The following is a 122,133-nucleotide window of genomic DNA, read 5'->3' as shown; positions in this document are numbered from 1 at the left end:
ATTTCTCATTTTAATGAAGATCTTAAATCATTATAATTGTCTCTACAAAATAATAAAAACCCGCTTAATGGAATTGTGTAATAATTATTTTGCAACAACAACAAAAATATATAATAATTTTCATCACGGTATTTTTTTTCTGCTATTCAGATGCAATACAAAAACAATAAAAACAACAACTACAAAAATGAAGATCTTACCTTTCTAAAATTAATTTGCTGATTTATACAAACAAATTTGACATTTGAATTCAACACAAAACAAATAATGTGGTAAACTATTTGCGTCAGGTGAAACCAAAAACACACACAGTCACACACACATACTTACTGCAAAAAATACCTCGTTGTCATGCATACATTTTCTAATGGAAACGAACAAATTTGGAAAATCCCAATTTATGGGGATTTTTATACAAAAATCAGCTATTTTTTCACAACACTCTACAGTTAAGTTGCCTGTCGTCACCGCCGCCACCACAAATCAATAACAAGCCGCAGCTTTGCACAGTATAAAGAAACAAACAAGACCACCGCAAACAGTTAACAAAAAAAAAACTCTCATAAAAATTTTTCCTTAAGGGAAAAGTTTGTCAGCATCAATTAACATGACAAAACTTTGCCATACGAGTTAATAACAATAATTTGTAAATATTTTGTTAGACAAGCTACAAACAAATAACAACACAACACACACATACATCACAACAAAAATGACAATAATTCATAACTAATATTCGGTTATTTTGTTTTTCGTTTTCTTTTTTTTCCTCTGTTATTATTTTTCTTTGTTGTTATTTTCTTTTTTTACAACAGGTGTTGGTTGCTAATCTAACGCAACCAGCAGAGAGATAGCAACAAAACGGCTAACCTACAACAACTCTATTCTCCACAAAGCCGTGTGCCGTGCTGTGTGCCTGCAATTCTAACGCGACAACAGCAGCCCGGGCATCATCGGTCACACCACAGCCAACCACAAAAACAGCGTCGATCGTCGTCGGCTTATTATAGCTCTCGTCACATCGAAGATAAAGCCGCAGTAGTGGTTGTAGATCAAACCCAACCAGCCAAAGACCAACAATTACAACTTACAAGCAGCAGCAGCAACAATAACAGCAACACTAGTTGTTGTCATAATTGTAACTGCCACCAGCAACCACAGCCACAACAATATTGCCTTGGTGGTGGCCACCATCGCCATAGCCGCCGTCATAGCCACCGCCACTGTTATTTCTGCTGCTGCGGTTGTGGTGGTTACTGCCACTTTTGGTGGATGTTGTTAACTCTAGGCACGCATAAAATCTACAAAATTACCTCCTTAACTATAGACAGTTACAAACAACTATTTGGCTTGATTACCATGTTATTAACAGTATTAAGTGTACAGCAATCAAATGCGGTATTTGCCATGGCAGCTCCAGTGACGTCGTCATCGTCACCAGCAGCACATCTATCGGTATTAGCATCTGTTCCGGTGCCACAACAACATAATTTACTGCAACACCACCATTATTCCGCCCGCCTTCCATCTCGACTGCCATCTCATCATTTGGTGCAACATCCTGAAGCACCATTGGATTTTCTATTGGACGAAACTAATAATAATAACAATAACAATCATAACAGCCGCAACAACAACAACATCAATATTAATAATAGTAATAGTAATAATGTTAATCATCATCATTATCAACATCAATCGTCGTTGACTGAAATGGAAACCGAAGAGAGATTATTACACAAACGTCATACCACCAGTTGGCATGATCTGTATACTCGAACAATGAATTCGAATGATATTGTCTGGTATAATCCCTGCGGTGGACATTATATTAATAGCAATAATGTGGATAATAAAAAGACAAATAAGAAGCCGCCTCTCAAAAAGGTAAGTTGGAACTTATTTAGTAGAAAAATAATTATGATTTTCAGGTTGGAGGAATCGACAGAATTAAAAAAAAATAATTAACCAATAAGTAAAACAGTAAAGTCGGGCGGGGCCGACAATATGATACCCTTCACCACTTTGGGTATATTCAACAGATGAATGCTAACAGACGTCGAATTCTGCTATCTATACTAAATTGTTCTTTGTTCAGATATAGGGTTACTACTTACAATGGGACAAAATTACGTAAAATCGGGAGAAAATATATATAGAAGCTCTATCCAAATCTGAACCGATTTCAAAACTTTCCACATTTCAAAATGTTAGTACGTTGTGCAAAATTTGTGTCAATTTTGTGTAGAATCGGACGAAAATATATATGTAGAGGCTATATAAATCTGAACAGATTTTAATGAGAATGGCAGAGGTTAACTTATATTAACTACAGTTTATTGTACAAAATTGTGTGTAAATCGGACAAACTTTGGGTCTTTAGTGCACAATCCTCATCACTCCAGACTCATTTCAGTACACTATGCCAAATTTTGTGCAAATCGAAATATGTATAGGGACTTTGGTACACCTTTTACATTAAATCGGACGAAAATGTATAAGGAGCTATATGTAAATCCAAACCGATTTTCACGAACTTAATTAAGTACGCTATGCCAAATTCCGTGCAAATCGAAAGATATATAGGGACTTTAGTACACCATTTACCTTAAATCGGACGAAAATATATATGGAAGCCGATTTTCAGGAAACATAACACACATAATTTTAGACCTAATTCATTTCGCTATGCCAAATTTCGGGTAAATCAAAAGATATATATAGGTACTTTGGTACACCATTTACCTTAAATCGGACGAAGATATATATGGGGCTATAATTAAAAATGAATCGGTTTTCAGGAAACTTAACACGCATCATTCTAGACCTAATCCATTTCGTTATGACAAATTTCGGGCAAATCAAAAGATATATAGGGTTTTTAGTACACCGTTTACCTTAAATCTGACGAAGATATATATGGGAGCTATATCTAAATCTGAACCGATTTTCAGGAAACTTAACACACATCATTCTAGACCTAATCCATTTCGCTATGCCAAATTTCGGGCAAATCGAAAGATATATGGGGACTTTGGTACAGCATTTACCTTAAATCGGACGAAGATATATATGGGAGCTATATCTAATTCTGAACCGGTTTTAAGGAAACTTAACACACATCATTCTAGACCTAATCCATTTCGCTATGCCAAATTTCCGGCAAATCGAAAGATAAATGGGGACTTGGGTACAGCATTTACCTTAAATCGGACGAAAATATATATGAGAGCTATATCTAATTTTGAACCGATTTTTCAATTTCAATAGGCTTCGTCCTTGGGCCAATTGAGTGACCTGTGCCAAATTTCATCCAAATCGGATCATAAATGCGACCTGTACTTTGTTAACAAAAACACCAGGACGTACGGACGGACATGCATAAATCGACTCAGAAAGTGATTCTATGCATATTCTCAAAAGGAACCATGGGTCTATCTCGAGTATTTTTGCCTGTTACAAACATATGCACAAAGACATAATACCATGTACCACAGTGTGGTGAAGGGTATAAAAACGTTTTTCATAATTTATAATATCGTTGAGGGCCTTCTTATCCTCTGAGAGAACACTAAGTTTGGAAACTAGGTCTAGTACCTTCAATATTCCGAAAAGCGGGAGATGCAATTATTAAAAACTTGCACTTATATTGCCAACGTAACTATTATTTTTGTAGATCTAAGATCTAATAAAAGACGTAGATTTTTTAAAAATATTTTTTCAAAGACTATTGCAGGTTGTGAATGTTTTAAAATCATTTTTAGGGTTTAATACAAATCGTAGATTTTAAAAAATATTATTTTATTGACTATGCCTGGCGTCGATTTTTTAAAAATATTTTTCTTCAAGGACTCACACATGGTGTAGATTTTTTAAAGATATTTTACTTATCTATATTCTATATTTATTACGTCTATTTTTATCTAAAAAGAATATTTTCTGTTTTCTTTCAGATTTTACGCACCCTTCAGAAGGCTACAGTTAAGGAACATCATTCCCTTAATGCCCGGCAATTGGTGGCAATTGATATACGCAATATGAGTATGTGGAATGTTGGCTATGATAACAAATATAAATTTTTGCCGCAAATCGAAGAAAAATCGAATGTAAGTATTAACCAAATTGTTATTCTATTCAATATGCAAATAATAATAAAATTGCAACCAATTATCATGAAAGAAAAACATAAAACCATTTCTCAGAACAATAAGTCCTAACTAAGGACAAATAAATTAATATAACCAAATCAATTAATGTTACGTCCGTGGCTGGTGACGATATTCACACAGCTATTTAACGTATTTAACCCTAGTCATGATGTTGTCATTAAAAATTACCGGAATTTTATGAAATTCCGTAACCACGATAAAACACGATTGACGTCACAGCAGTGCTAAAGTTTTATTTATTTTCTTTTTTTTTACAACAATCCAATTGAAAGGGAATGATAAAAAATCAATGCGGTCAAGAATTGTAGAATGATATTGCGTATGTACAAAAAAAAAAAAAATAAATAAATAAATAAAATCGTATAGGACCATGAGTGTACCCCCTCAAGCATTATGTCTTTATTTGTAAAACATAACTCTTCAAAATAAATGAAATAATGCTGCCATACACACAAAAACCAAAGCATAGATTGTTCAGCAAAAAAACCTATTTAACGGCAATAATTGATCATATTTGGTTTCCATAAAATTGCTAATGAATCATCAATCTTCAATTGTATCACATGAATTTGCCGGTCGTATTGTTGTTATTGCTGTTTTTATTTCCGTGGAATCCCCCAGTTTATTTTCTGTTGACTATAGAGGGAATAGTGGGTTTTGTGGGGGGCGTGTGTGAGCGTGCGGTTAGTGTTATTTTAAATATTCAGACAGTGACTGCTTAACAATGTTTTTATTATTGCCATTACACACAAGTACACACTCAAGAGATTTATAATGAGGAAGATGTTCAGAGTGCTCAGAATAAATATTGAAAATTGTTTTCCCATTGATTACACATTGATTAAGAAGTATGAAAATATGTTTAAGGCATTTATTTTTTCAATAATATTTTTTCAGGGACTAATACAAGGCGTGGCTTTTTTAAACGTAGTCGATCTCTAATATTAGTTTTTGGAAGGATTGTTTTCTATCAAATCGAAGTCCTCATCCACATCCTCTCTTATTGAAACATTTTTTTATACCCTTCACCACACTGTGGTACAGGGTATTGTCTATGTACATATGTTTGTAACAGGCAAAATGAATCGAGATAGACCCATGGTTCCTTTCGAGAATATGCATAGAATCACTTTATGCATGTCTGTCCGTCTGTTGATGTTAAATTGTAAACAAAGTACAGGTCGCATTTATAATCCAATTTGGCAGAAATTTGGTACAGCTCATTTATTTATTGAAATTGATATTTTGATATAGCTCCCAATATATTTTTGCCCGATTTACGGACTTTAGTCCCGCAAATCATTCGATTTGCACGAATTTTTGCATAGCGTACTGAATTAAGTCTAGAATGATATGTGTTAAGTTTCCTGAAAATCGATTCAGATTTAGATATAGCTACCATATATAGTTTCGTCCGATTTTAAGTAAATGGTGCACTAAAGATCCACAGCTAGGCCTGTTGACAAAACGTACTGAAGTTAATATAAATTTGTCTCTGACAAGTTTCCTTGAAATCTGTTTCGATATAGATATAACATAGCTTCTATATATAATTTCGACCTATTCATGTTAATCAATGCATGTCTGATTATCAAATTCGTTCAATTTCACGTCAATGTTCTTACGATACATATGTAGAATATACTCAAGGTGGTGAAGGGTATAATATAGTCGGCCCAGCCCGACTTTAATACTTTCCTTACTGGTTTTTATTTGGATATTTTTTTTTTCATGAAATCTAGAAAAAGCGTTTATAAATTATCAGATATTCAAACTTTTTTTTTCATTTCAATACATTTTTCCAAAACCATTCCACAACGTTTTGTTATGACAAGTCTCCTTTGGTTTTGACTTACTTATCGTACGATTGAATAAAATCAATTGCTGTTGTTGTTTCTGCCACTTACTTGGGTGCTGTTGTTGTTGTTTTTATTGTTGTTTTTATCGACTCAAGCAATTATTGTTGTTTATTTACATTTAGATGTTAAGGTATCTGACAGTGTGGCACAAATAAATTTTGTAATCGAATTATTGGATAGGTTATAGTATTTATACCCTACAATTTGCTGTTGCTTTACTTCATAAATAATAGGTCCACTAGAAAACCTGACCTGTGGCGAATTTTTCCTTCTGTTCTTCTGGCCGTAACTTATTTACACGTTATTCTATTAAGATAAATAATGTGTTATATTAAGCGTCATCAATAGATGGCGCTATGGTCGCCAAATTGTCAGGCTGTTAGGGAAAATTAAAGCATTTTTAAAATGCTCATAATTTTTGAACGAATTGTGATATATGGAAAATGTAAAGGGTTACGTTCAGCTTAAAGCTCATTTTAATGTTATCTTAATTATACCAATACCCCGATTTTCCAAACAGCCTTTTGCGACGCCATCTATTGTTGCGGTAGGTTAATATGGCGAAAATTTTGAATCAATATCTATTTAAATTACACATTCAAAATTTATACAGAATCTGGCGATTTTCTGTTAAGATGTCAACCCTGGCAAACACTTGCCGTCAGTGTCATCTATTGATTGGGTAGATCCAAAAATCGATCATGCAAAACTTAAATCTCAGTTATTTTTGGTATAAATGATTTCGTATTCTCGATATTACAATAATTATTACAATGAAAGGTATAATCGTATACATTCTTGTGAAAGAATAAAAACTTCACTATTTGTAATTTTTGATTCATATCCATTAATAGATGGCGCTAGCATACCTCTTTTCTTTTCGCATTGTCTATATTAAAATGAAAGTGGTGCCATAAGAAGGATACAGTTGTATACTTTATTCTGCATTACATAAATATATATCGTTCCAGGATATTGAATGATTCTTCACATTTCTGGTCTGTAGAACTATATTAAACCCTTTTAAGATAAATAAAATAAGATATTATGAGTTAAAAATATACATTTGATTTGTGCCTGTATCGTTATACGTTAAAAAGTTATGAAAACTGTAATTTTCTGTTCACATGGCAAATCTGTAAAAAATCTTTGAATTGCCAGATAGTGTATGTCCTAATAACCAAGAGCATTCAAATTATTTCTGCATCATTACGCATTCAAAAGTTATAACAAATATCAACTGCCGTTGTCTTGCCTTAATTTGAAAAATTTGTCATCAACGCCATCTATTGAATGAGTAGATACAAATATTGATTATGCAAAATTTAAACTGCATTTGTTTATCCTAAAAATTTTGACCTACTGTAAATATTTATACCCTACACAACTATGTTGTCAGTGTATTATAGCTTTGTGCAGCCCCAAGAGTTTGTAACGCCGCGAAATATTGATCCTAGATCCACCTTTAAGTATACCGATCATATCATATCTCGACTAGCTGATTCGATCTAGGCATGTGTGTCCGTCCGTCCGTCTGTCCATTATAATTTGTAAACACGATACTGGCCACAGTTATGGACCAATCTTCACGAAATTTTGCATGTAGGATGGGTTCTGCCCAATGAAGACCCCTATTGTTTTTGTAAATATCGGTTACTATTTAGGGGATGAAATGGACCAAAAACTTTATTTTTTTCTGATTTTCTGGTCGCTCCAGAGGACTCAATTATGGCCCAAACATCACGATTTTTTACATGGAGAAGGGGATCCAAAGAGGGCCAAAGAATAAGCATGCCCATTTTGATAAAGATCGGCCATATTTAGCGGGTCAAGTGGACCCTGACTTTTATGTGAAAAATTACAATATTTGTATTCTATAGCGTATATATTTACCCCTGAAGGACATAGATCCGAGAAGTTGACAATGTATACAAGAGGAGTGGTCGACCTTCGAATTGATACCAATTTTATTATCGTATGTACTCGGGTGTCGGAGTTACACTTAAGTATTTACAGGTGCTTACGTATTCAGATATTATTTAGTAACCCATTGCCACACTAGAGGGCGGTAATATATTTTTAAATTTTTCATGAGGATCCAGGTATGGTCAAGGACAATACGGTGATGATCAGATAATAATTTTGCGATGAACTGGACCGAAAACATTTGCAAAAGGGTGTAAATATCGCGAAATATTTCCCAAGCTTAGAATATAGAAGAGCAGGAAGTTCGATTTTCGTGGAAGTTGTGTAGGGTATCATATGGTCGGCTCCGTCCGATTTTAATGCTCCGCTCACTGGTTAAATCAAATTGTTGCGATATGAAAGGTACAATTGCATAATTTCTCGAAAAATAATTTTAATTTTAATATGAAATGTAGTACTAAAATTTTCTAAAATGTCATTCGGTAATATTTGTGTTATATGATTTTTTTGCTGAATGACTATTTACAATTTTATATGACACCATTTTTGTTGAAATGCAATAATCTGTTCAAAAGTTAGACAGTAGATAGTTTGGACATAAAAAACAGATTTCAGTTGAATAATGCCCATCAATAGATGGCGCTGACGACGGGTTTATAAAAATTGCATACCTAATTTCGTATAATCGTAAAATAAATAATCATAAAATTTCATAATTTGTTGATTTAGGATTTGGCCCAAATATTTGGTAATGCATAAATTGGCTCAGAAAGTGATTCTATGCACATCCCAAAATGTAAATATGAGTCTATCTTGATCCTAATCTGTATTATAGTCATGATAACACTCAGATATACTCAGACACCTGATGTGTACACCGAAGGAGTTAAAAATACCCATATAAATAGTTGTGTAGAGTATTATATAGTCGGCCACACAAGTAGGTACTTCCTTTTTTTTTTTAACAACTCATTTCGCTAAATATAATAGTGTCCACACCATTTGTTTATAAATATATTACGAAATTTTGTTAAGCAAAAAAATCTATTTAAAGAAATACGTATTTATTTATTTTAGTTTAGTTTTTGCAATGAATTATTTATAGATTTAGCGTTATTTGTTTTAATGCCATCACTTAATTTAGTGTTCACATGTCATTCAGCAGATGAATGATGTAAAACAACAACAAAAACAAATTTGCAATAGAATTAGCAAACATACTGATCGATTGATCGGATTCAAGTTCAATGAACTGTGAACGCTGTAGAAAAATAGAATGTGATTTATTTGTGGGGAAATTTGCATGTGCAACGGAAGTGAATTTAAAAAAAGAGGAAATAGATCAATATTTTAGAAAAGATTAGAATCAAGAAATTTTTTTACATTTATTTTCACATTTATTTATTTTAAGTCTTACATATATTTTTATTTAAAAAAAATCTAATAACATTTTCCCATCTTGTTTTCCTATTTCCAGTTCTCTCTTCGTCGCTGTTATCACCAAATGCAAAAATATGTAGCCGGCTTCGATTATTTACATCGAGCTCAACTGACCTGGGATTATAACAAGGGTATGCAACAAAGTCAAACCTCCCGAGAGTTATTGTCGCTGCGTAATAATGCCCGAACAATTCTATGTAATATTGAACATGCCATTAATAATACAACTACAAAATCCAAGGTATCACGCACCATCGATTCATTGTTAATACCGCGTCGTCGAATGGAATCTCTCTTAAAATTCGATACTGATATTAAAAAAGTGTCACCGCTAAATTGGAATAAACACAATAAACAATCAAATAATGATAATAAAGAAGGAAAATTAATTCAAATAAGTCCAATCGATTTGAAATTTGCCAAATCTCGTTATTTAACATATATAAGAAAATTAATCAAATTATTACGCCGCACCACAAAGCTAATGGGTGGTGTAGAAAATAATAATCAAACAACAAAAATGCCAATGAATAGCAAACAACAGAATCAGGAAACAAAACAAACACCGAAAAAGAGGAAAACGCCAAGGAAACAACAAAATCGTCGGAATAGAAATAATAAACAAAAAATCCAATAAGACAGCTAACCTCGAATAATAATATTCGAATGTTCTAATTATTTATACTGATAATAATCTCTTCACAAAACAAACAACTGAATATTCCATGACAACTATTTATATTTTTTTCAAAACTTTTCATATAAGTTATTATTCCATTTTTATTTAAACTTATTTATTTATTCAGTCATATTTATTGTTATTATTTATCAGTTCGATTTTATATTCTCCTGCATGCTCACATTTATCTACTTTTAATTCGTATCATTATATCTTATACATATAAAAATATGTTTTCGTATTATTGATTTGTTCTGCAGCTACTGTGATATAGTTCGTATTAAATATTTATAGTTTGTAGTATTTTATATATAAATATTTTTTTATATTATACATTTTGCCTCATAGTATGTAATAGCTATAAAAAATAAGAAAATAAACTTCAAATGACAAGACAAGCAAAAAAATAATTTGTTTTTATTTTTAAAGAGTGGAAACGAACCAAATCCAGTATCACTTTGGGATGTCTAAGACTGATTTCTAAGAGCTCGAACATCGTATTTTGATATAGTTTCAATAAAGCCCAAAAGACCCAAAAAAGGAATGCTTTTATGTGGACTAAAAAGTTGTCCTTAAGAAGGACTTAATGTGTCATTTCTCAAGATATGGATTTTTATATATCGTAGAAAGCTTAACGTGGATATTCAAAAAAAAGTGAATATCCTTTATCGGCTTAGAAAGCTCAATGGCCTTCAAAACTTATATTTGAGAGTTCAAGAACGATGGTTTTTAAATATATTTTAAAGGTCGAATTTTTTAAATATATTGGGGAGTGGCGAACAATTGTTTAAATTTATTTAGAGAGCTAAATTCTGGAGTTTTCAAATATATTTAAGTAGTCAGAAAAGTCGATTTTAAATGAATTTAGATGTTCGAAACATGGTATTTGTAAATCTATTTAGCGGTGACCAGAGATGGCCTGTCAGAAACAAATCCATTAGGTTTTTATACCCTACACAACTATGTTGGCAGGGTATTATAGCTTTGTGCAGCCCCAAATGTTTGTAACGCCGCGAAATATTGGTCCTAGACCCACCTTTAAATATACCGATCGTCATATCTCGACTAGCTGAGTCGATCTAGACATGTGTGTCCGTCCGTCCGTCTGTCCATTATAATTTGTAAACACGATACAGGCCACAGTTATGGACCAATCTTCACGATAGGATAGGGTCTGGCCAATGAAGACCCCTATTGTTTTTGGAAAAGATCGATTAATATTTAGGGGATGAAATGGACCAAAAACATTATTTTTGTCGGTTTTTCTGGTCGCTCCAGAGGCCGCAATTATGGCCCAAACACCGCGAATTTTTGCATGGAGAAGGGGATCGGGCCAGAGAATAAGCATGCATGTTTTGATAAAGATCGGTCAATATTTAGCGGGTCAAATGGACCCTGACTTTTGTGTGAAAAATGACAACATTTGTATTCTATGGCATATATATTTACTCCTGGAGGATGTAGACCCGAGGAGCCTTTAAATCATACCAAATATAGTGATGTATCTACTCAGATGTGGGAGTTACAGTCAAGGTTCTTACGTATACAGATATTATTTAGTAACCCATTACCCGCTGATGGCTTTAAAAATGTTCATGAAGTTCCAGTTATGGTCAAGAACAACGCCTACAATTTTCGGTGATGATCAGATTAAAATTTTGGGATGAAATGGACCGAAAACTTAATTTTGTGTGTGTTTTCGAGTCGAGTATAATCCGAAAATCACAACAAAAACCACAGTGACGGTAATCTGGACAAGTAATTAGAAGGACTGTACTGAATATTCGAAAAAGTAAGGAAGAGGTGTTGTTGACCACTAATCGGGCAAGAGGGGGCAAATATCACGAAATATTACTCAGACTCGTAATAAAAATCCTCAGAAAGTTAGAGTTCGTGGTAGTTGTGTAGGGTATCGTATGGTCGGCCCCGTCCGACTATACTGCTCCGCTCACTGATTGACAAATTAGCTATTTCCATTAATCAATTTGGACATTACACATGCTTTACTCAAATTAATATAAAATTTCAAAAGTCGAAAAACTAAAAATTCGTCACACGGACCATCCCTGGCGGTGACTAAAAATGGATTACTTATATACATTTTGAAAGTCTGACTTTTTTAAAAACTTTTTGCGGTATTACGGTTAAAGGAAAAAATTAAGAAAAGGGCGCACAATGACTCGAGAAAGAACAAGGATATTTTCCATAAAAATTTGATTTGGCAGTTGATATAACAGCTCAAAAATTACATACAAAGTAACAAACAAAAATATAAAGGGTTTTTCTTCATGATACTAGCAAAAAAACCTTGTCACGACTCAAAAACATGAGCTATTGAATTTCCACTCCCAGACCATGAGCTCAATTTAGTGTAGACATATTCCGTCCAAAGTACAGGTCGCATTTATGATCCGACTTGGATGAAATTTGGCACATCCCACTTAATTGGCCCAAGGACGATCTCTATTGAAATTGGAGAAAATCGGTTCAGATTTAGATATAGCTCTCATATATAGTTTCGTCCGATTGTATGTAAATGGTGCAGCAAACTTCTAATACTGTTTCGACATTTCTACAACTAGAAATATTGTAAACAAACAAAAAAATGAATAAAATATTTTAGAAAAACTAATTATATGTGATGATAAGCTCAGTAGTAATAAGTTGTTCAATGTTTGTCATTTATTAGAAGGCATTTAAGAGAAAAATCTATTAGAACTACCATCAGTTCTGTGAGTAGATGCTGACGTTTAGAGAAATGTTCAATCAACTGCTCATATTAGCTTGAAAGCGTATTTTCGACTACCAAAATATGCCGTTGTGTACATAGATGAAGCCTTAAACCCTGATTTCCGAAAGACTGGCGGTCAACAGCAATTCCTCTTCTCTTAAAAATGTGTGCAGCTCTGATGTTTTTTGTGGAGGGAAGTTTTCAAAAGTCCCATAGCAATGACTTCAACCTTTGCATGGCTCAACCGACAATGTCGGTGCTTTTCGCCGAAGTTATCCGGCTAATGTGTAAAATTTGGATTGTATCCATATTAACGGAGGAAGAAAAAGGGAAGAATAAAAATTGTTTATTCGAAAACAAAGTTCCAGAGTGTTGTCGGATGTATTGATGATACCCACGTACATATCATGGACCCAAAAGAAGATGTTCGCCACTTTCTGTCATTCATTTGGAATGCGTGTTGGCGGGCCATAGCAGTTAAGGTCTTCTGAAATAGCCTTCCTCACATCATCAATAGTGGCTTTGGTTTGAACAAAAGTCCGCACGATGCGTGCTACATTTGGGTGAGCTTCCATCCGGCAATAAGGACCTCAAATTTTTCCTTTGTAGTAATATTAGCCATTATGGGAAGCCTACAAAGTTCAGTTATTGTAAACAGCAATCACAAATAAATGGTTGCCGAAAAATTCTATTTGAAGCACCTGAATTTGACAACAGTTGCCATCCATAATGCAAATTTGGCTACTGGCAACGCCACTAAACTATGGTTGCCATCCGTAATCGAACCATTAGATACGGTTCCCAGAAATAGTTTCGTGTGATTTTATATAAATAGAGCACCATACTGCTAATATTGGTCCGATTGAGACAAAATTTTGCACAGCATACTGAATAAAGTCCAGTTTGATGTGTGTGAAGTTTTGTTGAAATTGGTTCAGATTTACATATATCTCCCATATAAATTTTTGCCGGATTTCATACAAATGTTACACCAAAAGTTCAAGTCTGTCCGATAGACATGCAATTTGTTTTAAAGGTTTTAGAATGGTATGTGTATGGCTTTTATGTATGTAGATCACATTTGTTTTTAACCAGATTCCATGTCAATGGTCATCTAAAGATCTCTCTTCTATCAACAGGATGTTATACACATTATCATCTCTTGTATGTACCCAAAGTGGTCGGCCACGTCCGACTTTTGAACTTGTATTACTGATTTCTATATATATTTAGAGGCACTTGAACAAGGATTTGTTTTAAGTTTTCCTGATATCGTATGAGCCACATTTTTATATTTCGAGGTCTAAAAATCTCTTACAGTTTAAGGAAACAACAAAACAAAACACATAACAAAACACTCACAAAGACTCATGATAGAACAAGAATATTAAAAAATTCAATTTGACTAAACAAAAATGCAGTGAGTCACAAATGATATAATTGCATACTAATGAATGAATTAAATGTTAATCTTTTTTTATATGTCAACATGAACGTCTTAATGAATGCAATAAAATAATCAATATCTATATAACAATGTTACCTATTATCCGATGGGGCATACAAGAATGTTCAACTTCCTCTCTATGGCAAAATTTTGTGTACGGCCGTATTACCCAACTACGCCGAATTCATATCTTCAAGGGAATAATATAAATATTACAAAAAAATTAAAAATTATTATACAAAAATATTTTATTTTCTAATTCAAAATTCATATTTTCATTATGTTTTGCTTTTATTTTCAACAAACAAAAAAAAAAAAAATAATAATACGTTCTGTCATAGTTGAATTTGTACGTCGACGTATTTCGGTAACTTTCATATAAATACCGTTAGCTAAAATGCAAAAAGGCGTAACTAACAAAAAATAATTGTGTAGGAGAAGCAAATGAATGAAAACTATAAACATGCCATGTGAAATGAAAAAGTATGTCCGGCAGGGTGATATTGCATATGACGAATAATAGACTGTAATTTTCTTTAACAAATTTAGTTATTTAGTTTAATGGCAGTCATAACAATTAAGTAAAAACGTGAATTTGTTGTTAGTTACGCCTTTTTGCATTTATCAAACAAAACCCACTTGTAGTTACGTCTTTTTGTTTTTTGTTAATAGAAGCTCCTTTTTTGACCGCAGACGTGTAAAACTTTGTCAATACATGTAGTTTACTGACGATACATGTGTTTTACTTTCGTATTGAAAAACGTCGAACGAGCAAGTTGAATTTTAGATAAGGATGTGTTTGATAAGGAGGTGTTTGAATCACTTTTGGACAATTATAAAGCATCAATTCTCGAACGTCCTGGGATTTATGTTTGGGGTCATTATCTTAATAAAATGAAAATGTTGTCCCCAATCCTACATTTACATTTGAAGTTACCTTTAAGAATGTTTAAACAATAAATCGTGTCCAAAATGCCTTGAATAAAAACTAGATTGCCGACAGCGCTCATACAGCCCCATACCGTGCTTTACGATCGGAAGTTAAATTTGCAAAAATAACAGATTTCAAAATACACAATAATTTTTTCGTGTTCTTGAACGAACTCCAATCGGTTTTCCTTTTTTAGGGATTTTGAATGGCTTTTTCAGTGCAACATTACCATGCTGACGCAATATTCTTCGGATTGTTTCTGATTTACATATCTTCTCCAGGTACACTTAGATTTGGATTATCGGCCAAAATTTAAACCTCATTTATTTTAGTCATAACTATTTTCCTATTGAACACATTTTATGAAAATTGGTCTCATGCGAACTAACAAAATTTGAATATTTTTAATAAGAAATGTATAGCTGCGAGCTATATCTTAATTAAAAAAGATGATTGACATGAGGGGATATGAATAGAAAAAGCACTTCACTAAGATTACGCGACTTCTAGAAGTATAGGTAGATCAATGGCAATCATTCTATAACTTTTTCCTTTTTCAAAGCCCTCACCAGGCATTGACTGGCCAACTACTGAAAACCACCAACCTAAACTAATTTTTATCGTGCTCGCGGTAGTTCGATGTTTCACAAATGAATATGTTTTCAATTTGATCCGATGGTTGGCCATGTTCATGCTTATAATTTAGGAGAATTCCATCTGAATATTAAATGTTGGGCCGAAAAGTCAGATGTTCCCTCTTTATGGGCAATTTGGGCATAAAATTTAATTTTTTTCAACGTCAGCACTTTTTACAATAATATACAGAAGACTACATATAGGTAGATCTATTTCAATAGTAAAGACATAGCGATAAGGTGGTCTTCTTCTATAACGTATTGTTTTCGTATATAACTTATCGGCTGACAGATGTAATATTTGCCACGAGTTTTATACACCTCACCACAACTTGACAGACCCTTCAATTAATTGGCACAACAGAAATAAACCTTAAATAAAATTACAGCTGCAATCTCACGCCACAATCATTGTTTTATAACATATTTCATAATTTTATTTTGCCTGAAAATAATTATTTTCAGCTGCAACTTACTTTCGAATTCGTACCCAAAAAAATACCAAACCAAAAGAACAAAAGAAAAAACATTTGTATTGACCTATTGGACAATTGTCATTGTCAATTGTTCACCTTTGACACGTTGACCACACAGGCGCCACTTAACGAAAAAATTGTCTTTGTTATTGTACCTAAATGTCTATTTATATACGAATATGTATGTGCGTAAACGTTAATTTTAAAGTGCCTCCTTGTAAATGCCTCTCACATCCACTCATTGTTGTCCTATTGAGTGTCTAATGAGCGTTATAAATCTATGTCCTGGTTGATATTGTTCCACAATGTTTCACACATCCCATCCAGCCATCGAGCCAACCAGCCATTATATACATTACATACATACTCGTCTACATTGTATATTCATTGACAATTAAATATTGCATTGTTATTGTTGGGCATTATTGCAGTTTAGTGCATTGAATGCCAGTGCGTGAGTGTGAGTCTGATGAGGATAAATTTGGTAGGTAATGTACCATCAATGCTATCAGTACATGATCATCTGCCATAAAACGAGGTACGTGCTGTGTATGACTAAAATGCCAACTAACCAACCAACCATCCAAACAAATCACAATCACATTGCGGACAATTGAATTCATTTCAATTTAATTTCGATTTTTTTGTGTGTGCGAGAGTGTGTTTGTTTTTGTTATTTTTCGGTGACAATTGTCAGCCGTTTTGAGGGGATTTTTCGTCTATCAGGACAGACAGATAAACATAAATTATTATTGAGAAACAAAAGGGAGAGTTTTACTTTGATAGACATGCAGTATTTGTTTCACATGTTTGATCTTATGCCGCAGCATAGAACATGAATTATTGGCCAATATTTATTGGTAATCACTTTAAGAAATTGATTTTTGGGGAATTTACTAGGAAAAATCAAAATTGAGGATGTTACCGTTATTCCTTAAGCTATTTGTCACTTTTGATTTTAAAAGGTATAATATTTTCTTAAAATAGGTAGATAGGGAGAGTTGTTAACTGCATATAATAACCTGGACCACAATGGCCGGCGTTAAAATGGTGTAACTTAAAATTAATTTTTCCTTAGATTTTTCTAAATGCTTCCTGGTTGTTAAGCTTTCAAAATATCTCCCTCTCAAATAAAAAAAATATATGTATGTATAATACACGACATAATTTACGTTCATTTAAAATCTAGAAGGGATATAAAATATTTGTGCAGACAAAATATTTATTTAAATATTTTACATTAATCTTTAGTTATATTCAGTTCATACTCAGATATGAGATGATTACTCAGAATTTAGCTTTTTTGTCCGATACGGAATTTAAGCTTTTTTCAGTTTCTATAGATAGCCAAAATATTAAGGTCTGTAAAGTTTAAACCGAAAAGGATTCACAATTATATTTATAAACGAATATGTTTTTTTAATCAAAATACCATCCATGGCGATGTAGACCAAATCAGGTATTACATTCGCTTCATATTAAATTAGCATTACAAGAGGAGGTACCAGAAGAAGTGGATCGATGGGTCTCACCTTCTGACTTGATCTTGGTTTGTAAAGTAAATTTTCGATGTAATGAAAAACGGTCCTATGCACACAATTTTATCCAATGATATACTGTAACCATTTGACAAATTTTCACATATGATTTTTTCACTAGGAACATAAGTTCCGTTCCAGAACCCAAAAGAATCTACTAATTTTACAAGTTTTGCAACTTTTATTCGAAAACTTTTTCCGAACACACAAAACTGGTAAAACATTTAATAATATTTAAGAGACCGCAAAACAAAATGGCGTTCTCTTTATAAACTTTTTTACGAGAAATTTGCCCGAATATAAATGGTAAACAGGAATGCTTACTTCTAATTGGCTGTTATGTTGATGTTTAATTGTTATTGGCAAATAACCTTAGAGGTGGACCTATAATTTCATTAACCGAAAAGAACATGAACTATCAATTTATATAAGGGTACTTCATATGGAACCTACCCCGAAAAGTGGACCATAATTCATATTTTTTGTAAGGGGATCTAATATCCATTATAACTTTTAATGGAAGTAAAGGCCACATTTATTGACCAATCGCCACAAAATTGTTGGTTATGACCAAAGAAGATGCCTGGAATTTTAATCGGTTAATATTTAAGGGATGACAAAAATCTTTATTTTTGTCAGTTTTGTAATATACTCCGGGAAGACATGGTCCGAAAAAGTATATACAAATATCCATGTATTTTGAGAACATCCACCCATACTGTCCAAATTTATAAGGTAAAACATCCTACAATATTAGGTGGAATTTACAGTCGAGTAGATTTATAACTAACTTTTATTATAGCGAATACATTTCATGGTCCTGAAGTTTCAAATTTCAATATTTTGAGGAGTTTGGCACATTTTAAAACGATTTGGGTGTAATACTGTATTTTGTGTTCACATTTGGTACATTTTCATGACAAAAATAATCAATATTCATTTTACGGATAGTCCCATATAACGTTATCCCCAATATTTGGCTCAAATCATTGAGTGTCAAATGATCGGATAAAAATCGTAATATCTCTTAGGTCCCGAATGATATCTTAAATGTACTCCTCGTTGTGGTGAGTTAAAAAAGATCGGCCCGGTCGAACTTAACGTCGTGTTTACTTGTTATGCTGTAATTCTGGTATTTTTTGCCTCTTCTTTCTTACTTTCTTAGGATCCACTACCTCTTTTGTCGAATAGCATGTATCCTAGAATAGCATGTATCTCAGTTCCAAAGGGCTTATGAAATTATTTAAGCCATAAAGACGAATAGAAAGGGAAGTACAAAAGTCGAACGGGACCTACAACTTTGGGTACATACAAGAGATGTTCATAAAATTATTATTGCAACTGAATTGACTATATTAAAGAATAATTGACATGAAATTGAAGGATATTAAAATCTAGTCAATGTGAATCAGGACCGATTTAAAGCAAACATGGCACATCCCATTCCTTATGCTGCAGAAGAGTTTCGGAACTGTGTAAAATTGCATCTCAATCGGACACATGGCGGGTATTTGTTGGACATCATCAATATAACTTAATAACGTCATCCTAGGCTTAATTTACTACGTTAAGCAAAATTTTGTAGCAATCAGCAATCTTTAGGTATTTGGTATGCTATTAAATAAATTTGAATTAAAATTATATAGGAGCTACATTAAAATCTCAATTGATTTCCATTAAACACGCAATATTACTTTAAATAGAACTAAGTTATATATAGGCGCTATATCCGAATTTGAACCGATTTCGACATTGGCATGTTATGCAAAATTTCGTGGCAATCGGACAAACATGGAAAGTATGGTGAACCATTTACCGAAAATCGGACTAAGCTATATATATATATATCTAAATATGAACCGATTTCTATTAAACTTAAAAGTCGACAGTCAAGGCCCATTTCTGCACTCCGTATAAAATGTTGTGTTAATCGGACAAACTACATTGGTGCACTATTTACCTAAAATCCGACGAAACTGTATAGGGGAGTTATATCTAAATCTGAACCTATTTCAAAAAAAAACTTCAAAAATTTTAAACTGTACTCAGTTTGATAAGATATACCAAATTTGGGAGTTTGGTGCATAATTAACTTAAAATTGGGAGGTATATTTAAATGGGAGATATATCTAAATATCAACCGACATTCACCAATTTCAATAGGTTTCGTCCAAATAAATAACCAGTAGCAAATTGCGACCTGTACTTTGCTTTCAATTTGATATCAACGGGCATGCACAAATCGACTCAGAAAGTGATTATATGCATATTCACAAAATGAACTATGGGTCTGTATCTATATGTACAAAGACATAATACCCTGTACCACAGTGCGGTATGTTATTCATTCTGTCTACCTTAGGAAAAAATGCAGCAGAGGATGCCAAAGTTTAAATTACATCTTCAGGATAATATACAAAAATTGTTTACATTAATCGTATAAAAATTATAATCATCCCCAATGCTGAAAGTTTTGTTCCAATGTTTCTTTATGTCTCCATATAAAGGATTCTAATAAGGTACACTTTTTGTTTAAGGCCTCTACTTGCACAAACTGTCACTATAGTCGTACTTTTTTTAAACAAACATTACAAGCCTATTTCAATATTAAGTTACAGTGATTTTCTTATGATTTTCCAATACTAACTGATCTACACGACTACTCAATTATATATTTCGTATTATAATTACATTTTAGATATCCAAAAACTGCCAAAAACAGTTTATTTTGGGGGAATTAAATATTTAAATTAGTAGTTCAAAAAATGTTATATATAAGCTAAATTAAAAAAAAAAAATAATATATCAAAAATATACCAACATTTGAAATGCTACACGACTTGAGCTATCATAGCTTTTAGATAAAATTCCATTCGAATCACGTTCAACATCGACATTTTGTTGGATGTGTGTGTTAACTGTCAACATTTGCATATGAATTTTGTTGGTTCCTCCTTTGACCCACCTAACTTAACTGGAGGGCATTATATTTGCTCTGTAGAAATGCATGGGCATTTCTCCCAAACGGTTCCCAAACTCTAGACGTTCTTATCGCTCGCGCTGGCACATACACACACACTGCAAACAAAACGCAAAAGAAAACAAGAAAAAACTCTTTTTTTCTTTTGTTTTGTTCCATGTGTGTTCCCAAATATGTGTGTGCGCTTGTTTGTCTGTTTGTTTTGATTTGTGTTTGAGCGGGCGCGCATTACTTTTCTTTCCTAAACCGATTCATTTCATTACTTAGACAAATATCTTTACGCCTTAACAAGCTGTCGGTCAATATTTATTAATTCCGATTGAGCATTAGCCAAATGAGTGAGTGAGTGTGTGCGTTGTTGCACTGACTGGCTAGCTGTGTGGTGTTTGTTGAACCCCTTTCCAAACCAACTTTATTTAACCCTATCCAATGAGAGACGCATTTCCTCGTTTGCCTTCGCTAATGACCCGTTTTCACACATCAAAAACAAAAAAAAACAGAAAATGTTCTGCTAGTAAATATGGCGAGAATGCAACAATGAAAATTATATGCAGACACACGAAAGGGTAACAACGCCAACAACAACAACTACAGCAAAACAATATTGGTTGTGCTTCAATGCTTCTCAAAGGACTTTGGCTCACCGCCTTATTAGGTTATGGTCATGTTGACAGACGAGAATAAATGTGTTTTTCTTACAGCTATTCTTCTTCTTCATCTGCAATCAAATATTAAAATAAAAAAACTGAAAGAAGTGATCACACTTAACGTAGGAATGTTAAGTGCAAATAACTTTCTCTCCTAGCCAAGGTGGTAAGTAAAGGAAATGGAAATTGTTTAATATTTAGTTAAAGAGCTAAAACAGAAAAGGGTTGCCTGGTAGTGGGCAAGTTGTTTTTTTACTTTCATACAACATTATTCAATTATTTGGTAATATCATTCGGGCAACTGATAAGGATTTGTATTTGCTTGGAGCGTAAAAGAGTTGGTAATGAGATTTTTCAATTTTTATACCCTACACACCGAAGATGTCAGGGTATTATAGCTTTGTGCAGCGCAATTATTGCTCAAAAACCGCGAATTTTTGCATGGAGAAGGGGATTGGGCCAAAGAATAAGCATGCATGTTTTGATAAAGATCGGTCAATATTTAAGCAGAATGTTAACTGGAAAATGAATCTTGCCAACTAATTTGATGGGCTTTTGTAATGATCTGTCACTATTCAGCGGGTCAAGTCAACCAAGACTTTTCTGTGTAAAATGAAAAAAAATGGTCTTAACTGATTCCAAATATAAAATTGGATTTTAAAAATAAACTAAAATGGATCCAAAATGGCGGATCAAACACAAAAACCAGTGAGTGGAGCAGTTTGCAATACTTACTCTATTCTGATTCATCACTTACTCTATTCTGCACCATCTTGACCGATTATAGGTCAACAGCTCCACTTTCTAACCCAGGCATATTTTCCAATTTATGTTCCCCTGACGTAAATATTTACGCCATAAAATAAAAATTTGGTCACTTTTGGTTTAAGGGAACCCCACCCATTCTTGATTTTAATTTTTTAAGATTTTCAATGGGCTGGTAAATCAATACAAATGCTTGTTAAGGTTTGTAACTTTACACATATATAATTGAAGATTTAAAATAGAATAAAAATAATTTACAAAAAAATTTTGTTGTTGTTTTGTTGTTGTTTTTTGTAATTAAAGAAAAGCCCTTATTTTTGATGGCGGGTATGATAACTCCTCACTGGAACATCGGAATCCGAAAATTCCAACGGTGTCTGGCTCTCGTATGAACTAGGATTATTGACTTCGCTCTAAAATTAACAAAATGGCGGGCCTTTGAAAAAATATTTTTGGAAAATCGCCGATTTTTTTACCAAAACCCAAGTTAAAAAAAATGAGGAAGATCTTCACCGATTGGCTTTATCCTAGTTCATACGATAGCTATACACTCACAGAGAAACGGGTTATTAGTTTTTGAGCTATCGTGCCCGCCATTCGCAAAAAAATGTTTGGAGAAAAACGCGTTTAAAGTTTGAGGAGCCCTTCAGCCATCACTTGATGCTGACACAATAAATCGGTTATATCTTCAAGAGTTCTTGAGATTTTCATTTCAAATTTTGAGGGCACATTCTATAATTAGTGTAGATTCGAATTATATCAACAAAATGTTTGACCCCGAGAATGGGGGGGTCCCCTTAAGTTGAGTGACCCTCGGTATATTGACCGATCATCATCTAAACAGCCGTTCTAAGTATTTGGTTAGATCCCCTGTACAGTGTAAAATATGTGATGTGAGGTTTGGGAAAAAACCATAATTTGTATACGAACTATAGGACTTCATTAAACATGCTTCGGAATGTCCGATTTGGGCCAAAGGCAACTTCATAAAGCCTCTCTCATAGAAGATCTCTATTTGCAAAAAAACTCTAGTAGTCGATTTTCGCAATCCTACCTAGATACCTATTTTTTATCATTTAAAAATTTTACAATGCAAGAAAAATATGATAATCGCTTGGTGCAAGGTCCGAACTGTATGGCGGATGCATTTAAACTTCCCAACCAAGCTCCCGAAGTTCCTAGCGAGTCACTGTAGATGTGTGTGGCCTAGCGTTGTCCTGGTGAAACGCGGTACTTCTTCTATTGGCCAATTCTGGCCGTTTCTGGTCAATTGCTATCTTCAATCGGTCCAGTTGTTTATAGTAGAGATCAGAATTTAGCGTTTGGCCATATGGAAGCAACTCATAATAAATAATCCCCTTCCAGTCCTACTAAATGCATAGCAGAACCTTCCAGGCCGTTAGTCCTGGTTTGGCCACCGTTTGAGGTGCTTCACCGCTCTTTGACCACGATCTTTTTCTCATATCCATGCACCATCCATTTAAAAAATGGGTCCGTTTGGCAACGGAATGAGATAGCTTCGCAGATGGAAATTTAATCCATCCATCCAAACATCGAGCTCATTATACCCTTCACCACACTGCGGTACAGGGTATTATGTTTTTGTGCATATGTTTGTAACAGGCAAAAAAAAACGAGATAGACCTATAGTTCCCAATTTTCGGTATTTTCAGGTTCTTTAGCGCGTTTTTTAACTGAATTCGCTGAAATTTGGTACTTTGAGTTCTAATTGGGTAGCAAATCTCTCCACTAAAAATTATAAATATGAGTCCATATTTTCGGATAGCCCCCTTATACCCCCAGTTTTCGGCATTTTGGGGTTCCTGGGCTCGTTTTATAACTGAGTACGTCGAGTTCGTATTAGGTTGCAAATTTCTCCACTATAAATTATAAATATAGGTAAATTTTTTCGGGTAGCCCCCATATAAGGGTACCCCCCAATTTTCGGTATTTTGGGGTCCTTGAACGCGTTTTTCAAACCAAATTCTTTGTAATTTGGTTATTTGTAGTCGTATATGGTAACAAACCTCCCTCCCAAAAATTATTAGTATTCACCCCCCCCTTTTAGGGGTAATCCCCATATAACCCCCATTTTATAGCCTTCACCACACTGTGGTACAGGGTATTGCGTCTTTGTGCATAAGTTTGTAACAGACAAAAATAATCGAGATAGACCCATGGTTCCTTTTGAGAATATGCATAGAATCACTTTCTGAGTCGATGTATGCATGTCCGTCTGCCGGTCCGTCCATGTATTTTTGTTAACAAAGTACAGGTTGCATTTATGATCCGATTTGGATGAAATTTGGCAAAGGTCACTTAATTGGCCCAAGGACGAACCCTATTGAAATTGGAGAAAATCGGTTCAGATGCGCAATTTCTATATCTACAGGATATTGTTGATATTAACATGTCATGCATGTACCCATAGTGATGAAGGGTATCATATAGTCGGTCCGTCTGACTTTTGAACTTTCCTTACTGGTTTTTGAATGCAGCTGATTTTTAGCTCCTGGGTGATGTTACGACTACTAACATTCCCGTCAACTTCGATCACTTCTCCGATTTTATCGACATTTTTATAATGGATTTCTTTTTTCCCAACCTAATATATTTCGTATTTTAAATTAATTCTCATACGATCAATGACAAAAATATTGTGATAAAATTGTGATAATAATTATACCCTTTTGTTATAATTGTGCACATGACTGTATATACAAAAACACAATTATACTATTTTACAACTTCATAATAAAGAAGACAATTAAGCAATGCCACGACAAGGCATTGAGCAACAAATCTTCACTTTTTTTCCATTGACCCATATTCCCGCAGCTTCATTTAATATCATCCATCCATTGTCGTCGTCATAATTTTGCAATGCTTTTAAGAAGCTAAAAAATTCTAATGAATTTTTTCGAAATTTATGATTTGCACATAAATTCAATGCTAAGCAAAAAGTCAGCATATAATATAAACAAAGAATAAAACCACGTATCTTTAATGGAGTCATTGAGCAATTGTTCACACTCTCAGGGATTTGTCAAATATTTTATGCTGATTTTGTGTGATTTTCAAAATTTCTTCATCACATCAAATGGCACATTTAGTGATTTTGTTTATTTGACATTTCATTTAATAGAAGCTAAATGGGTAGGTGACAATGATTGAAGGATTGATTGGTATTTTAAAAAGCTTGTAATGTGAGAGGTTGGGATATGTTATTTTAAATGTTAATAATACTAGATGCTTAATTTTTTTGTTTAAATTAATTTTTCAAGGGTCTATATAAGGCGTGGATTTTTTAAAATAACGTTTTTCAAGGGCCAAAGATTTATGTCAATTGTCTTCCAAAGATCTTATGTATAGATCCAAAAATGGACCGGCCCTTCTGCTTTTTGGAGTTTCCTTCTTGTTTCTTTTTATATCTCTAATTTTGGATTCATAGAAACATCGGAATCACCAAATTGAAACATCAAATTCCTGTACTTGAAAATTCCCAAATGTCTCATATGAGAAACAATCCCATAGTGAGTTCCCAATATAACTACTTAAATTACAAATATGTTCCTTCTAAGAAATAATTCAATATTGTTTCGACTTGTACAGGCCACAAAGAAAATATTAACAATTAATATTAAATCATTTCTCTAGGGTGGCGCTCAATGAACTCTTCACCAATTGTGTTGGTCTTGTTTCATTCAAGATTTTATTTTTGTCACACGGATTCTAATCCGTGTACATTGTAAATGCACCGTGTCACCATACAAAAAGGAAAATTAACCTTTTCTCATTCTTTCGTTTCGTTCCATTGGATACAACAGTAAGTGGTGGCATGTACACAACATTGTCATGTTCTGCTTGTTGCCCCGTTTCAGTTTATTTTTTTTATGTTAGTTGATTATTATCTAAATGTTTTATTAGATATGTTTTTTCATTAGCTACAAATACGTGATTACATTTGCCAAAGGAAAACTCATAAAAATTGGTAACATGTCTGGGCCAATTTTTTGTTTTGTTACCAATTTTTGTTACGGAGACACCCAAAAGGGAGAAAAGGTAACAATGCGTTGACCAATAGCACTTATTGTTTGGTATATTTATTAAATATGTTTTATATATTTTTTGTGATATTTTGAATTATGATTTCCGTTTGCTGTTGATATGATTTTCCTGATAAGGAGGCCCAAAAATAGAAAAAAAAATTGTTTAGTTTATTTGGAGTGAATAGAAACGCCTATAAACTATTATCTTGTAATATCGACGGAGTTTTTTTATTTCTATTGAGAATTCCCTTATTTATATTCCTGTACATAATCATATATCCTAAAGCTATAAATAGTTTTGTATATTACAAATAAAACATTATCTACATAGAAAGTGTTATTATATATATGAATTTTATAATATTCCAAGAATTGACACATGTGATGTTGTCGTCGCTGCGATCCAACTATATTACACCATGTTGGAATGATCAAATTATATAAGTTTCAAACAGAATTTGACTCTCTGCACTATACAAATCATATTCAACTGGAATCTCATTAAGGAAAGAACAAAAGTCATACCCTTCATCACATTGGATATATGCAAGAAATGTTCTTGATATTACCATTATAACCTAAACTAATAAAAGTATACCGATGTCATTCCGAATGATTTCGGTTGTATGTATTGATAGAACATACGCAAGACTCTTTGATGACCATTAACATAAAATCAGACGGAATTAAATATGTGGTCTATATTTTTATATCAACCGACTTCCCTAGACATGTCATTCTACTTAATCAAATTTCGTAACAAAAAGGAGGACATAGGGTCTGCGGTGTACCATTTATATGAACCCCAACGAAATTATGTATGAGTGATATATGTAAAACTGTCCCGATTCAAGGTAGTGTGAAATAGGTATCGATCGATGTATTTTGTTAGAGTGCACACCGAAATCAGGACTTTTCAAAATTATACGTGTACTGCATCCTATCCGTCAAATGAAATTTCGCTAAATATACCTGGATTGGAAGATAACCTTCGGTACTTCCCGGAAACCACATGTGCATCAAATGATATTTCATAACATAGTTTTATTTTAATATTTATTCCTATTTATAGAACTCTACAATTTATTAGAAAAATCTTGCTATAATCCACATTTTTATATACGGTAATTTCCAGTTAAAATTCATAGAATAATGAAGAAGAATAACTTCAATATTTAATAAAATTTCTTGTATTAAATAAAAAAAATGAAGGTGATGACCTTGTTTCTTCAACCCAAAAACAAATAATGTTCATCAATATCTTGTTCTATTTTTGTTGTAGTTTACAAAACGCTATACCGATTTGTGTGATTTTTATATAATTTAATTTAATTTTTACGCGCACCAACAAACAATTTGATCGGGAACGGATTCGGAGTTGGGACATTTTTCCCTATATATGTACTATACATCATCGATGTAGTACGAACATAAAAAACGATTTTTTGAAAATGAAATATTAAACCAGTAAGGAAAGCAGTAAAGTCGGACGGGTCCGACTATATGATACCCTTCACCACCTTGGGTATATTCAACAGATGAATCCTAAAAGACGTCGTATTTTTAAAGGACCTGTAAAATGAAATTGGATCCATAAACATGCCATTCTTCAACCGATACTAAATTTTTCATTTGGTCAGATATAGAAGCGATCTCTAAATCTGAACCGATTTCAGGAAACTTAACACGAATCATTATAGACCTAATTCATTAAGGAACTTTACACCACCATTTTTCACGAAACTTAACACACATCATTCTGGACCTAATTCATTAGGCTGTGCCAAATTTCATGCAAATCAGACGAAATGGTGCACCATTTACATTAAATCGGACGAAAATATATATGGGAGCTATACCTAAATCTGAACCGATTTTCAGGAAACTTAACACACATCATTCTAGACCTAATTCATTACGCTGTGCCAAATTTCGTGCAAATCGAAAGATGTATAGGGACGTTGGTACACCATTTACATTAAATCGGACAAAAATATATATGGCAGCTATATCTAAATCTGAGCCGATTTTTCCGAATTTCAGTAGGGTTTGTCCTTGGGCCAAATAAGTGGCCTATGCCAAATTTCATCCAAATCGGATCATAAATGCGACCTGTACTTTGTTCACAAAAATGGACTGTCGGACAGACGGACGGACGGAACCATGTGTCAAAAGGAACCATGTGTCTATCTCGTTTCCTTTTGCCTGTTACAAACATATGCACAAAGACATAATACCCTGTACCACAGTGTGGTGAAGGGTATAGAAATTGGCAATATTTCTCATGTATATTTAAATATTTAGAAGAGAAGAAACATAATTTACAAAATGTTGTTATTGTTTTTTATGATTAAAGATTTATGATGAGAACTTCCCACTGCATTATCTGAATCCGTAAATGCCATTAGATAGATACGATAGCTATATATTCAAAGAAAAAACGTTTCGGAATTTGAAATCGATTTGGTTATTAGCTTTTGAGTTATCGTGTCCACCATTCGAAAAAAAACACTGTTCCGAGAAAAACGCTTTTAAAGTTTGAGAAATACTCTTGTCATTACGGGATGTCAACACAATAAATAGGCTATATCTTCAAGAGTTGTTCAGATTTTCACTTGAAATTGTATAGGGACATTCTTGAACTAGTGTAGATTCGAATTAAATCAAAACACAAAGCGGAATCGGCGCTAATATAACTTTTTTGTTTATATGGGAACAATAAATAAATATCGCATATAAGGGTATAGAAGACGCTGATTACGATTCTGCAAAGAAAACATAAAATAACCGATCGACACACAATTTTGCTGAAGTTAGTGTAGTCTAATTTGTGACAAGTTTCGTTAAAATCGGCGCAGATTTGGATATATTTTCGTACGATTTTAAATAAATGATGCATCAGAACCAAAAATATGACATAAAATAGGCACAAAAATTTACTGAACTTAGTATAACATAACCTGTGGCAAGTTTAGTTTAAATAAATTCAGATTTGGATATAGCTTCCATATATCTTTTCGTCCAATTTAAATAAATGGTGCAACAAACTCCTCATGAGTGTCATACTGACACGAAATTTCGCACAATGTACAACATTGAGCGGAGATTAACGTAATTGCGTTTTATAGAAATGCAGACATATCCCATATATAGTTTGCATCGACTTCATGTTAATTGGGCTCTAAATAATCAACAGGTGTCCGATTAAGATTTGTTTTAAGTTGATCTACACAAATTTGCCCATTCTAAACAAGTGACTTTAAATCTGCCCAAATGAAAAATTAAGTATATGTTGCAAAATGACATGTTTAGGCATTGATCTCAGTCTGTTCAGATATAGATAAATAACACATATTTTAGTTTCTCCAATTTCATGGTAATATGCGACGTCTGTAAGGATGCATCCGTTGAATATGTGGTGAAAGGTATCATAAAGTCGGACCCGTCCGACCTTACCACATTCTCTACTGATTCAACTATTCAAAGATATATTTTAAATATTTTCATCTCTATCGTAATTTCAACAGATATGGATAAATTGGCATGGAACATTATATAAGAAGATAATTTGTAAAGGGCAAGAAATATCCTTGTTAATACATCTAAAAAAGTATATCATACTCAATAATAAATGGGACCGTAATAAAGAAAACTACCACAGACGTAAGACACAATAAAAGTAAAAAATAAAAACATATAAAACATTTATTTACAACATTATCAAATGTTAAGCAACAGAAAGAAGCAACAACAACCGAGTCAACGATATCAATGGATCCCGTAAAAAAGGCATATCTATTTGGTGCGCATGCGTACGTGTGGCACCTTAAATACTACAAATAAAATCATTATAAACACACAACACAACAACAAAAACGAAGAAGACTTGTTAAATGTCATGGCAGCAGAAAAAAGGAAGGTGGACACAGATTTTCCGTTTTATTTACCTCATCCGCCCAGTAAAAAAATGCCGTAGTGTGTTATGTCGCCTTTTTTTTGGTTTTTTTTATCAATGGCCAAGATGATCTTTGTTCTGTTAACTATGCAACGTATCTTTAGTTACGATTTGTCATAGTTGTATGTGGTATGCCATGGTATTTGTTGGATGAACGGTGCTGTTGGTGGTGTGTTCCATTGATAATCATCTTTGTGGATACAGTTTTGTTTTTTTTTCTGTAGTTTGGGTTAAAAAAGTTGCATCAGTTGCATATTAAGTGCCACCACTACATTACTACCGCCGCCGACACAATACAAAATGATAAAAAAATATATTTTACTGTGACTCCTTTTTTCTTCCAGATGGATGATGATGCATATAATCACATCGCGCCCGTTTAGTTTTTTTAGCCTTATATTGTGTTTTAGTTTTTTGGTTGCTGCTTGTTTAGCCCGGTTAAAATAATGACAATTTTGTTTTCTTCTGATCATTACGTAGATAAGAGCGCGTGCGTTCTTGTGTTGTTAATATTGGTGCTCTTTTTTAACTTTTTGTTTTCTTTGTCATTGGTGCTAGAATTCTTTTGTGATTTTTTCTGGGTTGTATTTATGAAATTAATAAAATGCTTGGAATGTCCAAAGAGGGATACATTTATGAGTTTCATAATTCGTTGTATTTATGAATCGAAATTTAGATGATTCTCTTAACGTTGGCTTTTCTATGGTTAGTACTATAAATCTGGGAGACTACTTCTTAAAAACTTAAATGTGTTTTGAAGTCAATATAGAAAGCAAAGTAAATTAAAATAGAGAAAATTTAACATTAGTTGTTTTTTGAATATATAATCGGATTTCTTATACCCCTATAAATAACAGTGCTAACAGCGAAAACTGGGATATGATTGAAGTTCCTACCGAAGTTTAAACGAGACGATTGTTTGGAGACTTTTTTAAACACCAGAAATTCGATATGCCCGATGTATTTGTTTTTTTACGTGGTTGATTTTAGTAAATAACTCGGAAGAATCTGAGAGTTCTGCATAATAAGGAATGTAAGCTCAATGAAAATAAACGGATAAAATCGAAAATAGAGCATTAAAACGTAAATATATCGATTTCTCGTTTTTAAGGATCGCACCTTAAATCTTATGAGCCACATTTTTGTAGAACTTTGCGATGATGCATCTTGGTATAATTAGAGACCGGTTCAATAAATTAAGGACGAAAAGACCACACAAGTTGGCAAGGCGAAAATCTTACAGAAATATTCCTTTTCGATTTTACTGAAGAAATTTAATCTCAAACAAGTGAAAAAGTTCGGCCGGGCCGAACTTTGGATGCCCTCCATCATAGATATACTGGCAGGTAATTGAAATGAAAATATAGGGAAAATAACAAAAAGTGGAAATATACCGACATTTCTACAAAGCCATTATGTAAACCATAATACAAATATCAAAAATTTGTTATGGATAACTATACCCTCAGCCTTATGGCTAATGAGGGTGTATACACATTGACACGGTGAAAATGTGCCTTATCGAAATATTGGTTCTAGATCCCATGTTTCTTTGGACCAAATCCGTTTTAGAAAATGTTGATTTCATCCAAACTTTCCCCATCTTATTATTTCTTCCAAACTTAGTTCGAAGATGGGGAATATCGGTCAACTCATTCTGGTACTTCCCACACAGTGGCTAGGCCTAAATGCGGGTTATAGTTCAAATATAGTTCATTATCGAACCTTACGTTCTAGTTTTTTTATCTCGATCTCGATGAAACGATTAGAGCAGAGTCTATGAACCAAACCCAAAACACGGAACAGAGCAGATAACTATTTTTGTATAAAAAAGGGGGTTATATGGGGACTATCCCAAAAGGGCGCGAATATTAATACTTTTTGGTAGGGAGATTTGTTACCATATACGACTACAAAATTCCAAATTCCAGCGAATTAGGTTGAAAACGCTCTCAAGAACCCCAAAATACCGAAAATTGGGGCTACCCTTATATGGGGGCTATCCGAAAAAATTGACATATATTCATAATTTTTTGTGGAGAGATTTGGTACCTACCAAGAACTTAAAATACTAAATTAGAGCCAATTCGTTGGAAAAATACGATCAAAACCCCCAAAATACTGAAAATTAGAAGGTACCGTTATATGGGGGCTACCAGAAAAAGTTGACCTATATGTATAATTTTTTTGTGGGGATATTTTGTACGCAATAAAAACCCATCACCTCGATTGTGTCTCACATTGATATATGTATGGATTTTATCCTTAAATAACCCGTTATACCAAATTAAAGCCACATCGTTCAATTTTTCATTTGTTCACTAAAATCCGATTTAAACCGATTTCATCGAAACTTTTCACAGGTTAGGTTATACTAATTTCAGTATGATTTGTGCTTATTGGCCACATTTTGAGTTCTTGGTGCAGCATTTAGTCAAAATCGGGAGAAAATATATATAGGAACTCTCTATCCAAATCTGAGCCGATTTGAACAAAACTTTCCAAATGCTAGGTTATATTAATTTCAGTACGTTGTGCAAAAATTTGTGTCAATCGGCCGAAAATATACATGTAGAAGCTATATCTAAATCTCCACCGATTTCAAAGAGACTTGCCAGAAATTAATTTATATTAACTACAGTTCATTGTACAAAATTGTATGGCAATCGGATAAACTTTGGGTCTTTAGAGCACAATTTGAATAAAATTGGAAGAATATATATATTGGAACTATATCTAAATCTGAACCGATTATCAGATATTATTTTGAGATCTATTCTGTAGAAGGCCTTTAAAGAATTTATTCTATAATAGACCATTGCGATTTTTTCTACAGAATGTCTTATTTTCTTTATATGAACCTAGAACGAAAACTAAAAGTATTTTCAAAAAAATTAAATAATTCTACACATTCTCTCAAGACCCCCAAAATATAACACCATATGGTCATAAGTCAAATGTTACAAACACTTGTTGTTGCATCTTTGCTTTCCTGTGATTGGCGAACAACGGCATAAAAAAGTATCAAATATTATTATGTTGCCATCATGAAACATGCAACACTTAACGATAATATCAAATTTCTTGCCTTTTTTGTTTGTATTTTGAGTGTGCAACAATGGCTAAACTGTCAAGAATTATGAAGACTATAAAATGTTTGGCGGCGGCGGTGGATGTTGATGGTGGTGGTGTTGACGATGGCGTGTGCAGTAACCGCAAATTTGCCAACCTGTCACCTAAAGGAAGACAAAGAAACAGTTTGTGTTTTATATTAAAACATGGTAGAAAATAAGTGTGGATGATATTAAATGTCAGCGAGGACAGTTAAAGTCACATCATAAAAAACGCACACTCACTTCGGCAAAGAACCGTTGAAAGAACCCCCTTCAGATATGAAATGATTTTTTTTTTTTGAAAATGGCGGCACCATAAAAGTAAACCCTTTTTTCTTGCTGGTGTACTTTGTACATCCATCGAGGCAGTCAGTCAGCCTGCCATCCAGACCAGCCTTCCATACACAGATGCTGAAGGGAAATGATAACTCTTTATTAACTATCACCCTTTTTTTGGGGTTTTTGGTATTTAATTTCATCTTCGCACACAACTTCTTTTATTTTTTGATGTTCATAAAAATGTGATTTTATTTCAAGTGACAATCTTGTGAGAAACTTTATTTTTTTAGTTGTTTTTCTTGGGTTCCAGGGTCATATAAATTTTATAATATTTTATTTTTTTCTGTTGCTGTTTTATTAATAAAACTTATCTGGTTGGAAAATCTTCATCATCATCTTTATGTTTCATCCATAGTTTTAATATTTTCGTGGTATGTATTCAAGTAAAGGTAATCAGTGCATGGAAGAGAACATCCTTTTGTCGCACAGGTGATAAGGGAAAACGTTAAATTAAAGAATGAAGTTGAGTTCATAACTTCTTGGATGTTATTTTGGGAAAATTAACTTTTTATTTAATATTAGGTCAAAACAAAAAACACAATATTTAGGAAAATGGGAATAGAGAATAGATTACCCTTAAAAACACGCGATTTCCTTAAAGATATTTCCTTACATATCCTTAGCATATGTTAGATATACAAAAAGTATTTTTAAATATATTATATTCTATTGAAAACATTTTTTTTCTTTTGAGGATCCTATATAGTTTTTTTCTATGTAATACACTTAATATCGATTACTATATAGGATAGAATACAGAATAACATCTTTAATGTTGAAAACCTCTCAAGTTAGCCCCTCATTTTGCAACATCTCGAGATATTCACCAGACACCATATATGGTACATACATTTTTGATGAGAATAAAATTCTATGGAGATTAAGATTTTGGATACCATCCACCATAGGTACACTGTCAGTTACCTGAACATATAGGGAGAATACCAAAAAATGGACATATACCGACAATTGAACCATATTATTATTATTATTTGTACATGCGTTTGGTTGTAAAAATGTCAGCAATTTTTAACCCAAAACCTGCACCGTTGTAGAAAACGAATGGTAGGGTGGAACATGAGTATAAAATCCTCCAAATAATGTAATATAGAGGTAAATTCAGCTGATTCGGTTGAAAAATAAAGTCAAACCCCCCAAAGTACTGAAAATTGTGGGGTACCCTTATATGTGGGGTACCCTTATATTTTTAGTGGTACACAATAAAAACCTAATATACCCAATTTCAGTGAATTCCGTTAAAAAATGCGCTCAAGTACCCCAAAATACCGAAAATTGGGTGTTACATTAATATGTGATCATGCATAAAACGAGGACCGATATATCCCATTTTCAGACAAATTCATCGTTTAGAGGCTAGAGTGATTACAATGGACAGGCGGGCATGCATAGATCGTCATAGAATTTATATTATATATAAATATATAACTTATCGGAAATGATTTTCGATAAATTTTGGTAGGGAGATTTGTTATCAAATAACAAATTACAGCGAATTCTCTTACCATATATAAATATCATTAATACTGCGAGCACGGACATGGCTAATTGAATTTGATCAAGAATATTGAGTCTCCGGGATTTTATCAATTTCGCTGAGAAAATGTATTTTTAGCTTGAAACTGGAGAATCACTAAAAAACTGGGTAATTCAGACAAGTACAGCCAGGCTATTTATTAGGATACAATACCTGTTAAATACGTTCAATAGAAGAAATAGGCATATTACGGGTCATCTTTAAATTATACCACCTCTTAAAGATCCTCTGTGAAATATATGGCCTTACATACATCAGTAATCATCGATAGAATAGAAAATCACTTTATCATCCCCTGTAACGCAGTTTCCATAAAAAATCCCTAATCGAAAATAAAACAACAACTTCTCTCCTAGCCATTCTACTACGCAATTATTTACATTTCCCTTCATTCTAAATCCATTTCTCTTCAAATATCAAATCAACTCGTTCATTCATACTTTTGTGGACTCGTCAACAAAATCTCAGCATTTGATAGCGAAGGGGTACTTCAACATTGTTTACCAAAACAATTTTTTGACAGTTTTATGTATGTACGTGAAAATACGAATATAAAAAACAAAAACAACAAACTAAACAATATAGCTCGACTAGAAAACAACAGTCAAGTGAAAAACACACATAACGGCTTGGATCAAAGTCATTAGAAAACAAGACGAAATATCTGGGTATGTAACCCAGTCTGTCTATATGTCGTACTTACTTACCTTACAAACAGAGGAAGAACAGTAAACACATGACACACTCACTCAGTCACTCTCTCACTCCATCACTTAATCGGTTTTTTCTACAACATGAATGAAGTTCATTAAAAAATGATCAAAAATCTGTTAGGAAAACAAAAAAAAATGTCAGTAAGCCTAACATGATTTTCTACACTTCATATAATCGGTGATCCTCCATTCCGTTTGTCGGGCGGTCGCATTCATATGTACATATTGTACATACACATGTGAATTGTTTACACAAAATTGTTTTCTGTTTGTTTTACACAAAGTATTTGTTTGCAAACACTGAAATGAATTACATTGACGATTAATGTTACATTAAAATTATTTGATTGGTAAATAGAGGAAAATTATATTTTTTTAAATCGTTGCTGAGAAAGTAATTTTTGGGTTCCATAAAAGCCACTCCGCAATTTTTTGTATTAGATTACAAAAGTAGCTCGATTCTGAAGGAGCTAAGTAAACATGACAGAGCTTCAATTATATAGTGGAGCGGTGTGAAATAGCCCCACCTTAAAAAAAAAACTGTTGTGGAAAATAATTTCTGATTCTTGGAATGTATTTTGATACGAGGGTGTATCGCAAGCGTTATGTTGATATATTGGAAACCTTGACACATTAAAATATATAACATTTATGACCTGAAAGAATTTATTATATTTTCCGCATTTGTAAAATATTAATTTATTTTGATCTACATTTCTAAAACTTTAAATTCTTTACACGTTTTGATTAATCAACGATCTTTTTGGAAAAGCGTAATTTTTTAGGTATTATCTTTTTGGTTTAAAAAGCTCACTTCCTTCTGTTTGTTCGGCGGCAAAGCAGAATTGTCGACTTTTCAGTGAAAATCAGCCAGAAGTATTTCAATAACCACCATCCAGAAAAAGTCACAGTTTGGTGAAGTTCATACATTGGCGGTTTCATTAGACTAATGAGCTTATTATTGCTTGTGGGCTACGTTAAAGCTCAAGCCCTCATAAATTAACAGATTTAAAGACAACACTTATTTTTCGTGAGAATATGCCAAAATTGGACTAAGCGGATGGAAATTTGAAACTTAGACGCCGTAAAATTTGCATCGTAAAGCATTAAAGAATAAGGGCCGTCTGAATTTGTATACCCTCATCTTTATGGCTAATGTGCCTCCCCATGTTCCATTGCACCAAATCCGTTTTACACAATTTGTATTTGTTTTACAGATGTCAATCCGTCATTGCATTCGATAATATCGTTTTTTTTTATAATATCGTCCGAACAGAGCATCCGAATCAACACACTTTGTACAATCAAATTTTTTAATCATACCAGTATATTGTTGGGATATGGAACTTCTCGGCCCACTCCTTCTAGTACCTCGCCATCAACACGTCAAAATTTTGAAACTTTGTAAATCTTATATGAAACGAACGAAATATCCAAATATCATCCAAACCTTACTAATCGTAATATTTTTACCCATCCTAGATCGAATCTGAAGATGGGACCCATCGGTCCACTCCTGGTACATAGCTCATTATTTAGGCGACCAGATTTTGAAAATTAAAATAGATGACAAAAATAAAAAATTGATTTTTAATAAAATAATAGTATGTCTATAAAATGAGTTAAAAAGTCGTTTAGTGCGACCGAGCCAAATTTCTTGTACGAATCGAGTAATATTGGGATCTTTATATAAGAAAAATAGCAAAGAAGTATACCTATGGATATTATGCAACCCATATGCCACAAGGAAGTATAAGTTACAGAAACTTTTGAGGGCAAATTTTCGTAAAATTAAAAAAAAAAGGAAAAGGTGAGTGTCTTAATATTGGGGACACCAAGAAACATAGAACCCAAAATATGAAATTACAGCAAATTCGGTTTCAAAACGTGTCCAGAAACCCTGAAAATACCAAAATTTAATAATTATTAATTTTTAGGGAAATAATTCGGTTGAAAATGTTATATGGGTTTTCCTGCTAAGATTCGAAATTTTTATCTATTTCACTGAAATGTCATAAATCAAGTTCGAAAATACAATCCGTCCACTCCTTCTGGTACCTCCCACATACAATGGTCAAAATGTTTGCTGAAAATTTATTTTATAATAGAATCAAGCCGATTTGAACTAAACATTGCTAACTCTTATATTTAAACCATGCCTATATAATGTTGGAAGATAGGACCTATCAGTACATTACTTCTAGTACCTACCCCACAAAGGGTAAACATTTTGAAAACTTGTAAATTTTACACCAGGAAGGTAATCTGGTTAAAGTATATACATGACGCGCTGATCGCTTTGAACTTTTACAAGGTGTTACGGTTATGGCCAAGGGCGACGCCAATAATTTTCTGTAATGTTGAGATGATATTTAGGGATTGCAATGAACCGAAAACTATTGTTTTTGATAAAAATCGGTTAATATTTAAGGTTGAAATGGACCAAATACTTAATTTTTTACGGTTTTTCTGGTCACTCTAGAGGCCGCAATTATGGTCCGAACATCGCGAAAGGGATCGGAATGAACATCCGCATAAAGAGTTACTTGGTAGTTGTGTAGGGTATCGTATGGTGTGCCCCGTCCGACTATACGGTTCCGCTCACTGATTTCTATTCATTTTTTGGAACACCGCATGTTGGTAAATAATATTCGAAGAGCAGTGAAATTTATACAGTCCTGCACATGCAAAACCCAAAAATACATTACAGAATTTCAAGGAGCGTGGTGATTAAGATCAAAAATGGAAATTAATGACATAAAAATACCTAAGCACAATATGTTCATTATATATGTATGTGTATATCCAAATAAATGAATGAAACGTTTATACATATATGTACTTGCATACTCTTCTGTCCATTTGGTGGTTATGTGTGAGAATTAGTCAATGGTTGTAGGATGTGGTGTGTGTCCTAGTAAATGTGTTTCTGTTTTGTTGTGTTTGTCATTTACATGCATTGTTGTTGCTATTGTTGTTACTGGCTTAATAGAAACGTTACGAACAAATGACGATGACATTTCCTGAGTTCGTTTGTTCGTTGATTCGTTGTGTTTTGTTTTAACAACATACAATTGTGTCCCCCTTTTGTTCTGTTGATTTCTGTAGTGTCATCATCCTGCTAAGATCCTCTAAAACCCACCGCTAGGATTACACACCTGAATTGAGAGGTTGACAGTTGTAATTCACAGTTATTTGGGAAATAAACCTTTTGTTTTTTGAAATTTTGTCGTTTTGTTTGGTATTTTCACTTTTGTAAAGGACACAGACGACAACAACTCTCTCGTTCTTCGGACATTTTCTCAGAATCCAATAGAATTTTATTTCTATTTTGGGGTTTGAAGATCTTTCTTTTTTTGGTTGGAGTTGGAAATATTTGTTTGATTTTTCAGTGTTTCCATGCGAACACATTAGTTTCCGGTATCACAGCGTTGTTTGATAATGATTGCGACAACATTGTGAATCTGCCACAATATGGGCCACCAGTGTAGACGAAGATTTTCTTTTTGTTGTTGTTTTTTTGTTCTTTTTCACATAACTATTTGGTTGGAAAGTGGCGGTGTCACACGGTGTTTTAAGACCACCGTGTTGGCGGGTTTATTTGTTTTCGTTGTCGTTGATTCTAGCCTTTGGGCAGAGAGCGGGTTATGTCAATAATATGGGGACAAAAATGTATTAACTTATTGTTAAATTATGCACGTATATGAAATTCCCTATGCAACTAGAATTGTTTTCAACTACAACAATGTTATTGGTGATGCAGTTAAGAGGTTCGTATGATTAAATGGGGAAATGTTATGATATACAAACGATTACAGGCTAGGTCAAAGCTATAATGCTTAGATGAAATAGGGCACATTACTCGTTATATCCCACACAATTACAATGGAAGTTTTGTTTGGCCCAATGAACATTAGGTTTTGCATTATCGATTAGTACCACATTGAGATATCTGGGCCATTTAAACGGGATTAGGAAACAACCGCGTGGTCGGGATAATTCAAATACCTATATATTTTGGTAATACTATGGAACCCAAGCATTTTTCGACCAACTTTGCTTGAAATTCACTTGAAAATTGTAAAATAAAAGGACAGGAACTAGTACCCGGATTAGCATAGTCGGACGAAGCCGTCCATAACCTTTTGCAAACGTAATTTCCGTGTCTGGACAAATTTCCAAGGTTAGTGTAACTCCTATATCCGAATATATGTATATATGCATTTTTCCTTGCCCAGATCTCTTCCCCTTTAAAATAATGTTCGTTTAAGGGGACCCCCCATTCTCGGGGTTTGTTGACTTAATTCCAATCTACACTAATTCAAGAATGTCCCTGCAAAATTTCAAGTTAAAATCTCAAGAACTCTTGAAGATATAGCCGATTTATTGTGTCAGCATCAAGTGACGGCTGAAGGGCTTCTCAAACTTTAAACGCGTTTTTCTCTAAACATTTATTTGCGAATGGCGGGCACGATAACTCAAAAACTAATAACCCAATCGATTTCAAATTTTTACACGTTTCTCTGTGAGTGTACTGCTATCGTATGAACTAGGATAAAGCCAATCGGTGAAGATCTTCCTTATTTTTTAACTTGGTTTTTGGTAAAAAATCGGTGATTTTTCAAAAAATATTTTTTCAAAGGTCCGCCATTTTGTTAATTTTAGAGCGAGGTCAATAATCCTAGTTCATACGAGAGCCAGACATGTACTCTTTCTAACACCGTTGGAATTTTCGAATTCCGATGTTCCAGTGAGGAGTTATCATGCCCGCCATCAAAAATAAGGACTTTTCTTTGATCACAAAAAACAACAACAAAACAACAACAAAATTTTTTTGTAAATTATTTTTCTTCCTTTTTAAATCTTCAAATATATGCAAAGTTACAAACCTTAACAAGCATTGGTATTCATTTACCAGCCCATTTAAAATCTTAAAAATAAAAAATCGAGAATGGGGGGGGTTCCCTTAATTATAGTGGCCTCTCGATCGGTGAAATTATATATTGGAGTTATTTCATACAATGGATCTATATTGCTATTTATGCAACCCTAATATGTGATATTTATGTATTTCATAAATACACGTTTCGAAATATAGCCAGAAAATGGGATCTCTGGCCCATAGGGTGGAGGTAATTACTAATTATAGCCACACTAGTTGGGATTGGGACTATGGGACCATCAAATTACATAAATTAGGGCGGGAAAAATTACATAAATTCGGGTCTAAGTCTAAACATGGACATTCTGAAAAATCCCAATTTAAAAAAAAATCTGAAAATCATATTGAAAATCGGAAAGTATTTTGGACTAAAGGAAATCGGGGGAAATCCTTCAAATATAAGAGTGACATTATAAGCAAAAATTATTAATTATAGCCTCACCAGTTAGGATTGCTACAATACCATAAACAAAATCAAATAGTGCGAGAAAGCTATTTGGCTCTATGTCCAAACATTGATATTTATTGAAAACCAGTAGCTATTTTATACTCCAAGAAATACAGCGAAATCATTCAGAATTCATACTGAAAACTAGAAGGTTTTTTATCCTCGAAGAAATCGAACAACATCCTTCAAAATGCCAATGGTACTGTGCCATTATATGAGGGCTATTGCGGAACTGCTTTGAATTTAAATGTCAAGGTGTTGTTAAGGGAATGTGATCAAACCCAATTATTTTCATTATATCTGATAAGGAATGCAACTTTCACTACGAACTCAAATGAACTACACACGATAAACAGAAAGAGAGAGAAGCTTCACCATGACAATAAACCGCGTCACCATTCAAGGAAAGTTAAGGGAAAACATTCATTAAACGAGGATCTCCACAATCTGTGCATTGCCATTCAGAACATACGGTGAATAAAAAAATAATTTGCATGAAAATATCTCTGCAGTCCGGGAACCTATCAGCCAAATACAATTACACATTTTTATGAAATGGCTTGTTAAATAGTTCTGAGAGATATAAAGAATAATTATACGCTACACAACTATGTTGTCAGGGTATTATAGCTTTGTGCAGCCCCAAGAGTTTGTAACGCCGAGAAATATTGGTCATAGACCCAATACAATTAAGTATACCGGTCGTCATATCTCGATTAGCTGAGTTGATCTACACATGTGTGTCCGCCCGTCCGTCTGCCCATTATAATTTGTAAACACGATACAGACCAAAATTTTGGACCAAAATATAGCGCTGATCGCTTTGAAATTTTCCATGAGGATCCAGATATGATCAAGGACAACGCCTATAATTTTCGGTGATCATCAGATAATAATATTGGGATAAAGTGGACCGAAAACCTTTTTTTGTGTTTTTTTTTCGAGTCGATCTATAGGCCGCAATTAAAAGCCGAATAACAACACAACCCACGATGAAGGCCAAGAGAGTGCAAATATTGCCCAAGATCGGAATATAGAACCACACAAAGTTAGATTTTCGTGGAAGTTGTGCAGGGTATCATATAGTCGGCCCGTCCGACTATAATCACTGTTTTTTTGCTATACATTTTTTGACAACATTATTTTACGCAAATTCAGGCAAATTTCGTGTTTTCTTTCGATGCCAACAATTTTCACTTTGGTCTTTAATTTAAAGTTTACTTGAAAAGTTGTCTGAAAAAAGTAAATTTTTACTTTTTTTCTTGCAGAATCGTAATCAGCTTCCTCGAAACCCTAATGTGTGATATTTATCAAAAGTTACCAAAAATGCCTGGCCGATAGTGCAAAGGTAATTACTAATTAAAGCCACACTAATTGGGATTGGGACTATGGGACAATTAAATCACTATATACTATATACTATAAACCGACTATACTGCTTCGGTCACTGGTTTTTTGCTATAAATTTGTTGGCAACATTACTTTACGCAAATTCAGGCAATTTTCGTGTTTTCTTTCGATGCCAACAATGTTCACTTTGGTCTTTAATTTAAAGTTATCTTGAAAAGATGTCTGAAAATCTACTTTTTATCGAAAAAAATCGTGCTCAGTGACAAAAGTTACCAATGCCTAATTAGATCGACCATTTGAGTCACAGTTGATATAATCTTCAAACACAGTACTATTGATTCAAATAAAGATTTAATGTATTTTATCTGACTTTTAGGTTTTTTTTTTAATTTCGCTATAGTTCTTAAAAATCACCCTTTCTGTTGATGTAGTTTTCAGTGCAGGATTTTCTATTACCTTCTATATTTTTTACCACCCTCGTAACTCTCACCCATAATGCCACCAACTATTCCAAACAAATAAATAAATAAACAATCAACCCACCGCACGCACACGTATTCATGTCATTTTCCTAACTAATCTCACGGATGAACTTTGCCAGTGGTGTACCCGAGTGGGTGGGGAGAGGTTAAATGCACCATGTATGCGTTAATTTGTTACTTTATGGTCTTAACTTAAAAACGTCATAATAAACAAGTCAATTATTGTTTTAACACATTAGCAAAAGTACTTCAACAAACAAGTCAAGAAGGAGATGACGAGAAAACGACAACTAGCCTGTAAACGTCAACTACGTAAGTCGACAAAGCGGCAAACCGGGATCATTTACATAAACATAAACTAATCCACAAAAAAAAAAAAACTCAACCGAAAACATGTCATTCTAGGCTCCAACTACTCCTCATGTTAAACATAATCGTATCTCTGGCAAGTTTTAGGTTAAGCAGCATTTAACAAAATATGGAACTAAACATATGCGGAACCCCTTCCCCCACTCCTCCATAACAAAAAAGGTTTGAAAAAACAAGGTCTCCCAAACATTTTATTTTGTACATTCTCTCAGACCAAAATAGAGGCAAACAAGAATGAAAATGTCACAGGAAGATAATATTAGTCTTTGTCATTAACTAAAAAATATAAATTTTGTTGTTGTTATTGGTGTTGTTGTAAAACGGCAATTGTAATAAGTATGAAATTATGTGCTAAACTAAATATGAGACATATTTAACCACTATCGTTGGTTATGTTAAACATAATATATCCGGTATCGTAACAGCTAGCATACACGATGACCAAACAAAAATTAGCTGTCGTATGGGTCATTCCGCTTTCGGCTACGCCTTGAGGTTAATACAGTGTTATTGTGAAATGGGTGATCTATACCTATTGTTTAGGAAATAAAGAAATTAAAATTTAACATTCTTTGGTTTTATTATAAATTTATTATTCATTTTTTTGCGGGTAAGCCTACCTCCCAAATGCCATTCCAATGAACCCAAAATTTCAATTTTGCAGTTACTTCTGGTCATTTTAAAAGACATAGTCGTGGGGCTAAACGAAAAACTAGGCAATCTTTCAAAAGTCTAAAACGTATGAAAACACCCATACGATCCCATGACTTTTTGGCAAAAACAAATCCTAACTCAAAAACCAGTCATCCAACCAACATGCGAGTATATTCTTATGACTCAAAACAAAAATTATGTTTTTGTGTATTTCTTTAAATTCACAAAAAAAAAAAAACAAGTCAAAACAAAAAACAATCCAGAAAAAGGGTACTTGTTAACAATATTTACAGAAATCCATGTGACAAGACAAAACGACAACAGACGGCGCAACAACATAATTTTAAGCACTTATTGCACTTAAAACTGGACTTTAAAGATGACAACAACAAGCTGTCAAAATCTCATAAAAATAACTTCAGACGTTGAAACTTAACAAAAACAACTTCCAAATAGTATTCACCGGCGATGAGGTAAAATTTTTTTCACTTCGTGTTTTATTTATTTTTTAACTTTTTTGTAAAAAACAAACCTTTTTATGTGTGAGAACAACAATGTTGATGACCCAATGAAGAGGTACATCACCCGAAAAGCAACAGCTTTTTTCCTACCAAAAAACATACAAAACAAAATTTTTTTCCGCTCACATATGACACGTTGTTATAAAGAAGACAGTGCGTTGATGTTGGGAGTTTGTTAAGGAAATGAGTGTTGTTGCTGTATTTTCGGGGAGAAAGAACAAAATCATCTGCATTGCTACAGTAACATTTAAACATTTAACAAGAACAACGAGGACAAAAACAACAACAACAAAAAACTGGAAGACACGTAATCCAAATAAGCGCCACACTTTGTAAGCTACAAGCTTGAGAAGCATTCACCAATACGTATTTAACGCATTGGACTGAGAGGGTACACTGGGAAGAAATTAAATAAAGAAAAGAATAGATAAAAACAAAAACTTGTGGCAATTGTAAAAAAATAAAATATATGTCACTCGGATCCGCAGCTTCTAGTTTAAATATACATTATTTGGACAGACATGAATTTAATGTTGATATATTGTTTGAGGTGTAATAATTTTTTTTGTATTTATTAAACCAAACAGGAAAAAATTTAACACTGTGGAATTACATTTAAAATATCATGTGATTGTATAATGCGTCTAGAAACTTCAACGTAAAATAGGGGCTGTCTAAAAAAAATTGAAAGTTGAAAAACGTTTGTGAGAGATATGGCCAATTACAGTCACTTTTAGTGGAAAACATATGTTTAATATTCGAAAAAAAAATTGCACTTGCACTCAGCTAACTATTTTATATAGGAGCTATGTCCAAACGTAAGGACTACCCCTAAACGGAGGCGAATATTAATAATTTTTGGGAGGGAGCAAATTCTTTTGAAAAACTCGCTCAAGAACCCCAAAATACGGGAAATTGGTGGTGCCCCTATATGGGGGCTACCCGAAAAAATGGATCTATATTTATAATTTTTAGTTGAGAGATTTGCTATCCAATATGAGCTCAAAGTACTCAATTACAACCAATTCCGTCGAAAAATGTGATCAAAACTCCCAAAAAAATGAAAATGGGGGGGGGGGGGGTGTCACCGTTATATGGGGGCTACCAGAAAAAGTCGACCTAAATTTAAAATTTTTAGTGGGGAAATTTGGTCCACAATAAGAACCCAATGTACAATATTTAAACGAATTCTGTAAAAAACGCGCACAAGAACCCCAAATTTCCAAAAATTTAGGGGGTACCCTTATATGGGAGCTATGCCTACACGTGTACCGATCTATCTTCGAACATGACCTGCCTGCAGACAAAAGAATGATTGCAACAGACGGACATGCTTTTATCGTCATAGAATTTTACGCTGATCAAGAATATATATACTTTATAAGGTCGGAAAGGATTACTTCGATGAGCTACAAGCGGAAAAACTAAATTAATTTACGCTACATACTATGGTAGAGGGTATAAAAGGGATTGTATGGAGAACATCCAAATAAGGCAAATATTAATCATTTTTGCTAGGGAGATTCGATATGTAATATAAATATACCAAATTACATCGAATTCGGTTAAAAACCGCATCCAAAATTCAAAATACAGAATATTTGAGGATCCCATTATATGGGACAACCTCAAAAATTTGGACCAATATTGATATTTTTAATAGGCAGATTTGATTCCAAAATACCGAAATTTGTATATGGGGACTACCCGAAAAGGCAGATCAATATTTAAAATTAAAAAACTGGAGATCTTTTACACAATTTAAAAAAATAAATTCCAGCTAATTCGTTTAAAAAACATGCCCATAATCCCTTAAATATCACAAATTTGGAGGTTCCGTTATATGGGGACTACCACAAAACGATATAACCCATTTTCGAACTTGGCATAACAGCAGACAAATAACTTGACATGCCTGCAGACAAAATTCCAGCACTCTACCTCAACTCCTTCAGAAGATAGCGTGATTACAATAGACGAGCATGATTAGATCGTCTTAGAATTTTACCCTTGTAGGGTCGGAAATGAATTTTTCGATGAGTTACAAACGGCATACTATACTATGGTGAAGGGAATAAAAACCAAATTACCGTTGTCTCATTGCGACAGAAATCGCTGTAATTTGGCATTTAGGGTTTTTCGAGAGTAATAAATTAAATTGAGGGCCACACTTCTACATATACATATTTTGGCATAGTTCGAAGGTTTGGCATTTCAGATTCCTGATTCAAGAATACTTTTTCATATAACTGTTCAGCATACGTCTATATTTTTCAAGGGTAAATGTACACAACATGGAGGCCAGCCAACCTTCATGATGTGTGATTTGGAATTTTTCACTTATATTGTAGAATGTTTTACATTGAAAATGGTATAATGTCAAAACACCCTCCCAATATTCGAGATATTGTAATCCAATTGGATATAATTTGATATTTAGAGTTCTCAAAAAAAGCAATAAGCAGCAGCAGCAGTACCATTGAAATTTAACCGTTTGCAGATCTATATTCCAAGCATGGGTATATTTCGCCAAGTTAAAATAGTAGCTTTTTTAACTTGGCATCCTTTCCGACTCATGTTTTTGAAATTGTGTGAAATTGTTCTCCATAAGATTCAAATTTTGTTAATTTACACACAAAAGTCTTGGTCCATTTGATCCACTAACTATTGGCTGATCATCATGAATACAGCCATGCTTATTCGTTGACCAGATCCCATTTACCGTGTAAAGTTTGTTGATATTCTGTGTCATACTTGTAACCTCTACAGAGATCAGAAAAACATACCAAAATAAAGTTCATTTATATTTTTTATTTTTATTTAATCAATATTTGTCCAAGCGTCAGATTAGCCTCTATGTATACCGCCTCCATTATTAGATATGTTGGGGATTTTTCAATTGAAATTTGAATTTCAGAAGTGACTTTAATTTCCATAATCGGGTATAGTCCCCACATAACGGTACCACGTAATATTTTATACGAGAAATTTGTTCCTTAACATGAAAACGTCAATAGTAGTCGGAATGGATGGCATAACATCTACTCCTACTATTACATATTTTATTGTATATTATTGGCGTACTTCATCAAGCATGTTGACCCTACACGTACGATTTTTGTTAACGATTTTTTTTCAATTTATCGAAAGACAAAAAACAAATATTTTTTAATATCTGCACAAATTTTCACAATCCTACCATCCATATTAAAATAATTCCCAGTGTAGTTCTCCCTGAAAAGAAAACACCCAAAAATTCCCCAAAATTGTTGGAAGATTTTAAAGTAATTTAATTCAGCTTCTCCACCGTTCATAAAAAGTGATAATTTTTTTTCTCATTTTAAAGACCACTCACTCAGACGTCAGGGAGAAACAACAGCATCTGACAACTGTTTTTTTGTTATACAATAAAAAGTTGACGAATTTTTACCGTTGTTTTAAGCCACACGCACACTCATTCCGATACAGATAATCACAACCGCATAAGCACAATACATTCGTGAACATACATACACAAAAACCAACAAATAAATAAAAAAACAAAGTTACATTCCTCTGATTGTAAAAAAAAAGTAGATACGTACGTTGAACGCTCAATTAATTTTCCAAGAAATTTGCTTAAATTTCTCGCAATTTTATGTGAAATTCATTGAATTTATTTGTAGCCAGTGAGACGGTTGGCGGTAGAAGGTCGGTTGTTCGATATGAACGACGTCCGGCATTCAGTCGGCATCGATCATATCAACACTGGAAATATGAAGTTATTTCTAACTAAGAGACGTATGAAATTGACGTTTTGCTGTCTGGTTGTTAGTTTGGTTGGCGCTCAGTGATTTAACGTTGTAAATATTGGTGATATAGCGGAAAAATAACTGATAAGTAACGAATGACTACACTCATTTTTTTGGAGGAAACAAACGGACATGTCTGTCGAGGTGGGTTTAGTAAGTGTAATTTGGTACTAACTAAACCTAACCAAATGGGGACTATATTGAAACATGGACCTATATCAAACATTATATGGAGAAATGGTTTTCACACACCAATAACCTGGAACGACAAATAGCAGCCACTTCTGTACATCTAAATTTTTCAAATTACCGAAAATTTGACGGAGACCCATTCGGGGTATTGTCGAAACATGAAAATGTAAAATGAATATTCGTGGCTGAAGGTATATATCAGACAAAATTTTTTTTATTTATTTTGGATTCCGTATGTTTAAAAATGGGGCTCAATGTTTGCAGTAAATTTAGTGAATAATGTATCCATAACAATATTAATTTCGACGATATACCCTGAATTTTTAATCTCCCTCTCCTTCTATATCCAGAAATATGACTACTCTTCACAAGAGTTGTAATAAAGTCCCATCAAACACATTCGTCAAATCTATTTACATTCATAGCAAAAAAATATATATTCGTATCTCTTCCATTCATTCATTAAGTCATTCGGAATAGTTACGCGTATCGACACTCATAACATACAATCAAATCAATTTAGTTTTGTTTTGTTCATTCATTCATTTCCTAATCATACATTCCGAATGTTTGTACGAATGAGCCAGCCAGCCAGCTAACCCGCCAGCAATTCATTCATTCATAAATATAGTACAAATATCTGGTGGCGAAATACAAGATTGTTTACCTGATAGTTATTCATGCTTCCCCTATATACCGGTATTATTATTGGAACGTGTTCATCATTTCCTTATCTTTCGTTTCGACTTTTTTTGCAAAAGCGTGTCATTCGATTACGATTACGACCTGTTCCTTATCTATGATTTTCATAGCTTATTTGTCAGTCTTAAAATAATAACGGCAATGCAGCACCACCACTAATAATAACAACAACATTTTGCAAGTATGACAAGGATGACTGGCGTAGTTTGTTAACGGTCATTGAATCTCCAGCGATTCGTCTACATGTCTAGAAATATTACAAATTTGCACTTATTTCTCAATAGCAGATGATTACTAATTGTGTGTTATAGATAAAAAAGAGTTTTTACTTCTGTTTCAGACTACTGCTGAGATATTAAAGAATGTGTCGGCATGTCATATATGCAAGGTTTTATTTGAAGATCAGAATTAAATTCTAAAGCTCCCAAATAAATTATTTATGCCTATATTGGCCTAAGAAATCATTTCAAATCGGAATATTTTTCATGGGCCCACTATTTATATCCTCCAACATCTTAAGTGCACCTTAAATGTGCCATTCGTATACACAGAGATAGAACTATTTGTACATATATTTCTGTTACTTATATAGCCGCATTCCGGCTTTTTATTGATGAAATAATTTATTCCTAAACAGGTGATTGTTCTGACATATACCCAAATTCAGATTCTGACCACGGTTGCACGTTTTGAAGACCTTAGGCTTCTTTTCCAATCAAGTGACTGCAGATTTTAGCGACATTTTCCGACCGAACTTCTGAATTCTGAAACAAAATGTATAAATCCAAATTTTCACCGCAGTGAATAGAAGTGAAAAAACATATTTGCAAAACATTGAATCTATATTTAACATGGTCTCATGGGAAGGTACCGGCCCATTTACGTTATTTTATTTCTGTAAGCCGAATTTATCGAAGTGACTGTAATTTGAAATTCATCATTCGTAGTAAACGAAAATCATAACCCACACCGTATATGTCGTCCCATTTCGATATTTTGAAGACTTCAGCCGCATTTGCCCACCGAAGAGGATACAATTTTGCATTCCGGGTTCATGGAAGGTGAAAAACATATTTCCAAAAAATATTCGATATGGATCCATATCGTATCATGACCCACATATAAAGGCAATGTCATATTTTTCGATATTTTACCAGAATCGTGAACTATCTCAGGACAGGGTACATCTATCGGCAAAACGGATACAGATACTTTCTAACTAGTTTCTTACCAGAGTAAAATTGATTCGAATAAGATTTTATATTGACTTATACGGTATTTATATTAGGACTTATTTCCGGGTTAACCTACTTTATGAGGATTTATTTGTCATATATTCAAAGGAATTGACACAATTTGAACCCATATTTTAACCAAATGTTAAATGTAACTTTTTATACTACAAATTTATATCCAGATGAAACCGACAACTAACTACCTTCCTGAAGCAAAATTTCGAACTTGACAATAAATACAATAAATTTATATCCGGTTAAAAGTCAACCAATTACAAAAACAACAAAATCAACTCCTATGGCTCAGATCATCCCTAAAGAAATCTGATTTTCCCTAAAAAAAATATTAACAAAATCAACGCCTATAGCTCTGATCATCCTTATAAAAATTATATTAAAAAATCCACGCCTATGGCTCTGATGATCCACAAAAAAATTATATTGAAAAATCCAAGCCTACAGCTCTGAAGATCCCTAAAAAAATTATATTGAAAAATCCACATCTATGGCTCTGAAGATCCCTAAAAAAGTATATTGAAAAATCCAAGCCTATGGCTCTGAAGATCCCTAAAAATGTATATTGAAAAATCCACAACTATGGCTCTGATGATCCCTAAAAAAATTATATTGAAAAATCCACACCTATGGCTCTGATGATCTCTAAAAAAATTATATTGAAAAATCCACGCCTATGGCTCCGATGATCCCTAAAAAAATTATATTGAAAAATCTACGTCTATGGCTCTGATGATAAAAAAATTATATTAAAGATCCACGCTTATGGTTCTTATCATCATTACAAAAATTATATTAAAGATCCACGCTTATGGTTCTTATCATCATTTCAAAAATTATATTAAAGATCCACGCTTATGGTTCTTATCATCCTTACAAAAATTATATTAAAAAATCCACGCCTAAGGCTCTGATGATCCCTAAAAATATTATATTAAAAAATCCACGCCTAAGGCTCTGATGATCCCTAAAAAATTATATTAAATAGTCCCTGCATATGGCTCTGATGATCCCTAAAAAATTATATTAAATAGTCCCCGCCTATGGCTCTGATCATCCTTATAAAAATTATATTAAAAAATCCACGCCTATAGCTCAGATCATCCTAATAAAAATTATATTAAAAAATCCACGCCTATAGCTCTGATCATCCTTATAAAAATTATATTAAAAAATCCACGCCTATGGTTCTGATCATCCTTATAAAAATTATATTAAAAAATCAACGCCTATGGCTCTGACCATCCTTTAAAAAAATTATTAAAAAATCCACGCCTAAGGCTCTAATGATCACTAAAAAATTACCTATGGCCATGATGATCCCTAAAAATTATATTAAAAAAATTCACGCCGTAGGTGATCCTTAAAAAATTGTATTAAAAAGTCCCTGCCTATGGCTCTGATGACCCTAAAAAAAAATATTTAAAAATCCACGCCTATGGCTCAGATGATCCCTAAAAAAATATATTAAAAAATCCACGCCTATGGCTCTGATGATCCCTAAAAAAATATATTAAAAAATCCACGTCTATGGCTTTGATGAACCCTAAAAAAATTATATTAAAATATCCACGCCTATGGCTTATATCATCCCTAAAAAAATAATATTAAAAAATCCACGCCTACGGCCCTCTTCATTAAATAAAAATTAACCTATAAGTCCCTTACCTATATGTCTAACTATATACACCCATTCATTTCTTTCTTTTTCACTCACACTCCAAAAAATTCTACTCATATTTAATTACAAATGACATATTCTCACATATCTAAGCCGGTGCAATGAATATGTGATATTTATGAACACACAAATGTCGTAACAAAGCCACAAAAAAGAAAACAAACTTCAAGAAGATGAAGTAGAAATATGAAAAGAAAAAAGTGGAATACCGCCACAGCCGCCAAGCCCTTCTTTTGTTTATTTGCTGACAAACATCTATCCATCCATCGATCCGTCGATCGAAGATGTTGATGATGATTGTTTAACTTTAACTGTTGTGTGCCCTTTTCTTTTCTTCTGTTAAGGACACTTAATCAAATTTGAATTGTTTAACAATGCCAACAAGAAGTAACAACAACAAAAACATCAACTACATCTTATCCGGCTACATCCAGTACTCCATCGAAAAGAAAATCATTTTATTTATTGTTCGGATTAACAACAGCCACAATACACATATCGTCAGCAATAATATAATATCACCATTCAGCTATAATCATTTTCACACACTCTCCAGCCGATTGTCGAAATGATTCCGCATCCAAAGAAGTCGTCTCAAAGTCTGTCCGTCCCGAGATACGTCAATCCGGCATTTGCGCCATGCTCAATGATGTGTAAGTGCACCCCATATGTCGGCGGTACCATGCTCCCGTTGTAATACGCCATGTAATCATAATTGTTTAAAGTATCGGCTGTGAAGTGGGTCTTTGTCTGCATGCATTCATCCATCCATCCGTCCAACCAGTCTTCTTTGGCCATCTATCCCTATATTTATCCATTTGATTTCATTCATTCATGCCATTGTATTGACCCTGCCGTTCGGTAAGTTTGGAATGCAGCAGACAGAGCATAGTCCACAATGTGTGTGTGTGATTGTGTGCTCTCTTTGGGGATTAGCTGCATATTCCCGTCGTCGTTTTGATCTTTCTTTGCCTTCTTGACATTTGTTGGAGTAGTGTAACCAGCTATCACAAGTTAACACTTGGACTTTGCTGTCGTCTTTCCCTTTTGGTTTTTCTATTACCTTTGTTGTTGTTGCTATTTGTAATGAAAGTCGAAAAAATTCTATGGCTGATGATGATTTGTAAGTTTTTTCGTTTCCTTCTCTCTTCTTGGTTGGTTTTTTATTGTTATGTTGTTGTCGTTATTGAAAATTGATTAAGGTATTGTTTGTTAAGTACTTGAGGCCACATAAATGGATTAAACTGTTCCATTGTCCATTTTAATGATGTGGAGAAACTTGCCGCAAGCGCAATATCATTTATGTGGGGACAAGTATGGCCGACATGTTGATATTTGAAAATTACAGAGCTAAGCAATGGCGCACAATGTGGATTTATATTTGAAAACAATTAAGGGGACCACCCCCATTCTCGGGGTCAAAAATGTTGTTGATATAATTCAAATCTACACTAATTATAGAATTTGCCTACAAAATTTCAAATGAAAATGTCAAGAACTCTTGAAGATATAGCCGATTTATTGTGTCAGCATCAAGTGACGGCTGAAGGGCTTCTCAAACTTTAAACGCGTTTTTCTCTAAACATTTTTTTGCGAATGGCGGGCACGATAACTCAAAAACTAATAACCCAATCGATTTCAAATTTTTACACATTTCTCTGTGCGTGTATAGCTATCGTATGAACTAGGATAAAGCCAATCGGTGAAGATCTTCCTTATTTTTTAACTTGGGTTTTGGTAAAAAATCGGCGATTTTCCAAAAATATTTTTTCCAAGGTCCACCATTTTCTTAATTTTAGAGCGAAGTCAATAATCTTTGTTCGAGAGCCAGACATGTACTCTTTCTAACACCTTTGGAATTTTCGGATTCCGATGTTCCAGTGAGGAGTTATCGTGCCCGCCATCAAAAATAAGGACTTTTCTTTAATTACAAAAAACAACAACAAAACAACAACAAAATTTTTTTGTAAATTATTTCTCTTTTATTTTAAATCTTCAATTATATATGTGTAAAGTTACAAACCTTAAAAAGCATTGGTATTGATTTACCAGCCCATTGAAAATCTTGAAAAATTAAAATCGAGAATGGGGGGGTTCCCTTAAATGGTATTTAATAATGTCGAGAAAAATTATTTATTAGGACAAAAAAAAATTAAAAAATATTGAAAAAGGACTTGAAAAAAATTTATTAAAATGCTAAGAGCATCCTTGAAAAAATTGTATTAAAAAATCCACGCCTTTGGCTCATATCAACCTTGAAAAAATTGTATTAAAAAATCCACGCCAATGCCTCTTATGATCCTTGAAAAATTTGTATTAAAAAATCCACGCCAATGCCTCTTATGATCCTTGAAAAATTTGTATTAAAAAATCCACGCCTTTGGCTCATATCAACCTTAAAAAAATTGTGTTAAAAATCCACTCCAATGCCTCTTATGATCCTTGAAAAATTTGTATTAAAAAATCCACGCCTTTAGCTCATATCAACCTTGGAAAAATGGTATTAAAAATCCACTCCAATGCCTCTTATGATCCTTGAAAAAAATTATATTAAAAAATTCACGCCTATGCCTCTTATGATCCTTGAAAAAATTATATTAAAAAATTCACGCCTATGCCTCTTATGATCCTTGAAAAAATTATATTAAAAAATCCACGCATATGCCTCTTATGATCCTTGAAAAAATTATATTAAAAAATCCACGCCTATACCTCTTATGATCCTTGAAAAAAATTATATTAAAAAATCCACGCCTATACCTCTTATGATCCTTAAAAAAAATTATATTAAAAAATCCACGCCTATACCTTTTATGATCCTTGAAAAAAATTATATTAAAAAATCCACGCCTATACCTCTTATGATCCTTGAAAAAAATTATATTAAAAAATCCACGCCTATACCTCTTATGATCCTTGAAAAAAATTATATTAAAAAATCCACGCCTATACCTCTTATGATCCTTGAAAAAAATTATATTAAAAAATCCACGCCTATACCTCTTATGATCCTTGAAAAAAATTATATTAAAAAATCCACGCCTATACCTCTTATGATCCTTGAAAAAAATTGCATTAAAAAATCCACGCCTATACCTCTTATGATCCTTGAAAAAAATTATATTAAAAAATCCACGCCTATACCTCTTATGATCCTTGAAGAAATTATATAAAAAAATCCCCGCCTATACCTCTTATGATCCTTAAAAATATTCTTTAAAAATCCACGCCTATACCTCTTATGATCCTTGAAAAAAATTATATTAAAAAATCCACGCCTATACCTCTTATGATCCTTGAAAAAAATTATATTAAAAAAATATGATCCTTGAAAAAAATTATATTAAAAAAATATGATCCTTGAAAAAAATTATATTAAAAAATCCCCGCCTATACCTCTTATGATCCTTGAAAAAATTATATTAAAAAATCCCCGCCTATACCTCTTATGATCCTTGAAAAAATTATATTAAAAAATCCACGCCTATGGCTCTGATGATCCCTAAAAAATTACATTAAAAAATCCACGCCAATGGCTCTGATGATCCCTAAAAAAATTACATTAAAAAATCCACGCCTATGGTTCTGATGATCCCAATAAAAAAATTATATTGAAAAATCCACGCCTATGGCTCTGATGATCCCTAAAAAAATTATATTGGAAAATCCACTCCTATAATATTGAAAAATCCACGCCTATGGCTCTGATGATCCCTAAAAAAATTATATTGGAAAATCCACTCCTATAATATTGAAAAATCCACGCCTAAAGCTCTGATGATCCCTTATGATCCTTGAAAAAATTATATTGAAAAATCCACGCCTATGGCTCTGATGATCCCTTATGATCCTTGAAAAAATTATATTGAAAAATCCACGCCTATGGCTCTGATGATCCCTTATGATCCTTGAAAAAATTATATTGAAAAATCCACGCCTATGGCTGTGATGATCCCTTATGATCCTTGAAAAAATTATATTGAAAAATCCACGCCTACGGCTCTGATGATCCCTTATGATCCTTGAAAAAATTATATTGAAAAATCCACGCCTATGGCTCTGATGATCCCTTATGATCCTTGAAAAAATTATATTGAAAAATCCACGCCTATGGCTCTGATGATCCCTTATGATCCTTGAAAAAATTATATTGAAAAATCCACGCCTATTGCTCTGATGATCCCTTATGATCCTTGAAAAAATTATATTAAAAAATCCACGCCTATACCTCTTATGATCCTTGAAAAAATTATATTAAAAAATCCACGCCTATACCTCTTATGATCCTTGAAAAAATTATATTAAAAAATCCACGCCTATACCTCTTATGATCCTTGAAAAAATTATATTAAAAAATCCACGCCTATACCTCTTATGATCCTTGAAAAAATTATATTAAAAAATCCACGCCTATACCTCTTATGATCCTTGAAAAAATTATATTAAAAAATCCACGCCTATACCTCTTATGATCCTTGAAAAAATTATATTAAAAAATCCACGCCTATACCTCTTATGATCCTTGAAAAAATTATATTAAAAAATCCACGCCTATACCTCTTATGATCCTTGAAAAAATTATATTAAAAAATCCACGCCTATACCTCTTATGATCCTTGAAAAAATTATATTAAAAAATCCACGCCAATGGCTCTGATGATCCCTAAAAAAATTATATTAAAAAATCCACGCCTATACCTTTTATGATCCTTGAAAAAATTATATTAAAAAATCCACGCCTATACCTCTTATGATCCTTGAAAAAATTATATTAAAAAATCCACGCCTATACCTCTTATGATCCTTGAAAAAATTATATTAAAAAATCCACGCCTATACCTCTTATGATCCTTGAAAAAATTATATTAAAAAATCCACGCCTATACCCCTTATGATCCTTGAAAAATGATATTAAAAAATCCACGCCTATACCTCTTATGATCCTTGTAAAAATTATATTAAAAAATCAACGCCTTCCTTGAAAGTTATGTTAAAACTCCACGCCTATGGCCCAATAATTCAATTGGTTCTATATTCTAATTGTTGCTACTTCGGAGGCCGGTTTGTTTTTTATTTTTCTCGAGAAAATTACTCAATAAATGATGTGTAATATTTCATACAGGTGTGAATGTGCGGGATACAAAATTATCAAAACGTCAGACTGATAGTAGGCATTTCAAGTGCATTTTGAATTTTTGTTGATTGCGTCCACAATCTGTTGGCTTGGCGGACTAACCGTGTGAGGAGAAGGCGACGACGATGATGATCATTTTACAACAATCATAAGTAGATAATTGCAGCATTGTGTGTGTTCTTCAACACTACGCTATCCCATGCTACAGTGTGTGGCATCGTGGAAAAAATTAAAAACAGCCAAAATATTTCGATGTGTGTATTCAAAATAGAATCAATCAAATCATTCTAAGGATCAAGATCATTGAATATAATGACCATGATAATCATTTGTCGTGTCAGATGAAAATGACTTGGGAAATCATTCATTGGAGAGGTCTCACTCAGCTGTGGACAAAAACACAAAAAAAAAAAACGAAAAAAATCCAACAAGAGATAAACAATGTACATAAACATGTACATACATATGTATGTATGCATGTTGTTTGTACAAACAAATGAAATTAATTAGTTTAACAATAGAAGTTAATGTTTTTATGAGCATTTCTATGGGCGTGATAAATTTGTTGTCATTGCCATATAACATTTTATTTAAACTCGACATTTTTGGACGGTTTGTTACAACGCAACACAAGACAACAACATCAACAAGAAACCTCCAACCAAGATTCATGGACACATTTTGGGTAATTATCCAATTTTTTATACTTCATCTACACCTTACATTGGATTCGGTCGTTTGGCTCATTCGCTCATTTTGAATAATTGCTGTCCTTTTGTTTGCCGGTTGTGGCCTTTATTTTATGTTCGTGTTGTAGGGTTTTTGGCAAATAATGTTATCATCCTTTGTCAATTTTTCGGTTTTTGTGTTTTCGAACTGAGTGTTGGAAAATATCCGCATTATCAATGCATACAATATTGTAAGTGTGTGTGCACATTACAGTAAGCTGCGTAACAAATGATATTTTAAGGGTAATAATGGCCTATAGTGAGGCCTTTATAAAGTGAAATTATTTCAAATATATTGAAGGTTAATGGCGCATTTTTGGATTGATTTTTTTCGATTCCTTAGTGAAGATATTAATTTGGCTAAAATTTTTATCACTTCTATGTGAAATAATTGTTAATATCTTCTATTATATAAAATATCTACGCATATGGCTCGTATCATGCTTAAAAAATATTTTATATTAAAAAATCCGTGGAAAATGTATATTAAAATATACAAGTATAGATCGTACCAGACTTGAAAAAGTTATACTAAACAAGTGACGCATATTCCTCGTACCATCCTCAAAAAATATATATATTAAAAAATCCTTAAAAAGTTATAATAAGAAATAAATGCCTATGGCTCGTGCCATCCTTGAAACAAATATATTAAAAATCTACGTCTATGGCCTTAAAAAATTGTATTAAAAATATACGTATTCATATTAAAAAATCTACGCCTATGGATCATCATCCTTGATAAAACTGTATTAACAAATCCTCTTATGATCGTTTAAAAAATTATATTAAAAAATCCTCTTATGATCCTTAAAACAATTATATTAAAAAATCCATGCCTATGGCGCATATGATGCTTGAAAAAATTGTATTAAAAAATCCATGCCTATGGCGCATATGATCCTTGAAAAATATTATATTAAAAAAATACATGCATATGGCGCATATGATCCTGGTAGAAATTATATTAAAAAATCCATACCTATGGCGCAAATGATCCTTAAAAAAATTATATTAAAAGTTCACGCCTATGCCTTGAACAAATTATTTCAAAAAATCCACACCTATGGCACATATGATCCTTGAAAAAATTATACTCAAAAATCTACGTCTATGCCTCTTAAGATCCTTGAAAAATTTATATTATAAAATCCACGCCTATGGCACATATGATCTTTGAAAAAATTATATTAAAAAATCTACGCCTATGACACATATGATCCTTGAAGTAAGTATATTAAAAAATCCACGCATATGCCTCTTATGATATTTGAAAAAAATATATTAAAAAATGCACCCCTGTGCCCTTACGATCCCTGAAAAAATTATATTAAAAAACTACGACCAAACCACGAAAAAAATTATGCCTATTGCTTTTATCATCCTTGAAAAATATGTATTAAAAAATTTATTATCTATCTGATCGTATCAAACATATCCTATATTTCCAAATTCCTAAAAAAATAATATATGCCTTAAATGATGTTCATTTATATAGGCCCCCTATTAAAAAACCCTGTAGAAGTCCATCTCCCATAATTATATCCATGAAAATTTGTGTCATTTACTTGCTGTTTTATTTATTTTAAAACATTTTTAACACTGCATGTTACTCATTTTAAACTCAGCATGTTTATGCATGTTTCTTGTTGTTGCTTTAATTCATATAATACTGGCATACCATCTTCTCAGACTTCATTTCTTCTTTTGTTCAACGAACTCAATCTCGTTCATCATTCTCTCATAATAATTTGGGTGGTCTCAAAACGAAAAAAATGACCTCTGTTGGGAAAAACGGCAACTGCAACGCAAACACTTTACCAATGTTACAAATACAATCTCACAGATATAGTGTCATTGTTGTTGTTGTCCATTTTATTTCGGGTATTTTTCCTTTTTGGCCAGTTTGGTTTGCAACGTTAATTGTTTCGACTTTTTGAGAAGTTTATTAAGGATTTGTGGTGTGTGCTTTGGTTTTTTGTTGTTGTTGCTGGGTTTTATTGTTGTTGTTGCTGCCCGTCTGTCAAATATTGTTGCTGTCTTGTTATTGTTTTCAGTGTTTTTGCTGTTTGAAAGTGATTACTCATGAAAATTAAGATGTTGCGATGGTGAAGTATTTTACAAAGGGGGTGCTGGACATATGTATGTATCCACTTCAGAGATTTATTTTTAACACTATTGGGATCAAAGGCTTTGATTTGAAATTGATGAATGTCGTCGTTTGCGGTTGCATAAGGTATGACCACATTTATATTTCAGAATGTCTATAAGGGGTAATATGAAAGCATCGTGTATTAATGCAGACATGCATATATGATTGAAAGAAAGCTTTTGATTCTAACGTTTCGAGGTTTACGTTTGGGAAAGAAAGCTTTTGCCCAGAAGGGCAAAGTCACAATAGGTCAATTTTGTTTTATGCAATGATGCGTTTGTTGCTGGTGACTGACATATTTGCAGCCAAATCGAATATAGAATACATATTTCTGTACAACATTTCGGACTTCCAAATCGATTCCCTCATTTTCGTCTATACTTTATTGGAAGGTAAACTAATTAACATAATACGAAATTTGTCGCTAATATTATTTTGGATGGGCTCCTCAAAGGCAATAAATCGATATTTCAATCGACCTGTTCTACTTTTACCATATTCTTGCTCCATACACTGTTTCGTTTTGTATTATACAAGTGTTTTCGTTTCCAAAAGGAATTTTCCACCACACGAGCCATTACCTCCATATTGTAGCATAGTGTTATTATTTAGGTGACTTTTATATGCAATGTCGTATACTACCATGTTAGGAGAATGTGCCAAACACTTTAATTATGATTCAAAAAACCACAAGGAATTTGTGTGACTTTATCAAAGAAGATTATGAGCGGTTCAAATACTTCCTAAGTCGTATTTAAAATATCCTACGTATTAAGTAAACTTCGATAAGTCCTTAGAAAAAAATCTGACGTAAGACTGCAACATCATCGTGTTATGATAATAATTGTTAGCTGTTTAGGAAAGACCGATCTCATAACTACAAACCTAAATGCGTGACAACATGTAGATTAGCCTCCCCAAAGAGGTGTAGCGTATACTTAAGTCGTCCTTAGGTTTGCAGCACCTCCAAATATCTGCAGATACCCCACAAAGTATATATTCTAGATCCGAATGAAATTCTATTAATTTAACCCTCCACTCTGCCTGTTTGCTCAAATCTCCATAGAGATCCCAATTTTTATGATAGAGCTTTGAAATTGTGCGAATACATTGATACATTTTCCAACTGCATATAGATTTCACTCAAATATTACGGCATTTGTAAGTCGCAGTTTTCAAACGAAGTGGCATTAATATGGAATTCCGGAGTTGTGGAGGTTGCTATATACCCGCATGTTTTAACAGAAGTGGTTGTAATTTGGCATTCTGGGTTAATGGAGTGTAGAAAATACCCTTGCAGAAAAACATGGTACCATCCCATTTTTATACCCTACAGACCTGTGTTGTAAGGTTGGAATAATTTTGGGTGGCACCGAGAGTTTGTAACGCCCCGAAATATTGGACCTAGACCCACCTTTGAATATACCGATATCTCGAATAGCTGTGTGTCCGGCCGTCTCTCTATTATAATTTGTAAACATGATACAGTCCACAGTTACTGATCAATCGCCACGAAATTTTGCATGTAAGATGGGATCTGGCCAAAGAAGATCCATATTGTTTTTGGAAACGATCGGTTCATATTAAGGGGATGAAATGGACGAACAACTTTTTTGTCCGTCTTTTTTGTCGCTTTGGAAGCTGCAATATTGAACAAAAAATCTAAATTTTACACAGAGAAAGGGGTACGAGCATGGATGATGAAGATCGCTCATCATGGGCCCAGTATTTTATACAGAAAAATACAATATTTCTATTCATATATATTTAGTCAGGAAGGACATAGATACAAGAAGTTGATAGTAAATGCAAGAGGATATACTATCGGATGTGGAAGTTATACTAAGATAATTACAGGTGTGTACGTATTTTGATTTGGTTAAAATTATCATTACCACACACGAAGGAGAAAATATGGCGCGGATCGCTATGCAATTATTTTATGTTCCGGCAAAAAATCTGCAAATTTCGACGATGATCACATTATATTTATGAGATGAAATGGAGAACAATTTTTCTGTATAGTTTCCTAGTCACTCTAGAGGTCGCTATTGTACGTCGAACATCAAAATTTAACACGGGGAAAGGATCTGACCAACTATTTATTTGGATCTGACCTACCAAGACTTTTGTGTGTAAAATTCCCAATTTGTTTCGTATGGCGTAGATGTTTGCTCCGGGAAAACATGATCCGTAAAATATGCTGGGGTACAAAGGAGGAGCTCTTGACTTATAATATATTCAGAAGACACAAAGGCACGGAATATAGATCTGCAGAAAATTGAAATTCGGTGGCATTTTTGTAGGGTATCATTTGGTCGACCCGTCCGACTATACTGCTCCGCTCACATGTTAGTACTTCGAAGAGAATTTGAGAATTTATTTCAACATTTAAATAAAATCGGAGGAAATAATACATGACATCTATATCTAAATCAGAACCGATTTCAACAAAACTTAATGTACGTCATTACAACCTACACAACTATGTTGTCAGGGTATTATAGCTTTGTGTGACCCCTAGAGTTTGTAACGCCGCGAAATATTGGTCCTAGACTTTATAGTATACCAATAGTCATGTATTGACTAGCTAAGTCGATCTAGACATGTGTGTCCATCCGTCTGTCCATTATAAAAAACACAATACAGGCCACAGTTATGAGCAAATCGTTACGAAATTTGGCACGTAGGACGGGTTTTGGGGTCCAGGAAGACCCCTTTTGTTTTAGATGATGAAATGGACCGAAAACTTTATCTTTGTTTGTTTTCCTGGTCGCTCTAGATGTCTTAAATATGAAACGAACATCACGAAATTTTACACAGAGAAAGGGATATGACCAAAAAACAAGCTTGCCACTTTTCATGATAATCGGTCAATATTTAGCGGGTCAAATGTGTGAAAAATAGGATAATTTGCATTCTATGTTGTATATATTTACTCATGAAGGACATATGCACGATAGTGTATCCAAGAGAAGTGTTGAGTGTGGGAGTTATACGCGAAAAAGACGCCAGGCTAAGAAATAATGTCCATGCTCGTAATATACATCCGCAGAAAGTGTGAGTTCCGTGGTACTCTTGTAGGGTATCATATAGTCGGTTCCGTCCGACTATACTGCTCCGGTCACTGGTTTTAGGTTCAGTTTGGTACGTTGTGCAAAATTTCATCCCAATGACTGAAACACAGACCATTGTTTGCAATAACATATGAACAGACTTAAAGTCGAAGGGGTGCATGAATCGACTCAGAAACAGTTCCCATCCATATCCTAAAACGTAACTATGGATTGTATGTTACAAATATGCACAAATGCATACCATAGTTTTCTTTTACATGAAAAAATGATCATTTGAATAACTGTTTGATCCTCCTATATATAGGCACTTTTTTATAAGAATAACAAACTGCTTCAGTTATTAAATTATCCTTCAAACATTCTTAGAAATTGCTCATGGTTATATGCTCCGGACACAACATCCTTTGTAACGATTTTGTCACAAACTCCTTCATAAAGCGGCAGAATCCATTCATACGCATTTAACCCATATTTTTATTTACTCCAAACGAAATCATGGTCAACGATAACGATGCTAACGATACGCTCAGAGATGCTTATTCACATTAACTGTTGTTATTGTTATTTAGTTTGATAATTGATTTATTGCTTTGGCGAGATCAATGCAAGGCAAACCCAAATGTATGTGCAGGGCCAAAACACACATCCAAACCCACTCTCGTTAAGGTAAAATACATGTACGCATGTGCATTTGTACCTGTCCGTGATACCACCATTTAACATTGTTTTTGTATCGAACGCGACACGCATATTTAATAGCGGAGTTGTAACAAGCGCATGTGCTGCTGATCCTTTACATCTTGTATTATGACTTTTTTTCTTCTTTTCTTTCTCTCGCTCTGTCCCTGTTAATTTATCAGCAACCGTATCGCGATCATAGGGCCGAACGGCCGTTGATGAGAACGTGATCGAAGTGTGTAGCACGTTTTACGCGTTTTATGTGACAATGGGGTGCTTTAATTCGTTCAAGTTTATATTTCTCATAAACAAATCTCGGTTACAATCCCTCTGACCTCTCCGGCCTAGTTGTAGAAGCACTATATGAATGTATGGCCTGGTGAAATTCGCTGCGATACGGTGAATCAAATGTGATCCTTGAAAATCGATATACCTTATTGTAGGTGTACTTGTGGCTAATACTGCATGTGATTATTTTATGAGCATGAACAAGTGAATTTGTTGCAGATGTTATTTGCACCCCATGCACACACAATTCGTTTTCATTGCGATTTTTTGCTTGCTGTTATAGGCTATTGCAAGGTTGTTGGTTGTTGTAAGGGTGTAACGATAATTTTAGTGTTGCCATTTGTAATAATTGATAGCAGACACATGTGTTGTCCAAAATTCCCTAAGCCTTTTGGAAATTTCGAAATTTATTATAACTGGGTCAAAAAAGTTAAAACTATATGGTTCCTATATCAAAAGGCTTTGATAGAATTATTTGTTTCCAAATCGGAACTCAAAGTAACCAAAATCATCAATCTGCGGCAAATCGGACATCTGTGCCATTATGTGGGTGCTAGTGAATATTGGGTTACCGTTATGTAGAGCCTATAACTAATAGTGAACCAATATTATTGTCGGCTGGAAAATTCCGCTAAACCTTTCAAAATATCGAAAATCGAGTTGTAATATTGTGGGATTGCATATGTGATTCTTAAATATTGTGAATTCTATCGTTGCAATAAGAGGAATGAATTTACGTGGCTAAATATTCATAGAAATCTATTTTTTGGCTAGAATCTCCAGCCATCGAATCTAAAATCGAACATTGTGGCTCAAATTGTTCCTTCCAATCCCCATTATTCTTTCAAATTCTAATTAACCTTCAACTCATCATTATTTTGTCCTTGACAAAAAAATCCCATCTGTCTAAAATAATTAAATCCAAGTCATTTCCTTACTTTGTTCAATACATTAAGTTATTAATTAGCTACATGTGGCAACTCCAAAAAGCAACAACAACATCGTCAACATCAACAGCATGTCATATCTCAAACACTTTTATTTGAACGATTTGTTTTAACAATATTTTCACAATATGACTGTGCCGTTGAATGCCATGAAATGACTTTCCAAGGCTTTAGTTTTGCAAACATCTTATTTATGGAGTCCCAAAAAAGAAAAAAATCTCAAACTGTGAAACCACACGCTAGGTTTGTCATTTTGGCCAAAAACTGACTTACGCAGACGCAGCCATACTCCGCAATCACTTGGTAAAACGACAAATGGGCTCAGTAACTCCCTCGCCGCCCGTTTCATTCACAGTGTGGTTTATTTGGTGTTCCCAGTGTGTCCTTCACTCATCTTCTTTCTCCTTCTCCATCTCGGTCACTATCTTCTCTTTCTTTTCCACACATCCAGCCGTCTTGTCTCTACGATAATTTCCCAATCCAGTCAACCATGTAATTGCAATTAGTTACGATAATCTTTGGCTTAATTAAAGCGTAACTATTGGCCACATTGCGGCCTCCAGCTGATCGTGTTGTATTTCGCGGCTGGAACACTACATACAGAGCGAGCGCTGGTCCTTTTTTCCACCGTCAAACATTGAGAGAGAGAAAGACATTTTCATTTGTCGTCAATGTCGTGATCTTCATAGAGCCCACCGTTGGTCGTCGTCGTCTTCGTCGCCTTCGTTATGCTCAGCAGGCCTTTATTTATTTATTTACTGCAGCGCAACTGCTGAGTTGTAGATCCTGAATTGCAATTTTTACGCTTCGTCGACTGCACCCAGTGTACGCGTTTTTGGCATGCGGCCACAACGTATGCCACATAATTTTGGCACAATCTCAGAGTGTGCACTCATTGTTCATGGGTTCGTTGGTTTTTTTGGTTGAGGTTGTTGTTGCAGCTTTTGTTTGCAAAATGTGTTTGGCAAGGATTGCCTTATCTAGCGATGGCTAGATAGAGCATATGATAAGGTGTTAACTATGCCATGATTGTTGAAAAATTGATATTACCTATAAGTGATTTTACGGCAGTAATAAGGCAAAGGGTTTCAATAAAATTTATCCTGGGAAATTCAAGGATTTTACATTCATAAAACCTCATCCCTGGCCAAGAATTGCATGTTGAGCGAAATAAATTTGACCTTTGTTAATTATATACTTTTTCGCAATGAAAAAAAAAATATTTAATTAATCATCATAAATTGGGCCATGTCAAGGTATTATTGGAGGACTAATAATGAATTTCAACAGTGTATTAAATACTATAATAAATTAATAACGATTTATATAAATGTGATTTTTTATGACACCATTATAAACATATGTTAGTGACTCTTTTTTATTAAATATATCATTCCGTTTGCAACACTCCGAATTATGAACCTGAGACCCAGAGAATTACATTGAGACCTCATACAATATAACAAAATTCTATGTTGATTTAGCCATGTCCGCCCCTTTGCCTGCTGAAATCACGATAGGGCTTTAAGATAGAACTTTAAAATTCTGCGCATACTTTTTTATAACATCCAAGTTCCAGTTCATTAGACTGCAAAACGGATGAACTGTAATTTTTATACCCTACAAAACTATGTTGTCAGGGTATTATAGCTTTGTGCAGCCACAAGAGTTTGTAACGCCGCGAAATATTGGTCCTAGACCCACCTTTAAGTATACCGATCGTCATATCGCGACTAGCTGAGTCGATCTAGACATGTGTGTCCGTCCGTCCGTCCGTCTGTCCATTATAATTTGTAAACACGATACAGGCCAAAGTTATGGACCAATCTTCAAGAAATTTTGCATGAAGGATGGTTTCTGGCCAATGAAGACCCCTACTGGTGGGCCAAATACTAAATTTTTGTCAGTTTTTCTGGTCGCTCCAAAGGCCGCAATTATGGCCCGAACATCGTGAAATTTTACATACAGTAGGGGATCGGGCCAAAGAATGAGCATGCCTGTTTTGATGAAGATCGGCCAATATTTAGGGGTCAAATGGACCCTGACTTTTGTGTGAAAAATTACAACATTTGTTTTCTATGGCGTATATATTAATTCCCGAAGGACATAGACCCGAGAAGTTGATAGTATATTCAAGAGGAGTGGTTGACCTTTAAATTGATACCAATTATATGGTCGTATGTACTTGGATTTGGGAGTTACACTTAAATATTTACAGGTTCTTACGCATTCAGATATTATTTAGTAACCCATTATCACACTAGAGGGCGGAAATATAGCTCTGATCGCTTTGGAATTTTCCATGAGGATCCATGTATGGTCAAGGACAACGCCTATAATTTTCGCTGATGACAAGATAATAATTTTGGGATAAACTGGACCGAGAACTTAATTTGTTGTACTACTTCGATTCGATCTATAGGCCACAATTGAAAGCCTAACATCGCAAGACAACCCACGGTGAAGGGAATATGGCCAAACAATTGGAAGGGTTGTTCTGAATATTAGTAATCGATCAAGAGTGTGGAAATATATCGAAATATGCCCATGCCCAGAATATAGAACCACAGAAAGTTAGATTTTCGTGGAAGTTGTGTAGGGTATCATATGGTCGGCCCCGTCCGTTACAGTTGCCTATCATGCGGGCAAACTAGACCATGTTATTAGCCTTCTTTTTACTCACTCACATAAATTTAATCGCTTAACTGAAATCCTGTTCAAAAATTTGGAGAACCAGATCTTTCATAAGTTGGAGAACTAAATGGAATTAATATTGTTAAAGTATTTGACATAGTGCGATATTTTTATTGTAAATATTCCAGACGAATCCTTAAGATTCAAATTTTTTTAGAATATGAAATGATTCGCAATCCGAGGAAGATTTGTATTCCGAAAACAATCACCATTCTATGTGACTGCAGACATGACATAGACATAGGGGTAATTGGTGGTCGGAGCTCGATGGACCACGGTGTTACTTGTCGTGCAAACTTTTATAAAAAAAATAGCGTCCTTTAAACGTGCCTGCGGTGGCTGGTAATATATTTAAATATTAACGCCATAACTTCCTATTTATTTCGAAATAAACATCTTATCTTTTATCTGAAAATTTAATTTTTTTTTCATTGAATACTGACACAAGTAAAAACTTTCAGTCGGTTTGCCAACAGATATATAACCTTAGCCTATGGTTAACGGACTTTATGCGGTTATTCAATTAGCTTCAAATTAAATTTACAAATTTATAAAATAATGACCCTTTGAGGGGGAATTACCAATGAATCCCATCTTCGGACTTGATATAGGCTTGGTATAGATAAGAGGTTGTGCAAGATTGGTTCAAATCAGATTATTTTTTTGCACAATTTTGGCCACTTTGTGGGTGGATGTACCAAAAGGAGTCGACCGATATTACCCATTTTTGAACTAGAACTAAGTTTGGAAGAAATATTGAGATGTGCAAAATTTCGTGCCCACCAGCCGGCCAGACAGACGAAAATTTGTAAATCGACTCCAAATTGTTTGAAACGGTTTTTTATTATTATAAAGTACAGTTTGGTATATTTTCTAACATTATTGTGTGGCTATTATATTTCAATTGCAATCGATTTTATTCAAAACTTTTCTGTACTTAGTGGGCAAATAGTCTCATATACCATTGTATAAATTATACTGAGAAAAGTCTCTTTTCGAAGCGACAAGGACAAAAGTACACACTTCCAAACACTTCATAGCTTAAAATACCACTTGACAGAAACGTTTAAATATGTATCACATATATAGAGGTCCTTCATTTTTAAATTGTTTTGATTTCCCAGGTCCCAGCATACTTCTGCCCTCGCAATGTATGAACCATGGCTGTTTAGACTGAAGTTCCTAATGTCGGCCTAGCTTGTTATATCCTCCACATTAACATTCCCAAAAAAAATCTAAAATTGAGAGGTACCAGGGTGCTACAAATATTGACAACTATTGTTGAGAAATCCCCAAAGTACCAATTTACAGCCAATACAGTTAAAAATGTTCCAAAAATACGGAATATTTGGGGTTACCCCTATATGGGGACTATACTTTAACGTAGACCTATATATTCCATTTCTAATACCAAAATATGCAAGGAATAGTAGTTATCAAATATTGCGAGCCATGTAGTGATTTCAACAGATAGACGGAGTGATAGTGAGAATATATGTACGTATATTATCCGATAGGGAATATGGTGTACATCGATACTTTTAAGACGTTCACATTTAATTCTTTGCAGAATTTCGTATGTGGCATATGGTCATATTTCAAACATGCCTTTTAGTTCCACTACCCAAAATAACTATTCTTAATCTGACGGATTAAATTTTTCTCAACTTTTTTAACATAATTAGTTTCAAAAGAAATTCATAAAAAACATACGCACACTGAAACCCCTTGAGCTAATCTGGGTTATTAATGAAAGTACTAGGTATCAATTCTACGAAATACATGTCAACACTATGACCTTATGAATAAAATTCTAATTCTAACGAAAATTTCCCAAAATTTTTGAAAGGACTAAAAATGCAAATAGAATTTTTAACAAATATGACATATTAACATAACAAGGTCAACTACATAATTATAGCCATACCACTATGTTAGTGATGAAAAAAGGTTCCGATGCAAAAAAAACACACACAGAACAATCATAAAACGGTTATCAATCATCTGACCATAACAAAAATCCGTTAAATATTGTATTAGCGTACCAATAGCCAAATACAATGGCAATAAAAACGCGAACTAAGCCAAAATGTCATTGTTTTCGCAATAGCGAGGTACAGCGAGTGAGTTACGCCCATAAAATGTTCTAGCGGTGGTCGACTACACCAAAGGCTGCACTGAACAGTAATAACTGCAATAAAAGGTTAATGCTCATGGTCTGCAAAAAAAAGAACTGCAAAGTATGAATACATTTATGATATGTCATAAAAACAACAATTGACAGATTGTATTTTTGAAACTGGTTGGTTGCACTTTCGCCATTTGGTGGCCAATAAAAGAACAAGAAAATTTGCATGCGTCAGTGGCGGGTGGTAGCATTTTACCCAATAGCAGCATCACTATTAGGTGAAATGCAGGCAATAGCCGTCAAAAGTTTTATGGATGTGTGTGTGTATTGTCACACACGCAAACTTAGACATATGTGTGCGGTATTTGCTACTACCAAGCAGTATTGCATTGTTGTTGTTGCTGCCACTTTTATGATACGTAATAAAAATAAAACAACCAAATGACTTTATAGTTTTATAGCGGTCACTTTAGGGTTCTTTCCCTTTTTATGAAAAAAAGAGGTTCAACTTTTTTCCGTTGGTCCAAATATGGACACTCGTTGCACGTTTTCAATATGAACTGGATTTTAGTTTATGGTTGCCATAATAGGGATTAAGAAATTTTAAATATTCTTATTTTAACCAAGATTTTTGGTAGGCTTAGCCCACTAAAAAACAAGAACAATGTTAATCCGTTTGAAAATATTGAAATGTGTTGCAAACATTTTTGTTGATTTTTTGCAAAGTTTTCGCAAAAAAAAGAAACAAATTGCAAATATAGTATTTCCAAATGAGAGATCCAGTTTTTCCAAAAGCGGATTATACTATGTTAGGGTCATGGAAACTTGCTTGAAATTGTGCAAAAGAGGAATAACTGTAATTTTAGCGATCTTTCGTGCAAAACCAAATGGTGTATAAGGAAAATACAAAGAAAGACTTTCCTTACATATTTGTTCCATTTCACAGTATGCATTTATTTTACCTATTCCTTATGTAAAGAAACCATACAAAATTAGGACGAGGAATATCATCCAAAGCGCTGGAAGTTTCTTGATGCTACATTAGTAAAATATGTAAAGTCCTCTATTTATCCAAATTGAGGCAACCCTTTTTGTACCCTCCACCATAAGGTTGAAATATTCACCGGAGACCTTATAAAGTACAAATATGTTCTTGATCAGAACAAAATTCTATGTCCGTATATTGAAATCACGATAGAGATCTCAATATTTAATTTAGAACTCTGAAATTTTGCACAGACATTGCTAGTACTCCTAGGATGTTTGGTATTGCATATGGGATATATCGGTCCAGTTTCGGTATAGACCCTATATAACGGTAACGGTGAGTTGGTTCTCATTGTATATCTCATTGCCATACCAAACAGTATTATTATTGACCCAACAGGGTGGTACAGGGTATTATGTCTTTGTTCATATGTTTGTAACAGGCAAAAGGAAACGAGATACGAGATACACACGGTTCCTTTTGAGAAAATACATAGGATCACATTCCGAGTCGATTAATACATGTCCGCCCGTCTGTCTGTCTGTCCATGTTAAATTGTCGCATTTAAGATCCGAATTGGATGGAATTAGGCACAGCTCATCAATTTGGCCCAAGGACGAACCCTATTGAAATTGGGGAAAATCGATTCAAATTTGGATATATATTTCATATATATTTTCGTCCGATTTAATGTAAATAGTATACCAAAGTCCCTATTTATCTTTCGATTGGCACGAAATTTAGTATAGCGTACTTAATAGAGTCTAGAGTAATGAGTTTTCAGAAAATCGGTTTAGATTTAGATATGCCTCCCATATATTTTTTTGGTCCGATTTTTGATTGCTGTTAATGGAACACCAAAGCCCCTACATTTCTTTCGATTTGCACGAAATGATGAGATGAAATTTTGCATAGATTGCAGAATGACATGTTTATGGTTTTATTTAAATTTGTATGGTATCTATGTATATCACATATTTATATTTAATTTAGTCCGATTGCATGTCGATGAATGTCAGCTCTATGGACAAGACATTGTACGTATGAACAATTCTTGTACATATGTACACAAAGTGGTAAGTGGCATCATATAGTCGGCCCCGTCCGACTTTTGACCTTTCCTTACTGCTTTTAAATATGTTGAATTTCATCCTCATTGTGGAGGATATAAAAAGATCTTCCGGGTCGAACTTTACATAGTTTAAATTTTTTCTAATATTTTATGACGTAAAAAGTTTCTAAAGTACAAACATCTTCTGAACGCCACTGTAGATCCAAATTTTGATAAAGCCCCAAATAAAATGTCCGCCCCATTTTCGGTATTATTATGTCATTTAAATGATTTTTTCATCGAAGTGACTATAATTTGGCATATAGGATTCCTTGTGAATAAAATCCTACCTTCAAGAAATTATACAACAGAGGTTAATGTTTAGAAATAGGCACCATACAGATATCCATTTTTCCAAGCTTATTGTCTGTAATATAAAACCTTAGAGCAATAACATAATAACAATATAGAGTTCCCATCGATATAAGGAATTTTTAATGCACGGTTTGCACCACGTGTTGGAGGGTATAAAAATTTCAGCCTGGTCGAACTTTACGACATTCATACTTGCCAAAAAATAGTAGCCAGTTTTGCTTTATTATCATGATAGTCAAGTTGTTCTGAAATAAAGACTATGCAACTCATTTGCTATTACATATATGCAACAAATGGACTTTCAACATTTATTCTTCCGTATAATGTCAGGGTCAATGCCTCTCTTATTGTAAGTGCTCAATACTTCATTCATTGATACAAGTAGTATTGTATTTATACCCTACACAACTATGTTGTCAGGGTATTATAGCTTTGTGCAGCCCCAAATGTTTGTAACGCCGCGAAATATTGGTCCTAGACCCACCTTTAAGTATACCGATCGTCATATCTCGACTACCTGAGTCGATCTAGACATGTGTGTCCGTCCGTCCGTCCGTCTGTCCATTATAATTTGTAAACACGATACAGGCCACAGTTATGGACCAATCTTCACGAAATTTTGCATGTAAGATGGGTTCTGGCCAATGAAGACCCCTATTGTTTTTGGTAAAGATCGGTTAATATTTAGGGGATGAAATGGACCAAATACTAAATTTTTGTCCGTTTTTCTGGCCGCTCCAGAGGCCGCAGTTATGGCCCGAACGTCGTGAAATTTTACATGGAGAAGGGGATCGGGCCTAAGAATAAGCATGCCTGTTTTGATAAAGATCGGCCAATATTTAGGGGGTCAAATGGACCCTGACTTTTGTGTGAAAAATTACAAAATTTTTATTCTGGGGCGTATATACTTGCTCCTGAAGGACATATACTCGAGATGTTGATAGTTTGTCTAAGATGAGTTGTTGACCTTCAAATTGATACCAATTATATGGCTGTATGTACTCCCATGCGGGAGTTATACGTAATTAAGTAAAGATGATTATGTGCATATTATTACTATTACTCCATTAGAGGACGGAAATGTCGCGCTGATTGCTTTAAAATTGTACATGAAGTTCCGATTATGGTCAAGGATTCCGCTTATAATTTTCGGTGAAGTTGAGATTTCATTCAGGGGGTGCAATGAACCGAAAACTTTAATTTTGTCAGATTTTCTAGTCGCTCTAGAGGCAATTATTATATGCAGAACATCACATATTTTACAAGGTGAAGGGGATCTGACAAAATACTTAAAGCGGCTGTTTAGATGATGATCGGTCAATTTTCTGAGGGTCAAATCAACCAAAACCTAAAGTGACCAATTTTTTATTTTATTGCGTAAAAATTCACTTCAAGAAAAAACATTTTGGAAAATATGCAAGACATAGAAAGATGAGTTGTTGATCTATAATCGGTACAATGGGTGCAAATATCACGAAATATTGCCCTGGCTCAGAATATAGAACCGCCGAAAGTGTATCATATGGTCGGCCCCGTCCGACTATACTGCTCCGCTCACTGGTTAAGTACTACAACAACAAAAACTAACCCCTAAAGAAATATTCATTAAGTTGCTAAAAATCGGCATTAAGACTTCTCATCATGTGCACCGGTTGAGAATATTTCATAACAGAATACCACACAACATAAAGAATATTCCATTCATTCTCAAATAAAACCGACACATCGTGCGAGTATCTTTAACTAAATCAAAACTTTAAAGGATTTCCGCTTTTAATTCTGTTCTGCTAGCTAGCGTCGTCCAGCTGGTCATGTTGAACGTGTGGCCCAACAAAAGCCAATCAATGATGTTGGTCACATAGTAGATAAATGGTCGCCAGCCTGTGTTAAGACGATTGTGGTTGGATGGACCAACAACAAACACATCCTCATGCATCGATTTTTACATTCATCTCATTGATGCGTTACGTTGCGATACGATTTGTATTGAGATTAATTTCAAAAACTTGCTACAATTTTTGCGCTCAATTATAGTATCGATATCATTTCATTGCGTGTAATTAGTACGTAAATATTAACATTGTCGGGACTCATTAGTTGACAAACGAATAACTGCACGCACTTTGTCATACATTTTAATTTTTTGTTTCTTCATTCAGTTTCTGTTTGCATCGTCGACGTTTTGTTCGTTCATCTTCAAGTGATCTGTTGGGATAATGTTGTTTTTATTGTCGATTGGTGTGAATGTGTGTGATACCAACTTGATCACAACTTGCAGTTCAGCGACAAGATATGAGCAATTGACATACGGCACTTGTAACATTTACTAAACAATTGAAATTGTTGTAGACGCAAGGAAACACAAAAATAATAACAACAGCAGCAACAACAACAAAAAATCAACGTATGCATTGGCAATTATGCTCATTATAGTTAATTATACTAGCCGGGAGGGAAAAATAGGATATCTTTTATAACAAAAAACACAAAATCTTGTGTGTACAAAATTAAAGGGTTATTCATTTAGTACGATATTTGTTAAAAAATCAGGTCAATCTTTTGATGTTGTTGAGTTGTTGTTTTGGCCCCAGACCTACCATTTTGTATACCAATCATTTGAACTGTTCAGTGCACACTTCGATTAAGCCAACTTTTTGAAAAAATACTAAATTTAAGTGTCCATGACCTTGGTATATTCAAAAATGTATACGATTTAAATATCATTCCTGAAAAATAAATATTAGGGCAATTATAAGCGGTTATATAAGTTTCAACCTTTCGTTTTATTAATGATGTACTGAGCGTGGACGAACTGGATCAAAAACTTTTTAGTTTAGCCTTCCTAGAAACCACAGTTATGACCAAAACATCAGTATTTCTTTCATGGGGAAGGGAATCTGGCCTAATATTTAGCATGCATGTTCTAAAGATGATTAGTCAATATCTAGTGGTTCCAATGGAATAATACTTCTGTGTGAAAAATATGTTTGGGCAGGCGTATAATGTAGGGATTGTTTGCCTTTAATGTGCTATTCGTGTACGATGACGGATATGGTATATATATTTAACTTTTTGGTCGATATATCGCTTTTATGTCTCAAGTGTCTTTTTAGCAAATAATAAGAATAAAAATATCCTATTAAAAAGCTGAATTTTTGGAAATTCGTACTTAAATATAACGAAATGTACAAATAGGTTCAAACAATAATAAGATTGATACTGGGCGAATAGGTGGCGCTAGAACTTTGAAGTATACTATACTAAGGGTTTTTTTGGGAATTCGTACTTAAAGTGTACGAAAGGTACTAATGAGTACTAAAATGAAAGTGTATTAAATTTAATAAATTGTAATATAATGTGTACATTTGGTATTGGGTGACCTAATAAGGGAGCTAGCATTTATGGGGCCCAGAATACCGAAAATTTGGGGTACTGTTGGGTGGTGGCAGAAACTTGGGTCAATATTAATAATTTTTAATACGGAGATGTGCTATGCAATGAGAACCCAAAATACTAAATTACAGCCAATTCGGTTAAAAACCGTGTACAACATCCCCAAAATCCCGATAAAAACCACAAAAAACACATCGACACGTTCCACCTATTCGTCGACTATAAAGCCGCATTCGACAGCCCTATCCGTTCAGAGGTGTATAAAGCCATGTCTGCGTTTGGCATTTTTGCAAAATTAATTCGGCTATGCAGGATAACTTTAACTGGCACAAAATCTGCAGTTAAAGTCGGAAAGGACCTCTCGGAGCCCTTTAATAGCGAACATTGAGAGCTGTAACAGCCACCTTTGAAGAAATTGAGAATGAGTCTGCCAAAGTGGGCAGTAAACGTCGAGAAGACCAAGCAGATGGTATCAACGCGCAAGACGTCCAGTAGACTCGGACCAACAGCTTCAAGGTAGTCAAAGATTTTATATACCTTGGTACCGCTATAACTAAAACTAATGACATCTGTTTTGAAATTCGGAGGACAGTTGCCCACCCTCCACACCAAACTCACACTCTACAAGACGCTGATACTACCCGTACTGTTATATGGATCTGAAGCATGGGTACTTACACATCAGATGAGGCAGCTTTTGGAGTGTTTGAGAGAAATATTCTCCGAAAGATCTATAGGTCGATATTCGTTAATGGTGAACACCAGCGTCAAATGAATCATGAACTGCACCATCTATTCTTGGACATCAGACGTACCCAGCTGCAGGTACTACGTTGTGTAGGTCATGTTGTGAGAATGGATGAAGATGCCCCAGTTCAAAAGGCATATTCGTGGAAGGCCACGAATTAGATGGAAATATCAAGTGGAAGACAACATTGCCGAACATGAGCTTCGAAATTGGAAAAACTGGGCAAAAGACCGACGCGCTTGGAAATTTTTAAAGCTAGGCTTATGGAACGAAAGTTCTATCTCAAACCAACTAAATAAAGAAGTTTTTAAACATAAAACTCGAAACAGTGTTTTTTACGAATGGCAGGTACGAAAACTCAAAAACTAATTATCCGATCTATTCCAAATTTTAACAAATTCTTCTGCACGGATATATATAACGTATTAACTATGATAAATGTGACCGGTAAAAATCTTCCTTATTTTCTAACTTGGTTTGTGGTTAAAAATAGGGGATTTTTCAAACATGATAATTTTCTGAGCAGTTGTGTATCAGTTGGAAAATTCGGCTAATGCGACAAAATACTAAAAATTGGCAGGTCCTTTATATGGGAATAGATATAATAGATTGCAAAAGTTCTTTCGGTTAAAAGTCCGTCTAAAACCTTCAAAATAACCAAACTTTGTCAGTAAAATTACCTATCTTAAATATTGTGATTTCAAAAAAGAAAATAAATTAAAATTTCCCTCTTTTATCCATCATCTATGATAACCCTTTCTAATTGTAACAATCGGTAGACCTATTGTATGCAATACATATATGTTGTTACCATACATACAAATCATGAAACACATATAATCCTTTTTGGACAAAAATAGTAAGTATGATGATGGCAAACGAACAATATGAAATAGTTGTGACTGGAAGTCACGGATTTATCACAAGTCCATGCATAAATATAGCACACAGCACAGCACAGTGCACCGAGCTTAGCAGATGTGTACGGACATACCAAAATGCACGATGATGAATTACAAGTGGTTTGTGGTCTTTGGCCAGTCGTCTACGTCGACATCGTTGTAGTCTTCGTCGTCGTCATCATATATATGAATTATTACAGTCTCATTATGTGCGATGAGTTATGTCCAGAGCATTACTTTTTGTCATAGAGTTTCATGCATGCTTGAAACTGCAAATGCAACACAACCATCAACATCATCAGATGGTTGTGAATTTGTGAGTGTGTCTCTTTTGGTCTGAATTAGTCGCTCCTTCACAAAGCCATTACTACTGACAGATTTTTTTTGGCCACAATATCCAGTGCAGTGCATGGAGGATATTATAGGCCACAATCTGTGTTTTTTCAGTAATCTTTTGTAACGTAAGATACTGCTGCACTTGCAGTAACCATACGCATGCGCTCACGTCTTTGTTCGTATGTGGCCTGTAGTACTCAGAGTTAGTTCGTATGTGATCGTAGGTTGTGGTTTGTTGTTTCATACGTAAATACGGTCACCTAAATCGAGCACTTAACAAATGATTTACATTCCAAAAGACAGCAAATACACCGCTGCATTGTATGTGATGTTATGTTATGTGCTCGAACCAAAAACAAATCATCAACATCAGCATCTACACTATCACCATTCTCAACGGCTTTCGTATTTGTCCTCCGATGGATGGATATATACAATGAACGGATGCATCATTCATAAGCGTTATATGTTGGATCGAGTTGGTTTTTTGGGAGCTGAGGATATTGAGGTAGGGTATTTGATGTTGGGAAGACAATGGGAATTCAAATGATTCCAGTTCGATGATTTGAATATTAAAAAGTGTCTAGGGCGTTAAATTCAGCAGGGCAAAGTTTCTATACCCTCTACCATCAGGCGAAAGTACCCAAAATACCTAACACCGAAAATTTTATGCGAATATATATTCTCTCAGCCTATGGCTATAGAGAGTATATACACTTTGATATGGTAAAATCGTGTCTCATCGGAATATTGGTTTTAGACCCCATGTTTCTTTTGTGGCAAATCATTTTCAGACAATTTGGTGTCGATTTACAAAATTGAGTCCTTAAGTCCGGCTAGTGTGTATTATAACACTCGAATGGAGTAACCGATTTCATCCAATCGTTACACATCGTAATATTTCTTCCAAATATAGTTCAAATTTAAAGATGAGGAATATCGGTCCACTCCTCCTGATACCTCTCATCCTCCTGATACCTCTCGGTCCACTCCTCCTGATAATGCGAACAGACTATCTATTTTGAACCATACTTTATCTTACCTAACCTAGATCAAGCTCTTCTGGTACCACCCACGAATAGGGTCAAAAATTTAAATGGAATCTCCGATTTGAACCAAACTTTGCACACCAAGCCCTCTCCTTCTGGTACTTCCCCCACAAAGATTTTCTACTGAATGAAAATCGAAAATATAAAATTACAGCCAAAAACTAAATTACCAAGAAGCTTGAGTCAATATTGATAGTTTTTAGTATGGGAATAGAAAACTTAAAATTACAGCCAAAAGGTTTTGAAAATACCGAAAATTTGAGAAGTGATGGCTACCCTAAAATATGGACTAACTTTCTATTCTAGACAAAATGAAACCTCAAAATATCAAATTTTGAAATAACCAAAATTACATTTGGTTATTTCAAATAATTTACCCTTTTGACTCAAGGCCGTAGTCTAGCATTCCGACACCCTACAGCAGCTTCAAATTTTGTTATTCTATCTAACAGATTTTGTTATCACTTGTTCATTAAATGTCCAACCACATGATTTATTTCCGAAATAAAAATTGCTCCAAAAATCTATTGTCCCCCAACTTATTAAACCGCCCACGTAGAAGTGTCTGTATTTACCATCAAATCAACCTGACTTATATTTCTCACCTTCGTTGCTTAGTTCTTACTCTGATGTTGCTGCAGCTCTTGTTGTTGTTACTATACGGTTGTCATCATCGTCATTGTACTCTATCTATATGAAAATGACAATAACAACTACAACTACTACTAAAAACCGCATATATTCACATTTACGAATAGACCACAGGCAGACAGACAGACATTGACTGCTAAAACGCTTCCTCGCATAAATATCATCAGCAATTACTCAGTCATAAGTTTTGCCGCTTCAAAAGCGAAATACTGACCGCCAACTTATGCCACAGACACAGCTCATTCTTTTGCATCATCATTATTACTATACGACAGCAGCCGCTTTCATGATGCTCGCCATGGACATGGTAAGCTCATGATTTTTTGTTAGTCCTACCTTTTTCAATGGATAATGTTCGGTACAGAGAGTAAGTGTCTTGCCTCTGGGCAAATTGTAACCATGTACTATTACTGCTATCATATGGTAGTAATATGTGTGTCTATATATACTGTCTGTTCGCGCGGTAATGCTTTGCTTTGAGAGTATTGTATTCGGAGGCTCATCAGGAGTAGGAAAGGAATTAACAGTAATTATAGTTCGAATTTACATTTGGAGATGAAATGATAACTTTATATCGATTAACTTTAATAACTTTAATGCAGTAATGTAAATGATTTTCAGAATGACAACATTATTAGCAAACTTCAAAAGTGACCTACGCCATAAATACGCATCCAAAATGAATTGAGTCAGCTACACCATCCTGAACGTAATTGGCTCCAAGAAGCTGAACGCATCAGCAACATACTATTCCGAGTTGTTTAATAGACATCTTCGATCATTGAAGATCTCTCTCCAGATCATGAAGATCCTCCCTGTGACTCCTAAGTGCGACTTGGACTCTCTTTCCCCGTCTCTGTAATATCCAAAAAAAGAGTCTGAGAATCATGTTAATGCAAAGATGCATTCATATACAAGTCTCTTCCCGTATATTTCAACTCTGGAATTAATGCCTCACAGTCATTTTCAAATAGACGTTCTGACCTTTAACCTTTACATATTTTTTACGATATTACTTGACTTAAACACATCAAACTCACTTCAACCTCTTAAGAAGGCGCTGCACCATAACCCTTTCAAGCACCTGAACGTTAAGGCAGCATTGAAGCGTTTATAACATCAGCAACATATTATTCTGAGCTGCTTCGATCATTAAATATCTCTCATCAGATCGTGTAGAATTTTTATAGAGACTCCAAAGTGGGACTTTGATTCTCTTTCTCTCTCTCTCTGTCTCTATAGATAGGTCAATGTGCCATGAGTAGGCGCCCCGCTGCATATATGGACCATAAATAGACATTAATGTCCTACAGCTTATTTCCAATGGACGTTCTGAATTGTAGGCTTGACATGTTTTTCTATAACGCACTTTGTTCAACCTCTTAAAAAGATGCCGCCCAAACAGTCTCCCGAACATTGACGAGTACTAGAGGAAGAAGGCTGCATCCATAAGATCGACAGTTAATCGTGTCCTTCCCTGGCAAATTCAGCTGCACTAGGGCAGATGCCGATTCCGATTGACAAACAAATCCAAATTATTATCATCTCCACGGTCCTAGTTAACCTCAATAGGAAAATTGCAGGAATACCAAGACGTTTTTAATCTTAAAGTCGATATACCTGACTTGAAGCAGTTGGTATTTGGAATTGTTTGTTTACTCCAAATGAACATTACGTGGTATTCTCATCCCTCAGCCCACATTGTAAACAGTTTTGTCCAAGATGTTGTGGCAGATACATTCACATTCCTCGAGAGGACATAGGCTTCAAAATAAAGAATAAAATATGTCGGCAACGATAAAACCGGCGAACATTCCGATTAAATAGATATCCATTATATCATATATCTTCACAATGAATGTACTCTATACCCTTGGAGGAATTCTTGGAATGTTATATCCACAGATCCGTCTCAGGAAAGAGGAATATGAAAATGAGTTCAAAGTTTCAAATACGACCGAGTATTGGAGAACACATTTATATGTACCGCGGGATAGTGATAGAACCTGACTCTGCAGATTTTGTGTCTGACAACCTCAGATATTCTGCAATAGCTGTTTAACGATTCGCATATATCATCAAGGTTACGCATATCCGAAACAATCCCTATGGGGACTTGTAAATCCTGAAAGGTTCAAATTCTTCTTTCGCTCTATGGATGGATGGAAGTTCTCTCATACCCTCAATTAGTCAGACAAAGTTTGCAATGTTAAAAGTATTCTAGGAACGACAAAAGTCAACACATATATGAAAAAGGGAAGACTACTCGGCGTCCTCAAGAAATATGACAAGCAATTTGATATTATTTTGGGCAACGCTACTGGCGAAAAAATTATATACTGGCATCCTTTCTTTAGTTGAGTTACTCACTTCATGGTCAGACTTTCCTGGATGATTCGGAATATGCAGTTCCGAGAATATGTCTATATTTGGGATTTTTTTCGACATGACACCTTTTTGAGCTCCCCAGTCTCGAATTTTAATTCTTATATATTTCAACAAAAATCGTTCATATAAGCCTTAAATATATTTTGCCAATCACTGTTATTTCTTAATATCAAAATACCATTTTAGCAAATAAAATTGTTGTCTTCTAAGCACACTTATATAGCTACCCACATACACACACATTGGTACCGCCAATCATTTGCCTAAATGCAAACCTACTACATCAGACCTGGCGCAGACATTTGATGTGGCAACCAAGCCTACCATAAATTCAAGCAACCAGCCATTCATCCAACCAACCTACCAAACATCCACGAATTTAACCATGCCAAGGAGTTTTCTAGTGCAGTGAAGCAGCCATCCATCCAGCCAGTCGCCCATCCATCCGTCTATCCTTTTTGATACACTCATAATATTTGGTAGTTGTGATGCGTCGTCTGGGGCGGTAATTTGTTAAAGCTTCTTTACTTTTCAACACTCCACTTTAGTGGCAACCGTTTACCAACTTGTTACCTTCCTTATTTATCCTGTTATTGTAGCTGTCGCCATCCCAGGAGACGGACACAGCAATGCGCGGAGCATCAGCGCACTGGTCGGCAACTGCAACTTAATTGTTGCTCTTACTTGCATTTTTTTTTTTTTTTTTTTTGTAGCCAACATGTGCGCCTTCCTATAGTCAGTAGTTGTTGGTTAAGCTTTGATGCCACAGATTTGTTAATATATGTTACAGTCTGGGGGCTTAAAAGAAAATCTTAACGCTCAGCTTAAGCTGTCTGGTGTAATGTGTTTGTGTGGATGATACATGTTATTGGGCGCGTATGTTCGGTGCTGGTTACATGTGGTTTGTTTTTTTTTATTTGGCTCCTTATGCTACTTATGCTTGCGGTTGTTGGTGGTGCTTACTGCTGATGATGCTTGGTGTACATTCACATATTTGTATACACATATTATAAAATATGTTGTTTCACCAGATTCATTGAGTGCTTCATGTCGCATTTTGTTGTAATTTTTTTTATTACAAGCCTATTACAAATTTGTTCACAGATGGCCCAAAGTCATTCATAATTTTTCTCTTTCAATATTGATGTATGTACATAAGTGGAAGCATGAGAGAGTGGAAAATGTTCATGAAGTATGTTTTTACTAATTTAAATATGTATAGAAATTATGGGGGTTACCAAATTATCATCATATGAATAGGATATTAGCTTAAATTTTGTTTAGTAATTATTAAACAAAATTTAAATTATAATTTATATCAAGGACTATCATTGACATAGGGCATGCTTTTTTATAATTATTTTTTTCAAGGACTTTACGTGTATTTGTTTATAATTACACTTTTTAGAGGACTATCCGATCCACCTTTCCTAGATCCACCTTTCTTATAATTTTTTTTAAAGGATTAATGAGGTAACATGTTGTTAGTTTTTGAAATTATTTTTTCTAGGATCCTCATAGGCTAGACGTGGATTTTTATCATAATTTTTTCAAACACCATATGCTTGGATTTTCAAAACCATTTCTCCAAAAAACAAGCGGTACACAAACTTGGGCTCTTAAAATTCTTTCTCCAACGACCAAAAGATATATTGTTAATTTTTTTCTTTAAAGGACCAAAAAGGCCATAGGTGTCGATTTCTTATAATTATTTTTATACCCTACACAACTATGTTGTCAGGGTATTATAGCTTTGTGCAGCCCCAAGAGTTTGTAACACATCGAAATATTGGTCCTAGATCCACCTTTAGGTACACCGATCATCATATCTCGACTAGCTGAGTCGATCTAGACATGTGTGTCCGTCCGTCTGTCCATTATAATTTGTAAATACGATACAGGCCACAGTTATGAACCAATCTTCACTAAATTTTGCATGTAAGATGGGTTCTGGTCAATGAACACCCCTATTGTTTTTGGTAAAGATCGGTTAATATTTAGGGGATGAAATGGACCAAATTCTAAATTTTTGTATTATTTTCTGGTCGCTCTAGAGGCCGCAATTATGGTCCAAACATCGCGAATTTTTACATGGAGAAGGGGAACAAATGAACCCTGACTTTTGTGCGAAAAATTACAAAATTTGTGTTCTGCGGCGTATAATTTTACTCCTGAAGGACATAGACCCGAGGAATTGATAGCATATCCAAGAGGAGTAGTATGTACTCGGATGTTGGAGTTACACTTAAATAATTACAGATGCTTACGTACTCTGATATTATTTAGTATCACATTACGACACTAGAGGCGGAAATAATGCGCGGATCGCTTTGAAATTTTTCATGATGATTCAGGTATTGTCAAGGATACGCCAGCAATTTTCGGTGATGATCAGATAACAATATTGGGATGCAGTGGACCGAAAATTTTTTTGTGTTTGTTTTTCGAGTCCATCTATATGCCACAATTTAAAGCCAAACATCACAACACAACATACGGTGAAGGACAAGTAATTAGATGGGCTGTACTGGATATTAGTAATATTGGGTGACCTCTAGTCGGTCAAGATGTTGCAAATATCGCGAAATATTGCTCAATCTCAGAATAAAGAACCACACAATGTTAGATTTCCGTGGATGTTGTGTAGGGTATCATATGGTCGGCCCGTCCGACTATACTGCTCCGCTCACTGGTTATAACTATCTCTTTTTCTTATAATTATTTTTTTTAAGAATTATTATGCGCTGTTTTTTCTTATTTTTTTTTTTTAATTTAATTAATTTTTTAGGGACCGCAAGAGACATAGGCGTTATTTCCTCAAGGACCACAAACGCAATAGGCTTAGAATTTTTTAAATTATTTCCTCAAGGTCCTTCACAGCCATGGATTTTTAAAGTTTGTTACCCAAGGACCTAAATATACGTAGCATTTTTAAAACTATTTCCTCAAGATGCATCACAGGCGTTGATTTGTTTTAAATTAGTGCCTCAAGGATTTTCCAAAGCGTGGATTTTTTAAAAATAGTTCCTCAAGGACCTTCTCATGCGTGGGTTTCTTAAAATATCCTCAAATACCTTCAGATGCGTGAATTTGTGAACTTGTTCCCCAAGGACCTTCCAAGGCATGCATTTTTTAAAATTAGTTCCTCAAGGACCTTCAAAGGCGTGGATTTCCTAAATTAGTTCCTCAAGGACCTTCCATGTCGTGGATTTTTTAAAATTAGTTCCTCAGGGACCTTCCAAAGCGTGGATTTTTAAAATTAGTTCCAAGGCGTGGATTTTTTTATTAGTTCCTCAAGGACATGAAAAGTAGTAGATTTTTTAAAATTAGTTCTATGAGGACCTTCGCAGGGACACAGAAGTTTATTTTATTTAATTATGTAATTTTTTATCAAATTTTATTTTTGTTAAGCATTGGTATTTAATTTTTTATACCCTTCAACTAGCTATTATAGCAGCGAAATATTGGTCTACATATACTGGTCGTCATATCTGGAACACCACGAAATTGTTCACCAGGAAGGGAATCTGGCCAAAAAATATGCAGGACTGGGTCAAATGAACCCAGACTTCTGGTTAAAAAATTGTATTCTGAGGTGTATATATATACTCCTGAAGGACATAGACCCGAGAATAGTTGAGGTGGAATTGCTATCAACTATATTGTAATATGTACTCGGATGTGGGAGATATATACATATATATATATTTAAATGTGTTTATATGTTTTGATATTACCCACTATAGGGCGGAAATGGCGTGCTGATCGCTTTGAACTTTTACATGAAGTTCTGGTTATTGTCAAGGATAACGCTTATAATTTTCGGTGATGTTGAAATGATATTTAGGGGGTGCATTATTATGTGCAGAACATTACATATTTTACACGGTGATAGCGATCACACCAAATACTTAGAACGACTGTTTAGTCGTCATCATGATCGGTCAACGCGATCTAAGGTCAAATCAATCAAAACCTAAAGTGACCAAATTTTTATTTTTTTCTAGAACCTTCAGGGATGTTGGTTTGTATTTTTGTTTTAAATATTTTTTTTTTCTAGAATCTTTAGGAAGAGAAGAGTGAGTTTTTTGGCGTGTATGTAATCATGGATTTTTAATTATTATTTTTGCAGTCTGAAGGCTTAATTTTTATATTTATTTTTGCAGGTCAGGTATAGGCATTTATTTATACCCTGTGCAACAATGTAGAAATATTATTATGTGATAATTTTGAATTCATTCTAATTCGGGATATGATATAAATATTGGTCATTTTTTGAGTTGGTATTAAAGACAGGTTGCTCGAGTTTATCATTGCCGTTCAACCGTCAGTTCCCCGGACATAATACTAAAAAAATACAGACCAGTTCTTGTAGCGATATTAATATAAATAATTTGAATAAACAACATAGAAACACTACACAATTTTAAGTATATCTAAAACATCATATATGCATTCATAAGAATATGAGTTTCCAATTCAGTAGTCGACACACATAAATACCTTACAACCCCACTAATACGGTCTGTCAGTTATCTGTTGTTTACCTATGGCAGGGTTATAGCTTGCACAGATTTCTACATATTTCAGGGATAATCCTCTCAAATATCTAGTTAAACTCTTCGACAGTCGCTAGTCTTGCTTGAGGTCGATCTTGAAGGCTACCCTGTGACCAAAATCCTTTAAGGTAGCATGTTTGCCTAACATAATGTTCAGTAGCAGCTTAGACGGATCATAAGCCATTCATTTCAATGGAGTTTTCGCACAATCAGCTCAGCTCAGACTGATGTTTGCTAAATATTGTTAAATCGTCTACTTTGTCTGTCTGTCTGTTCGCCTTTCTTTCGCTGATGGTAGTTTAGACATCATTGATTTGTGCGTATTATAACAGCTTTTCTCTTTCGGCACATATTGTGTGTGTTAGGGTGTCTGGATATTTGTGCGAATGTTGTGTCGGTATTAAAAAGTAAATTTGCATAAATCTTGGATTTTAACTTTTGGTCGTGGAGTAAATCGCATAGCGTTTGTACAAACATTACTAACTTATGGACAATCCATGGAGATCAACTACCCGTAATCGTACAATTAACCAAGTGATTTATCATCAATTACATATATCTTTTTCAGCATTGTGGCCTATTGTTGTTGTATTTGCTGACTATGGAGACAAATATAATACTAGCCACAAATTCATTCAGACGGACGAGATTATGAATTGAATATGGTTTTGCGGTTACATGGATGTACTTAGGTTGAATAAGTGCTGCACTTGACCCACTGTTGGGACTTAAGTGATATTTTCTGTTGATCACACCGACCGGTGGCAATAGTCACGTCACTTCTCTGCATATGTTTTGACAACTGTCAATGCTAGACTTTAAATCATGTTAAGAGATTTTTCTTAATGATGATGTCAAATCGTTGACGATTGAAATATGTGCATAAAAGGTGAAAACCACAAAATCCATCATTGATGCTCCATGAATACATGTAGGTATTGGAATTATTGTTAATCTGTTTATCTAGGTAAGATGTATGCCGCGATTTAGGACTGTTTACCCCATATGATTACATCCTTGGCATATTCTGCTATCAATAAGCTGAATTGACCTATCAATGTGTTCCATTCCGTCCGTCCATTGCGAGTCGCCCTATATACAACAATTATGATCTGAATATCACGACATTTAACACGGGTGAGAATCTATGACATAGGAATAAGCATGGGTACTTTGATGATGATAGTCAATATTTAGGGGGTCAAAGGGCCTAGTCTTTTGTGCGAAATGTTACAAAATTTGCGTATATGTTCACTCCACCTTTAATCTGATATCAATTCTACTGTTCCAAAAGGCGAAAATTGGAAATACGAAGTCTGTTGAAATAGTCTGCTATTTTCACCTCGAAATATTCACCGGAGACCCCATAAAGTATGTATATGATTCTTGTTCAATATATAATTCGATGTCGATTCATGCATGTCCGTCTGTTGAAATTACGATAGAGCCGCAATATGTACGATGGAGCCTTGAAATTTTGCACATACATTGTTACTACTCATATGATGTTTGATATTGAATGTTTATACATAGAATAACTTTCTGCGGGTTCGTCTGACCGTCCGTCCACCGGAAATGCAGAAAATCGGTTTAGATTTAGCTATAGCTCCCATATATTTCTTCGACCGATTTTATGTAAATATTGCATAGAACTCCAAATGTTTGTCCGATGGGGACAACATTTTACACAGCGTGCTAAATTAGGTATAGAATGATGTATGCGAAGATTTGTTAAAATCGGTTTAGATTTTAATATAGCTCCCATATATAGTTTCGTTCGATTTTATGTAAATGTTCAACAAATTCCCAAGGTTTGTCCGATAGAGACAAAACTTTAAACATCATACTGAAAATCGGTTGAAATCGGTTCAGATTTAAATATAACTCCCATATATACTTTCGCCCGATTTTATGTAAATGGTGTACCGAAGAGGCTATGTTTGTTTTAAATACACGAAATTTGACATTGAGTCTAGAATGTTTTGTGTTAAGTTTGAAATCGGCGCAGATTTAGATATAGTTCTCATATATTAGATTGGGAAAAAAAGAAATCGATTAGGCCGTTCGTCGAATATGTCGATAAAATAGCAGTCGTAGCATATCCCAGGAGCTAAAAATCAACCATAAAACTGTTTTAAACTATTTACGTTAAGATTAATTCAAAAACAAGCTCGATGCTTGGGTGCCACACCAATTAATGGAAACCCTCCCAATCACGATTTTTTATTTTTAAGTTTTAAATGGGCTGGTAATGCTTGTTAAGGTTTGTAACTTTGCCATATATATTTGAAGATTTAAAAATGAAGAAAAATAATTTACAAAAAATTTTTGTTGTTGTTTTTGTGATCAAAGAAAAGTCCTTATTTTTGATGGCGGGCATGACAACTCCTCACTGGAACATCGGAATCCGAAAATTCCAAAGGTGTTAGAAAGAGTACATGTCTGGCTCTCGTATGAACTAGGTTATTGACTTCGCAAAACACTTTGATTTTTTTTTACCACAAACTAAGTTAAAATTATCATATTTTTCTTGCATTGCAAGACGTGACTCGCCAAAGACTTCTTGAGCTTCGTATGGACGTTTTAATGCATCCGCTATTCAGTCCAGATTTGGCACCAAGCTATTATCATCTTTTTCTTGCATTTCAAAATGTCTTTAATGATAAAAAAATTGGTATCTAAGGAGGATTGTGAAAATCGAGTTTTTTTGCAAAACTCTATGAGAGAGGCATTATGAAGTTATAACTGTACCCCAATTATTCGGTAGTTGGCGATTCTCTACTTTGGTTCTCATTGGGTGTCAAATCTTCCCACCAAAAATGTATCATAGTATAGTCCCAAACGATTACTAACATTTTATGTGTCCACCTCTTGGTGTTAAAAAGGTTTTAAATATCAGCCATTTTGGATTATCAGTTTGTTTTTAAAAAATTATAATGTGAGTCGTGTTCTAGAGTTCGCTTTGATTTTGTACTTAATTTTGAGCAAACACAACGTAGCACGGGCATCGCTCAGCAACTGCTTAAAGTCATTTGTAAAGGGTTCTAAATATTCTAATATAATTTAATATTACCATTACCACACCAAAGAATGAACTGCTACGCTAAAACCTTTTAACCGTTATAAATTTGCTCTACTTATGTCAGATATTTGGTCGATACTTCTATAGGTTTCGGTTATTTTTATACCTTACACAACTATGTTGTCAGGGTATTATAGCTTTGTGCAGTCCCAAGAGTTTGTAACGCCGCGAAATATTGGTCCTAGACCCACCTTTAAGTATACCGATCGTTATATCTCGACTAGCTGAGTCGATCTAGACATGTGTGTCCGTCCGTCTGTCTGTCCATTATAATTTGTAAACACGATACAGGCCACATTTATGGACCAATCATCACGGAATTTTGCATGTAGGATGGGTCCAATGAAGACCCCTATTGTTCTTGGTAAAGATCAGTTAATATTTAGGGGATGAAATGAACCAAATTGATACCAATTGTGTTGTCGTATGTACGCAGATTTTGGAGTTACAATCAAATATTTACAGATGTTTACGTATTTAGATGTTATGTAACCCTTTAGCACACTAGAGGGCGGAAATATGGCGCTGATCGCTTTAAAATTTTCCGTGAGGTTCCAGTTGTGGTCAAGGACAACGGTGATGATCAGATAACAATTTTGGGATGTAGTGGACCGAAAACTTAATTTATTGTGTGTTTTAGAGTCGATATATAGGCCACAATTATAAGCCGAATATCGTAACACAACCCACGGTGAAGGTCAAGAGAGTGCAAAAATTGCCCAAGATCAGAATATAGAACCACACAAAGTTAGATTTTCGTGGAAGTTGTGTAGGGTATCATATGGTCGGCCCGTCCGACTATACTGCTCCGCTCACTGGTTTTACTATACTTTAGGGTTATTTGATCATAATTAAATAATTCTTATTAACAGTCAATATTTAAAAAAACTCAAATGATCGATTACATTCTTAAATTATTACATTTACAATTATAATAAAAACGTTATCCAATTAAGGCCTCCCAATGGAACATGTAAATTGTCTTTTCTAATATTGATTCCTAAATCCGCCATTTTTTTTCATACCACAGCCTAATAAATACGAGTATTTAAATACCATAACAATGGTATTTATTTCGAACATTACAGGAAATACATTGGTCGCATATTTAAGCCCTTTATTGATTACAATAGATTAATATTCCAACAATGGCCACATAAATTTCTGGCTACTCTATTACCAAAAAATATTCAAAAAATTTATCGTTTCAATATCGGGTTATTTGTTCGGTTTTTAAAGGCAACAACAATGGCTGATCATTACCTGCTTTCCAATGCCGGTTGGCTTGACTGGGCTGTTTGGGTTGGTTGACATGTTTAGTTTACGCTACAAGTGTCAAGTGTCACTCAAATATTTTCAAACAACGATTGTTGTCGCTTTCGACTTTTTCGAGTGTAACCGACTTGGAATTCGTCGGGTCTTAAGTAATGTCTTAATCTAACAATTAGAATTGTACTCGCAAAGTCGCATTATGTGTCCGGCAATGGTTCGGTTAAATCTTTTTGAAATTTGAATATAACAATGGCAATGGTATTGTCTGTGGTCTTTGTTACTGTTTGTGTGTGTGTGTGTATGGCTATGAACCGGAGATTAGCAATATAGATTTTAATAACTCATAATCGTTGTTATTATCATCTTACGACGAATATGAAATATAGATACGATGATGGTCGTTCGGTTGCTAGTCTTTCTTTTGTCCAGCAGCAGACGACAAGGGTTGTGTAGTTTGGAGATTTTTTGTGGGCAGAATATTTTTTTAGGGAAATTTTTGTTTAAGTATTTGTTTTTTTAAAGGCCTACTATAATACTACATAACTGTTAATCTTTTCTCGAGAATTATGACTGGTTAAATTGTGTGTCTTCTGTCTAATACATGAAAAGAGGCAATATCCATTTTTTTGCTGAAATGGATAATACAGCTGGGCGTAGAAGGAGTAGTCAACTAACGTAGTTGTGTTTCATTCAATACGTGTTTAAAACCGGTAAAATGAGGTGAAGATAGTCAGATAGTCTACTGATAGGGTATTTTGTCTATTGCTTGGGATAAATAGTATTTATGGTAATAAATGATGCTAGTTAGTAATAATATAGCCATAAAGGAGAGATGTTTTAAAGTAACGGTTACAAGAGTAGAATATGGTCTAGGGTACTAAAATATAGGACAATATTTTTGTAAATTTTGTTTTTTTCTTTTATTAAGCACATAGAATGGGCATTATATTCTGAACATAGAAGAACTTCTCAATTACTTTGTTTGAACGTAGATTGACATAAAAATGTTAGGAAAATTTCAAGGAATATGTTTTGAGGTAAAGTCAGACTCGGAAAAAATACCGGTATGTTTTCTTTGTACTAGGAGTTGGGAAAAAATTAGAGATTACCCAAAAATAAATTGTTCAGTGTCCAACAAAATTACTTAAGGGACCAAACACAACTCCTCTCTTCTAATGGCAGGTACGATAACTCAAAAGCTATTAATCCAATTGGTTCCAAATTTTAACACGTTATTCTGGACCTAAATTCAATCAGTGAAGATCTTCCTTATTTTCCAGCATGTTTTTCGGTCGAAAAAAAGCTATTTTCCAAAAAAATAATCAGATATGCACTCTCCTAATTGCGCCAATTTTACCCGCCATCGGAAAAAATGTAGTTTCTTTTATAAAAAAAAACATTTTGTTAATTTATTATATTTTTCTTTATGTCCTCAAATGCATGTATGCAGTGTTACAAGTCTCTAACATAATGTATGCTCATCTGAAACTTGTCGAAATATAAAATCGAGAATGGATGGTAGAAAATGCTTCTTAAACCATGGTAATACTTAAAACTAGACGTGACCTTTATATAGGCGCTATGTCAAATTCGAAGATGGAAACATTCGGCTCTTCTAAAAACGCAATTAAATGAGATCTACCTATGGTAAATATTAGTTTGGGGAAAAAGAATTCCATTAGGCCGGTCGTCGAAAATGTCGACAAAATCGGAAAAATGATCGAAGTTTACCGGCATGTTAGCAGTCGTAACATCGCCCAGGAACTAAAAATCGATCATAAAACTGTTTTAAACCATTTACACACCAATTAAAAGAAAAAAATAGGATGGATCGAATTTCCATCTGGTTCACGTACGGTGGACAAACCAGGACTAACGGCCAGGAAGTTCTTCTATGCATTTGGTGGGACTGAAAGGGGATTATTTATTATGAGTTGCTTCTATATGACCAAACGCTAAATTCTGATCTCTACTGTCAACAGCTGAATCGTTTGAAGATAGCAATTGACCAGAAACGGCTAGAATTGGTCAACAGGAGAGGTGTCCTGTTCCAACAGGATAACGCTAGCAACACACATCGACAGTGACTCGTCAGAAATTGCAAGTGCTTGGTTGGGGAGTTTTAATGCATCCGCCATACAGTCCGGACTTGGCACCAAGCGATTATCGTATTTTTCTTGAATTGATATTGTGAAAATCGACACTACAGTTTTTTTGCAAATAGAGAGCAGGACTTCTATGAGATAGACATTATGAAGATAACTTTAAAATGGCAACAAATTATACTACCAAACGGTGTATATTTGGCACAAATTGACCATTTCGAAGTATGTTAAATAAAGTCCTATAATTCATATACAAATAATGAATTCCTTTTCCCCAACCTAATATTTACATCGATTCCAACAGTTTTTGTAATTCATGTACATCGAATTATAGTAGTATAGTATATATTATTATATAGAATTATAGTAGTATATAGAATTATATAGTATAGTATATAGTATTTTTTATAAAATTTCTATGAACTAGGTTAAGTACAACAATCGAGTCAATTATATGAAAATCCGATTCGAACAAATTTTAAAATTTTTAACATGAATCTCAGAGTGACAATTTTTTATGGTAAAGAAAATAAGGACGAAATAGAATATGGGAATATGCAGGTTTCATAGTTTATTACAAAGACCACCATTCATAGATACTGGCATTTTATAAATCGGATTTTTTTGTCTCTAAAGTAATGCGAACATTTATGAATCATGGACTCAAAATTTATGAAACCCTATTTTATAATTGAATTGAATTACGCAGTCTAAATCTTCAATAATTTAGAAATTATCTATATTTCGAGAGAATACTTATAAGAAACAAATATTTCGGAGCCCATTCTCCTGAACACGAAAACGGAAAACTCCTCTTATGTTCACTAAGTAATGCCATCTCGGATTTTTATTTTTTCTAAATTTTACATACGCATATATTTCGGTTTAAAATACTAAATATATGATATAAAATTGATTTAGATAACAAAAACATAATTTATTATTATAATTTAATAATTACATTTCACATTAGATTCATTTTTTATTATTCATATCTCTGAACCGATCAAAATACCCAAAAAAATATTCTCAAAAAGAATTCCTTAATCAAACAGAAACTACATAACTTATTTTCTCACGAGAATAAAGAACACAAATTCCATCACATAGCAAAGTATTAAGACTAAAAGTGCCAACATTAAATGATATTTTATAATCATTTTTTTTTTTTTCATTTCTATCTTAACCATAGATGTCTTCATTTATGTTTTATTACTAAGTAGCATATAAAATGTTGGTCATAAACATAAGAAGCCTATTAGAGATAAAAACAAAATTACAAAGACACTTGCACACATGCTCAACCACAAGTGGAAGTACTCATCACAAAGCAAAATAAAAAACAATAACAAAAAAACTAAAGCAAAAAACTCAAGTTCAATGCGAGTAATTAAAAAAATAAATAACTGGTTTTAATTACAAAATATTTAGATAGGGTTAGAATTTTTTGTTATTGTTTTTTTTTTCTTGACTTCTATCTAGGTCTTGCCTAACTAAAACCGAACCGAACCAACTAACTAACTAAAACCAAAAACCTAAACATTAAAAATTGCCGGTAATTTTATTTTATAGTAAGTGGTCAAGACGCATACACGCGCATGAGAAAAGTTTTTTTTTTGGTATTTTGTTTGGTTGATGATTTTTTATGACATTCTGCCACAGCTCAGACGGTGTGTAGCTGTGTTTTGGTATTTTGAAAAGAAAAACAAAAAATACATCAACTTCCAGTCAGTAGTTCAACGACATCTTCATAAACGGCGACGCATGGGAACGAACCATAAATGGTCGCAACAACAACAAAAACAGCAACCACAAAAAAAAAACATTTAACAACTTAACAACATGGGTGTCAAAAGTAATCAAATTATAGTTATATAACTTTATTATAGTCGGTTAATAATATCTAGATTTATATGTATATATGTATCTAAAAATATAGATATGTAGAAGGCATATAGGAGGAAATAGACACTTGCTAGAATGTAGAAAATATGTATGGCTACCGCGGTTTTCTCTCCAAATTTAAATTTAAACAAAAAAATTAACACAAAATCATAGACTCGAATTTTTTGGTTTATGGCTACTGGGTTTTCATTATTATTGTTGCTATGTTATTTATAATTTGGATCAAAGGTTCCGTTTGCACTATTCCATATTTAGATTAGAATAGCAATAACTAAATATATTTTTAAAAATGTGTGTAAATTTAAATGTATTCACTGCTAATGATCTTCGAAATCGTAGTTGAAGAGAAATTGGGTATTTTTTTAAGACATTTTCATAAGGGATTGTTTTTTACGATTTCAAATTTCGACAAGATTCAATCGGCTGGCAAAAGAACATATATTATATGAATTTGAAGACTTAAATAATAAGAAAATATATTGACAAAATATAGCTTTTGTTGTTGTCGATGGCAGACATGATTGCCCATTATTTTTTTTTAGAAAATCGGCTTCTTCCAACCAAAAGCTAACCTGAAAACTATAGAAAATCTTCACCGATGGCATTTATGTTAATTCATACTATAGCTATATTGGTTAATAGTTTTTGAGTTATCGTGTCCGCAATCGTAAAACACTCTTTGCGAAGCATTTTTGCCTCACTTGATGGTGACACAATCAAGCTATATCTTCAGGTGTTGTTGAGATTTTAATGAGAAATTCATGAGAAGTTGTAGGTTCATATTAAATAAAAAAATCGTATTTTTGAAAACGAGAATTAGGTTCCCATTAAAGACTGTAAAATTCGAATCTAAATTTCCAACGGAAGTCGAAAAATTACATATCTGACTCTTGTATGAACTAGGACTATTAACTTCACACAAAAACTAAACAAGTGGAGGACCATGATGTCGACACAATGAATAAAAGTCAATCGGTGAAGAACTTCCTTATTTTTTAATATAGTTAGCGATAAAAAAATAGGCGAATTTTTGAGAGAAGTCAATAAAATTAGTTCATACTCTTTCTAACACCCTTGGAATTTCCGGATTCCGATGTTCCAGTGAGGATTTATCATGGGCTTTTCTTTAATCACCAAAAACAACAACAACAACAAATGTTGTAAATTATTTTTCTTCTCTTTTAAATCTTTAAATATATATATATATATATATATATATGCACGGTTACAAACCCGAACATTTACCAGCCCAATAAAAATCTTGAAAATTTAAAATCGAGAATGGGGGAGGTCCATCAAGTACGAAGATGGGTAATATCGGTCCACTCCTTCTCCATATTTAACATTCATTCTAATTCAGAGTTAATAATTATTGATGAAATGCATATTTAGCACCCATATGCGGATTCCCAAAAAGAACCGAAAAATATCCCACATTACATATCACAATTACAAATACTAGAGTTAGCTTAGAAAGATATATCCACTGACTGTTTCTTAAGGAACTTTAATTTATAGCACGTGTTAAATAGATCCTCCTCGGGGAAAACCTAAATGTTTATCCCACAATTAAATCAGACGAAAATATATATGGAAGCTATATCTAAATCTGAACCGATTTTCAAGAAAATGTACATACATCATTCTAGTCACAATTCAGTACGCTATGCCAAATATCGAGGAAATTGAAAGATATATAGGGACTTTGCTGCCACATTTACCTTAAATCGGACGAAAATATATATGGGAGCTGTATCTAAATCTGAACCGATTTTTCCCAATTTCAATAGGATTCGTCCTTGGGCCATAAATGAGACCTGTACTTTGTTTACAATTTAACATGAACAGATAGACGGACGGGCGGATATGCATATATCGACTCAGAAAGTGATTCTATGCATATTCTCAAAATGAACCATGGGTCTATCTCGATTATTTTTGCCTATTACAAACATATTCACAAAGACTTAAAACCCTGTACCACAGTATGGTGAAGGGTTTAAATACGTTAGAAATATAACAATGCGTACACTAATTTTCCATTTTTTGAGTTAAGTTTTGATTAGTGCTTTCTACAGCGTTTCTGTAAATTTGTGCACAGTTCTATGTGTATATCTTTATTTTTTTGGGGAAAAAGAAATCCATTAGGCCGGTAGTCGAAAATATCGATAAAATCGGAGAAATGATCGAAGCTGGATTCAAAAAGAAGCTCTATATTTGGGAGCCACACCAATTAATAGAAAAAATGATGGATCGAATTTGCATCTGCGAATGAGATAGACCCAAACGGAATGAGATAGACCCATTTCCTAAACGGACGGTGACTGGAGATGAGAAATGGATCACATACGATAACCCTGTGAGAAAACGATCGTGGGCAGAGAGCGGCGAAGCACCTTAAACGGTGGCCAAACCAGGACTAACGGCCACGAAGGTTCTGCTATGTATTTGGTGGGACAGGAAGGGGATTATTTGTTATGAGTTGCTTCCATATGGCCAAACGCTAAATTCTGATCCCTACTGTCAACAACTGGACCGTTTGAAGATAACAATTTCATCCGATTTTAGGTAATTGCTGCACCAAAGTCTCTGAAAATCATTCGATTTGCACGAAATTTGTTATAGCGTACTGATTTAAGTCTAGAATGACGTGTGCTAAGTTTCGTGAAAATCGATTCAGATTTAGATATAGCTCCCATATATATTTTCGTGCGATTTTATGCAATTGGTGCACCAAAGTCCTTACATATCTTTCGATTTGCACAAAGTTTGGTATAGGGTACTGAATTAAGTCTAGAATGATGTTGCTAAGCTTCGTGAAAAGATCCATAGGTTGGCCGATTGACACAACGTACTGAAGTAATATAAATTAGTCTCAAGTTTCCCTGAAATCGGTTCAGATATAGGTATATATAGGATACATATGTAGAATATACCCAAAGTGGTAAAGGGAATCATATACTCAGCCCAGTCCGACTTTACTACTTGCCTTACTGGTTATTAATATATTTATACAAATGTTTATTGGCTTTTGTTTTGATTAGAGTAATATTTCTATATTTAAACCTGTGAACGGAGCAGTATAATCGGTCGGGGCCGACCATACGATACCCTACACAACTACCTGGAAACTCTAACTTTCTGCGAATATTTATTCCGAGCTTGGGCAATATTTCGTGATATTTGCTCCCTCTAGACCGATTAGAGGTCAACAACACCTTTTCCTTACACTGACATATTTCCGAATATTACTATTCATATTCTAATTGTCCAGATTCCCCTCACCGTGGGTTGTGTTGTGATGTTTAGCTTATTATTGGCATCGACTCGAAAAAAACAAAAATAAATAAGTATTCGGTCCATTTCATCCCATAATTATAATCTGCCCATCACCGAAAGTTATAGGAGTTGTCCTTGATCATAACTGGAACCTCATGGAAAATTTCAAAGCGATCAGCGCTATATTTCCGCACTCTAGTGTGGTAATGGGTTACTAAATAATATCTGAGTACGTAAGCACCTGTAAATATTTAAGTGTAACTCCCACATCCGAGTACATACGACAATATAATTGGTATCAATTTAAAACCACTCCTCTTGGATATATTATCAACTTCTCGGGGTTTTGTCCTTAAGGAGTAAATATATACGCCATAAAATGCAAATTTTATGGCCCGATCCCCTTCTCAGTGTAAAATTTCACGATGTTCGGGCCATAATTGCGGCCTCTGGAGCCACCAGAAAAACCGACAAAAATTTAGTATTTGGTCCATTTCATCCCCTAAATATTAACCGATCTTTACCAAAAACAATAGGGGACTTCATTGGGCAGAACCCATCCTACTTGCAAAATTTCGTGAAGATTGGTCCATAACTGTATCCTGTTTACAAATTATAATGGACAGACGGACACACATGTCTAGATCAACTCAGCTAGTCGAGATATAACGATCGGTATACTTAAATGTGGGTCTAGGACCAATATTTCGCGGCGTTACAAACTCTTGGGGCTGCACAAAGCTATAATACCCTGACAACATAGTTGTGTGGGGTATAATTAATAAAAGGGATCTAGTGTAGAATGTATAAGGTAAAACAATTCGAATTGATATACGAAATTGAAACCATTCCGATCGGAATCTGTGACATGCCGGATTATCTGAGTGAATGGACAAATGATTTAATGAAATCATTTGAAATTTCAAAATATGTCAATCTAAGTCAAAATTGCATATTATATATTTTTTTAATTCCCGATATATTTTCCCCAAATAAGTTTGTGGTAAATAAAAAAAAACACAACGATTTATTGTTTTGAATTTTGTTTTTAAGATTTGTCATCTTTTTTGTTTTATATTTCTTTAATTCTTTTTCATTTCTCTTCAGCTTCATTCATAAATCAAAAAATAATTCTTATACGCTAACAAAATAATAATAAACATAATAATACTTAAACGGCTAATTGTTATAAACAATATCGATAATAATAATTAATAATAATGATAATAAGTTACACACACTACATACATACACATATTACATACATTACTTAATTAACTTAAAATTAGTTGCTACAGAAATAAAGAGAGGTTTTAAATTACAATCGCTATAAAGGAGAGGCGAGGGAGAGAAAGAAAATACTTTGATTTCAAACTTACAAAACTAATATCACAGTTTTAACAACGATTGTAATTTGCAATGGAAACGAATGCTATATAAATAGGAACATTTCTATAAATATTAATAATAGATTACAATAATAAAAAATTTACACTTTTTGTGGAATGTGGTGGTGGCTTTTTTTTACATACTAATAATACTTTTGTGTTTTCTTGTAAAGATGTACGATGTTTCCAAATTTTTTTGTGGAAAATAATAAATAGATGGGGCGAGGAGGGAGAGAGAGAGTGAGCAGGAATGTTGTGTTAGAAGAAAAAAATTTTTGTTTTTCTTTTACTGACTGGAATGACTAGAATATTATAAATATATTGGAAATCCAGAGTTGTGAAATGAATTTTTTTTTGAATACTTATAATAGGCGAGGCGGGTTGAGGGCTAGAGAGGGTGTCAGGGAAATCTTAACCTAAACTGTATTATTCCTACTTTTGGATTTTTTGCCTTTTCTACCTCTTGTCTGTTTAGCTTTGCCCTTTGTGGCCATGGAGCTTTTTTCAATTTCATTAAATTGTGTTTGCTGTTGTTGTGGTTGTTCAACTCCACTGGCAGACAAACCATTTACCACATGATTGGTTTTCAAGGCAACTTGTCCTCGACGTTTATTGAATTTTCGCAAAAGTTGTCCCATATTTTTCAAATATTCAAAATAATGGAATTTTACGAATTTCAAATCAATTGAATTGGCCGCCTGTAAATTGTGAGGATTATTGAGGACACCCTCTTTGGTCAGCAATTTAAGGCGTTTGTTCATTTCACTGCGTGTTATAACGGGCATTTGCAACGACTTATAGGGATGGGTCTTGTTGACGGCTGCCTCCAATTCGCACAACATGTTGCGTGAACTTTTCAACAATTCTTTCAGTTCCTGGGAGGTGCTACTTTCACGTTGTGATTTCGAATGATCGTAGGTGTATTGGATGCGGCGCAAATAGGCAAATGAGGCAACATAGGTTTGCATATTGCGATACCAACGTTTCAGGGCGATCTGTAAGGAGAAGAAGAAAAATGGAAATTAATATTTTTTCGAAAATGATTCATTGAAAAACAAAATTCAATACCATAAAAAATAGAAGATTTGAAATGCTTGGGAAATTTATTGATAAGATAATGTGGTGTATATGTGTAAATTTGTATGTCAAATATACACACAATTTGTTGTGTGTAATTGTTATTTTGCATGCACTATGGATGACTAATCGCTGTATTGTAGTAAACTTAATAGCTGTGGAAATTTAAACTATTGTCAATATTATTCAAGCATGATTTTTTGTAGATCAAAGTCCATTGTGGGGGATGAGTAGTCTGATTTTGTTTTTAATTTTTGTATTTACTAACATTACATGTCATTTAATGGAATTTCCGTTTATTTAGTATTGCAAAAAAAAAAATAATAAATTTCCCATGATGGCATGTCAAAACTTCTATTGGTATTTGAAATATATTTTTTTTTTGATTTTTTTAATATAAAAAATTTTAAAAATACTTACACTGGAATTCAATTTCAATTTTGGCAAGAATTTATATCTATAATTGTACAGTCTCCAGGTTGTGATATTACTAATATTAATATCCTGGCGGTGACTGTTGTTCAAGCGATTCAAATCATGAACGGCGGTATTTTTCAAAAATTTATAAATCTAAAAGTAAAAAGAAACAAAAATAAAAATTAGTAAAAAATAAAACAAATCAAAAATATTATATAAAATTATAAAAATACAATTAATTAACAATAACTAAAATTTATATAAATGAAAAAAAAAATTTAAAAATAAATTTTTGAAACATCCGATGTTGAAAAGAATTTAAATGAATTTCTTATTATGTTTTTCTGACTACCGACAATTTTAAATATTTGAATGAACCAAATTTGTTTTTAATTTGATATTCTTTTTTATTTTATTTTTTTAATAAAATTTCACATCAAAAAATTCATTTTTCAATTTGAAAAAAAAAAAGTTTTAATTTTATATTTTAATTTAGAAAAAAATTAATTTTATATTCGGAATATTTTTTTTAATGAATTTAATTTAAAATGTTTTTTTTTAAGTTTAAAAATTGTAGTGTCCAATTTTTTATTATTTTTAATTTATTAATACAATTTACAAATATTGAAAATTTAATTTTTTATTTATGAAATGTGTATATTTATGAATTAAATTTAAAACAATTTAAATGTTGATTATAAATAAAAAATTGCGGCACTCACATTTTTTAACTAAAAAAATTATTTTTTTCTAAAAAAAATATAATTAAAAATGTTTTTTTTTTTAAGAAGACAAATTTTAGTTAAGGAAAATATTTTATTTTAATTTAAAATACAAAAAAACGTCGGTTACAGTTTTAAATATTATTTTTGAAATTAACCTATGGAATTGTCAGCATTTATTGAAACAAATATTTTCTTTAATTCGAATTTGACAGAGTTACAAATATTTTATTTTTACGTTTTACGCCTTTTAAATTTTTAAATATTTTTTTTGTTGTTATATTTTCATATTTAAATTTAATGCTTTTTAATTTTTTTCCACTTTTAATTATTTAATTATTACTTTCATATTTAACTTTATAATTATTTCCCCCAATTTTTACCTTTCTCTGTTCCTGTTTACTGGGACGGCGAGTATTTTTGACATTTGGATCAAAGACACCACCACACGGATTATACCATTCCACAATGCTGGAATTTTCATTGAAATTATTGTAAATATTCCAATTGCTGTGACGTTTACGATGACGTTTGCGCAAACGCAAAGAATTGGGTGGTGAGGTGGTGCTGGCGGCTGTTGCTGATGATGATTCTCCTGCTGCTACCAAAGCGGCATTGCTATCATTTATTAGTGTATTGGCGATGGTGGGTGCCGCCGCTGTCAGACCCATGATCAACACTAATAAATTGACAATTGTAATCAATGATTTTAATGAAGACATTTGTATTCTTGTTGTTTGTGGTTTTGTGCTTTAGTTAAACTTTGCAACACACGTGACTTATGCAACAGTCGGTCAACATGTGGCACTTCCAAATAAAAATGGTATTTTAATTTTTTGTTGTCACTTTAATCCTTTTGGGGGTTTAATTTTCTTTTTTCTCGATTTTTTGTTATTTCACTTATAAGAAAATTAATTAAGTTATTGTGTTTTATTGATTTCCGTTTTTTATTGTTTCATGTGCTTGTGTGTTTTGTTTTTAATTTGATAATCCATACACTTTTTTCTTAACAATTTAATTGCATATCAATATATGTTTTTTATATTTCCGTTAGCTTATCTAAATATAGTCCGTTTAGTTGTTGCGGTTTTTTTGACTTGGCTCTTAGCGTCTTGTTTATATTTTTCTTTTTTGTTTTCAAACGGGCGAACGCATTCGTAACCGATGAAACAAAATTGTGAAATTGTTCCTTGGTATGGGAATGTGGTGTTTGCACGTCAAAGTTTAAAACTAGACTGAATTGTATGTTGTTTTAATTTTGACTACCTTTCTTTGTTGAGGAGACTTGGGTTAAATCCATCTGTAGCTGTTGTATTTGAGTGTCGGTGTGTGTGTTCGTTTGTGTGCATGTAATTCTCCTCCTTCTCTCTTGACGGTCGATCGGTACACTCATACAGCAGCAGGCAACAACAATAACGGCAAGAAGAACGGTGACGACGACGACAACAACAACACAACACCAATAGTGATGATGATGATGAGTACGGCCACTGCTGTAGCAAAGGCTCGGCTATCGTGCACACGAACATACTACCTTCGAGCAAACGACACCACCACTAACTAAAACAATAACAACAACAACATGCAATGATAATATTGTTGTGTGTGCAATGTTGTTAACTCCATCCACGACATGAAAAAACAAAATCTTATTGTTTCCGTTTTTATTGCTTTTTTGGAGTGTTGTTGGATGGCGGGCTGGCTGGCTGGCCATTGCCTTGGTTGTTGTTGTTGCTATTGTTCCATTTGTTCTTGGTGTTGCGGATGGTTTATTATTATGCTATTTATATGTGTTTTATACATACGTTGTTGTTGTCGCTGGTGGACAGTGGTGCTCCTCCACATAGAACAACAACATTAAATCTACACAGCCACACAAATAAAATAAACAAACCACCAAACAACTCAAAAGCGTGCATGCTCAAAATCGTCATTGTTAAAACGTCACGAGTTGTTGTTGTTAGCTCCCCCTCACACAAATGATAATGGTCGTCATTGTGGGTACTCCATGGCCGTTGTTGTTGTTGTTGGCGGTGGTGGTAATGTTCTCAGAGCAATTTCCTTCACACTCTCAGAGGGGAAGCACACTCACTCTTTATGTTTTTATCCAATAACCAGCATTTTACTCAACATTTCCCCTCCAAAACAAACATGTGTACATAGCAACAAAACTATGTACATACATAAGACAGAAAAAATTGTGGGGGTTCAAATAAAAATGTACATGTTCTTGCATGCCCACAAAAATATCGTTTGTACAATTTATAATATTCTTTATGGCCAGCAACCCATCAACAAGGTAGAAAAAGGAGAGAAAGAACGTGAGGTAACCTCTCTTTCTTGGCCCTTTTTTAAAACTACCTAATATTTAAATTTTTTCAAATTAGATAAATTTTGAATAATGCTACCTGCTATCCCCTTTTTAGTGTGTTGCCTGAACATGTGATTGCCAAGGTGGATCATATTTTATTTTATTGGAGTTGCATGTTTTATGGCCGCTACTAAAATCTCACACACACCAGTTGTCATTTTCCTTATTGACCTTTTTATTGTTGTTGGCAGCGCAAATCTGTGTCATATGTACTTATGCGATTTTTTATGACACATTATTAACAGATTAACGGGTAGATTTTTTGTGATCTTTCTAAGTTAATCCCAGGAGATTCTAGAAGGATCTGTAACATTTTGTCATGGCGCTGTCAATGAAATTGATGTTGAAAAATTGCCTCTGAATCTGAAATTTATTTTTTCTGATCAATGTTTAAGAAAATTGATTGATTGACATATTCTGATCCGTAATAATAATCTGAAAATTATTGGGCACCATTTTGAAATATATTTTATAAATGGGGAAATTCCAAATATCTTGTCTAGATTTCTGAAAATAATCCGAAAACCTTTCGCAACCTTTCGAATTCGACTCAATGGAGAAACATTATGCACTCGGTTGAATTAAAGTGAGATATCAAAGATTCAGACATTAAAAAAGTTACCGTTAGAAAGTTCAAAAATGAAAAGCTCATGTCACAGTATTTTAAGTGTACTGGGAAGCATGATGGAGGGTCAATAATGGTATTGGGCTGTTTTTATTTTTATGGAGTTAGATATTCTTTATACAAATGTGTTTGAAAACGCTATAGTTCCCTGAAGTTCCTACAATAAACTCAAACATACACCGAAACATGTCAAAGATTGGTTGTGGGAATCAAAATTAATGTTTTGTAATGACTAATCCTCAGATCTGCCGTAATGCAAAATAAAAACGTTCACTATAAGTTAATTTTCAAAAAATAAACGTCCTGTTATTTATTTTGCAATTTCAATTGCTTTAGTCTTGGCCACCAGTGTATTCCCTAAGCCTATGGTTTGCGGAGGTCTTCTGCCTTCTTCTATTAAGAGGTTTCGAATATAATGTTGTTAAAATCGGTTATTCAATTCGCTTTAAACCAAATGTACAATTTTATAAAATATTAACCCTTTGTGGGTGAGGTACCAGAAGAGGAGGGCCGACGGGCCTCAACTTGACATTTGTGCACATATTGATTCAAATCAGTCATTCAGTTCGTGTAATATTGAATGTATATACATTGAACAATTTGATCTTTTGTGGGGAGGAGGCAGAAGAAGCGGACGAATTAGTCCCATATTCGGATTTGATTTGGGCTTGGTGAAGATCACAGGTTGTACAAAGATAGTTTCAAATCGGATATTTGATAATATATAACCTCTGCATGCGTCAAAATATTAATTTGAGATGGCGGTCAATTAAACAGAAGGGACTGGTGATTACAATGGAAGTAAAAATTATCAGTAATTTGGAGATAATAATCAAAATTTCGCTTATAATTTTGTCCAAAAAAATTGAGTTTCAGAACATAGTGCCAGAGGAAATTTTAATGGTTGTAGCACCAATCGACGCCGTGATATGTTCTCTGTCCAGAATTTTGCGAAAGTTCATAAACGTAAGAGTTATTGTCGATAGTATATAAATAGTCATTGAAATTTGCCCCTAATGGACTAATACTAACACAGCACGCTGATGATAAAATTGGAAGATATTAGCCTGCTCTTTAACCAAATTAAGTGTATTTGGTATGTCCGCATTATGTAGCACATATTCTTACCAAAAATTATCGTTTTTGCTCCACTGGTTTTTTTGAGATATTGTCCGGGGATTTAAGGATTTTATGCATGTTTTCCAACCAAATTGGATATAATTCAAATTTAATTAAGATGTGCCATAGTTTTAAGACCATAATAAGAAAAACAATACGATTTCATGCCATCCTGATGCTAAATACTGATTCCAAATTTGTAATTAGTGGGCATAGCTCTACAAAATGTGTTCAAAAATAAATTGATTAATTAAATTATTAAAAAATAGACCGCCATTTTCGATCCACACTATTAAATTTCTACGTTTTTCTTGCAGAATCGTAATAAGCGCCCTTGAAATCCTTCTATGTGATATTTATTTATTTCATAAACCCACTTCCATAATTATGGCCAAAAAAATGGGATCTCTGGCCCAAAGTGCTCTCATTGAAAACATTTGTATAATAGGTCATAATATTTTCATATAATCTGTCATCCTGATGTTAAATACTGATTCCTCAGGTTTTGAAATAAAGACTATGGACTAAACGATCGGAGGGTACGTCGATTGAAATAAAGTTTCCTACTTTTTCACAATAAGGAAATATGCAAAGAGTAAATTCCACTTTAATGAATTAATTAAATATGACTTCCAATTAATAAATACGTCTTCGAATTACATACGCGGCATCCGAGGTCTTTAGATCTGTTTCCAATGACTATTGCATATTCCCAGATATGTTAATTTTTCATTGAAGGAAGAAAACTAAATAATTATACTCCCAAATATTATCAAAACGTTGAAGGATCGCTGTAATCATTTTATCAACCTTAAATAAAGAACCTGAAGATCCCGCAAAAATGTCATGATCAAAAAACGATCCCTGTGGTTTTTGATGGTATTTAGGGGATAACATTTGTCAACACCGCGTTTTTTTAAAGGGCACTCTTGTATCGATGACCAAGATTTGTTTGTAAATATTTTAAAATATTATCTTTCTATATCGTATATTTTATTTCGGTCGGACGTTATACGGAGAAGTTTCCAAGGAAGGAAAGGAATAATCCAATCGGTTCCAAATTTTGATACGTTTTCTGGGAGTGTATAGCTATCGTATGAACCAATCGGCGAAGAACTTCCTTATTTTTTAACTTAGTTCGAGGTTAAAAATAGGCGAACTTCTAAAAGGAATTTCAAAGGTCTGCCATTTTGTTAATTTTTGAGCGAAGTCAATAATCCCATTTCAACAAGAGCCAGACATGTACTCCTTGGTATTTCCGGATTCTAATGTTGCAGTGAGGAGTTATCATGCCCGCCATAAAAAATAACACTTTATCTTTAATAGCCAAAAACAACAACAAAATAACAACAATCAAATTTTGCAAATTATTTTTCTTCTCTTTTAAAACTTTAATTATATACCATATACCATTTACCAGCCCAATGCAAATCTTGAAAATATAAAATCGAGAATTGGGGAGGTCCCCTTAAACAAAATGTATTTAAATGCAGTGGTATAAATCAATAGTTGGTTTGCATGAAACAGAGGAATCCTTTTCGACGCATACTTTTAGTAGCAAATTAATAACATAAATTTATAAAAATCACCAAAAACCCTCACCGGATATTTAAATTTCTTCAATGACAAAATTTAAATATTCCCCTGCAGAAATGACCTCGTACCCACCATCAATTTACACTGCAATTTGCGGCATCTTATGCGATTCTGCACACACACAAAACATCCATTAGATGCTTCATCAATTAAATTATAGCGACACTATCTAAACCATACGATCGAATTACAATTTCATGCTTCTAATGAGTATTTACCCAACAAGAAATTTGTTCTGCGTCCAATTTTCGGCAAGGCAATCAAACGGAATGTTTGTGCATAAATGTGCAAGCATGAAATTGTTTGTTTTTATTACAAATTTACCGCTTATTTCACGATCTAACACCTATACGCCTTGAAATTGAGATGTTCTAACATCTCAATTTCGTACAATCATCCAACAATTTATCGTTTCTTTCGTTCTTTGTTGCACAAGACACAAGCAGTCGCATTAAAGAACCGTGTAATGTTTAGGCAGCCTTTTTTTGCTTCCAAAAAAATTGCCGTGTGCATGTCTGTCCGTCCGTCTGCCCGCCCGTTCGTCCTCTGTTTTTGTCTGTCTATAGAAATCTTCGCTTGAGTTTGTATTTTATGTTTGTCTTTGTGTATAATTGAGCTGTGAATGAGGTTTGATGATGTTGCAAAATAATGTTGTGTGTTCTCTATGGCTTAGTAGTAGACAAGCCTACAAATAACCTAGGTAACACACCAAAATATGGTTAGCTAGATGGTTGGCAAGGGTATAACTTACAAGCGAATCAATTCCATTCGTTACGCCAATTTCTTATCAGTGCACAATCGTTTCTTCTTCTTTATTTTCTGTGTTTTTGTTTTGCTCCCTTAGGGAGCGTCAGAGGGAATATCTGTTTTTATTGAAAGAAAAGAAAAAAAATGTGCGCATGCGCAGAAAGAACATGACATGGCACTAATTCTAATAATGAAACAAAGGGACGCATTGCAGCACAGTGTTTGCGAAGGAGAGGGATCTATTGATTGAAAAATTTGCTGGCTGATGGCTTAATCAGGAAATTCTTGAGGAATTGTTAAGGTTTCAATGAGAAATTGTAGGATTTTAAATCAAATAAAAACTTATCTTGAAGGATATATTTTTAAAAATCGTGGAATTGAATTAAATCAGTGACAAAATTAACAAATTTGAGGACCTTTGATTATTATTTCAAAAATAAGGAAGGTCTTCGTCGATTGAATTCATCCTAGTTCATACGATAGCTATACACTCACAATGAAACGTATCAAAATTTGGAGGTTATTTGAGTAATCGTGCTCGCCAGTTGTAAAAACACAAGCAATTTTGCCGTCACTTGATACTAACACAATAAATCGGTTATAAAATCAAGAGTTCTTGAGATTTTCACTGGAACTTATAAAGGATCATTCTTATATTAAATAAAAAAAAACAAAATTAATTTTTTTGAAACCAAGAAGTGGGCGGGGGTCCCTTAATAGAATGCTTCCGTAGATTTTTTTCGAAAAATTAATGGACTCTGTGAATCACCATTAAAGGAAATTATGTTGAATTAATTAAATGTCCTATTTTTATATGGTAGGTTGCGGATATTTCAATTGGGTTCAATATTTGTCTTATCTCCTTTAGAAAAAATATAGAGCTTTGAAAATTTGCATTGACATTGATATAACTCCTATCAAAATCGGTATGGTAATGTTTATGTCCACGTTTGCGCATATTATGATCCCAATAGGTCCATGTTTTGACATTTTCCCCATATAAAAGTGACGCTTAATGTTTGATATTTTGAGTCATGAACTCTAATTTTGTTTCGGGCTTTTGGATGCTGGCATTAAATGATCGTTACAGATCCAGTTTAAACATAGGCCCCATATAAAGGTTCCGTCGAACTGTCGTATTTTCAACCATAAAAGCTGTAATTAGGAATTCCAGGTTATTTGTAAAGAAAATGTTCAATGTAGGTCAATGATTGTTATATGAACTATAGGGCATTTAACTTCGAAATGTCCGATTTGGGCCAAATGTGCACCGTTTTGTTGTATGATTTGTTGCCATTTTAAAGGTAACATCATTATGCCTCTCTCATAGAGTCCTGCTTCCTATTTGCAAAAAAAAACTCTAGTACTTGATTTTCACAATCCTCCTTAGTACAAAATATGATAACCGCTTGGTGTCAAGTCCTGACTGTATGGCGGATCCATTCAAAATTCCCAACCAAGCTCCCAAAGTTTTTGGCGAGTCACTGTAGATGTATGTGTTGTCCTCCTCCTGGCCAAATCTCTCCTGTTGGTCAATTCTGGCCGTTTCAGCTCAATTGTAAATGGCTTAAAATAGTGTTATGGTCGATTTTTAGCTCCTGGGCGATGTTACGACTTCTAAGATGCCGGTCAAAAATGACTGACTGATGACGACGAAACCAAAATTAAACATACGAGTAGATGGCTGTTACAGCATCGGAACAACACCATTCACAATTTAGCCGCTTGGCTTGCATTTTCGCTTTTGTCAACGAAAAACTTTAAAATGTACCAATTTTTTTTTCACATCAATTTTTAACACCCTGTAACTCACAAATAAATTCACCAAACAAAAAAACAGCGAAAAATTATTTTTTACTGCGAAATGTCACCCTTCCAAATCTGAAATTGTTTGATCGATACTTTACGAAAAATCTATTAGTACAGTCATCTGCGAAAAAATAATGTATTTCTTTTTCCCCAACCTAATATAATACTTCCTGTGCGAAGTTTTTTAGCCTAGTTTTCCTTGTGATTCGGTATTTAATATTCAAAGAGTATACACAACCTACTAGCAGATAATTTACAATGCCAGTGCCTCCATATAAAAGTCCCATATGGGAAGACCTATACAATGATATATTAATTTAATTTTAGCTATAACTATAGTAGTCAATATTTGTGGTTCAATACTGACATACTTACCACATAACACTACCTTCCAAATGTTGGTCTTTTGAGAATTTTGTATTCTTAACCAACGGAATTCACTGTTCTTTCATATTTTGGATATATATTTAATATTTACCCTTCATCCTATTTATTATAATGACATTGTGCATATGTTTGAAGCATGCAAAAGGAAACGAGATATACTTCTGTTGAGAATATTCATCATTTTTAAGTAGATTTATGCATGTCCGCCCAGTAGTTAGATATCTATATAGATATAACTCCCACATATGGTTTTGCCCGATTTCTCAATACAAGTCACAATATTTGTCCAATTGCGACAAAAATTTCAACAACTTTCTGAGTTAAGTACAGATTGACGTATGTTTAATTTTTTGAAATCGGTTCTGATTTAGATATAGGTCCCATATAAATTTTCGTCGATTTTAGATAAATGGTGGTATCAAACTCGCAAGGTTTGTTCGATTAGGACAAAATTTGGTTCAGCTTACTGAATCAAGTACAGATTAGAATATGTGAATATTTGTTGAAATCAGTTCAGATTTAGATATAGCTCCCATTTATATTTTCATTCGATATCATCTAAATGATGCCCTTTTTAACCACAAATTGACCTAAAGCATTGACATTTTGTATAGGCGGTCCATTCTTACATGAATTTAATTTATTACTTAATACCCAACGTCTGATCTATTGAGCCGAAATTTTGCATTTTGTGTATGAAATTTGCTAAAATCGTTTCATATTTGGATATAACACCCATATATATTTCGAATATGGCTCTCATATCTGTTTTCTGCTGATTTGATCCGGTTGGCACGTGTTAAGTTTACTTTACATACATACATTTTACATTAACATACCTTATATTGTCAGATTTCATACAAATGGTACACCAAATCTTTAAGTCTGATCCTTAAGTGAATGAAATCCCTTGCAGATCACATGTCTTCAGTAAAATCGAATGATAATAAAATAAAATGTCTCTATTCCTTGTGCGCATTTTTCGTTATTATTTTAATGATCTGTACAATATGATATAGTCGATTTATAGAGGATTTTAATTTATATAAGATTCCTCAAATTTTATTAATCAATCGATTTCCCCATTTGTAATACTTATTATTATTTACATATACATTTTGTTTGAATTGTGATACATTGAATAAAAATAGATTTTAAAAATAATTTGCAACAGAAAAATGCGTTAAGAGCCATTTTGTATTATTGTGCGAAATTAACAACCATAGTGCTTATACCAAATTATCCCACATTTTGAGCAGAAAAACTAAAATTAAGATATTTCAAGAATTGGCCATGTTCTAAACTGTGTATATAGGACTCTAAACTGTATATATAGTGAGTCATTGAGTTCAAGTTTTCGTTGGGAAATTGTGATCAATATAGCAGAAGTACAATTTATTAAGTCTGAACATGTACTATTCCACATAATTAATTTAATGAAGATTCTACAAATATAAAAATATCCCACTTTTACACAAATCATTAACCAATTTAACCCTTTTTATATAACCATTCCAAGCCACTGTGCAGTAGTATTACAGCTCAATAAACAATTTTCTCTCGGGCATCTTGTCAGTCAGTGTGCCAGTCAGTCAGTTCGTCCGCCTAGTATGTCATTTTGACAACTCTATTTTGTGCGAACATCATCTACAGCTAACAGTGTGATATGATACTACTCGTCCGTCTGTAGTACCAAAATATTTTGTCCATAACGAATTGTAAAGGAAGGATATGGTGTTGATGTGCCTATACGTGTTTGTGTGTCTGTGTACAAACAATCACTGAGGCACGCACGCACACAACTCAACATCATGCCCTTATCTTTGTGTGGGTGCTTAGGAAGAATATCCTGTTGAGTTTGCTCACTTTTTGTATACCGACAACAGCAGCAGGAGCTCAATCAAAAGTAATCAACATTGTATGTGTTGTTGTTGCTGTTGTTGTCTGTTGCAGTTTTACAACAGCTTATTCAACTGGATCTTTTTCTCAGTTTCTAATGGTTGTGCCTCTTTGATATTCGACTAGAGTCTCACTTAGTTACAACAACAACACAAGACAATTTCTTTTTTGTTGTTGTTGGTGCTCATAGCCACTGGGTGCGAAATGCTAGCTGGCCATAGTTGGTGGTGTGCCTTTAAGGTCTTCCAAAGACTCTCTCTCTCTTTCTAGCTCGCTCCTTTGCCGAATGTTCGGTTAGAATGGTCGTAAAAAGACTCTAAATGAAAATTTATTGTTTCTTTATGTTTACATTGTTGTTGCCCATGTCCCTGTTGCTAAACAACAATTGATGTCCTTTTTTGCCGTTTGTTAGGTGGGTGATATTCGTCGGCCAATATCAAGCAAAATGTCCTGCTGTTTGCCGAAGACAAAACCAAATCTAGCTAGAATCTCTCTCCTAACATCTTTCTTCTTTGGGTTTTGGTTTTGTGTGTGGTGCGTTTCATTTTTTTGCCATTTGCTTGTGGTTCTAAAGGGGATCTCACAAATATTCTGGCCAATATGGCCAGCCAAACAAGAGTGCATACTTACTCGCTTACCATAGAGTCATAACCAAAATGTTGGTTTGACTAAGCGGATACCTACGTGCATACCTTTTCCCAACTATTCAGTTCACATCGTTAGATTGCTGCAAGACAATGGATTTATGCAAAATTAACAGGAATAAATAAAAGAAAAAAGGATACTACCCAAAACATTTATCATAAGCTTATTGTTTTCATGCATTTTGTTATGAGCCCAAAGACAATAGAGACAATTTGTGTAGATTTTATTCTTATTTGTATTTTTTCTTTAGTTTTTGTGTTTTAGAATTTTGACTTTTTTGCCTAAACTAAGGCCTGAGAAGATAATTTTCTTTAAGATTATTACGGTACTTTTATGGGATTATTTTTGTTGAGTGTGTGTGTGTGTCCAACTGTTTAACTAAAATAATGTATTAATGATGGCTAACTGGGAATTATGTATTTATTATAATATGAAAGAATCTACTTAGTAGTATTATTATAGATTATCCTTTATATTACTTGTAAATATTCTCTAAACGTTAAAAACAATAATTTTGAAATTTTAAATAAAAATTCTTAAATAATATATATGCAATATACGTCTGAAAATACATAAAATATTAAATATATATCAAATTTAGACGGTCCAGATCTACCTTATTTTCTAGCTTAGTTTTTGTTCGAAAATATAATAATTTTCTTAATTATTGTTATTTCAATAGGGGGGATCGAAAAAGTGGCGGTCTTTTTTTTTAATTTTAAATAATTAAATTGTTTTTGGAGACGTTTAGTAGAGCTATGGTCACTGATACCAATGTGAAATCATATTTTGAAAATCAAATATAATCGAAAATTAGGAAAAAAAATAATATTTTATTTCTTAGCTGTTTTTAATATCAAAATGGCATGACCTCTTTGGTTTATGTATTATGAATATTAAACTACGACATAACTTTAATGTAACTGTACAAAATAGCGAATAATGTGGAGACCGTTTATATGGGGCCTAAAATGCTAACTATAGAGGAATTAATCTTCTTCCCATTGCATATAAGGCGCTATGAGGTATGAGTGAAAGACTGAAGCCAATGGTCAATTACATTATTGGACCATACCAATGCGGCTTCAGACACTATTGACCAGATTTTCACTATAGGCCAAATCCTGGAAAAGACCAACGAAAAGCACATCGACACAAGCTGCATTCGACAGCCCAATCCGTTCAGCCTTGTCTGCCGGAAAGGACCTTTCGGAGCCCTTCAATACCGAACGAGGATTCAGACAATGTGACATTTCCTCATGTGACCCTTTTAACATCAACCTGGAAAAGGCCATAACATATGAAAAGATGAACAGAAATGGCACTCTGTACACCAAACAACACATGTTACTCGCTTACGCCGATGACATCGATATAATGGGTCGAACGAAAGTGGGGTGGCAGTAAATGGCGAGAAGACCAAGCTGATGGTATCAACGCGCAAGACGTCCAGTAGACTCGGACCAACTGGGGAACTTGAGAACTACAGCTTTGTGGTAGTCTATGATTTTATATACCTTGGTACCGCCATAAATAAAACTAATGACGTCAGGTTTAAAATTCGGAGAAGGATAACAGATGCTACTATGGTCTAAGTAAGCAATTTAGAAATAAGACCACCTCCCGCTAGACCAAGATCACACTCTAAAAAACGATGATACTACCCGAGGTGGGGTAAGCATGGGTACTTGCGCAAGTAGATGCGACTGATCTTGGAGTTTTCTAGAGAAAAATTCTTCGGAAGATCTATGGGCCGAAGGATAGACAGTGAATGTCGGCATCTAATGAACCACGAGCTTTACTATGTACAGCGACTACGTTGGCTAGGCCATGTTGTGCGAATGGATGAGGATGCCACAGCTCAAAAGGCATAAAAGTAAGCCTACTGATGATTCACGCAGAAGGGGAAGGCCATATATTCGATGGAAAGGTTCTATCTCGAGCCAGCTAAATAGGATATATATTTTAGCAGGTTTGCCTAACGTCTTCCATGAATAGAATTAATATTATATTAAACAGTCATAATTTTGACCTCCAAAGCTAAAACAGACAAAAATAATGTTATAGTCCATTTTATTAATAGGTTGGGGAAAAATAAATCCATTAGGCCGGTCGTCGAAAATATCGATAAAATCGGAGAAGTGATCGATGTTGGCCGGTATGTTAGCAGCCCAGGAGCTAAAACATAGCCCAGGAGCTAAAAATCGACCATAAAACTGTTTTAAACTATTTACACAAACTTGATGATGGATCGAATTTCCATCTGCGAAGCATTGGCCAAACGGAATTAGATGGACCCATTTTTTAAACGGGTGGTGACTGGAGATATGAAATGGATCACATACGACAACCCTGTGCGAAAACGATCGTGGCCAAAGAGCGGTGAAGCACCTCAAACGGTAGACAAACCAGATCTAACGACCAGGAAGGTTCTGCTATACATTTGGTGGGACTGGAAACGCTAAATTCTGATCTCTACTGTCAACAACTGGACCGTTTGATGATAGCAGTTTACCAGAAACGGCCAGAATTGGCCTACAGTCAATGTTAATAGTTTTTAGTACGAAGATTTCATACACCGCGAAAATTCATAATACTAAATTCGGTTGAAAAACGCGCACAAAACCCCTAAAATATCGACATTTGGGGATATTGTTATTTAGGGGCTACCCTAACAAATGTAACAAAATTACAAAATTCTGGTAAATTTGGTTGAAGATGAGATAATATCTTCCAATTTATCATACCCTATAGAGCTATGCTGTCAAGTTATTATATCTTTGTGCAGCCCCAACGGTTTGTAACGCAGCGAAATATTGGTAATAGACCCACATTTAAGTATAGCGATCGTCACATCTCGTCCATCGTCACAAAATTTTGCATTTAGGGCGGGTTCTGGCCTAGGAAGACCCCTATTGTTATTGGTAATGATCCTTTGATGTTTTGGTGATGAAATTGACCATAGAATAAGCAAAGGCTGTTTTGATGAAGTTCAGTCAATATTTAGCGGGCCAACAGGACTCAGACTTTTGTGTGAAAAATTACAAAATTAGCATTCTGGGGCGTATATATTTACTCCTGAAGGACATAGGTCCGAGAAGTTTACAGTCTATCCAAGAGGAGTGGTTGAACTTTAAATTGATACCCACTATATTTCTGCATGTACTCGTATGTGAGAGTTATACAAAGATAATTACACTGTGCTACAAAATAAAAAAAAATTTCAATGTATGTGTATCAAGTTTGCTCAAAATCTGTCCAGGTTTACATATAGGGGAGAAAGGGGCACATTCGGCACTTTTTTAGAGATCTATATCTCAGTACTTATTCAACAGATATAAAAACGTTATGGCTGGTTATTGTCCTCTGATACTTAGTTATAAAAACTAGTACCAAAAACATATAATAAATTAGCATTAGTTAAACATTTTTAAAGTTTTGTACAAAAAGTCAACTTCGCCAAAGTGACCCTACCCGGGGTAGCGTTGGTGTTTGGGGCACATTCGGCACCCATAGGCATATCCTGGTAATTATCATTGCTGTCAGTCTGGTTGGAATTCAGATTCTTTAAAAGTTCTATTTCGTTTAAATATGCCACTTAATGTTTGACTTTTTTTGGTGTTATATATGTAATTTCGAACCATATTAAAGTATTATTTAAAGACAAACCTAAAAGCATTAAAAAGAAATAAATTATATACACTTTCTGTATATTGCCGAATGTAACCCATTTTAAAATGCCGATTCTACCTATGGAGTACATTCGGCACTTTCTATAGCTTTTTATCATTTTTTATAAACCTTCTAAAAACATTATATGATTAATTATTAAAAAAATTGCAATTAACGACTTTTTATTAATACTGTCTTAAAATTTGAAATGTTGTATACATGAAATACTTACGAAGCGGAATGGATATACTTCAAAAACATCTGTAAAAAAAAATTTCAAACTATAAGACAGTTCTTTATTTTGATATTCGATATCTATGGATCACCGCTATTGCGTCATTGCCGCAGGTGCCCCAATACCTAGCTGCCCCAGTCTCCCTATTAGTGTCACACTTCCATATGCACCAATATTGTTATGTTTTATGTAGAATGGAAATAATATGTGAGGTTGCAAAGAAAGGATTTTTGTATTATAAAAACAATTGAATACGTCCATACATGGACCCAGTAGGTTTTTTTCTATCCACTGAGAAAGCAAAGTATACAATTGCAATTAAGAAAATATACAATTGCAATTAGGAAAATATATGAGAGCTACGAATATGAATCTTTATTACATTTTTCTTATTTATTTCCCTTTCGAGATGAATTACATGATCGAAGTTGCAATGAAAAGGAAAGCCAAAAATTACGCGATGCGTTTATATCTAGGGGGAATTGGGCAATTTGACTTTGTTATAAAGTGTTTGCACATCAAAAACTTGGAATGTTATATCACAACCCATATATTTGAAAAATTCAGATAAAATCTTCGAAATACAGAAAATGAAGCGGAATGGGCTAGCAGCAAAATATAAAGCTCTATGTAGATATTGCGAGATGTATAATTTTATTCTCAAGATCAATATTAAATATAGTCTGGTTGAATCCCAGTGAAGTGCTCATTCTGTGGAAAAAAAAATTCAAAATACTAATGAAACTGATAAGGATCTGTGGCGAAATATTGTATTCAACCAAAAATGCCATACTTTTCCCATTAATAATCGTTGTTTTATGATTATATTAAAGTATCGAATTCTGCATCATATGAATATGAAAGTGAAATTTTTGACTTACAAATTTTATAATAAAGAATATAGAAAGGGAACATTTTCTATATTCTTCAGATATTACATTTTCTTCTAATCTAGATGTCATAAAATGTATGTCCCCCTTGAAAATAAAACACAAAAATTCATGTTGGCAATAAAAGGCAATTCTCTCACGCTAATCTAGAAATCTAAATAGGCGAATAATCTTCAATAAAACCATATATTGTCTTATTAACACATTGTAAGATACAACATTTAACAACTGACAGCTAACAGCTTACTGTGACATAGCAAAACACACAGCCCCGGTCAAGTCTAGTCTTATGGTCGGTCAATCAGTCAGTCAATTGAAGCCTATGGCCACATCCTGTGCAGGCAATGTTGCGTCCTTTTTGGTCTCATTTTTTTTTTTTTTTGGTATTCTAGTTCACTGATTGAATGATCAACAGGGAAAACGCATTGAGGGTCCATTTCGACGAGTATGTTTGTGTGTTCTCTATGTATATTTTGCAACATTAAACAAATGCAAAATAAGAGATAATGAGTTCACTTTTCTATTGTTTGCCTTTTGTCACAGCGGGTTATCAAAACATTGTTTTGGGTTTTGTTTTCATTTCATTTTTTGTTTCTTTTTGGTTTTGTGTGTGTCTATTTCGCCAGAGGAAAAATTGTGTTGATGAGACAATTTTTTTTGGTGTTCGACTTTTTGGTCCCTAGCATTTGGGTGGTCTTGACCAATATGGTTTTGGCCATCTTACAACAGCGGGTTGCATTTTTGGGTTAAGGTAAATTAAGAAATAAATAAGTGAATATACTATATTTTCAAAAACAAAAATATAATTTTTACTATTGAGATAAGATAACAAATATTTAAGAAGAAAAATGCTGGGGAAATGTTTCAATTAGTCGATGTGAGAGTGCAGGCGTGCGTGTGATCTGTTTTTAGTCGCATGAGGTAATATTTAGGAGATAAGAAAACACTGCTTTGAAAAGTGTTAACCTGTATACAGGTTTTAGTCAATCAAAGAAATGTTTTTGAAATATTTTATAATATTTTTAATGCTCAATAACACCATGCAACAAAATTGACTTTATGTTCTGTGGGGCGGAAAATTCCATATGGGGATTTAAGGCCTTGGTGAGTATAGCAAGAATCCAAATTTGCCAAAGGTCAAGATTTCATGAACAAAATGTTTTATATCATTATTTGTTGCTTCTGCAGGTTATTTTTAACATAATATATATGTAGTCAAATCGTCCTCATTTTCTTGCAAATATATGTACTGTCTCAACTAATAATTTTTTTCGAAACGTTGATCAATCTGAATTAAAAATCATTTCCCAAAATGACTATTATTTTGTTTTTGCAAAATAGTCAGGCTGAATCTCAATTTGTTATTTATATAAAAACAACTATTTATTAGTGCGGAAAGCTGGGGGAAAATGTTCATAGTTCGGTAAACTAAATATTGGTATAGATACCACTGGCTTTCCTTTTCATTGCAACTTTGACCATGTAGCTCATCTCGAAAGAGGAATAAATACCATATATTTTTAGTTGAAGCACGTGCAGTATTTTACGGACCGCAATACAGTGATTGGTGGGAAAAGTTTATGAAACAAACAACTGGGAATATTATTACTGAATATAAATGAAGGTTTGCCGAATTATTATTTCGAAGATTTTTAATAGTCATTGAAAATGGTAAATATAAGCTCACCATTTTGTATAGCCTCAATATAAGAATACCATTCAAATTTCGAATTGTTAAACACATTTTCCAAACCAAAGGGCCTCTGGTTTTCTTTGGTAAAATTCGATTTTTTATAATTAGTTCAAGGTGAAAAATAAATAATATCTTCGTTTTATATTATAAAAAAAAGATTGCATTAAAATGTTTTGAGTAAAATCATATATTAATCGCAATATCAGGAAAAATTAACGATGTACCAGATTACATACATAAGAGTTTAGCCTCTCAGAAATTTGAAAATTCCAAATGTCGATGTTCGGGACCATGCCATTCTGTTTATTTCCTCGGTTCTATATTTTACAAACCACCGAGGCAGCACAAAATAAAATTTACAATAAAAATTATTTTGGTTGGAAGATTTGAATCCAAATGAGAACCAAATTAGAGCCCATAATCCCCAAAAATATTAACAAAATTATTTTTTTTGAAATTCGCCTATTTTCAACCAAAAACCCAGGTGGAAAACAAAAAAGATATTCACCGATGTGATTTAATCCAGTTCATATGGTAGTTATATAGGTCCAGAATAACGTGTTAAAATTTGAAACTAATTGAATTAATAGTGTTTCGTAAAAACATTGTTTCGAAAAAAGGCGTTTAAAGTCTGAAAAACACTATTGTTGTTGTGATTTGATGATGATACAATAAATCGGCTATATTTCCAAAAGTTGTTGAAATTTTAACTTGAAAATTTGGGAGAAGTTATAGGTTCATATTAAATAAAAATAAAAAAATAGATTTTAAATCATATTTTATTGAAAACTTTGAATGAACTCGGAATAAATACAACTAATGTTATTATTTATTGTTTTCAGATCTTTGATATTCCTTTTTCCAGTTTTGGACTATTCCGCGACTTATAATTTGGCGTTTCATACAAAAAATAACCTAATGACCCCTTCAGCGATAAAAATAGTACACTTTATATCTAAATTAAATAGATTTCAAAAAATCATATTCCAAATATTTGCAGAAGTCCTGAAAGGGAGGTATGTGTTTTCAAAATACTTCCAAGGCGCTAATATATATGTCACCTATTTTTAGTACCTATATATTTCCTTTTTTTCAGAATTTCCAAAAATTATAATCTAAATAATTGCACAATTCAAAATGGGTGGGGAGAAGGGGGGATATATTTTCAAAACACTTCAAGGTGCCTATGAACGTGTCTCATATCTTCAGTCCCTACCTCTTTCCTTTTCCCCCGTTCTTTTATTCCAAAGTGTAATTTTTGCTTATATCGATTATTTTTTCGCAAAATTGCATCTCCGATTTCTACATTTTTCATCACTCCGAAAATATTTTATAAGTTATGTACTATTGCAAATATGCGGATTAAACGCTATTTTAAAATTATAACAGATATTTTAGAAATTAATTCTCACTAACACGTTCCAATTAACCATAATAATAAAAAACCAAGTTTCCCCGAAAGAATTGAAATTTGAATAATACAATTTTAAATTAAGATCGCTGATTAAGTGTAATTAATTATAACTACTGGTGCATGTCGAATGTTGAAGTACTTTTTTGTTGTAAGGGACATTTTAGTTTCCGTGAAAATTCAGGACTTTTTATAAACAAATTTAAAGCTAAATTCAAATTTAAACCAAAAATTAATTGTTGTATTGTTTTCATTTTTAACATATGATTTAGGTGCTCTCAACAGCATTCAATATTATTCACGTAATTCCAGTTATGTTAAAAACCAAAGGAAATAGAATAAAAAATGTGTATGTCTAAATAAGTCGTAAAAACCAAATTTTATGCAGTGCAATATTGTCCTGGAATAAAATTTGGATTTTTTTTTAATTGTTATATTTTGAAAAGACATGTGTTTCTCCAAGTGACAAAGCACATACTGATTTATTTCTACACAACAATATTATTTTTTTCTTGAATATTTTTTATTATTTTAATATTATAAATTATGCAGATATTTTAAGTATTATTATATTTAATAAATATCCCTTAAAAATTAAGGTAAAGTATAAACGCATATATATTTTAATTCATTCCTCTTACAATAAATTCATAATCTAAATTTTTTATTAGATTCAACATTTTTTATTATATTCCACAATATCCCCACATTAACCATAAAACCAACCGCACGCATCAATGATTTTTCATTTTTTGAGTTCTTGTGAATGGTTGATTAACAACTGGAGAACCTGAACGCGCCGCAACGAATCGACATTGAGTCGTTGCGGCCAAAAAATCGGAAATACATTTTACTCATTTACGTTCTCACCATCTATCTCTTTTTATTCGTACATACATTATGCTCACTCACCATTTCCCCTTAAATGAGTTGTGGGCGTTACTTAAAATGAGCATAATACAATTGTGTGTGTATATGTCGCACATTTGATTGGTCAATTGTTATGTACAGAAAATCACTCAAATATATGCATGCATACTAATACAAAGTGTTGTTGGTATATAAGACACACCAAGGCACTCAGAGTACATCCCCCATATAAGTACGTGAGAGTAAAACAAGTTGATAAGAGAATTTAAAATGAGCTCTTTGAATTTAAGAGAAGTAAGTAAGATTGTCGGTTGTTTTCGTT

General features: G+C 33.7%; 2 protein-coding genes across 2 annotated transcripts; one reads left to right on the top strand and one right to left on the bottom strand.

Annotated features, from left to right (window-relative positions):
- The first annotated feature begins 1,713 nt into the window (after nucleotides 1-1,713).
- On the top strand, nucleotides 1,714-30,610 carry LOC133324076 (uncharacterized). Its single transcript, XM_061532962.1, has 4 exons — nucleotides 1,714-1,887; nucleotides 3,954-4,106; nucleotides 9,432-9,635; nucleotides 30,572-30,610. The coding sequence occupies exons 1-4, from the start codon at nucleotides 1,714-1,716 to the stop codon at nucleotides 30,608-30,610; spliced, it is 570 nt and encodes a 189-aa protein (XP_061388946.1).
- A 2,692-nt stretch (nucleotides 30,611-33,302) lies between these two features.
- LOC133324075 (uncharacterized) lies at nucleotides 33,303-102,564 on the bottom strand. The gene is made up of 4 exons (XM_061532961.1): nucleotides 102,226-102,564; nucleotides 101,124-101,273; nucleotides 100,087-100,621; nucleotides 33,303-33,463 (listed from the first exon to the last, which is right to left on the bottom strand). Exons 1-4 carry the CDS (start codon nucleotides 102,562-102,564, stop codon nucleotides 33,303-33,305), a joined length of 1,185 nt encoding a protein of 394 aa, XP_061388945.1.
- Nucleotides 102,565-122,133: the final 19,569 nt, after the last annotated feature.

Source organism: Musca vetustissima, unplaced genomic scaffold, assembly GCF_032173495.1.
Source record: "Musca vetustissima isolate MV318-11 ecotype Yass unplaced genomic scaffold, APGP_CSIRO_Mvet_v1 utg5762, whole genome shotgun sequence".
Classification (NCBI taxonomy): Eukaryota; Metazoa; Arthropoda; class Insecta; order Diptera; family Muscidae; genus Musca; species Musca vetustissima.
This window is presented reverse-complemented; position numbering and strand designations above follow the sequence as displayed.

Excerpts from the sequence above, each read along its gene's own strand:
- LOC133324076 (XM_061532962.1), top strand. The coding sequence starts at position 1,714 with ATGGAAACCGAAGAGAGATTATTACACAAACGTCATACCACCAGTTGG. Across the intron at positions 1,888-3,953 it reads AGAAGCCGCCTCTCAAAAAG|ATTTTACGCACCCTTCAGAA; the intron begins GTAAGTTGGAAC and ends GTTTTCTTTCAG. Across the intron at positions 9,636-30,571 it reads ATACAACTACAAAATCCAAG|ATGGATGATGATGCATATAA; the intron begins GTATCACGCACC and ends TTTTTCTTCCAG.
- LOC133324075 (XM_061532961.1), bottom strand. The coding sequence starts at position 102,564 with ATGTCTTCATTAAAATCATTGATTACAATTGTCAATTTATTAGTGTTG. Across the intron at positions 100,622-101,123 it reads AATTGAAATTGAATTCCAGT|ATCGCCCTGAAACGTTGGTA; the intron begins GTAAGTATTTTT and ends TTCTCCTTACAG. Across the intron at positions 33,464-100,086 it reads CAAAGCTAAACAGACAAGAG|GTGACAGGTTGGCAAATTTG; the intron begins GTAGAAAAGGCA and ends GTCTTCCTTTAG.